This window comes from Chaetodon auriga, chromosome 9 (assembly GCF_051107435.1).
Source record: "Chaetodon auriga isolate fChaAug3 chromosome 9, fChaAug3.hap1, whole genome shotgun sequence".
Classification (NCBI taxonomy): Eukaryota; Metazoa; Chordata; class Actinopteri; order Chaetodontiformes; family Chaetodontidae; genus Chaetodon; species Chaetodon auriga.
This window is the reverse complement of record NC_135082.1, coordinates 6401238-6545416: the sequence shown is the minus strand read 5'-3', so window position 1 is coordinate 6545416 and position 144179 is coordinate 6401238.

Genomic DNA, 144179 nt, shown 5'->3' with positions numbered 1-144179 from the left:
ATGAACACACCTCATGCATATTACAGCTGCACAGAGAGATCTCTAATAAACAAATCTAAGGCAAAGTTATTATTATATTTGTTTACACAAGGAGCACCACTAGGCTGATGTAGGGGAGAGCTGTGTCTTTTTTCCCCACAATTAAGTCAATAATCTACATCTAGATATATTTTTTATGAACAATGAACAACTTGCCCAAGTGCAGACATTTCTTTTTAATAGTCTCCATCAATTACTTCATCACATACTCGACAAAACACAAGACAGGTTAATCACACAAATGCTTGTTGAGTAAATTATCTCAACAAATGAGGAGATCACTAACCATATGCACACAACAGCAGCAGAGAGGCAATTAGTGCATTAATGAAGCAGAGTTCAGGTGTGCAAACTATGGTCGAACATGAGGCGGATTTATTTCTTTATATCAACGCCATTAAAAAAAAACAGGTCTTATTCCTGATACTTCCAGTACACTGCTGGACTACACTCACCCTTTATGCAAACAGCTGATATAACTAATGTGCTAAATCCATTTATAGCTGCTAATGATGTGGAGATCAGGCTTTCAAATGTGCACTCCGTGCCATAGTAGAGATTTATATAACAGAGCCATGCATATGCACCGTTGTAGAAATCTGACAAATTGAATTTCTGTCTTTGTGCAAACACTGAGACGTAGAGGCAAACCTGCACATTTATGCAACTGGCCTGAGGTGTTTTTAGTGGTCATACAAATGACAGTGGAGGTTTTGTCTGCTGACAAAATGAAACTATCAACAGAGTGCACAGCTATTCATTTAATGCTTTTTTATGCATGCCTTTAGGAGCAGTTACAGTTGTGGAGCTCAGATCATCGCACAGAATTCTTTATAGTACGCATGACCCACGTCATGTGCGCACACACACACGCACACGCACACGCACACACACACACACACACACACACACGCACACACACACACACACACGTTTCAAAGAGAAAAGAGGCAATAGAATGTTATGCCTTTCCCCTAAACCCTGAGCTCCAATCTGATTAGAGGGAAGATCAAAGAGAGGCAGTCAGGTTTCTCTGCACAAGGCCCGGCTCTAATTCGCCTGAGGAGGCTCAGCGCTCAAGAAACAATCATACTTATTCTACTGCTCTCTTTCCTCTCTCTTCTTCCCTCTCTCTCATTCTTGGTTGATGTCTCTCTTTAACCATTTCTGTATTTCCATTGAAGTGTTCCTTTATCTCTATTCTCTTTCTTGTCATCCACATCTCCCACCAGTCATCCTCTGGCCTGTTTTACACCACTTCTCTTAAAAGTCCCGCCTTTTACACCTGTCTCCCCGTACCTCTCACTCCCTCTTCATTTTCCCCTCACTGCCTCTGCCTGATTGGCTGTCTTAAAGCCTCTCAGATCTTCTTAAGCTTCAACAATGGTAAACAATTCTTTTGTTGACTGATCCAATTAAACAGCTTAAAGTTCCATTCTCCTCTGCGGTGGGCTAACAACGTTCGCTTTGTGTATTCTGCAAATCTCAGCTATCACACTTCAGCGGGAGATAGGCATCTCTGCATTATCTGGCCCTGTTCATTACAACATATCAGGAAATAAATATTCATTATGCTGACGTTGGTTTTAAGATAGACGTCATGACATACAATTTTCTTAAAGGTACAATGACTATTATGCCAATTACACAAAACTCTATGGAAAGGTTTATGCCATGAATCTCAATCATTTTTAAATTATTAGATTTAAGCCACCCATAAAATTTACTTGAGTTCCATCTCTCTCTCTGGTAAGGAAGCAGCAAGTCCTTCATATATTTATACAGTTTTCTGTACATGTTCTCCTTTAATAGGAAAAATCACTTGATGTCGAAAAACATGGCAGCCCTCTGAACCAGCTGTTAGTTGATAGTCAGTAGTACATCTGGCTTGAAATGCTCATCATTTGGCACGATGGGTCTCATTCACAAATGCTTTCTTTTTTCTTCCTCTAAATGAAAATGGCACTGTTGTGCCAATCTGGACAGTTGTGCAATCTGTCACAATAAAGAGAAGAAGATGAAGAAGAGCAAAAAAAATTAAACAAAAAAGACCCAAAGTTGGCCTGCAGTGCACAAAGGAGATGAAAAGCATCCTGAAATTAACTGACTAACAAAAAGACTCCTGCCAACTGTCAGGTTTTAAATTCCCAAGACACCTTGAATGGATGCAGATGGTGGATTCAGATTTCATGGAGACTCGGTGGTTGAAAAGACACCTGATTGCAGTGAACAATGTCCCACACACTTGTCAGGCTTCACAGACAGAACATTTCTTTGCTGACCTCCAGTGGTTTAACTTTTCACCTTACTGCAATAATGTACAGGGGCAACAAAACACGGTGTCGTGCTTGGTGGGGTGCTGGGTGTCGTGGTGGTAAACAGGCTTGAAACTTTCTACCAGAGAAGGCAGCAAAACACTGTTTTACAGCCGGGTGCTAAGATACTCTTTCAATGATATTAATGCTGGAAAACAGGTTAGTCTCATTTTATATTCCCATATAGAAAATCTCTTATCAAGCAAACCACTAGCCTGGTTTTGCTCCACAGCAGAAAAAAAGCATTTTGGAAACACAATAAAGAAAAAAATGTTGTTGGAATATTCTGTACCTCGTATTTCCCTACAAGAATTTTTCTGCAGATCAGTTTAAAATATAAGTGGATCCAACCACTGGTCCCATGTCTGGTAAATTGTGTTCTTGCCTACAAACATTTTGGGACACAGAAAACATTGATGAATCCCACAAAAGTCCTTCAATCAAGTCTGGCCATATAAACGCCTCATGAACGAGGTCGAATGTCGTACTCCATAAACTATATGAGAAGTTCTCCCACAAAAAAGAAACAGCAGTCCTGGAGTCCAGACTGAATGTCTTGACCTTGAACATAAACCTTCCAGCTGAAAGTGAGGAGAATCTTCTGATCACCAGGAGAACTGACATGGGCGCACAGGTGATGCTTTCGCTTCCCAATAGCAAAGAATTCAGTTCTACTTGATCAATTTAAAACAACTCAAACTTAAAGTGCAAACTGAACTAAAGGCTTCATATTGTTGTTCTAATTAAGGTAACTATTTACCAAAAATTCCCCAAACTCCATGGTAAATGCACTACTTCTCCAAACTACAGTGGCTACCTCTGCTGCTGCTTCTTTTTGTAATATTCTGATGAGTAAAGAAGATCTTGCTTCTAATTTATAGATAAAAAGAGAGAAATAAAAGGGTCAGCACTGAGTTCAGTCAGTTATTTTTCTCAATAATGTATCAAGGCTCAAAGTGATGCTGTAATATGTTACAGTGGCTGATGTAACTGTGGCTCTCAAATGAGTTATAGATGAGCCCACACCAGCTGAAAATATATTAAAAAGAATCTTCAGCTTGACGGCCAATTTAGTATTCTAGTGACTGGGTGTCATGTGGATCTCTAACAAAGGTAGATGTCCTGATAATGTCGTGGACAGACACATTCTGGTTGCTTAGGTGATAATGAGCTGGAAAATGAGCTCTGGAAAGCATCCAAGATGATGTTATAGGAACGTAGGAGGATACCTGTTACATCTATGGCAAAGTCTTTCCGGTGATCAAGATGTAAAAACTCCTGGTTCGGCACTTATTCCTTCAAAATGATGCAATCTGAAGCAGACAGAATTTTGCTGTTTCACTCAGAACTTGGAAGGAGTAAGTTCAGGGTTTTAGTTTCACTTTTGAATTTAATGTTTTATAGAATTAACCAGAAAATGTCTGGTTGCGATCATGTTACAAAGTCACAAGTCAAACTAACTTTAGAAATTAAGAAAAGCTGACCATATAACCCTTTATATATCATATAGATATATAAAGGTTTGGGGGTCGAGAGCATTAACTGAATCCATTCTTTGGGTTCATCTTTTAACGTGTCACAAAATCTGTCCTTTATTCTGAGAAACAGAAATACATTTTAGTGGCAATCTCAAAATAGCAGCTGTTGCAGGCTTCCTTTTATCGCCTGTTTATCATCAGCTGCCTGATCCAAATACTGGAGGTCCTGATTCACAACTTCTGATATGATCATCTTAAAATACTGACATGAATGAAAGTTCAACAAAGATTCTGACAAGGAAGTTGTTGGCTATGTTGACCAACAGCGACTTAGCATTTAGAGAATTCAAACAGCTCTTATCATGGCTGCCATTTAGATACTTGTGGTTCATTTCACTCAGGAACCCTCCTAAACAAAAAACACTATTCAACCGCAGCCAGTGTCTGTAGCGAGTGCAAAGAGACATCAGTTACACACAGAGATAGTTGTTATTGATGTCCAACAGTGTTTGTGTCAGATTTTCTATGTTTTTGTTCACCAAAATCAATGGAAAAAATTCGCTGGTAGTGTTGGAGGACATCACTTGGAGTGAATCTGAGGGAGAGAGCAACTGGGACCTTGACAACAGGGGGACTGACTCTTCTGAGCACAATGAATTAGTGGAGGGAAAAAAAAGTCCTTGACACTCGTTTCCAATATTCTCTTTTACAACCATTTAATTGTGTGTTTTTAGTTGAAATGAAGTACAACTTGCAGAAATCTAATCATAATACCAGATCATCTCTGCTTCACAGTGTCAGCAACTGCAGAGCCGTGCCAGCCAGATGGAGTAAATAATAGTCACCCAAATAAAAGTCATATGCTACAAATGAACAGTACTGCTTCATATAGGGGTGGCTGTGCAGGTCAGGAGGTAGAGCTGTTGTCAACTTATCAGAAGGTCAGTGGCTCAATCCCCGGCCTCGGTAGTCCACGTGTCGAAGTATCCTTGGTCCTTGCCAACGGCGTGCGAATGGTTAACACTCGTAACAAGCAGGTGGCCAAACTGTCCTTGTATGAACATGTGAGTGAATGCAGACTTGTGTTCTAAAAGCACTTTGGGTGATTGTCGGACTAAAAAAGCATATCAGAAAGCACATTTTAGCCATTGTGGACAGATTGGTGAAGTGCACTGCTTATAATTGCCCTGTAAAACCTTCATTCTTTTACATATAAAGCTGATATGCTAATGTGGTCTGGAAATGCTAATCTTATAACCATTTATACATTTTGTTCCAAACTGGCCCAGGAAATGTGACATAGAGGGACTCCACACAATAGATTCACTTTAAACAAAAGCCAATGCAAATGAACAGTGGAGTTGCAGATCAGCAATGTCAGTAATAAAAGCAGTACATAAATTTATGGTTACTGTGCTATGGAGGTGCTGAAGGTGCAAACAAAAAGCCAATAATGCAGGTTTAATGCAAGCTGTAGGAAGAGAGAGACAGCGAACACATGGGTCAGCTATTATAGCCTTATGGCCCAGGAGAGCTTTATCAGCTGACGACCCTCTCGTGTTAGCCAGTTCTCTGCTGACAGTGGCCGGGGTGTCACAGTTTTTATATGTATTTACTTTCAGATTTTTATTGGTTCACTGCGATATAAGTGTCGGATGCACCTTTCCCTCCCGTTCCTGGAACATGACTGGCTGCTGTCAGATTCAAAGCATAGTCTTTGGAAGGAGAATAAACAATACAAACATTATCTTTAACCATTAGGCATTTTGAGGAAATGATGTCATGCAAAGCGAAAAAGCTAAAATGCAAGTGAAGTCATGAGTCATTGGTTTGAAGGTCAAATTGAGTGTTGACACACCAAACTGCTGAATTTGTTTGGAAAAATAAAGCTGTAATTTGAATTTATGGTGAGAAGTTCGTCGGCGGCGTTGTGTTACAGGATCTCAGCACACACGTTTAGAAACATATTTTAAGCACATTACGACCACACTGTGACTGATTGTGGTGACAGGTGAAATCAAATTAGAGACTACAGTGATTATGTCACTTCACTGGTGGTGGCTGATTTGTGGTGTGTAATTGTTTATTCAGTGAATATTTTATAATGCCTACATGCTGAGATTCGTAGTCAGCTTTGATTCGGGGACTTTAATTAAGTTATATTTTCATTGCTTTTATACTCTCCTCAGGCAAATTGGTGCAATTTGGCAAGCGCTCGAACCAAATGGAAACTGCTGGAGTCACAATATTTTGTTTAATGCGACGGTAAATAAAAGCTAATGAGCTAACAATGCAACCAACATGACAATATTGTCATTGACTTCATTCCCCCAAACATAAACAGCTTTTTTCTCACTTTTTTTTTTCTCCCAGAATGTCACCACTGAGCTGATGTGAAGGTGATTTTTTTGACAGACAGCCTTTGATATGATGATTTGTAAATCTGAGGTTGTATCTGAGCTAGTCTGTGTTCTTTCTCTGCAGGCTGGAGCATAATTGGCCTGCGTGTGTGTGAAACACAAACACGCACACACAAATGGTGGGCTGCCACCAGGAGAAGATTAATGGAGTGTCCCTTTAAACTCGCATTTGATTTTCTTTCTTTCTTTTTAATCTTTCTTTCTGTCTTTCTCTTCACATCTCCTGCTCTATCTCCTCCCGGCTATTTTCTCTCTCTGGTGTGCAGAAAGAAGGTGTGAAGCGGTTCTCCATTAACCTTTGCTGAAATTGCTGGAAGCGTCTCACTCACTCACACTGTCAACCACATGCATACTCATTTACACACACACACACACACACACACACACACACACACACACACACACACACAGACTCGCAAACAAAATGAAGTGGATGAGGCGCACTGTCCAATCTTCTTGTGTCATTATATAACATCATGTCCCTACTCACCAGCACAAACTGCACTCGCAGTGCCTGAGCACGTCTGAGTGTGCTGGAGTGACAGAGCAGATTGGTTAAAGAGATGTTTGATCAAGTCTGCTGGAGCCTAACTAGGAGGAGGAGAAAAAACAAGAATGAGGAAGAGAGAGGATGATGCTGAGAAAGAGGAGAAGAGGCACAAAGGAGGCTGAAAGGGATTTGACTGAAAAAGACAAGAGCAAGGAGGGAGGAAGAGACATGAAGTGCGTCTGTTTTTATGTGAAACGTTATCAATTTGTGCATTCATGCCAAAATATCCAATATGTAGGGAACATAGGAAAGACGATGAAGGTAGTAAAAGATGGAATGTGAAGGGGGAAGGAGAAAAGGCTGAAGGAAGGTGAGTGAAGAAAAGGGCAGGGAAGGAAAAGTTGAGAAAAGAGGATTCTAAGAGAAAGAGGAAAAGGAAAAAGGAAGTAGCTAAAAAGGTAAAGAAGGTAAAGGAGGGGGCAAAAAAAGAAACAAGTTTGACAGAGTGAGACAAACACAAGGCTGTTGTGATAAAAGAAGAAAAACCGAAAGACAACGAGTGTAAGAACAGTGTAAACAGGAAAAGAGGGTAAGAAAAGACAAGGAAAGGGGCAAGTGGGATTGAAGGAAAGTACAAACAGGGTGGAGGGATGACTGAAAGCAGGGAGAACATTGAAGCCAGTTTTCGTCACAGGACCCCTGAGAACTTAGATAAAAGCCAGTTCGCGGCTGGCTGCAGATTAAACCTGTCACTGTCACCTTGGTTTTGACTGTCTCCAGTGTGACTGTGACAGGGAAGGGACTGCATCCTGCTTACGAGAGGGTTTCATCATCTCCAACATGGAGTTTGGGTTGTGATCATCAAACATGTTTTTATTTCCGTCCATTACCATGGTGACACCAAACGGTTTCCTCTCCCTCTGGGACCGGAGGCACCATCACCAGCCTTTTCCTCTGCAACACAGCCTGGTCCATCTCCTCATGAGCTCCTCTCTCAGTGTTTGCCATGAAGACGTTTCCTGTGAGCAGGTCTTAAAAGCTGCTCCTGTCATTTGTTGACCAGCTCCATCCTGTTAATACTCACCAATTACTTTAATAAAATTGGATACGCCATTGGATACACCATCATTGGTCTGTTTGGTCCACTTCTTGTTATTGTCTTGAGCTGGTCCTAGGCACGTTGTTTAACCTCACCTGCTGGCACAGGACCATCCTCAGGTAATCCCTCCAAATGTGCTCATTTCATCTGCTAAAGGCATGAGAGGACTAATGATGAGGAGGGCAAAATCAACCATTATACTACTGCCAGGAGTTTATAGTTCAGACTAAATGTCCATTTTCTACAAACAGCAAAGCCAATAACCACAGACAATAACTAACTCGATACAAACAGGTGCAATTTTGTGTACATCTGAACTTTTATCATATATATATATATATATATTATCATCAGCATCTTTATGCATGTCTCTGTCCAGTATCACCCTGTGTAACATCAGTGTAACATCACCTACTGTAGGCTGTAACTTTCTTGCATAATATTCCTGTGATTGTGAGATGGCCAACTCTCTCATTAGGCATGGACTGCTTTGCTTTTCAGCAGTTATTACAGTCACAGTGCACGCTGCTCTGACATGTCATTGGCAGCTTTACTATTGATACTTCAGGTCACCTAATGCAGCTACTGACACTGCTCAGTTTGTTATGTTTTTGTCTGCTGATTTTGAAAAGAAGCTGTTCTTGCATGAGGTCCAGTGTCTATGGGTTTGTTGTCCCTGCTAGAAGAACAACAACATCACTCTTTTCAGCAAGTGCCTCAAAATGACAAAGTCTGCCTAGGAGGAGGTCAGGGTGGATGGGTGGGACAGACTTTATCAAGGAGACTGTTTATTTATCTGTTTATTTCACTGACAGTCCACAACCACTAAACTTAACCATGTGTATATTTTTGTAACCATGATGACAGAAGGTCACCTTACCTTATTGAAGTAGAACTTTTTGTCCAAACCTCTGAACATAATGAAGTGTTTTACCTGCATAAACCTACGCAAACCTTAAAAACAGTGTTGTCACATCATACAACTGATTTCCAACAGTGACTTGATGTTGAAAGAGTTGGACAAATTACGCCGTCCTGCTGATAAAGGCAGCAGATCAGAAAACACCTTTATGTGTTGTTCTGGGGGGTGTGGACAAACATCATATTTAGTTTAATTTGGAAGACTTGTTGAGTCTGGTCCAACTCTTGCTGTCTTTAGCACTTTAAATGCATGTTCACAGATTGGCAAGTATGTTTGAAAAATGGCAACATGCAGTAATGGTGTTTGGCTACAAGACGAATATCAAGATTTTTATACATAAAATGTGAATTAATATTGTAATATTGTTTACTTATTTATCATATGTTGCCATTTTTTCTGATGTCTCTTATTACACAATCCCTTTTGCTGCTGGAACACTGCAAATTCCACTGTAGTGGGATTAATAAAGGATTATTTTATCTTAGTTTGCCATCATTTTATCTTAAATACCAATTTAATTCATAGCAGCATTGTTACTTTGCTTATATTTATAGTCTCTTTTCTTGAAAGACATAAACTCACTCACTAGGTATTTTATGTAAAATTCTAATAAAGAAAAGCCACCTGAGTATCCTGCGTATGTGGCCTATATACGGTCTGTTTATTCCTACCCTGTAACGCACTGATCAAGGCACAGAGATGAAACAGTGGTGGTTTTACAGGCTCTCCAATAAGGACTTCATATGAAGAGAAAACAAGATTAAAAGTGCCTGGAACTGGATCTCCATGCTCTTAGTAACTCAAAGTGAAGTGTTACTGCTTTTACTTTTGCCAGTATCTCTTTTTCTGTACTGCTGCAGCAGTTAAATATGCCCACAGGAATCATTAGTTTCATCTCAAGCTGGTGACACATAGCACACCATTTTTGAGTCCGCTGCTGCAACAATTTGGCTTGCTGAGTGTGTGATGTGTAATGGTTTCACAGACTGGTTGGTCTAATTATCGGTTCCCAGCCTAATCCAATCAAACAATGTTTGCACCTCATCCAACTGACACACTCAAATGGGCACCATATTGCCACATAAACTAGCATAGCAACTTTTTATGGAGAACCACAGTTGCCCCCAGTGCAACTGCAGTAAGTGGAAAACATCACAACACAATTATGCCAGTACACTGCAGTGAAATGTTAAGTTTCTGCCTCCGCTGACTGTGCCAAGTACAAGGATCACGCTTATTAAATGTAGTGAGGACCAAATTGAAAGTCACAGTAGAATATTAGAACACAACAGAAAGAGATATGTAAATGTAACAGGGAACGATATCAAATATAAGAATAGATTATGAAAGCAAACACAATGTATAAAGAAGCTAAATGATGGACAATACAATGTGTGACACAATGTGTGTTTAAATATTAATGCCGAGATACAGTACATGCGGATGTAGTGTTTTTGGCAGGTGTCTGTGGCATTGGGGTAGCAGTAATGGTCCATTCATTATTCAAGGAAATGCTGAGTAAACCAGGTGGGTGGTGGGAGTCCTGGATGATTTTCTTTGCCTTGGACCTGTCCCACCGAGTAAAGACCTCCAGGAGATTGGAGTCAGCTGACTGCACCACTCTTTTCTGGTCCTTAATGCTCTGCTCGGTGCCATTTTCAACCCAGATGATAATTCTCCCTGTTGGCATACTTTCAATAGTGCATAAAGGTTCCTTAGAATTTGGGAGTGCAGTTCGTCAAACATTAAAGGTTAAAAATAGGTAAAAGGGTTCTGAAACCTATTTTTCAATGCAATAGATGGACATGAAAAAATAAAATCAATCAGAGCTTCATAGCTATTTTGAAATAAAAAGGGGAAAGACATTGGCTCAAATGATCTTATCATCTATGTCAGTTCAATATAAATGCGGCATCTTCCACCAGTCAATATTTTGCATCTTGATGCCGTCTGGAGGCACTGAAGGGTATCTTAACCCTTTCCAAGTTTCAGAGTTCCTTTTCTGAATGTCCCTACACAAATGGTCTTTTTGCTGCTCATCCTCCTTATAGTCTACCTGTCTAACATTTTTGTCTCTCTTGCAGATTCATAGATTATGAGGTGCTGGTAGAGCAAAGGTTTAAGCAGTCCCTCAAGTTTAGATCTATTTACCTACTTTAACAGTGGCTGTGCATTCCCACAGTATAAACTCACTCTCTCACTTCTTACTTTTGTCTAGTTCAACGTTTGTCCTGCTTCATAAGCATCTTTATATCAACACGATCTTTTCCAAAAACTTCCAATTTTGTAGGAATAATAATGTGTGGATGCACATGTTCTCTCTCCTTTTGCGGGAGTGAAATCCTGCTCAAAGTAAAGTCTGTTTCCCTTTACATTATTTCTTCCCCCCACATGCACTTTACAACACTTGTAGTTCTCTGTCCCAACTAAGGAAATGTACCACAATTAAGTGGGATGGAACTCCTGTATTACCGAAATTGAGTGGTGTGCTTGGGTAATCTTTTTCTGATCTTGACTAATTCCCAGTTTCTAAGCTAAAAGACTTTTCACAAAGCAGCCACATCTTTTCCCTTAGATTCCTTCTTCATATTCAATATTCTTATAACACTGGTCTCATGTAGCTAGATAGTTACTAGATAGTATTGGTGGGGCCCTGGGTACTTTTACCTGTTCTAACCTGCATGCAACAAATGAACTTTCAGGCTTTTACCTTATTAATATGAATTCTAGAGTATGGTGGTGCCTCCACTTAGCAGGAAGACGTATTTTGAAAAGTTACAAAGTTCTTTTACCTTATCTCACGCATCAATTACCTAAAGGGCCCACACACACTCACACACACATTCAAGCTGCAACCAAAATAAATAAAAAGTCTGTCACTGCTTGTGAGCATGGTGACCAAAACAGGTGGCTGATTCTGTAGTCAATCTACAAATAAATAACACGTGCACCGGTGAACTGTTACTCACAGACCATAAGTAAACATGGGCAAAGGATGAAGAACGGTGTTGCTTGATGAGAAGAAAGATGAGTGAAGCTACAGGCTGGCTACAGTCTTGATGAAAGGATAGCTGAGTGGGAATTATCCCCTCTTCCAAGAAGTCCAAGAAGTATTTCCTGGTCCTCTCAGTCTCACGAGTGTACATGACAGCTTTCACTTTATTCATAAAAAAGCTTCTTAGTCTTCATTCTGAGTTCATCTGAGCTTTAGACTATCTTATATCATCAATACACAATGTCCACACACAGTAACATTAGCTGCTACACCATGGAATATGAGCTAAGGTATCTTTAAGTTCTTTTACATCACAACTCAGGTCGCTGAAACTTTTTTTTTTTTTCTTTTAGTAGAAAAACCTTTGAAGGTTTCATGTAGAAGATTTTGTTGCATCTAGTGGTGAGCTTGTAGATTGCAACCAGCTGAAAACGGAATCATGCTGCCATGACCTGCATGCTTTCAGTGAAAGTCTGTTCAGATTGAAAATTATAGATAGCTGGTCAGTGCTGGCATCAAGGCTGCAACCAGAGATACTCTATATACATTATATATCTCTTATCTCTTCTCTCTCTTATCTCCTGTGTGATTTAGTAAGGACACATTCGTTCAGTGCAGTACACACAGCCAAATGGTTTCTAACTCCTCACATTACCTCAGATGCCTTTGATGCTCTTTCCATACAGCCAGTGTTGTTGTTCTCAATGACATTTGTCACCGTTATATCCTCTGGAATAGTTACCACTTTGATCTTGATTTCATCCCACTGTCTGCAGCTGCTTTACATACGTTTATATGCAGCTCTGCGTTCATCTGTTTCCTTTAAGGACATGTTTGACTTTGTTCTTATGCTGCTACCACTTCAGACCCTTCCACCTAAGTGCCTAAAATGCTACTGACAGCTGATGAGGACAAGTACTGTCATTGTCACCTTGGTTTGAGTCCTCCAGTGGCAGGAAAGAGAACATTTCCTACTTACATTAGAGTTTCATCATCTGCAACAGAGAACATCATGTTTCCCCAGTCTGCCCAGGAATGACAAAGACACAGAGAATGAGAGGGAAGAAGGAGTATTTTTGGAATTACAGCATGATGGGTAGTAGAAAATGTATAACTACATGTTCTAGTCCACTATGTGTACACTCACCAGCCACTTCATTGGGTACACCTGTACAATAAAATGCAAGCCAATGCAACATGAATTCCACTTTTAGAAGGCTTATCGGTTTTCAGTTTTTGTTGACACTGTTAGAAAGGCAATCATTTAACTTTATGTTTATTATTGAGGTCATAGTGGGTGGTGGTGTTAAACTGGAGTGCACTACATTGAAAGGTGCTTCCAATATACGGTCAGTGAGTATATACAAGTATGTCAGTATATGCTGCCAATGTTGAGCAATGTATCCTTGAAAGCCACTGACACTGTTTGCTTGTGCCTGTCAACTCTGAGCCACTGGTTGTATTGTTTTGTGATACTTGTATTGTTATTGTGTTTGTATGTCTGCATTACACTTCTCAGCTGACTACAAGATGGTGTCTGCTAGTGTTGTGAGTGAGCCCAAAGTTCAGTTCACACACATTAAAATGAACTAGTGCACATTTACTTAACAGGTTTGAAGTTTGAACTAAGTTCACAGTCCTAAAAGTATAAAAGATATTGTACTTTTTACTCCAGCGAAAACCATCAATCTCCAATTTTCTGGTAAATTGAAGGATTAAGTTTTCCTTTATAGTTTAGCTTTAAAATATATCTTCACAAAGCTGAAAACAGGCTGTTTTTCTGACTTTTTAGAGATACATGGTTCTCACAGGACAGTGACACCGCCAACATATGATGATCTTATACAATATGATGCATTGCTGCCCAACTATATAAAAGTATATAAAATAAAATGAACTTTAAAAATCTATACACTAAAATGTGACATACAAATGAATGCAGTGTTGTGTCTGAGGTTCAGTGTGTTGAGGGTGAAGAGGAAAGGAGCCCCCATGCAGCAGACTACCACATCAGACACGCAGTCACGAAGCCTCACATACAGTGGTCTGTTGGTGAGGTAGTTGATGGTCCACGCAGCCAGGTGGCAGTCTACTCAAGCTCCTTCCTGCTTCCTGTGCATCGGCCGACCGGGGGATGTACACCCTTATCGCGATAACACTCCCTCAGGCCGAATGCTAATAGCTAGCAGTTCCATGTCTCTCGCACAGTGCTGCTCCTTTATACTGATGTGCCCTGGGTTTCACCATCTGTTGTTCACAAATATTGCCATGCCCCCACCCTTCCCCTTACTACTATCAGCTGTTCCCAAGTGTAAACAATGGAGCTGTGACAGAATGGGTCTCCTGATGTTGCTTTAAGTAATCCAAGAAACAATAGAAAGCAAATCATGAGTCTCCCCAGTTGTGTATCCATATGTACACATGATCAAATTAGACTAGTGGTGGAAGAAACATGAGAAAAACACAGTAAGACAATGAAAAAAGGTGCTGTAACAAGGTGCCACTATAAGATGATCAAAGATTATATGTGGTGCTGTATGTGAAAAAATGTTAAGTACAACTCCCCGTCTTTGGGACACTGTGTGAAACTTAAATAAAACAGAATATGACAATTTGCTAAACCTTTTTGGCATGCACCCAAGGCAGTCAATGGCAATCGACCCATTCAGTCTTTTAGGTATGAGGATGTGTTGAAAACTGATGTTATCTAATATGATACGCCCAACATCTGTATCATGACATAAATAAAGCTTCAGATTCACCCATGCAAATGTCTAAGAATAGCTATGTGTGATAAAATGCCATCTTAACTCAATTACTCTATTGAGGAAAAGTAGGTTATTTCACCAACAAAGCTGTGGGTGACCACTAGCTAACCAGACAGTAAAAGACAAAGAGTTGGTTTAATCCATCAGTAATTTACCTGGGAAAAGGTTTACAAAGTCTAAAGACAATCAAGTAGCTTATGCTACTAGATTATTTACTGATGCCAATAATGTTCTAGCTTCGCAGAAGGGACCAAGTTGTGGTTAGAAAAGCAGTCCAGTTCAGTTGTATGAATGTTACATTTAATCAAATGTCTAAAAACTGTCTACAACTGGCCATCAAATAACTAACATTTTAAATGTAGTATTTTGTCCCAGAATCACACAAAAACCACTTCCAAATCATGTCACGTCAAAGCATCTTGTCTGGCGAGGTTCTGCATTGATCAGACAAATCTGTAAACAGCACCACTCCACAGTGACTGAATTATATTTGTGGTATTAGTAGATGTTGGAACTTTCTTCCTTATGTGTCACCACAACAGTGTTTCTCACCTGGAGGTGGGCATTCCAGGTTCAGACATGACAAATCATTACTCGATTTGTGTTTCCAGTCAAGATGATTTTCAGTGGAGTATGGTCAGCTCTGTTTTTTTAACCAGAAGAAATTAAGCTTGCCCCCTGCCCTCTCTGGACAGCATTACACCATGAAAATTACAACTTTAAGAGACAGCCTCTTTTGCTCCTCCATCTCACTGCTCTGGCAGATTAATTTGAAATCTACTTAATGGATTTTTTTTTTTTTTTTTTTTTTTTTTTTCCCAATTTGGCATACAGCAAGTAATTTATTACTACCCAACCTCCTGAGGGGGTAAATTAAAACATCTCTAGTATTACGGAATTCCAAAATTATGATAAATGAGAAGAAAATAACCTACCTCCTCAATGATACACTCTATTGATACTTTCATTATAACAACTCTCACACTAGGAATTTTAAGGAGCTCTCAAAAGAGAGATGTGTGATTATATTTGGCCGAGGGACTATGCATTTTTGCCAGTGGTCTTGATCCATGTGGTCTCCCTCTGTCTAATGGATCCAGTATTAACAAAAATCCACCATTCATTTTTATTCCTTCAGCTAAAGTTGTACTCCTGGACAGTATCTTTGAAGGTTTTTTGAAAGGGCAGACACTGTTTTGTCACTGTCTTATTTGCATAACATTCAAATCCATTCTGCTCGGAGAAAAAGGAAGAGAGCACCACTTTGATGTCTCAAAACAAAAAAGGACTCCACACATTATAGTGCGTCTTGGTTTTATAGATGTAATTAAAAATTAAGGAGGAAGGAGTGGCAACACAAATCACACAGATCAATGAGAAGTCATTGTAAGAACCCACTTTATATAGACAGCCAATCTATCTCCATACTGGAGTGTAGTATTAGCTAGGATGGTCGATATGAGAAGAGAAAATGCAAGCAAAATGATGGGCCCAAATCAGCATAAACCAGCAACATATACAAGACCAGTAACATACAAAGCAAAGTGTTTAATATAAGTCCTCAGTGTGGTTAGAGCCATCATGGCCTCTCTGTTGCTCCCTTCGTCCTTTATCTTGATCATTAGTCTTTGTGATCAGTGCACACTCTGCTGTTTGACACTGAGAGCCATCAAAGGGTTGAACTTTAAACAGACGTTTTCTATAAATACCATCACTTGGTGAAGATGAATCACTAAAGGAGTATGTGCAGTATTTATACAGACAGCAATTGTCTTTGACTCTGATAATGTATGAGCCACCCTCCGTCCAAATTAAAACTAGCTCCATAAATCAATCAGAAACTTCACATCCCTATCACCTTAAGTAGGATGCAACAGATTAAAAAACCAAAGAAGCTCACCATCACTAATCTGTCCATCTCAAGAAACTGTACGTCATTTCATTTAAAGTGACTGATGAGAGGAGAAACCAATCAATGAAAGTATTTTAAAAAAGGCTCATATCTTGTCAAAGCTGTGTGTGTGTGTGTGTGTGTGTGTGTGTGTGAGAGAGAGAGAGAGAGAGAGAGAGAGAGAGAGAGTGTCTAACACCTTGACTAATCAGGTCCATTTTCTGTATTATTCTTATCAATCATTTGATACATTCATTTATATTCTTCTTTAATTCTACTGAGCGCTTCTCATGGACAAAACAGCACAATTTATTGCTCATAACTGGTTGCATGGCTTTCAGTTTTATCTGCTGGCAGTGGGGCACAAAAGGTAATTTTTGGTAGCCATCTTTGTTTAGCTGCAGTAACGTTTCTTTTGTCAAGTCTCCAAACTAGTTAATTAGGACTGACTGTACTACTGATGTGGGAAAGATCATCATGGCTGGTTTTTGACTGCAATTCATGTGTTATGAATAGGACTTAATGTAGAGGTCACTCTCATCTGACATCTTTCAAAAAAAAAAAAAAAAAGAGAGAGAGAGAAAGACAGAGAAAAACAGTAGTGGGAGAAATAGCAAAAGAAAGGAAGACATTGAGTAGGCGCCCAAATATAACATTACACCATGTGAACTCGTACTATAAAAATGCTCTTGCCTGCAAATGATCAGTGCAGAATAATTGCCTGAGGGGAAGTCCACCAAGAGTCAAAGATCAATCCCACTTATTCCAGAGCCCAGACTTACTCCTGAGATCAATTTCACGCAGAAAACTTCCTGCCTCACCTTACTGTTTGCCACCTACACAACCTCAAATATGCAATATAGTATATACAAGTACCAAATCCATCTGGCAGAAGTGACCAACAAAACATTTACAGCAACCTTTGAAATATTCAAGGAATCATTGTTTATCACATGGCTGACAAACAACATGGGAGGTCTTAAACAGTAAGACTACAACCTAATTCTGAATTAGTTAGCCCTGATTTTCATGTCGCCATTGTGGTCACAACTGTTTTCTTGTTTTTGATGTTGGCGAGTGAGACTGGAATTCACCTGGCTCAACAAGATCGGCGTCCATTTAACAACTGTGTCAGTGTCAATGAGGGAAAATGGGTGTTTTCTCCAAAGAAGAATATTAAATATGTAGGAGGTACCTGCAGAATGCTGATCATTTCAAATCCCCATCAAACTCTACAGACCTCAGCAAAAGATGAAAAGTTGAGAGCTGTGAAGAAAAGCTTGACTGAAAGATACAAACGCTTTATTCTCAGTGTTGTCAGCAAAAACTCAACACAGGTCAAAAGTGTAAAACTAAAGGCTTGAAAGGCTGACTGCTCCTGGTGATTAAGAGGTGAGCTGGCAACAATCCTCCGGATTGACCGTTGGTTCTCACCCTGATTTACCTGAGTTAAAAGGAGTCAATCTCTTTCAGCTCACATTCTGCTCATTTGCAGCTCAGTGTCTGCAGTTCAGCTACCTTTGAGCGAAGCATTTCAATCTGAGCTGCTGCAGCAGAGTTACAATGAGACATCCTGGTGATATGATTTAACACTGTTTATTAAAATTCTGCATCAGGGATGGAAAAATACACCCAGTACAAAGTTAATCACATGTTTGTGTTGCAGTGGAGTCAGATTACATTCTCTGTGAATGTAGTTTTAATACCAAGACTTGATTTCCATCATGATACTCCTGAACTGGGAATTAACAAGGCACAGAGAACCAAACTTCACTGCTGTCATACTCCATAGTTTTCTATTCATTTCCATACTTGCCTCAAAAACTCATTTAGTCCCTTCATAAATTAATGTCATGAACTCAGAATCCTTCAAATCCACTCAAACACACTCCATACTTGCACGGAGGTCAAATGTCAAATAGAGAATCCTTTCTTAATTCCCTAAATTGCATCTTTTAATAGATAAATGACACACACTGCGGTGACCTCAGTGGGAATCCAACTCCAAATTTATTACCACCCCTTATTTAGGCATGACTCTCAGCAACAAGCCTGCATGTGGCTGAGGGAGGAGCGCTATGTCCTTCCTCATGCAGACAGTACAACAGCTGAAGGGCAGGGGGCAGATGCTGACTCCTGTAGTTTACATTGGAAAAAAAAAAAATCGTTCTTTAATGAGCATATAATATTCATCATAATAAACATATTTCTCTCCCTCTCACTTGGGTCACTTGGTGAGAGGGAGAGAAAAGGCAGTGATCACACTGAAGTGAAAAGCAGTTAGAAAGATTTGATTTCCCTGTTGGTCATACTAATTGAAGGTTGTTACAGTGATTACGTGTCAGGGAGAGAAATAAACAGGAAGGAAAAGACAAAAATTAACAATAAAAATCTGTGAACGGCAACAGGAGAGCTGTTCAGATAACAGGGAGTGGGAGGTGGAGCTGTGCTGTGTAAAATACAGACAGGAAAGAAAGAGTAAGAGCACAGACACACGGAAAAAATAAAGATGCAACTGATAGACATTAAGTGCTCTGAGGGCACTTCAGTCAGGCATTAAGAGAGAAAAAATATCTTTAAGACATGCATAATAATGATGAGAATCGTGAAAGTGTTTGGCGATTAGACCCCATCGTGACATGATCATGTTTGATGGGGGTAGTGACGTGGTGAATAGTGCCGGAAACCCCTTGATGAGGCTGAGAGCAGAGACTGTACGTCTCTGCGACGTCATCCACAGCTCAGTGACGGCAGCTCCAGTTTTCACCAGCTTGGCAGGGCCTGACTCTGCCTCATTCCCAGCAAATCCAAAAATGAGCAGAGAGGCGGAGCGTGGGTGGAGCTGAGGTGGGCCAAATGAAGCCTGGAGTGGGATGTTAGTTATAGACAAGAACTCTGGTTTGTACCAGACAGTAAACATGCTTATTTCTGCTGTAAAGTTGGGCATTTTAATATGGGGGTCGCTGGGGATTGACTTGCTTTTGGAACCAGCCTCAAGTGGCCATTGGCAGGAACTACAGTTTACGGTTCTTCCATGTTGGCTTCATTTTTCAGCCCCAGAGGTTGCTGCTTGGTCTTGACACTGGTGGTGGTGAAGTGATGAAGAGAATGGCTGAGGATCTGAATGCGATGAGGAGTGGACTCTGATGATATTTCACACTGGAATGTCAACAGATTTCCATCAGGAGTCCAACAGTAGTGAAGTATAGAAGACAACAGATTTAAAGCAAGGACATAATTGGCATATGGAATTTGTGGCAAATTTGTGGTTGATTTAACATAAGACAAAATGTCCATAGTCAGTAAATTGCAATGAAAACGTGAGATGAGAGAGCAAGAGAGAGTGAACTATGAATGGATGAGTAGCATATAGATAGTCTTCCTGATAGAACTTGTGCTAAGCTTCATTTCCACCCTGGTCTCATTCCCAGGGGGTCCAATGAAGCTCTACCAGACGTTCAGTCAGGAAGACTATTCTTTGCATGCTTAGGGCTATAGCTGATTCACTCCTCTCTCGCATGGTCGTTCGTAATTTCTTTACCGTCATTGTCTTGGACTGTCATTCAAGATATCAGCTGTTTTCATCAGCTGGTCACATCTAACCAATCATCATCTCAATCATTTCATCATCCTCATCAGTCAACAGAGTCATCAGCAAACACCACCACCAGTGTCTGGACTCCATGGGGGGATTTATCTTGCTGCTGCTCAGCACCAAAAACTGTCGAACAAGACTTAATTATCATGTATCATCTGTCATAATAAACAATTATCTTTACTTCAGTCACTTGCCTATCCTGATTGAAATACCGCCATTTTGTCACACCCCTTGGTGTCTCATACAGATGCACAAGGTAAGAGTGTAGACACACCAAGATTTCACCAACCTCCACTGCAGACTCATCCGCAGCAATATTAAATGCTTAGAACAAGTTGACACAGTATAAAGAGCAAGAAAGTCTGCACATGGTGGAAGGTGGGGTGGACAAAACCACACCGTGACCATTTTACAGTAACCACATGTTAAAAAGGCTTTCTTGTGCATTGCTGGGATGCAAACATGTTGGATGGCCAGAGCAGTGGCTCTGAGCGTCTACTATTTCTGCTGATGCATTAACATTGATGTTAGATGAAAGCCCAGTGCGTCTCATACAGTCGCACAAGGTAGCCTTGAGAGCCGAGGGGTGTGACAAAATGGCGGCATTTGACACTCTGGGAATGAGAATGGGTTGTCATTTTTACTGCAGAGAAAATGCTTAACATGCTGGTGAGCACGAAAGGAATGTGTGGAACCAGAGGGCATGCCAAGTCACATGTGAAAAATACAAGATTGGAGGGGAAAGACATCAACCCATGCTAGAATCTGACTTGCTGTGGAAGGAGGCCCCTTCAGCTCTCACTCTGAGAAAAACTGAAGCATTATCAACAAGTTTTCCATCCCTGTCACAGCTGCTCAGACTTCTCATCAGTGGGTTTGACTGCGAGCACTGCTGATCCAGGACCTGTTCCCTTTGGCACAGGAAAAAAGCTTCACATGCTTCACTGACTGAAATAGAAAGGCGCAAATACGTGAGAGATGTCACAGCCACATACAACACTCATATTGGTCTGTAGATTAAGTGATTCAATCTAGTTCTGTGCAATTCTTAAAGACAGACATACAAAAGCCTCCACATCCTGTAAGATAGTCCTTCACCACTCCCTCTGACACGCAGAGGCAGGTTTTGTCACACACTCACTGTGTGTTAATGCTCACAGACAGATGGTCTCACACACACACACACACACACACACACACACACACACACACACACACAGAGTTGACCTCCTTAGTGACCAAGTCATTGCTGCATTATTGTTGCCATGGAAACACTTCCCAAACCTTCTGAAAGTAGAAACTTGAGAGTGAGACTGAAGAAATTGCAGAAATTTAACGCCCGAGTGCCAGCAGTCGTAAACCATTGCCCCTTTATTGTTTGTGTAGTTATTGTCCGAGTCCTAGAGACAGACAGACAGACACATGCACACATTCATCATATATCATCAGGGATATGAACTAAAAGTGTGTTGTCACTAATGGGAGAAAGTATGAAAAAACATGGTCTGCTGGCTGTTAAGGTGGTATGTTTGAACGTCCTGACACATTGAATGGTGATCTTTTAGCTTTCAGACAAAAAATAACTGAGCAAGAGCAATTTAAAGAAAACAAACATGCAGTGATGAAACACAGAATCCATCTTAGCAGTTCCTAATGTCACGTACAGTAGCTGTCTCTTACCTTTGAAGTTCAGCACTATAAAAGTCACCTGCAGATGTATTTTAACAACAGACTGACTAGAAATAAGCTCATGAAATACTCTCAGTTTGACACTTGAAAGCTTGGCTTTGTCATTCAGCCACCATATAAAGGGGGTTTTTAGTGGAAGGAGGACGGAAAAATGAAGCTTTAAAAAGCAAAAGCCTGACATACAAAATTATTTTGGCACATGTAAATACAAAGTGCATTTCTCCATGACTTGGAATTATCTAGCATTAAGCAAAGACTATGATGCTGAACAACTCCTCTCCATTCTGTGTCTGTCTCTCTGTCTTTTCATGCCAGTCTCACATGTTGTTTGATCTGATGAAAATCCATCATGGAATAAAAGGGATTTGATGTTCAGTAATGATGTGAAGGTAGTTTTTGTTTACAGGTTGAGCATCAAGAAGGCTTTATAGTGACCTTCAAAATGATGAGTGAACATTTGATCTGAACAGTTCATCATTTATGTTTAACACACACACTTCTGTCAATGGCTTTAAAAGTGAAGTGACAAAACAGTACATAGTAGGAGTCCATAGCAAGCTAGCTGCTTCTGGTGGTTGTACTGAGGTCCAACAGTCTTTGATCATAAACCAAACTATTGAATAAATCAGAAAGGCAACCTGATGATGGTGCTGTACCATATTTCATACCGCTCCATTCAGTAGATGAGATTTGTCACTAAAAAGCAAAAATATGAACCTTTCAACCTTTTAACATCACCTACTGCAGGCTATAATAGCCACTTGTCTAATAGCTCTGTGATTGTGACAAAACTGCCTTTCATATTAGTCATGGACCTCTTTGCTTTAGAGAGATGTTTTTAGCATCTAACCTCATGTTAAAAAATTGGTTCCAGTCCATGTGTCCTGGCAGATTTTAAAGTCCCAGTTGAACGGGAGAAAATCTGGTCAAATAGTGTCTGTGTTTATGGATCCTGTTCCATTATTTTTTGTCTAATTGACTAATGGAGACAACAGTTTTTGAAAATGATCCATTATTGAGTGAGAGGGTGCTGCAGTGAGCAGCCACGAAACAGGATGAAATGTACGTCCTCCAGGCGTTTGCGCACCGTCAATATACGTCCACTGTGTTTGTGTTTGTGTTTGTTTCTGCCACTGACTCACTCAGATTGTTATCTAGAGTGTCTGACAACATTATGGAAAGGATCTATACAGAGACTGACCTTTTATTTAATGAGTAAGATACTTTTTGTTTAACCAGAAAACAGCCATTATCTTGCTGTTGCAGACTCCATTTACAGAAACAATAATTTTATCATTGTAAAACACACACCATTCAAACTCAACAGACACAAGATAAAACTCACAAAACCCTTATTGGGTCATCTTCCGCTATTTCAACAATCACCACAATTAACTCTTCAAATCTAATTCAACAAATCTGAAGAGGAGTGCGGACATCAGAGGAGCAGTGGGGGAAAACATGCACGAGCTGGGAATTATTTTCACTGGACATCATTACCACAGAGATGTAAACCTTTCAGACTTCAACAGATTTTCACAGTAAAATAAATGATAATTTTTGCTATCTGTTTGTCTGTTTGCAATCCTGAGGAGGTCGTTTGAATGAGGTCCTATCCATGAACTTTTTCTGGCAATTTTTCTTATCATGGGTAAAATATAGAACTACATAAATGGTCATAATAATAGGCTCTGAATGTGAAACAACACCTGACAAAGCTCTGTGACACTGAAGTGCAGAAACAGCATACTTACTTACAGTTAAGACAATGTGCTGACAAAATGTATTTTCATGATGATGATGTTGATGATGATGCTAGCATGGCTGTAGACCTTTCATCATCAGTGAGGGGTGTTAGGTCTAATGATTATTCTGAGACTTGTTAATTCTATAGCTGCTATAACTGAATGAGATGCAGACAATTTGTTGGAATCAATGGAATACCACACGATGAGAAAATGGACGTATGCAAACCAAAAGACTAAAACCTGAAATAAGATCGCAGCTGAAAATAAGTGTTAAAGTACCTTGAAGGATCGGTAACAGACATGCCCCTGGTATCAAGCTAACCACAACCCCAAATAAGATAACATTGCAAAATAAGGAAAGACATTCACTTGAAGTCTTGCACAGTCATGAGGTCCAGGCTCAAACAAGTCAGACTAGATTTAAAATTTAAGATTATCTCACGTATTAACAAAGCGCAGCCTGAAACAAGCAATTTATGACAAGTTTGTGCAGTTGAGAGGATTTAGGGAATCCAACCTGGCACAACTGCACGAGCAAATCTCACAGAAAAAATGAGGTTTAGAATATGACAATATTACTGCATGAGGCCCGTTGTCTGAGAACCAGACATTCAGTCAGGTTGATATATGCCACTGGGTAAGTGAAAACTTTGACTTGCTGTTAGATCTGTCAGAAAAGTAGAGTTCAGTAAATGCAAGAAGATCTATATTCTAGAAACAATGGATATCTGTAATAGCAATCCATCTCCTAGTTGTTGAGATATTTCTGTGACATTTGAAGTGGTGGACAGACAGACTGAAAGTGTCATTCATTGAGCCATGCCACGTGGCTAAAAAGAGCTTTCAATGTCAAAAAAGACTCGGCTTCATTCACTGAAACACTCACAGTCACATACACACTTCAAAGGGGGAATTCGAACAGTAATCTGTCCTTGTCAATTATTCCTGATGAATGAGAGTTCACGCTGATACGTGCACAGCGGCTAAAGAGTTCGCTCTTTACATTCCAGGGTCAGCTCAGTTTTATAATTGAATTCCAAACCCCACAGCTCTCAAAGTTATTCCTCTTCATTCTTTATAGGTTGAATATGACAGGCTTATGCATTTCAAAATTTCAATTTTTGAGAAGAGTCCAACTTTCAGAGAACTGAGACTAAAATGAAGCCATCTGTGACACATTAAACCAAATCCATGTCTGACATAATGCCTGAAGCTCCCTAAGCATAGCAATTTAGGCATTTGGCTCTGAAAAACCTGCCGAAATAATGTAGCCGCAGCCCCTATTGTGTGACTCCCTAAGAGGCATTATACTGATGCATTCAGCTGGTTGTCAAGTGACGGGATACAGCACATGCAAAAGTGAAACACAGACTCAACACATTTATAGAGTCATTATGGATCATGGTGTGCGGGTTCATATGCTAAACTGATGCAATCATGCATATGGCTGGTGAGCGAATTGGCAAAATGAGTCCTGAGGCCAGCGGATGCAAATGGCATTGTTTCACATGTAAGTGCTGGCAGATTGCAATTAGTTATGTCATTTGTCCAACCATTAAAAAAAAAAGACCATATCAACCCATGTGTACTGTAAAAAAAAAAAAAAATCCATTAAACACAATCAATCTGAAAGTTATACCAAATGACTCATGAATATTCTTGGTCTAATTGCAGAACCACTGAAAAGTACTCAGTTTTCCCAGCCCAGTTGAATACTATGCAAATGCCGGACAAGAAAGTAATAATCTGCAACTTAGTCTATATACCATTGCCTGTAGGTTGAGCACATACGACTTGACCTTTAACATTTAATAATTAACCTTTAACCCATTCCCAGTCGAAGCTGCTCTGATGCTCACAGACTGCTGATGGTGTTCATTCTGTCTCACCCAGGGTCCTTGCTGTTGTAGAGTTGAATGGTTTGTGGTGAGTGCTGACTCCTTGTGCCGAATAGACTCTGGCAAGATGTTCTGACAGCTCAGCCACTTCAATGGAGTCCCAGTCGAATGCTTCTGGTTTCCCCTTTTGTTTTCGCAGCTTCACTCTGGTGTGAAGTTTTGGCAGGATTCTAATCATCCTCTCCATTGGACATGAGTGCCCTGACTGTACACACTACAACAACTGAGGTAACCTCAAACCACTGCTGAAGATGTCTGTGTGGAATACGCTTCTTGTGTGGTTTGCATGAGCACCAGCTACAGACCCAAACTTAAACATCTCCGGCAGACAACATGAGGGAAAAGACAAACACCACTTGACAGTTTTTGACAACTGATTTTTGTAAAGTGAGTGCACAAACACCACAGACATCTTACTACTAGTTTTGCCCCCTCAGGCCTATAAAAGGAACTCTTAAGTTGAACTCTTTCCAACGCACTGACATCTGCAACTTGCGATAAACCAGGAGGGTTTGGAGCCACTGCTGTACAGGAATAAAACATTATGGAGGTGGAAGAAGGCTGGTTCTGCAGTCAAATGACTTATCACACAAAACATGCTAAGCTGCTCACAAGGTGGAAGGTCTACATACAGACTTGCAAAGGTATGTAAAACGCATGTGTTAGGATCAACAAGGGAATTTTATTCAACAAGGGTTCAATAAAATTCTAAAATACACCCTATGAGGGAGTAAAATTCCTACTTTTGCTGGTAGTAGTATTATACTGTGCAGCATAGAGCTAACATATAGTATTTCAAACAGACTGCAGGAGGAGAAATGAATAAAAAACACAATTTATCATATTGCCATGTGTTTTTACTGTGGTGAAAAATGTATAGTATTTGTATCACCCTAACAAATATGGGGTTGAGCCTTGCATTATAGGGAACAAGGGAGCTTTTTCATCCAAAGCCAGCAGTGAATTGGGAAGGAGAAGAGAACAGGGGAGAGCTCAGGGTACAGTGAATATTACCTCTAAAGCCTGAAACATGAATCACTTTAAAAAAGGCCCACAGAGACACAAAGAAATAGCTGCAACACCAGCATAGACACGGAGACACACACACACACACACACACACACACACACACACACACACACACACTCAAAGTACTGGTAGGTGAAATCGCACAGTAGAAAAAAAGCATGACTTTAAAGAAAGAACAGCTTGGTTTCCCTTTCCTTGTTTTCTTTAGTTCCCCCTTTGTATTTTCAGTGTTCTTTAGTTATTAGTGCAAAATAAAGTCACTAAAACAGCGACATCATGGCAGTTACATCAGCCCCATGGACAGCACTACACATCAAACCTGCAAGACTACGACAGAGTGCAGCTCAGAGGACATTTTACTCTGCTCTCTCACATATCTATTACTGGATATTAGTAACCATTCACTGGAAAAGACCCAATGTTTTTAACCACCAAAGAGGTGGAAGAAAACGACCTAAACACGAATGATACAACTAATATGACTGTATGCCTATTTCCTACACTTCAGGCTGGGCCTAATAAAGCTGCAGCAGGCATTTCCCAGATCAGTGAAATCTTCAATAAACTGTATTTCCACTCTGTATTGCATTTCTTGGTCAGGTCCCTCTTACAAGCAAGTTGAATTAAAAAAGCCAAACTTGAAAATGATCTTGTCGTACTATTGTACCTTCTTTGGGTTTACCCACCATAAGATCATCCAGAATTACATTGCACAACTGCCGTCCAGCTCTGAGGTCGCTTCTTGTGGTCATAATGGCGACCCAGGCTCCGGTAGTGGTGGAGGAGAGGTGAGAGGAGGTGGGGGTGAGCTTTTATTGTTGGCTGTTGCTGGCTGAAGTGAAGCATCAAGCAGACCACAAAAATGAAACTACATATTTGTGTCAGTTTTGGTCTTTTCATGCAAAATCTTGACAATAATAAAAAATAAATGTAGAATATCATCAGCCTTATCCTTCAGTGATTTTAATTTATAAAATGCAATGTCATCAATCTATTTACCCCAATAAAGGGAAGTGACAAGCAACAGGGGGAGCTATATGCAACAACAAAACAATCAAGAAATAAATCTCAAGTAGGAAAAACAGCAATACAATATTTCACTTCAACTAAAGCAAACCATGGCAAACCTCTCAAAGTCAGTGTGATGGCTGTGACTGCACTTACTGCTCTGCAACTCACCTGCTGCAGACTCCCAGTCTCACACAGCGGTGTCTGTCAGTCAGCTGAGGCAGAGACTATGCTTTGATTTCATTTTCATCTGTGGAAATGCAATCTGACAGACATAGTCGCTGTAGAGTTTGACCTTTAGCACACAGGAGGAGAGAAGTGAAAATCTGCACCTACTTACAAATTCCAAAATGTTGTTCTTCCTTGCTGTAACTTTCTATTTCATGCCACTTTGCAGCTCAATCATTTCCATGTAAAATGTTTACCGAAAGCAAATTCTCAGTATCAGTCAGACTGAACAGGTTTGGGGTGAATTTGACAACATCTTTCTTCTCAAATCAGTTGTTGTTCGACTTGAAAAAGACAGAAATAAACAGAATGAGCTTTTCCCGCATGCTGCTCCATCCTCTCCGATTTTGGGAAGTACATCAGTCTCCTGTTTCTCTGTTGTGAGGTCCACAGACCCACCTTTGCCTTGACTGCACTGACAGTGCTGATCATTTGTGCAGCGTCTTGGAACTCAAGCCTGGAAGAAGCAAGTCTAGGAGCAGTTCTTTGTGCCCTGTGATACGTGACTGCTCAAAGGGGCTGAATCACAGCACTGCTGCCTGCAGGAACAGGTCAACAGAGCAGGAGCTGCAGCTCTTTTCTCCATAAACAATAGTTAACAAAGTCCAAGGCCTTTGAATGAATTGTGTACTGACGATTGGTTAAATTGCAGCACATAGCAAGAAAATGTGAGTGTGGTACAGGTGCAAGAAAATACATTTTATCTATCAGTATCCAAGAAGGCTGTCATATTGGTTCCTCCTGAATTAGGTGCTTTGCAACTTCTTGCAGTGGAGACAGGTTGGACAGAAAAACAATATTAGTCATGTTTGACAAAGCTTTCGCTGGCTGTGGACAAAGCTAGTAAGAGGACTTTGAATTGGACTTGTCTTGTCAAACCACTATTTCAACGGTCTTTTGAGCTTTTGAATGTGATTTAGTTAAAAGCTTTGAAACAAGCTCGTACAGTAAATACACCTTAAAGTGGGATTGTTCATGTTTAGTTCTTTTTTTTTTTAAAGTGTTTTAGAAGCTAATGTTTTAGTTGTTATAAGTTAATACTATGGGCTACACATGGCTTTTTTTAAAAACATAATGTTTATATGTTTGTTCAACCAGCAGAACATCCACAGGCTGGTTTAACATTTTGCTTCACTGGGACATTTTGTTCCTCTTGCTACTTCAGGCTATTGTTTACATTATCCTTTGCTATATTTCGCTGAATTCATGGGATCCCTGCTACTTTTGGCCGTGTCCTTTGTGTTCTTGGTTCCTTTTTGCTGCACTGTTGTCTAAGAAAATCAGAGCACAGCTTTAAAGCTGCTGAGCGTAGTGACAAGAGAGGCCAAGTATACTGGCCTCCATGCCGTAAACCATAATGCTGTCAAGTGGATTATTACTGAGGAAAATACTGTACAAGCCTTGTTATAAACCTCAGAGGCACACACTGATCCAATAATAAGTCAGTGAGATCCTACAAGACCCCAAAACAGACAGAGAGGGATTGGGAAGTAAGCAGAGAGGAAGGGGAATAGAGGAGATTCATTAGCCATGAAATCTGTTAGATTAATACACAACAAATATGTGCATGTCCTGTTAGAAAATCCCAGAGAGAGAAGGAGGAACCTGACAGATTAACCATAAAATCTGTGGAAACTAATAGCAGCTCAAAGGTAAAGCAGCAGGCTTTTCACAGAGAGTTGTTTTTATGGAGCTGAACAGGTGTCTGCTCATGTTCTCAACAGGGACACAAACACTCGAGTGCCATTTTGTGATTTGCGGAGGTAATGCAGTGCAGCCAGGCCAACGTGAGTGGAGGCGACTCTTCAGCTGAAACAAGCAAAGCAGAAAGTTAAAAAATATTCTGTTTGGGACACGGTGAAGACCAAAATGACCATAATGTCTTTTTGCTATAATTTAATAATTTCATGGCATATGACTTTCAAGAGACAACAGCTGTGAATGTGTGTGTGTGTGTGTGTGTGTGTGTGTGTGTGTGTGTGTGAGTGGTGCACAGTAGAGTGAAGGCAGCATGTAGCTGCATCTTTGTAAACTGAATGGGAGATGAGCAACATTTTTACTAGCCCCCAGCAGTATGTGATCATAATTGCAACAACTGCTGTATGGTGATCAAAACTGAATACTTGGAGCTGTGGAATGAGTCCCCAGAACAGGATGTGTGTGTGTGTGTGTGTGTGTGTGTGTGTGTGTGTGTGTGTGTGTGTGTGTGGCACATATGCACAGAAGATCTGTACAAGCTTTTTTTGCTTGCAAAATTTCAAGTAATTATTCAATAAGCTATGAAGATACCTCAATTTTCTTGTCTGTACTAAGAAGCACATTAAAATTTGTACAAGTACAAATTATTTAATGGTTCTATCCCTGAAATGGCCAGGGTTCCTTCGTTCTGTTCTGGGTTAAGAGTGAGGAGGCTGTGAAATTTCCAGAACATATGCTAACGTGTGTGACTTTCTGTCATTGTTCACAGCTGGGTCCAGATACAATTTTGAGGCTGGTTACATCATTTATGGGGCTCTTTATGATGGACATACAAAAAAAGGAAGTATTTGAGACGAGGGGACATGTTTTAATAGTGGGCCTATTAACCCACACTGGTACAAAAATGTTGCCAGCCAGGGTTAGCTAGCTAACAAGCCAGATTCTCAATAATATTTCCTCACTGCATCATTTTAAATGGTAGAGAAAGACAGAGCTTAGCCAGCACATGGTTAGTGTAAAAAGTAGCCAGAAATCATCAGACATGAATCAGCATTTTCAAACATGGCAACCTTTGAGTTTGATATAAAAACAGCACTTTCTTTGACATCTCAGAGTTAATTAAAATCAAGTTGGTAACAAGCCGTCATATGAGTCTAGACGTGGCCGTGGAGTTAAGGAATATTAAGTTCTGGAGTTCACTTTGGTCTGAAAAATTAAAATTATTGGAACATGCAGAATTAACATGCAGAATTACATGTAGGTGAAGGTTTCAGAATATAACATGTACATCTGTGAGGAAACACATTTCCTGTCTTTGTAAAATATTTGTTGAAACAGTGTCCGCAATTGGTTCAACTTAATTTCTGAGGCTGCAGATGGTGGTGTTGGATGACTTGACCTTTCATAAAAGGTAAATATTATGTACATTTTGTCATAGTCAGAAGTTCTCTACATATATATAATATGGTTTTCGGTGTGGTTGATGAAAAGATTTTGTGCCTGTTAAAGTCCCTAGAAAATACAGTATCGTGATAGTCATTGGTTTGTAAAATGATGCTTCATATTACTTCCTCGCTATCCAACAGTATATACAGTGCATATAGAAAGAATCTTTCATTTTTTCCACATTTTATTATGTTTCAGAGTCATCTTAACATGGATTCAATTATTTCCCTCATCAAACACAATACCCCACAATGATAAAGCAAAAACAGGTTTTAGGAGTGTTTTGTCAATCTAGTTCAAATAAAAGACTGAAGTATCCAATTTCTATTAGTATTCAGACCCTTTGTCATGACATTCACAATGGAGCTCAGGTGTATCCCACTTCTAGTAATGGTCCTTTAGACGGTTCTATATGTTGACTGGAGTGCACCTGTACCTGACTGAATTCATTGGACACAATTAAGAAAGGCCCACGCCCGTCCATGTAAGGTCTAGCAGTTGATGGTGTATGTCAGAGTGAAAAGTTTAGAACCAACAATGGTCTTTCCTGGACTGGTCACCCAGCCAAACTGAACAACCATGAGCAAGGGGCCATGGTCAGACAGGTAACCAAGAAGCCAATGGTCACAATGAATGAGATCCAGAGTTCCTTTGTGGAGATGGATAGACTTACAAAAGGACAACCATCAGTGCAGCACTTCACCAGTCAGGCCTTTATGGTAGAGTGGCCAGACGGATGCTGTTCCTCACTAAAAAGCACATGACAGCCCAGTGGGAGTTTGACAGAAGGTACCTCAATGACTCTCAGACCATGAGAAGCAAAATCCTCTGGCCTGATGAAACAAAGATTCAACTATTTGGCCACAGTTCCCAATGGCATGTGTGGAGGAAACCAGGCACAGCCCATCAGAGCATATCTGGAGACATATGAAAATGGCTGTGTATTGATGCTCCCCATCCAGTCAAGGGTTACTATGCTAGAACCACATGCAGTCATTTACTGGAGACACATGCAATACAAGATCATGTTAGCTCTTATCACTTAAAGAAAGTAGCCAAATGCCAATGTACTTTGGATTACTTGGCCCAATCTGTCAAAGCCAAAGTAATAATCCACCAAAAATCTACATTTACAGATTTATAACATGGTGACATTCAATATCGTTCTCATCGTAAATCCCATGAAAACAACAAAACTAGCAATGAGATGATCCCTCTAACAAGTAGCCAAAGCTTGATATGTGTTAATCATCTATGCCATAGAGTTCCATTACTGTCCAAAACCTATTGAAAACACATCAATGAGCTGCAATCCAGTGAAAATATGTAGCTTTTCTCTGTATTATTTAATTGTAAAAGGTATATTTGTCCGGGTTATTCTCATGAGAATAATCAACATGATGCTGCTGACTCTCATTACAACAGATTAACATTGCAATGGTTTGGGAGGTTTCTTCAGTGAGAAATCTATTATTAGAAAAGGAAACGATACTAATTTCTCTTCCAGAAGGAGTCTGAGCACACTAGATTTCAGTGCAGCTGTTCAGTCGAGTTAAGAAAGTAATGTTGAGGGAGAGGTGAGTGCAACAAAAAGGTAAATTATACCAGTTCATCACAAAATCATGACTGAAATGCAATGAACATCACTGATTGATGTTCTATAACAGTAGATCTCGTGGTTGAACTGTCCTCGAGGCCTACCTGTAAAATTGACCCATAGGCCAATTTCTTCAGAACTTGTCCTAATCCTTAATACAACGAGCGATTTCAGCTCAGGTAGCTCTCGACTATAGTTCTTGTTTTTTGATACCCATTTCTTTCATTGCATCTCCCAGAGCGCTCCACTGCCCAAAGCAAAACACAGGCTGTGCTTGTGAGTGCAGAGTTGGTGAAGGTTAGATGTTGATTCATGGATCAGCTCAATATGATGCCTGCTCATCCAAAAGTATATGATATTGACTGCTTGTTCCTCCTCCGCTTTCTGACTGGTAAACCTCCCAAGCGTGTGATGTTTGTGGCTGAGTGAAAATGTGATGTTGCTGTCTGCATTATGATGTGGTTTTATTACAGAGTATGGATGGAATGTACTGGTGTGTGAACTGTCTAAGGCTACATCCATACTAATACGTTTTCGTTTTAAAACGTATAACTTTATCTATATTCACGCCTAGTGATCACACGACTGTGGCATTTTAGAAACCGTAAAATAGAGACTTTTGGAAACACTGCTTAGTTTGAAAACTCCAGGATTGTGTTATTGTCTGAATGTGTGGAAACAGACTTTTGGATGCAGACACCCACATTTGCTTCCTGATTGGGTCTTATCAATCATGATGTGTCCTTCCCTAATTTGGTCACATCCCTATCACGTGAGCCTTTCCCATAAGAAACTAAACAACATCAGCCTGTTTATATCTATGAGCCTTGACTGCCAGCGGTTCATTCAACAAGGACAACAAATTACACGTGCTGCTGACCTTGATGTCTAAGCTACCGGCTTTTGTGCAGTTGAATTCTGCATTTTATCATGTTACAACACCAGCATGCACATTTCCAGTGTACGTGAACAGTCATGTGATATGCGTTTCAGGCATGTTAGTCTGCATGGAGATTATTTCTGATATGGCACTAAAACACTCGTCAGGATTGAGAATGTTTCTGTTTTAAAACACCATCTTAAAATGAAAAATTTAGTGTGGATGCAGCCTAAGGCTGTTTTGGGGTGAGATCATGTTTAGCACAGGTGAGTGTACTTTAAATAGTAGTTTCATTCACAATAGTTCCATTACCAGTTAAGTGATGTGATCTCAGAGTCTGTTTGGAAACCAGGCTGCTGCTTTACTTCTCACCATGTTATTGTGGGATAACTGTTCATTTTCTTTGTCTTACTCAGTCTTTTGTCACTTTATTTTTTAGAGTCTGCTGCTCTTTTGTTTTTATGTGTAATTCTCAGGTGGATGCTGGCTTTTGCATTTCCTCTGACATGTTTGTTGCAGTTGCAGTCACCTTCTTTCTTCTTTCTGGTGGCTGGAAAACAATGAAGCGACACACCACTGCCACCCACTGCTGTGGAGTGTCTCCTTAGGATTTTAGCTTCTCCCCCAGAACTTTTGTTTACACCTTATTGACTTGGGAACACAGATATGACAACACTTCTAGAAAGTTACATAGTTTCACTTCAATTGTACTAAATTGCTAAGACACTGATTTCACACACACTTTGACACATTACACCGAAGATTGATTGTAAACTTTCATTATCACATCATAATCCTACAGCATTATGCAGAGATAAAGATGAAAGTTAATGTTATAGACAACACTCTTTCTTCTCTCGTTTGCTGCCTTTGATCATCCAGCTCTTATCCAATGACTCATTCAGAGGATTCTGACTTCATTCCATATGTGTCCTCACATATCTATCCATCAGCCCATTCACTCTAGCTGTTGTCCACGAGAGAGAAATAAAACTTTGTGGCCTCCACTAATTCACCCGATCCATCCATCCAATTGTCCAGCTGTTCTCTCTACATCATCCCTGAGGATAAGTTGAAAGCAGAGAATATATTCCGTTCTATCATGGAGGATTTAGGAGACTATCTCAAGTTAATGAGGGGTTTTGAAAGTTAAGAGAAAAACAGAGCAGGCGATAATAGAAGGGAGTTATTTAAGGGGAGAACAGCGTGCCTAAGTGCTCTTGGGTGAGTGTGTGTTGGAGAGTGGGGTTGATGTGTTGTTATACACTTTCAAACTTTGAAATTAGAAGTTTGCGACATCTCGTAATTGTATTCTGATTCTGAAAGTGATTCAGTTCGATCATTGCAGCCACAGAAGTCACAGTTGTCACATCTCCCATATATATCACCCAATCATGCATGCCCATGGCATGATCTGATACAGCTAAATGGCCCATATAAACACACTTGGTCATCATTGTACATACCCCCATACTTCCATTGCTCCTTAATGCTTCTGCATTACTGAGAAGTTTGCAATTTCATGCCCTCCTTCTCCACCTGTCCAAAAAAGCATCAGAAAGGGAGGACAATAAGGCTAGCATCAAGCATGCATACATGCTGATGTTTAACAGATTTGCCATGTTCACCATCACTTTCTACAGCTGAGGCTGATAGGAGTGTCCTTAATTTTGCGGTTACTTAGTTCCAAAATCCAAAAGATTGGACAAATTAAAGTTTAGAACTGCTGGTAGAGGTCAAGGAAGGCCAGAGTCTCACCAAAGCTGTTAAAATTCATCATGCAGGAAACATGGATGCTTTTAGACTTTCATGGCAATCCATGGCAATCAGTTAAGACCAACACTGCCAACCTTAGGAATGCTAGCATTACTAAAAACTTATTTCTAGTCTTAATTTGGTGTCCATGATTGCCTCAAATACAATTTTACTCCAACAAAAGAGTAGTTCTGTTCGAATGCTTTACATTGGTTGAACTATTGGCTATTCCTGCTTGGATTCCCAGTCTTCACCTCCGGGTGAGCGTGTGCTCCAGATGCCACTCAAACTACTTATATGAGTAAGAATACACAGTGGAGGAATTCCAGTGTATGGAGGAGGAAGAGGGCACCACAGTTGAAAGTGAAGTACCGGCAGCTGCTGAGGATAGCAGCAGAGAGCCGCCCTGTGCTGAGGACAGTGGAATTGCTGCACTGGTGCAAATTTCACAGAGACTGGGCTCTTTTGGATGAAATTGCTGGATGTAAAATTACAGAGGAAGTTGGACGAGCTTGTATGACGTTACACTAAAGCTTGTTGCATTACTGTATATGGACAAGGGAGTGCTTGTTCAGGATATCGAAAATAAACTGGAAAAATCAACCAAGTGGGATGAAATGGACATCTGAGTATAGAGTAAGTGCAATAATGACAGTGTCACAGTGGGAAATTGTGCAATAAAACATTTTGTTAAGAGGCTGTTGAACTGCTGAACCCAGGTGTAGACAAAGAGTTAGGTTATACAAGGTTAAGGGTATTAATTGTTGGGAAAATGACAAAGTAAACCGAGCTCTGACTATGACAGAGCGCTTCTTCTCATGCTGTTACTGTAGTTACTACCTACATCTTAACGCCGTTGATCCTGTGATGTTTTAGTTGGCAGTGATGTTGCTAGACATGTTAAAATCAGAAAGGGTGCAAAGAAGGAAAACCAAAAGAAAAAAAACAAATTTCATTTACTTTGAAGTTCCTTTGGTATGAAACATGCTGTACACTGTAAACAAGCTTGCCTTGCTGATATTGTGTTCATTTTGCAGACAATACCGCCTGACAGCCTATTTCCATTTCTTGGAATGGATTCTACAGGGCGAGAGACTTGGGAGAGATAATTGTCTAGTTTTGCCAGCCTGTGTAGTGAAGGCCATTAGAGTTTCCATCAACTGACACCTGACAGCACCACAGATTCAAAGAAACAACAGATGCACAAAATGAACTGTGACTTTGAACAGATTTTACACATTTGTTTACACATTTTTTCTTCCTCTTTTTTTTTTCCCCAGGAGAGACATCATAACATTATTCAGCACACAGAATCATTGCAGTGTGCAGTAGAAGAGCTGTCATACATATTTTTTTCAGCACTTTTGTGAATAAAACTTGAATTATTGGATCATTGTAGTTTGTTCTGTTACTGTATGTCACAGTCATTAGTGAGGATGTGCTATTGAGTTATCCAAGCAGCACCAAATACAAGGTTTGTACTTCTTGCTATAGATTCTCTTCACACACAGGTTTTTGCTGGCATAGATTCAGTCTGATCCTGCATCATTACCTGAACATAATTTGATATAATAGCCAGAGTGCTGTTGCACTAGAGTACTGTACTTAACTAAGAAATACTATTGTTTTACTGTGGAAAAAGTTTGATAGCAAACCCTAGAGGTGCTGAGCTACTGATTTTCGTACCTCTCTGTTTTCCTATTCTCAGTTAAGATAGATACGTGAACCTACACTTTAGGTGAAGTAATTGTATCTTGCTAAACTTCGGTACAGTCTTCATTGTGATTAAACTGAGACATAATAGAAACAGATCTGCGATGCATGAAATGGAAATATGTTAAAAACAGAAAGTCTTTCTCGGTATTTATGGGTACCAATATGTGCGATATGCCTGGAAATTTATCTAAGCTTCCACTGTTGAATTTTAGTTTTTGAATGTTTCCATAATTATACCATATTAATGCTTATTTGAGGTTAATGACGCACTGAAAATCTGGCTTAGATTTATTTTGGTGCTGGCACTTGGTAATGCACGATTGTCTACAGAGAAAAATCACTGGACAGGGCTACAGAGAGAAAATGGGAGAGAGAATGAAGAGGGAGAGAGTTCCCATTTGGACAAGACAACAAAGTAATACAGAGGAATAATTCTAGTTAGGCCAGAGAAAAGAGAAGGGAAACTAATGCCAGTATCTACAGATGGTAATAAATGGCTTTTTTGTGAGTTAGAGTTATTGATTAACAGTCTGGTCAGTGCAGTTTTTTGTGGCTGCCATGTCTCGCCCAGTTCTTTTGCTTACTGACTTGTGATTAATTTTGCATTTCAACGAATTTGTTCTGTTAAATGCTGTGAATTCAACAGACACATGTTGTGATGTTGCTTGTTGGCCTCTGTAGATTATAGATATGGCCGATCACTGCTTGCCCAAGCAGCGACAGACATAGATTTGTGTGTTTTTGGTGATCCCCAGCTGGAAAGGATCTTCGGTCTTCAATATCTGCCAGATTGTATGTCACCGGGACAACAATCAGCATCTGATGATGCAGACGAGGTGGCTTAATTCTATTTACTTTGAATAAGGGCTCCTTGAGTTTATGTCGATTGTTGTAGAATAATGAGAAAGCAAGTGCTATTTCAGATGGGGCAGTGGATAACATAATGCAGAATAATGACAGATTTAATTATTTTCAACAAGGAATTTAAAGATGGATAGGTGGATGGATGGATGATGTATCTGAATTGAATGTGATGGAGGTATTATAAAGAATTATAATATGGCCGGTAGCTACCTGTGTATTTCTGCATGTCCAAAGCCCAGGCATTAACACTGGTTTCTGGAGGTGAATGAGGAAACAGTTGGACTGTAATTAGACAACTGCGGAATATTAATATTTTTGCAACCTGAGACAATAGCAATAATCTTGCCACAGAAAAACTGTTAAATAGGTGTAATGTCTTGGCACCTGGAGAGCTAAAAAGCTTGGCGACCACTACCTGCTGGACCAAAGAGGTGCTGACAACAAGCACTGTCAATGAGGGCACAGGACAGCCAGAGAGGGCGTCAACAACTGAATCACAAGGGACAACAACAGATGCAGCCAAGCCAGGAGAGCCCCCCAGAGGAGGAGGGGTCTCAGTCACTGGCAACATGGCTGTCCCAATGGGATGCGATCCAGCCATGGGAGGAAAGCCGACCCTCACTTGCACTGGAAATAGAGGGTGGCAGGATCAATGTGAGGTCCACGGCAGTGGACACTTTTTTCAAGGCACCAGCATCACTAATGTCACAGAATTTGACTTAAATGCCATCTCTGGTCATGGCAATATGTTGTCACAATGTGAATTCACATATATTTATGAGCTAATTATTATCTCGTACTTTATTAATACAGTATCTCTCAGTCTGTTCATCATTATCTGCTACACAGCCCTCAAATGACGGTTGTTCAGGAATTACTTATTAATGATTCAGGAATTATCAGGTTGTTCCTGATTCATTCTTCTCTCATTCCTCAGTAATTAATCAGATTTTTCTGTGCCATATTGTAAAGTGTAACCCTGTACAGGTGCTGGTAGTAATGTTCAGTAATGTTTGCAAACTGCAAAAATCAAAGACAAAATACCAGCTTGATTTTCATGGTAAAGAGTCATAAAATAAGCAAACTCATTCAGTCATTTTCATCAGTCATTGTCTATTAATAGTCTGCTAGTATCAGGCAACCTTAGCCACCATCAGCTACTGGTCATTCCAGACCAGGTAAGGCTTGAGTCCTGAGTGTACTGAACTGGACAGTGTGTTTTATTGGTTAGAAATTCAACTTAATCTGCAAGAGAAAGAATCTGTTATTTCTTGCTTTAATTTGCAAACCAAACAGACTTCTGGTCCATTAACATAATTATCCACCACTCTTGGCAGATAGCTGCTGCCAAACTAGTGTTAGCATAAAGGGACCACATGGAATGTAGATTATCTCAGCAGATATGAAAGAAACTAACAGTAAAATAAATCAACAAGCCACAGAAGTCCTTAATCATAGTATTGACTTACACTATCAGGTAGTCACACAAATGACACTGATGCAGTGGGGCCCTCTTGCAACATTATAGATGTACGTATATGCAAAATGGAAATAAGAAAAGGGGCTTTACTGGCAATTACAGCAGATGTGGAAAAGCTCTCTTGAGCAGCCTGCCTATTAGCTTGTTCTGACAGGGAAAACTCCATTTCATTAGGCTGTTTTTGGTGAAAGCTCTTACAAAAGGCAATAGTGTAAATTGTCGGTCATAACCATTAATCCATGCCTAAGATCTGCAATTCTTTCCAACTTAAGGGTGGTTTGACAGAGAGAAAACAAGCGTAAATTCAGTAATTCAGCAACAATGTTCCTCTCTCTTTGATGTGTTTCTGCATTAGCTGATTTATACTGACAATCTTTTCAGGCAGCCCCATATACTCTACTCATGGTGTGGTAGAAAAGCCAAAGAAAGTGCATTAAGACCGCTCACCTTTTGAACAAATATTAATGGTGTTGTTTTGAGTTGGATGGCTGCTGCTTTATATTCAAGGAAATATTCCACTTCAGCATTTTAAGTCACATATCTTTGACAATGACTAATCTCCTCTCTGGATTGCCCTTTGCAGCTTCTCACAGCCTATACGGAGTTTAGCAGTGCGATGAGAGCTGAGCTTTAGAAGAAGTGGAAAAGTTATTATTCCTCGTCCAACTACTGTAGATGAAAATCTTCCTCACGAGTGAGACTCTAAATTTAAGGCCACAGAGCTCAGACCTCTGATTGTCTCTCATGTCCATCTCTCTTCAGTGTAAGTGTGGAGTAGCTTAAACTGTAGAGTTTCCACAAATTTTTTTGACAGAAAGAAACTTTGATTCATTTTTTTTTTTAAATCACTTATTCTGTTCAAGGGTACAGGCAGATGGAGCCTATCCTAGCATGCAGTGGGTGACAGCCAGGGTAGAACATGGACAGGTCACCACTCTAGGGCAGAGAAAGACATAGCATAATCGTGAAGATATAGCTTTCTGCATGTCAAATTATTTCTATGTGAAGACCACAACTGAGCTGTTTTATGTACAGCTGTCCAGGGGCAGTGGCAGAAACATTGTTGCTTTCACAGAGGATATTTTACTTTAAAGCAAAAACATTTTCATATTTTCAGACATTATCTATAAAATTTGATCTGATGGCACACATTGTAAAGTACCCAATAGGGGCAATCACAACTTATGCAAAGATGATTCATTGATGATAAAGTTATACGTACTGCATGTTTACAGACGATGGTAACACACTGTATGTTCACTTACTCTTTTTCAAGGCGACCATGAGTGGAAATGGAACTGTAAAATGGGACTATAAAAGTCTCATTGCAGCTACACTGACTGCAATGAGTCCATTGTGTAAATAGAGAGGACCATGAACCCCACACACATAAGGATTAAACCGAGTCTAAAAGAGATGATAAATGTGCCAACAGCAGATGGAAATCAGTGTCTTTGGTCTGAGCCCACCCTGAAAAACATCCATCTCTCCTCTCAGACATTTGCCAGACTCTATGGAGCAGTTAGTGCACTTTAAGCCTGCCTATTCTCCTTCCTTACATGAACTGTGTTTAAAGTCTATTGTTGTTATGGCTATGATGATTTTTACAGGTCAAGATTTAACAGAACTATAACCACATCAGTTGAAGTGGTCTAAGATGTGCAATTAAGGCTCCAGTCTCTCAGGACATTCGCTTTCAGGCGTTTCTTTTTGGCTCATCACAGAAACCTGCGGTTGCCTAAAGGAAAAAGTGTTTGCATTGTGTTATATATATTGAGTTGGTTTGATTAAGTGACCAAAGGTGAATGTTTGACTTTTCATGGTTTAGAAATAATTCTCATCAAAGCACAGGCAAGTGTGAAATTGCTGCCAGTGTGGCTTTGCACTCAGTAGCACTGGATGGTAGTAATGTTCCATGCTGATATCACTAAGTGCAATGACTGTTTAGAATCTGATCATTTTGCGTTTTTTTTCCCTTGGCCAAAACTCTGCTCCATGCAAATGCCCACCCAGGTATTAAGGTTGTTTGGCCAAGTGGTCTAAGCTGCTGGATTTAGGCTCCAGTCTATGTGTAAGATCAAATCCTATCACTGCTTTTCCAAACTGAAAAAAAAAAAAAGATCTCTCTCTCAGTAGATTCACCTCAGAAGAGAATTTCTTAATCTGGTCCTCCTGTTTTTGTAAGTGTATAGGACTTAGCGGATGCTCCATGATGCTGAGGGAGAAATTTGTTTGAAATCACAGATTCCAGGTTTATGCCCTGACAACATCCACTGAGAGCAGTGTGGTGCAGTGGAGGTGTGCTGAGCCCATAACCCAGATGCTGATGGATCAAAACCATCCTCTTTTAATGAAAAATCTTGCCAACCATCAGGGCTCCATCTAATCATATGTTGCCAAGTTTTGAAACCACTGCACACCTATTGCCACATCTAAACTGAGATGTTGATTCCTTTTGCTGCTACAAGAGAAACTGTAGCTCTGCAGCAAGAGTTGTTTGAAAAATGTGTGCTGTTACAGCCTTTGACAACACGTTCTTCTCAATGAAACATTTGTATTTTTTTCTCCAGGAAATGCAGCTGGTCCAGGCAAATGATTCCTCAGAAGCTGGGGTAGTGTGGCCGAGTGGCCTAAGGTGCTGGAGAGAAGCTCCAATCTCTATGGAGTGGGCTGGATTTGTAACATGTGGTTAACATTGTTGTTACATTGTGAAATGGTCTATTTCATACCAAACCATGATCTTTTCCTAAACCAATCCAAGTAGTTTTGTTGCCTTTTATTGTTTGGCTTTAGTCTCTATGAAGGCGTGGTTTCAAATTCCACCACTGTTACCTTTATTTTCACAAAGTTGTGATTAAGGCAAGAAACTGGCAAAAGTCATCTGAACAAACGTTCTAAACATTCTAAAATCCAACAAAAAGTATGGAATGAATGAAAGCACTCAAGTTATGATGACAATTTAAGCTTTCAAATGCAAATATTTTAACTTCTGGTGATTTGCTTGCCACTACATTTACTTTGGAAGAGAGTTTTACAATTCAGTAGTCTTTTTTGCAAGTCCACTCTTTTAAGCGTATACTCCCAAGGAGCTGACGCATAAGAAATTCATTTGAAAAAGGGCCTGGTACTGCTAGCTGAAAGCAGTGCAATGTAACAGAAGCATAATGGGCTTACAACACAGAGGTCGATGCATCATGAGGCCATAGATGATGTATACATCAGATGTATAATGCACAGCAGAGGTCACCATTACCAATTAGAAGAGTCACTGTTTTCACTATTTACTCACAGTGAGGTGTGTGGGACCTCCTGTTCACATGGGATGGATAATTAGGACAGTTCCATGCCTTTCCCCCCAATAGATTCTATTGGTTAGTGGGTTGTAAAGTGCCAGCTAAGGCTGTCTCATTTAGCTGCTATAATATACAATACTAAGTCACCTTTCCGTACCAAGAGTACTGCTGCATCATTAGATACTTATTTTGACTTTTAAACTTTTAACCTACATAACAGAAATAGCTTATGGTGGAGAAGGTGTGCAATCTAATATTTATCTTTTGTCTTTCAAGTAAACAGATGACACTAACATTTCTATGTTGGGGTGAGTTGGTCCTTTTATGGCATCAGATGTGACATATATCACATCCTCTGGGGGTATCTGTGTTATGGCAGGGCAGAATGAGACCTGCTGGTTTATAACATCTGTGTATCTCATGTCAGCACATCAGGGAATTTCACTGAAAGGAGTCTTGCTGGAGAAACAGCACTCGGTCCTGTGGCTGATCAGTTGGAGAGAAGCAAAGGTCTGATCTGAATCGGTTGCTCTCGAATTTGGGGGTAATAGTCATATGCTGCCTAATATAGTGTCTACCATACTTTTTGACAAACATTCATGCAAACTTTTTTCAGTACAGACACTCTGTCAGAAGCCTCAGTGTTTTATTTCTTGGACTTTTTTCCTCTCTGTTTGAAATACACTCTTAACTGTTGGCACAGTTCTGAGGTCCTTGTATTTTATGCTCTGCAAAGACTTGACAGCATTAAATTTTTCTTTGTTATGCAGTTCAGACACAGAACACAGTGTGGCGAGTGTGAGTGCTGGGATGATTAACATTTTACGGAGATGCTGATTATAAGAGGACTCCTTGGAGGGTAAGTCAGTGATGATCAGCATGTAGCATCAATTCTAATGTACATTATTGAGTCTAAAACAGTATGCATTCCATGTAAACATCCCTCTATCCTTGTAGCTAATTATCCAACCTCAGGTAAAAAAAAAAGACTCATTAAAGGAGAAAGACATGGGAGGAAAATCAGAAGAAACTTAGAAATACAGAAATATTCCCTGGACAGCAATTATTTTTTTTCTGTGATAAAAGAAAATAACAAGAAATAGTAGACTCACTTGTTCTAAACACAACATTAACAGTTCTGCTGGTATGTCAAAGACATCTGTGTAACATGTTGTACAAAATCTACTGAAGTTAGCATGCTAATGATCTAGCTATGGCCCATCCTGTCTCGTAATACCACTCTGTTCCTTAAGAGGGATATTCCAATAGTATAGCCTCATGTGGTTTCATTTGGGAGGTGTGTGCAAGTTTTCCTGCATTTCTTAAGGCCTCTTTGCTTTTTTAGTCAAATAAACAAAATAAACTGCAAGTGTTAAGAAAGGAAATATTCTTACACCTACTTTCCTTATTAAACAGAATAAAGGCGGAGTCCGGTCAGCTAATAATGTCACTAACTGCACAGCTAACTGAGCTAACTAGCTAATGGCAGCCAATCGCTAAAGACAGCTACCGCAAAGAGTACAGTGAGCAGCAGTTTGTGGTTACTCTGGGGGATATACTGCCCTCTGTTTGTTTGGAGCAACAGGTTGCCAATTCTTCCATGTTGTACCTTTAATAGACAATGTAAACAGAGGTAAAGCTGCCTACGGCAAGCCCCTGGGGACAGTGCTGCAATGTCTTTCCTCAGGCTGTAAGACTCCTCAACTCCACACCTCCACACTCCATAAAATAGACTTTATTTTTATGACTTATTATTTATTCATCCAATATAATTTTGGATTTGTGAGTAGCATGAAGGGGACTGCAACCTATCTTTCTTTGTAAAACCCTGTGTTGTAGAAATCTAAATAAATGAACCTTGTACTTGTATTATAAAATTGAGAAGATAATCACTGATTAATAAAGTATTAGTAAAACAATACCAAACACAGAAGAATTACATGAAATCCAAGCATAAACAAAACATGAACAGAACAGCCAGAAAACCGAAAATGTGTGTCCTGGCAGATGTTGTTTTGAATAATACTGGAGTTGTGTTTGCACATGTTTGCATGTTATTCCCCTCTCTGTTTGTCACCCTGGTCTCTTGAGTGTTTCTTCACTGCAGACTGTTTACTCAAGTCAAAATGCCGAAGAGAAGAAAACATCCAGGAGTGGACCCCATACTCCCAATAACTCTGTGCTCCCACTGCTTCCAAAGACAAACACACGTTCTCATCTCTTTCTCTTCTGTGCTATCTTTTGGCAAAAAAAGTATCACTAAGTGCATGGTTTTGTAAACATGGGTGTTACTAACATCACCTTGCAGGAATTCTGGGAAGTGTAGTTGAAATAATTTTCAAAGAGTACACCAGCTGCTGCCATGTGGAGCTGCTAATGTGCTTAGTGTGATTTAGAAAAAAGCATTGGCTAATTTTCTCACCTCACATTCAGAAAGATGCATGTATCATCAGCATCAGTGCATCAGCATCAGTGCAGGCTCTATATCAGGACGTTTGAGTAAGCATCTGTGTGCGTATGTGGGTTTTAACTCATGTTGTGGTGACATAAATCTGTTTACACAGTCACATTTTGCGGACTCGCCTTCCTTCTGGGGACAAAATGTAAGTTCCTATCATGAAAATCTTTACATTTTAGATGTCAAGAATTTAGTTAAGGTTAGCGTAAGGTCAGTTGTAGGTTAAGGTTAAGGTAAGGTTTATGCAAGCAGTAGTTAAGGTTATGGTTCGGGTAAGTCTACAAGAAATGAACGTAAGTCTATGTAATGTTCTCTGAAGTGATAGAAATATGACTCTGTGTGTGTGTGTGTGTGTGTGTGTGTGTGTGTATGTGTGTATGCCTAGGGCCCCTGCAACTGCATTGCAGCCCACATGTAGACATTCTGTCTCGCTGATTGACCCTGTTGTCTAAATGAGGAGCGGTTAATTACCTCCTCACAGCAGCTCTGTTCACCATGCAGCCTACCCACCAAGACCACAGAACACAACACAACACGACACCTCTGGTTAACAAATTAGAAATTAGAAAGAGGCAAAGAGAGCTAGGGACACAGAGATGTTGAAACAGCTGAATAGTGTTAGAGAGCAAATGAGAGGAAGAAAAGATGGGAAAAGGAGAGATGAATTTAAGAACTGGCTGCTGCTAGATAGCAAATGAAAGTCAGGGAGGGGGGTGAGTGGGCAGAGAGAGAAGAGGAGGAGGTGGAGAGTAATTGGGAAACAGACATTTAAAAAATGAGGAAAGACAAGTAAAGGAAAATGGTAGATAAATGAGAGGCTAAAACAAAATAACGAGAAGTTAAAACAGATGACAAAGAGAGGTTTAATCGAATGAGACAGCAGCACTCAGACAGATGAGAGATGGAGAGGCAAATAGCAAAGAAAGAGAGGTGGAGATGAAACCAAACCGACGCCAAAACCACAGGAAGCTGCTTTAACAAATGGGGCAGTGCTGCAGCCTACCAGCACTGTGCTGTGATACGGCCCATTTTTCATTAACGCTGTGATTTATCAACACAGTTCTGAGAGGATCGTCACGGGGGCTTTTGATTAAGGCCATTAGATATTAGACATTAGCAGCGAGATTACTCACACTGCCGGGGTGCGTTTGATTTTTTATGCCGGGTCTTGCCCAGAGGCAGCCTCCGTGCCCTGCTGACTGCTCTCTTTGAAGCAGCTCTTGACAATGATGGGCTCTCCCTGGTGGCTCAGTGGGTGAAGGAGTGTGCCATAGGTTAAGTACACTGTACTGAGTTTGACCTTTGTCATACATTCCATACTTTTTCTTCTCTTTTTTTTTTTTTTATCTCATCCATCATTTGCTGTCTACTTTCTTTTTCTACATTCAACATGCTCAGAGGTCTGCATGGATCCTCCTGATAAAGTATTGTAAATACCTGCATACATATGGATTATGGTTGTCTATATTTTAGACGGTTTATTAATAAGTACGTATACAACTTAAAGCCACACAAATTATTATTTTAATATAAACAGTGGATCAATGTATAATGTGATATAATGTATATGTATAATTCATGTTTGTTTGTCTTTCTAAGGTCACGTTTAATCACATAAGTTTTTGTGAGATCCCAAGAGCCTGGAATTACCACTCTTAAATAAACGGCGAGTGTGTAGTTCCTTGTCTCGACTGAATTGTCTTCGCATGCATTACAATTATTGATTTGAATTGGTTAAATATGTCTTTATCAATCAATCAATTAATCTTTATTTAGAGAGCACTTTTCATACATACAATGTAGCAGAAAGTGCTTTACATGTTCCCAACCCCCAGACCCCCACCCCACAACTCTCTCTCTCTCTCTCTCTCTCTCTCTCTCACACACACACACACACACACACACACACACACACACACACAGTGGCTGAATACAGAGGAACCAGGTCACGAAACGCTGCCATCTGCGCTGGGGGCTGCTGACGGCCCAGGCCAGAACGCCACAGCTCGGGTGCCCTCCAAACTACAGGCAGGCAGAGGACCCACGGCACCACAGCGGAGCACCGTCACAGAGCCAGGGAGCCCCCACCCACCCCAGCCGGTGTGCCCCGTGAGAAGAGACATCCAGGCCCCAGCCGATAACAGCCCCCATCACAGAGGGCCCCCACTGAGGAAACACTCATACAGGATAAAAATATATAAGAACATTAATAAAAGCTAAAAATAACCATATATAAACATATGAGAACATTTAGTTGAAAAGCCAAAATAAAAGTATATATTATAAGAATGTATAAGAAGAAAAATAAAAGCCAGATTAAATGTAAAAGTATAAATAAATAATAAGATAAAATAAAATAAAAACTATATTAAGAACATGAGTTAAATGCCACATTAAGTAGGTTGGTCTTGAGCCCTTCTTTAAAAGTGTTAATGTTCTCTGTGGCCCTCAGGTCCTCCGGTAGGCTGTACCACAGTCGAGGGCCATAAAACTGGAAAGATGCCTCACCGTGCGTTCGAGTTTTTACTCTAGGAATAGATAAAAGGCCAGTGTCGGAGGACCTGAGGGTCCGCGAGGGTTTGTAAAGTAAAAGCAATTCTGAAAGATAAAAAGGCCCAAGACCCCTAAGACATTTAAGAACCATTAAGAGAACCTTAAAATCGATCCTGAAACACACAGGGAGCCAATGCAGTGATTCTAAACCGGAGTAATATGCGCCTGCCTTCTGGTTCTCATCAGCGCAGGTGCAGCTGAGTTCTGTAGAAGTTGTAAACTTGTGATGTTCCTTTTCAGAAGACCAGAAAGCAGGGCATTGCAATAATCAATACGACTGGAGATAAAAGCATGCATCAGTATCTCTGTGTTGACTGAGAGAGAAACAGGCCGACTCTGACTATATTCTTTAAATGATAAAATCCTGTTTTTTGTAATATATTTAATGTGTGGAACAAAATTGAGCTCAGAGTCAAAAATGACGCCCAGATTTTTTACATGATCTGATGGATTTAAAGGCAATGTTTGCAGTATTGGTACAAGTTTCACTCTCTGGGCCTTAAAACTGGTTGAGCTGTAGGAAGTTGCCTGTCATCCAGGATTTGATGTCTAAAATACAATTAAAGAGGGCATCAAGTGGCCCTGTGTCATGTGTATGGTGTCCAAAGTTTTTTTTTTTTTTTTTTTTCTAAATCTGTTAAGATCTGAAACTCCTCTAGTGTGCACAAGGCACGAGCTGAGTTTACCCTTGGACAGGACCAGGCGAGCTTCCCCCCGTGTCTAGTCTTTATGCCAAGCTAAGTATGCTTGCAGAAACCCAATTATAGGTTTAAGGGATTCTTTTGATCTTATAAGTGCATTATCATCACTATAATCACTTCTTTGAGCAAATACTGCTAAGATTATTGCTCAATTATTAATTATTTAAATGAGCTACTGCTGCAGCAGTAGAAATTGAAACTGCAGACAATTTGAACATTTTGAACAATTTCAACACATGTTTAGTAGAAAGTCTTTTTGGCTTGAAACATTTTATTTCAGCTGACTTTAATTTTTAATTTTTTTTTACATCCACCTCAGTCTTTTGTTTGCTGCCCTCCAAAATCATCACAAATCATCATGTTTCTGGCCACCTCATGAATGTGTATGCCCAATATTCACTTTTTATTTTGGTCCTGAGGGAAACATCTGTCTCTGTAGCTGCTATGCTCCCCTGTGTTTACCAGCTAGTCACTAACTGTCAAGTCGTGTATGTGTGGTGTATGTGTGTGTTCGCCAGCACCTCTTTGCTGAAAACAGCTGCATGCTGAGAGCGGCTGCGGCTGATGAGTGCGAGCCCAGAGAGTATAGCTGTGGATCATAAAAGCAAAAACAGTGAGCTGAAATATGCTAAAACACTAACTCATAAACCCGAAGGGAACTGCAGAATCGGCCATAATTTTCTGTGAGTTTGTCACTGCCAGCAATTACTTTCATATTACACATGGTCTTTTGATCAATTGTGTGTAAACAAACTGATTGGTGCAGCTTTGCTTTCAGTTCAATTAATGCACACTTCAAATCTGCAGCTAATGGCTCCCACAATCTAATGTTAAGGGTTAAGTGATAGATGAAGTTTAGGAGCATGTTTGGGTTTATTGTCTGCCAGTCCTATGATGCTTGATGCTTTCTGTTACTCTTTTCTGAGAACTGTATGACAGTTAAAGCAGTTCAGCATCCTTAAAACCGTCCGCTTCGCTTGATGTGTTGCCTGACCATGTCTTACAACTAAAGTGTCTGTATTTATTCAGTGGGGCCACACTTGATGGCAATTCAAACAGCCCGCTGTCATAGCCTCCTTTGGCTGCATCACATTGCCTCCCTGAAGCCTCTTCAAGAATTGCATGTTTTGAGTGTGTGTCTGGCCATTCATGATCTTGGTCTTGATTCTGCACACAAAACGTAACAGAGCAGTTATGTGAAGGATGAAAAAAATAATAGCTTAATAGAGAATTTCAAGCCCTGGCTATTCTCACACCTCCATGCATCTGACCAATCACTGCGTAAAGTGTGCTTATTGGACTTTCAGGTTTGGAAAGTTGTAAAAGTTGCGGACATGCCGTCATCATTTTGACATCAGAATGTCATGTGGGGAGGTTTTAAATGCTATTTGATGATCACACACAGTCACAGACACAATTTGATGTGCCTATTGTGTGTGTGCTGAAATCAATGTCCGTCAAACAGCACATGTGGACTTTAAACTTAATGCATTCTCTAATTTCATATTCTGACAGCTGCTCAAGAAGAGCACACAGTTAAGTGCAACTAGGCGAAAATGGATTTAGAGGAGTGTGAGGTTGTCCCCTCGTCCTCAGTGGAAATGGTGCTTTTGGTAAAGATTTGGTGAGACACAGTAAGAAGCATTAAAACTACAGCACACAACTCAACATGATGGGTCAGCCCATGTCAAGGTTATCTCGATGATGTGGCCTGTGCGACTGTTACAACTTGGGGACTGCTTTGCTATCTTGATGTCATCATGATCCACTGATGGTTATCTTAAAACCTGCAGTCATAACTGACTGATGGGATGAGGCCAGGGGTGCACTGCAAGCTACTATCTGTACCTCTGTGTTCGGATTATGCTGCTATAAGAGGCTGTGACTACGTTAACAGAGTTAACAGGGTGGAAGTTAGAAAGTTTAGCTGCCAACACATTTTACGATGACACTTGAAATAATCAAATAATAAATCTGGTTCTTTAAAAAAACAAGTGGAAACATGTTGTGTCTTTGCAGGTCTCAAAGCCTGCGTGGATACTAATCTTGCATCCGTACAGATAAAACAGAGCGGCTTTTATTTTGCTTACTGATTAGACCATAGCAGACATCTCGATTGTTTCATCAGCATGATGAGTGGGTTTGATAACCACTATCTTCTCGAGAGGCGGACAGAGCTGTTGCCATAACGATAACCCTGTAATAAACAGAATAATGATGTCCAAACTCCAGCCAACACTGTCCCACAACCCTGGCACGACTACAAGTTGGCCGATGCACTGTGGTTATCAGAGGAGAGACTATTATTGAACATCTCTCAGCCACTTGACTTTTTTCTTTCTCTGAATCTCTAATACTCTTGATTTCTCTCTCACAACCAGCCGACATAATATTGCTTTTTCCCCCCCATCTCACAAATAGCCTCTTCTGCCTCTCCCTCGTGCTTTGCCTCTAATTCAATTACTCCTTTGTCTTATCTGCCTCTTCAGTGCTCTCTCCAGCTAATCTGATTATAAGGCAGAGCTGGCAATTAAAACACAGATATGAGAGAGATCTATCCTTCATGCTTGCTGCCTTAATGAGATCCAGCTTCATGCCTCTCATGCAGCTAAAGTTCAATTAGGTGACACACTTGAGTGAGGAGGACGGTCTCCTTGTGGAGTGTACAGCGTGTCAGCCTCTCCAGGATTCCACTGTCTGTTTGGATTCTGCACATCTGCAGCTGCCTCGTTAACATCTTGCAGACATTTTGACTACTGAAATACTTCATTTCTTGTTTTGTTGTAAGTGTACTTGTCTTTATTGAGTTAAACGCTAACCAAGAAATTAAAAATGAGAATTTGCTTTTGTTTATTGCAAAGCCTTTTGCATTCATGCAACTGAACAACATTGATTTGATGTGTGCTGCAACATCAGCATCATTTTTCCTTATATCTTCGCACAACGCTGCCGCCTAACTCCATATTGTTGGGCCTCATCAGTGTCCAAAAGAAAGTCAACAACACACGCCTGCCTCTGCCTCTGACCTGTTTCTACCGTTCCTTCTCTCTGACTAACTTTCTGATTGCAGCTTTCTCTGCCACAGTCCACTAATTTCATTTTGCCATAACAAACAATTGTAGTCATTTGAAAACAGATGACTTTGTCTGATGGTAATATTCTTACCCTGCCATCTTGGTTATTAATTTAGAGCAATAAAACTGAGTCATGCAGCCTGCTGTTGTGGGGAATTTGAAGGACTTACTTCCAAGCACAATAACACTCATAAAGACCTCAGTTAAACTCTGTGGATGTGTGTGTGTGTGTGTGTGTGTGTGTGTGTGTGTGTGTGTGTGTGCGCACATGCATATGTCTGTGTATGTGTGTTTCATACCTTCAATCAACAATAACAACAACAACAAAAAGTATTATAGTGCAATCACATAAGGCTAATCGCAGCACACTCGTGACTGTATGCTAGTTTTAAGAGATACGTTTTGAGACTTTTGTCAAATCTCGATACAATAGACTTCTCTTATGTCCTATGTACTTTGAAAGAGCTGTTGTTAGACGTGGGGACAGCATCCACAGTCCTCGTTCTGTGCAAAAATGTGTTCTAAAGTTCAGTTGAAGCTAGTATGAGGCTTTCAAATCAAGTGTGTATCTTCCAAGGACAGTCTTTTGAGTGTTTGACACAGACATGTCCTGCAGTTGCATGTAAGTTTGCTACCAGGACATAGGCAAGTGGCAGGATTTACATGCTAATTCGATTTGCCACCCAGACTTCACAACATAAAGGTACCCCGTGGTGTTTTTGGCCATTGGTTCTACAGAGCATGTTTTTTTTGAATGGGTTCTCATTTTATTTGTACTGTGCAGGTGACAAGCATGATTGAAATGTTGCTGTTATATGATGTACCTGAACACATTCTGCTTTTTAAAAAAGACTATCACATTTCTGAACTCTGAACGTGTCCTGTGAAAAACAGCATGGAGCAATTACATTTTATCAGGATTCAGAAGTTTTGTAAAGCTGATGGATGCTGCTAATAAAGTTCAAGGTTCATCTGAGAGAGCATCAGGTTCTCCAGATGCTATTTACGGTAAAAAAAAAAAAAAAAAAAAAAAAATATATATATATATATATATATATATATATATATAATCAATAACTTTATCCAGTAAATTTTGCAGATACTTCAGTACTTTTAATTTCAGATAATCTCAGGCTTTAAATTGATAGCGGATGCGATGCCTTATCTACAGAGTTGCTCCTTGAATAGGCTGTTTTCATGGAAGACATTTTGACATGCTGAATGGCTGAATTCCATTTAGTTACTGCTACACTTGAACAGAACAGAGTAATCTTTTGTGTTATTAATAACATCTTAACTTTTCCTACTATGACAAGTCAAAATCTGCTGTGAACTGTCTTTCAGTAGCTATGATCACTCTACAGTATTTAGAGGTGTGATATGTTAATGCTATCCCCTCATCCCTTCATTTATCACCACAGATGGATTTTTGTAGTGTCTTGGTGACTGCTGGGGCCCACATGGACCCTCTGGAGTCCAGCGCTGCTGTAGCCTGGTGGCTGTTTTTGGCCTCCTGCCTCTCAGTAATATATTTAATACATTAAAACATGGTAATATACAGCTGATATTCCCTCATCTGGCATGGCTGGCCCTGTGGTGTGAATGTAGAAGTGTGTATTTATGTGTACATGTTTGTGATATTTACTGATTTGGCTGGCTGTGCCCTTCATATTTATGCCGGAGTGCCACAGCGCGCATGTGCGCACTCATGTGTGATATTTGCTCAACTGGTCATGCAGGCCGTTTGTGTATGTGAAGCTGAAGTTTGCCATGTGGCTGGTTGCCTGTTCCCCATTCAATACCTTGAATCACTGTAATATTATTCTCACACACGCACACAGAGTTACCTCACCCGAGGTGTCACTTTGTCCGACGGTGACTACAAAATTCATAACACAGGGGCATGAAACTGTTTTGAAATGCAAAGCACCAGCTGTGACATTTATTGACTCTCTTGCATGCCAGTAACAAGGATGCACTGGCACCAACCCCCCTCTGAAAGCAACTAGCTGTCTAGTTATAGATGCTGCAGTAAACTAGTTTGAATATACCAACTGGGTGTCACCAAGATAATGAGTATACAAAGAATTAATATCTACATAAACACAGGTTCCTAAGAGATTAGATTAGATTGAACTTTATTGATTCCTTTGGGAGGACCCCTCAGGGAAATTGGAGAATATAGGTAATTCTTTTGAAACACTGAACAAGGTATGTTCACTGATTGCTGTAAACAAAGAAACAGACTAACTAATTCAATGACAGCGCACTGGTTTCAAACCTCACACCTTGAATAGGCCCTGCTCACTCAAGGAGAGTGAAGCTCCAGGTTGGGGTGTATTTTGTGCAGCATACCTGTGTCTAAGTATAGGCCTGACCTTAGTCGGTCCCCCTTGCCAGTACTAGCCATTTTTATTGGTCTTATGTCTTATTAATTCACCTTTGTGAGGTATTTCCCGGGGTGCAGTTCCCAGGATGGCATATGGTTGGAACTTAAAGTCTTTTGGCATTTGGCATAATGTAGTACATAAACTCTTGTCCTCAGGTGCCCCTTCTCTCGTCTGGCCATTTCTATGTTCATGTTGTCTTTAATATCTCTCCTAATTTCCGTCCAGTACACTGAAATATATCAAATCCATGGGCAAAATCATGCTAAATACCATGTGCTATATTTAAAGCAATGCATTGTTAGCGCTGTTAGACTTAATTCCCTCTCAAAACAATTCAAATCTGTCACAACCTGTGCAAGTTTCAGACATCTCAAAGGATTACCCCCACCAATTCCAATGAGTTAAACATTCAGTCTAAATCCTGCAAACACACAAAACATCACCCCATTCTTCCACTTCTAATTTGATATGTATATGGCGTAAAACCACCTTCCTACTGACTGTGTGCTTTGGAAGATTAGATTGTAATTGGCTGGGACAAAAATCCATGCAATCCAAATCTCGGTGTATGCTGTCAGGCACACTGAACATCACACACAAACACATATAGGAGTGGTCAGATGGGAGCCTGGTTGTGTTCATGCAATGTGTCTCCACACACCTGCACAAATACAGTGCAGCTATGATCAGATCATGCATATCAATAATGGATTTACAACGTACCCCTGACTGGGAACAAACCAGGCGGGAGGTAATTTTTAAAAGAAATAAATATTACAAGATGAAGTAACACTAAGAATTAAAATTAACAGCATCCCAGGATCCCAAGGATGATTAGAAAAAAAAAAAAAAAAGATTTGGAACATACTAAATAACATTTGGGACCTGCTGTGGTTGATTACACTCAGTTGTGCACAAATGATACAAATGAGTAATACATCCAAACCATCAGACAGAGACATTTGGTTGGATAAATTTCATAACACCTTTTTTTTTTTCTGCCAATCAAAAGAAGAGAGAAACTTTAAAACACCTCCACCCCTCAAGCTTGATTGTGACTTTGATATAACCTTAAAAAAGTGCATCTTGTCGCGGGATGTGGGAAAACATTTGGTGAAAAGCGTTAAAAAAAGGTGTAAAAAAAAGTTTTTAGCTCTGTGAATCAAATCATCTGTGAGGCCTGAACATGTGCTAGGAAAGATTTTTACTGTAAAGGATGTAGACTGGGTGAGGCAGGCAGAGAGGAGAGAGAGGGACAGAGCAATAAGCGATAAAGAGACAGGGAGCTCAAGATCATTGGCCCTTAAGTGTATTCACACCTTAAGTATCAAGCCATCTGCCATGCTAATGCCACCTTCTCATTTACAAGAATAAGTGGGAGACACACACAGATGTTTAATTCATGCTAAACTAATGACTGCAAATGAGGCTAAGCTCCAAAAGAAAACATTAACCTGTTTAGAACATCAAAGCGCTGATGAAACAGATGCTCAGGACCAGTGATGACGTCTTTGCTTCTCTTTCTTGCCTTCGACTCTCTGCATTGTTGTTCATTAGTGCCTCTCTTTTCTTAATGTGGCTGTAATTGATATTTTTCATAAAAACAACAAATTGAATGACGATGTAAAAACACTGTGAAGTGGGTCGCTCAGAACGATGAACCCACAGAGAAATTGAATCTCCCCTCGGTTTTATGGAGCTCTATAGTGAGTTTCAGCTCGTCATTTAGATGTCCATCTGCAGTTATTCTGTTGTGGTTTACTGTCACCGCTCTCATGGCATCATTTTGGGATGCAGCAGGCAGCTGTTTTCTGTGAAAGAGCTCTAAAAGCCAGTGGTGGAATGTAACTAAGTATGTTTACTTGAGTACAGTTTTACTTGGACAAATGGACTATTTCCATTTTATTCTGCTTTTCATTTCAGAAGCTAATATAGGATGAAATAATATGTATATGTATCATGTCTGTAAAGATATGTATGTTTGTAATATTGTAAATATTGTACTTTGCATAATAAATACTTTTATGTTTGAATAAAGAAATACTTTTATGTAATGCTACATTATACTAACTAGCCTTTTAGTATAATGTAGCATTTAGCCACATACTTCCCCCTAACTGCCAGTTTTAAGAACATCTTGCATTCACATGTCATGTAACGCCATCTACAGAAGCTTTAGATATGTAGGAAAGAACAGAGTCAGTCAGGTGACCTTGTTCATCATGGCAACAATAAAAAAAACACATGGTTAACCAAAATGGCTGGCATTTGGTTAATTTTAGGCAACAAAACTACCTGGTTAGGTTAAGGAAAAGAGAGAGAGAGACATAGAAACAAACTGTCCTTCACCCGGCTTGTCTGTAACATATTCTCCAGATATAGACACTGAACCTCCAGTGAATGACTTTTCTCCGTATAGTTTTGCTGAGCACCATGCTTGAGCCTCGCAGGCTTTATTGCTGCTCCAACCTGTTAAAATGGCCGTTGACATGAAAAGCAAGAGGCTCTGCAATGCACATGCGCTGCTCAGTGTGTCCCAGGCATAAATGAACTATAAAGTTGCTCCATAACTGCTGTTTGTTTAAATAAAGGCTGTACACACTATACCACATCATAACCACTGAAAGCATATTTATGCTTCAAGTTTATTTTCGTAAGAGTTGAGCCTTGAGTGCTGTCAAAACATGGCATACCTACACTCAAGTCAATAGTGTGCCTGAAAACATCTTGTGTAAACACAGATGGAGCACTAAGCTGCTGCTTGTGCTGCTGCTGCTGCTGCTCCACAGACTAACAGCAGTTTGCTCATGTATGCAGTGCTGTACATACTGCTGGATACTGATTGTCTGCCTTGCATTCCTACATACTGTGACTGTGCTTGCTTGTAGGGCACAAAAAGAAATGGCACAGTTGTGCGCTGAGCAAAATGCTAATGTTAACATGCTAACATGCTCACAAAATGTGCTAAAATCCATTTCTTACAGAAAAATGTTATTAATTCTAACAAGTGCCTTTATTGAAACATTAGTGAAAAGTATCACTCTGACCCTCCTGGCTACAGAACATATGGAAAATTCAAATTTGGAAGATATATATGGGGTCTTGTAGGGATGTTAGACAAGACAGCCAACCTATATAGATGTCACCTGTCAGTGTGAGGTCCCTGCTGTCCTCTTTAACCAGGTTTAGTTCCCCAGTGCTACTAGCCTTTATTGTAAGTGTAAGCTGACACTTCAGACAGTCTGCTGCATTTGAGCCAGCCCATGTAGACACATGAAAATGATGGGCACTTGTTCCTTAAAATGGACGAAAGCTCACGACTCAAATTAAGACTTCAAAGTCAAAGTGAATTTGCTACGCTGTTATCCATCCAGGAGAACAAGGAAACAGGAGCAACAATTTGCAGAAAGTTCAACAATACCACAGTGCATAGAGCAGCATAACAGGCAGTCAATTAGAGGCCTGTTTGATTCAGAGCCATTCTTTGGATTTGATTTGATTGGCTCAGGATCAGAAATGTGCTGCTGCTCTGCAGCCTCTCAGCCAGCAGCTGTCTGTCGCTGCTGTTAGCAGCTGGCATTGAAGAAAGAACTGCTGCAGTAAATCATTGGCCCCAGCATAACACGGAGTCAACAGTGCTGTCTGCTTGAGGCTATGGAGCTCAATCCAATGTTCCAAAGTTACTTCAGCTCCTCTGTTGATCCCAACTGTCATGACAATTCCCAAATGCTCCCATAAGAAACAGTTCACAATTTCATTTTGTCCATTGCTTTGATTTATGGCCAACTACCTGCAAACCTAATGACATTCCCATCAGCCTCAGTTGTGCTTTGTCTTTGTATTGACTCCTGGTCTCTTGTTCATCTTTAAGGTGACTTGTCAATTGAACTTAACACATCAACAATGATTTGACCATTTTTAAATCTACAGCACAGAGTAAGGCCTCATGTAAATCCTGGGTCGTCTACAGGGTCTTCTTCATGCTTGTTGTGCTCAGATCAACAAAGGGGACATCTTTAAAAGGCCCAGTACCAGATCCCTGCCAGGAGCAACGTTAACTATTTTAGTCCTCATACCTAATGACAAAATAGGTAATTAGTTTGTCCATCAGTGTATGCCATACTTGCACATCTCAAGAGGTCGTTTAAAAATCATTTAGGTGTTTGAACAAATGACCAATGCTGTGTTGTGAAAAACCTGAGAGCTTTTTTTCAGAGCTCATTCCTCACCACCACCAGCAGTCTAATGCATCTCTGGTTTGACTGTAACTGATACACCTGAGCCGCGATCAGTGTTTAATTAGCTTGTGGTCTTTTTTTGCTGAAGGGCCACAGCTGTTTTCACAGATGAAAATCATTAAAGTAATTCTGTTTTCACATTTTCATACATGCCAGCATAACACTAGCCCGAACAGGAAATGAATTTCAAATTACTTCATCGAGGAAAACAACCCATACAGCCATATCATCAACCTATTATTCAAAGCAGATTGTTTTTACATGTCTTTAAAGGGGAATCTGAGTGGACTCAGTCTGGTCACATACTCCCCAAACTGACCTGGCGAACAATGACTTTCCATCACTATGAAGTTGTGCCCGGTAGAGGTCAAACAAACTTCCATCCTTCACTAAATGAGGATGTTTCCACTTATTGACGAAGACCTCACCAGCACAATAATAGCACACTGAAAAAATGTAGTGCCAATTAAAAGTTTGGCCCCTATTAGGCAATGCCACATTCTGAATTTGTTGATTATCTGGGCAAGTGCTCTCTCGCGCAAACATTTTATTTACAATTGCCACTAAAAATAATTATAATTTCCAATTAAATACTAAAAATTCCAGGTCTGGCTGATCTCATACCCACCACTGCAGTCAAACAGCTGTTTCTATATGTCTTTGTAGATTGTGAAAAATGAATCTGACTAGTGAGGCATACATTTGCAGCCAATGTTACTATTAAAAAAGTAGGCATTCAGTAACATTGAAATGAGATGCAATAAATCACACTGTAGTGTCACTGCTACATGTTAACATTATTGTGAGTTCTTGCTACATCAAAAACACAAACCTGGCTTAGCCCACTTTCATTGCACCAAGCCTTGAATGCGTTTTCACCTCTTACAACAGAAGATAGCAAATGATCCGCTGGACCCAAAAGTAGAACTCAGACTTGGAGACCATGTAACCGTTCAACCAAGAGCAATTTATTACAAGTGGTGGAAAACCGGAGCAATGGACTGGGGCTGGGTGGATTGTGTATTGTGAATCAGAGGCAAACAGCGGAGCAGGGCAGGCAGTGGCTGAAAGCTTCAGAAAGAACACTGGAGACTGGGCACAGCAGGCAAATCAGGAAGGCAGGATTCAATGGACCACTCTAACACACAGAACAATTTGGAGAAGAGTGAAGGACCAGGGTTTATACACTGCAGGCTACAAGTGTAGCTGATGAGTGGATTGGCAGCAGGTGTGCAGGTGAGTAGGCGGGAGGAGGACACAAGGTCACCACGCCCTGATTGAAACACACACACTCATACACACAAACAGAGAGAGAAAACGGGACACACTGAGGAGGGGGGAAACAGCAGAAACACTGGGGATGAGGGAGGAATCCTCTAGACCCTAACATTCACACTGTGCCAGCACAGTTTTATTGGTTGCAGTTCATGGCTCAAGCTTTCCTATCAAAAAACTGCTATAAGAAACTATAGGCCTGGACATCCAATGTGACCAAGACATTCCCTTTATTTACTATAATTAAACTGTACAGCACATTGGTTTTAACTGTACAGTGCAAAAACTGCTAGATTTGAAGTTTGAATTCAGCTCGGCATCAGTAGTGCATGACCTCTCTCTTTCTCATCTTTTTCCACTATCAGCTAAAGGCGAAGATGCCAGCCACCTTGCCATTTTTGCTGCAAGGACCATATTTAACACACATTTTAGCCATCAGAGTAGTATATTTTCTGAAAATGTGAAAAGGGCAACTTGCAGTTTTAAGGTTCATTCTCAGAACACAGCACTATTTCACCTCCTGTAGCTCTGCCCTCTAGGCATGATAGCATCTCCAGGCCCAAAACTCTACACCAGGCTGTGGGCTATCTTTACGCAACATCCCAGGTCGATGCAGCCTCAGCACAATCAGCACAGCTTTCGTCTCTCTGCAGGAACTTTCCAGCTGTGCACAAACAATCCTTTGTAAGTCCTCCACTGGACACCAGCAGATTCTATCTGCCTCCGTCTGGGCAGATTTGCTCAAAAAGGCTGATGGCGCCTGAACAGACAAGGTGTTTAGCACCTCTGAGACTGAATTTGAGAAAGAGTAAAGCTTTTGAACTCAATCTGTGATCTTTCACATTACATTTAACTTTCTGTCTCTGCTTAACTGCAGATTTTTAAAGTGAAATGCATATAGAATTTCATAATAAATTTCAGAACATTTAATGAATGGGTTTTCTTCCATTGAGGGAATTCATCCTTCACAGTGTGGCAATTGCTTGCGTCCTCTTGAATAGATACGTGCTTCAGTAATCGACTTCATTTGAAACCACTTGCTAATGACCTTTGAAATGTACATTTATACTCATGTGTAATTGCCTTCTCATTGGCAGAGAGATTGAACAGACATGGAAAAAGATAATGACCAACTGGAATAAGGATGACTGAAGAGTCTGCATAGGAATAGAACTCAGCAGGGAGTTACATTCATTTCCATACTTTATTCATGTTCTCAGCCTCTTGCCTCTTTCTTTTTGTCAAAGCCTTTCCTTATTCTTGGCCATTTGGCTGAACCACAGGGACAAGGTTGGGCTTCTAGGTCACGTGGAGCCTTCAGCTATGCTGAAAGGGAGAATATTGCACATAAGTTTTCTCCCAAAAACTAGTCAACTGTTAAGGACAGCACTACGTTGAAAAAGTAGGTCTGATTTTTTCAACCCTCAAATGCACTTGTGCGGCTAGTAGATATCATTACATTCAGTCCAAGGTTGCCAGATCTGTTCATACACAAATAAAAAGTGGTTGTGTTTTGGTCATCTTTCACTAACAGCAACAGTGGCTTAGAGGTGACGGAGACTAATTTTACAAAGTCTCAAGATGTTAACAACAATGGCTATTGTACAGAATAAAACTACAAGAAATAGTCGTGGAAGGAGAAATTCCTGAAGACCAGGTTTCAGTGGTGCTTTGATCCAAATGTTGACTTTTGCATGCTCACAATGCCAATGTTAAAACGTTGGTAAGTATAATGTTTAACATGTTCATCTTAAGTTAGTATGTTAGTGTACCAACATTTTGATAATTAGTAACACACAAAATAAAAATGTAACAGTTTGTGACACACTGCAGAAGTGCCTCCAGTCAAGGTTTGCAGGAGTGTAATGAAATCTTTATCCATTTGTTCCAGTAAACTTTAAAAATCTACTGGCCAGTCACCATTACTTTGGACTACAATTTTTTGAATGACATGGAATTTCGTCTGTTGCTGTGAAATGGAGGGCCTGATACATTGTGGTCCCCTGTAATCACACAGCTAAATTTCCATGTGTCCACCACATGATCCAGACAGATTTTCTGTCTTCTTAACGGCTTCTTTTCTTCCTTTTTGAAGTCCATCTGACTCACCTCCAGAGAGCAGGTGAAGGTTACATGTCATGTAGAGCCTTTGGAAATGCTACTCATATCTGTGCATCTTAATCTGGAATGTCACATTTCAATGTTTAAGGGCTGCACAACAGTGGGGAAAGAGGTTTTTGCTGTTTAAATGTCACTTATATTTGAATGGAGGAAAGTAGATATTGATCAACTGTGCTTTGAATATATGATTTTCAATTTACGACTCCAACTAAACAGAATGGACTGTATGGCTAAGTTGTAGTTTTCAGCTCCTGACTTTAAAGCTGCACTCATTAATATGTTTTGCATAAACAGTGGCTGAAGTAAAGTGTAAAGTGAAAAGCTGACACCCACAGAATTACCACCTGACTGGACTAGGTTTAGACACTGAACATTTTGACATACCGTATACCAAACACTACCCGTTTCTGCTTGTGGAAACATCTGAGTGCTTGCTGCTCATAACAGCGATGTCATTGTGGCCTGAGCAAACCACATTAGTTTAATATTCTCCACCATTGTTTTTCAAGGCACTTGTTGATATTATTATTGATGTTATTATCCTAATGACAAGACATGCAGCATTGAGACTATACATTTATCTAATACCTAAATTTAAAAACAAAAAAAAAACTCCTAAGTACTGGTCCTTCGCAATGTTATCTTCATGCTAGAGACAGCTGTTCTGCATTTCTTCAAATGTCTGGCTTAACAAAGTCCTGTTTGGTGGTGGTATTATCATTTCTTTCGTGAGCCCGCAGACTCTTATTGACCTCACAGAGACATTTTGAGCAGCAGTGAGTGGACGTCTGGCTGTTGATGATTGTTATCAATGTGTTTATCTCCCTCTTTTATTTTCTCCCTCCTTGGCGGCGGAATCTTTCACGGATGAATGAAGTTAAATGATAATTTAGTGCTCCATCAATTTAAATAAATGAACAACCATTTTGATGGTTCTTTGATTTAGTGGAGTCTTTAAAACAACAGTTTGCGCACAAGGATTTTTTTCCAGCCGGAGAAGTTTATTCTTGAGTTGAATACAGTTGTACGTATTGAGAAGGTAAAAGTGCCTAAGGGCTTAGCATTAAATAATGTTTTGCTGACACAGTGATTTTCTGTACCTGCAGTCGTTAAATGCCTTCTTTCAGCCCCAGATTTGTGTCCTGAGGAATGTCCTGAGGTGAGGCGACTGTAACCCAGCTTATAAACAGAGCATTTCAAATAGCCATAATGGATAAATAAAAATAAATAATTCATGGAACTAAGGAATCTCTCTTAAAACACTTTCTGTTGGTTGTCAAGTGATATTTGAAAAAGATTGGGAAATTTTGCTTATGTCGGGTTATCGGGAACGAGGAGCTGGCCTGGGGCCTACCGATAACTGCCCGACCAGACAGATGCAGGGTGTTGGGGGTGACAGCTGATCATTTTATCCTGTGTTGTGTATTATTGTATCCAGCAACTAACCACAACTGGGACGCCTCTAAACAGAGTTCTCTTCAGTGCAGTGCAGTCAGTTACCGTGGTGAAGCTAAAGAGGAATGATGTAGTTGTGTGGGAGGGGAAACTGTGACACAGAGGGAATGGTATGGCTTTTTCAGGTCTTTTTATAGGTCAAACATTGTTCATTTACATTCTTGTAAAGGAAAACAGCAATATGTCCGAATGATTTGTGTTTACTTTTATAAATATTATAATTAATTATCCAGCATTTCCTGTACCATGGCTGGTCGTTGACAAAATGATATCATATTAGAAACATTAGTGTCAGCGTATGAGGAGTTATGATCATTTTAATTGCCATTAAGGGGAGAAACCAGGCTGCAAAGATGCTCAGGCATGTCAGTATCTTCAGCTGACTTCCGACAGAATGCTTAGGTTTAGACTTTTTTTTTTTGTGTGTGTGTGTGTGTGTGTGTGTGTGTGTGTGTGTGTGTGTGTCTTTAAGATTCTTGGTTTGGGGATAATATATATGTATTGCATAGCCCATTCAATCAGTATCACAATCTGTTTTCTTAGCCAATGCAAGCATATGAAGGATGTGTGTTTGTTTGTTTGCTCCCACAAACGCAACACAGAATCATAAAAATAGGCAAAATTAAAGTAATAATAATAATAATGAAATGAAGTCAGATTAACATCAAATTTAAGATCTATTTGCATGAAATATGACAAGAAGTCAACGTGCATAAATAATTAAATGATATGAAAATAAAGCAGTGGAAGTTGAATGTTATGCACAATGTAAAGTCCATAATGATTATATCTATGAAAATGACAGGTGTAGGGATCAAATAAAGGATGTGAAATGTAAGGTCAGATTTGATGACCTGTCCTCATCCTATTTATGTAACCATGGTATAATATTTGATGTAAATGTGAAAAGGCAGGTTAGAGGTTGGGTTGAGGCCAATCGTCTGCAAATTGAAAAGGAGTGAAGCCACCTACAATAAAAGAAATACATCATTATTCGGGAACTCCAGGAGGTGTGCTGGACTTGGAAACCAATTTGATGCTTTAAAAGACATTTTCAATGCAAGAACATCATCAACCAGCCACATGAAATAACACAAATAACTAACAGACAAAAGATTCACTGAAGATTAAAAAAATATAAATGTACATTTCTTTCTACGACTGTTATCAAAACACATTTCATAATGCGGAAGCTGTCTTAAAGTATTGCATTTCCCACTGAAAATAAAAGGAATGTCTCCCCGTTTTTGACGGTTTCACAGAAAGCAACGTGACAGAGATGTGACCACAGGCCAATAAAAAAGAACAGGGCAAAACAACGTAGGCATCTCACAGTTCTAGAGCTGCTGGGTTGCAAACTGATCCAAAAACACAAAAGCAACACGCATGACCCACTGAAATCTAGCTGAAAGTGAAGTCACAATATAAAGGCACAGAAAAATAACTTCAAGTTAAAAGTCTAAAACGACAATAAACCTGATTGGCTTCTGCTGTTGCTGCAGGGTGGATTACTTTTCCTTCACTTTGTAATAAATGTTAAAATGCAGAACATAAAAATCAGGAGGTGCTCTTGTGCTCCTCACTTTGCTCTCCCACCCTGCATGTATGCATACACGTGTGAATAACTGATTTCTCGGAATATATTTGTTCCAATCATCTTTCCATTCCTCTCTTTCTCCTAGACTTCCTCCGATCCATCCTAGTTTATTTCTCAAGTGTGTGTGCGCACACTGTGACATGTCTGCATGAATAAATGAATACGGCGACCGAAGAATTTGATCGTATATTATTCTATCACGTTGTTTCAGTTTTTCCATTTCAACAATTTCGGTCAAGTGAACCCGTGTGGATCCAGGATTAAAAAATTTCTTTTATTTGCATCATCTTTATCTTTCTAACCCTTCCTGATTGACTTCTCTGGTATCTCATACAGTGTGTTTCCATGAGCATCTATGAACAGATAATTGTGTTTTGTCACACTTCCATGGCTGTTACTGCTTGTGTAACTGTGCATGAAATAATGGTTGAAGTGATTGGCTGACTTCATTCTTGGTGCACTGGATGCCCAGCTGCCTCTGCAATAAGCACCATTTATAGAAGAAAGAGTTCATGTGTTCAAATGAGCCGATCAGTAGCTTCTCCACATTACTGCAGCTTTAACCAACAACAACAACAACAAAAACAATGCTGAAGCAGAAACAACTGATGCCTATCTGTTTATTGCTCTTATGCTCCTGAGGAAAGGCAAAACACACACTCAGAAGTATGTACGTATGATGTTTTATGCTGTTTAATGTTGAAAGGCCAGATAAAAGACATACACACATCATGTAAACAAAAGACACACACAATCCCAATACATCTTTTACCTTACTGATTTTTAAAAAGCTGAAAGAACACACACACACACACACACACACACACACACACACACACACACACACCAGACCTGTTCGCCTGTTAAGCACGTTTTGCGAAGCGATAGACACACAAGCATATATACACACACACAAAACTCAGTTTCACACATCATTTGTTGCCTGAATGAGTGTTTGAAAGGCAAAAGGCGATGCATCACACATTAGGTGAACAGCAACTGACTCCATGAAAATACGGCTTCAAAGAAAAGTCTCCCAGGGAAGTTCTGGAAAGACATTTTGTCCTCAAACTAGAAGTTATTAAGATGTCTGGATATCATGCCCCCCACCTGCACACAGCAAATTCTCTTTGGCTCATCTTCTAATTTCAATTCAGGTTCCTCTCCATTGTAATTTTCAATGTATTTTCCATATTTGCAATGCAGCCAGTGAGCGGGAGGATTTGCAGTGAACACTGAGACCTTAAGAGAGGAAATGAAGCAATATTGTTGGTGGGATTTCTTGCAAAAAATTGCAAAAAAAAAAGTTCCTGCGGTGAAAGGATTGTAATAGTAATTGCAACAACAAAGAATTTGGGTCTTACATCACCAGTACAACATAACTTCACAATTGACAGAAATGTTTTGTCACAATTTTGTCACAGCTTGTGTTTTTTCATTCAGGTCTATGAAGGCATTTCCTGCTCACTGTAAAGTTGTTTACGTCACCAGGGGGAGACGTTGAGCTTTGACGGTCACATTCTCGGGCAGAGAGGAAGAAATCCTGAGCTACAGCAATGACGTCTTTAATCCTGTTTTTACAGGTTTGTACATTTTGTCAATGAATGACATTTCACACACACTTAAATGAGACCTGTAGCTGAGGCCAGGAGTGTTCAGTTTTTACAAAGTATCACAGATTGAAAGGAAACAAAACGTCTTCACATCAGAGAGGAAGAACACCTCAGATACAGCAACAGCATCTCCTGTCACATCTGTCTTATATCCTGTTTTTACAGGTATCATCTGTTTACAGCCCTCCCTCCTGGGACCTGCTACACATCGTCATCGTCATCATGGTCAACCTACCAGGACTCATTGCTTACCGACTGCACCCTGGACACTCCTCATTGCCCTGTCTTTCTATGGGCCATCAACCCCCTCTGACTCCCTCTCTGCTTATCTCTTCTTCCATCGGTCCAACAGGTGCATGTATCACAGATACAAGCCAATCACTGCTTGATGAGGGATCTTCTCATCTATGAATCTTTTTCTTTAATTTGAGCTGATAATTAAAAATCGAGTGAGGTTTGAGAACCATTTTGCCCTCCTATTTACTCCATGTGATATGACTAATGATCAAAGGGGAGAGTCTATTCAGAGAGCGGCTGTAAGTGGCCACAATACACCCAGTCACTTCCTCTCTCTCTCTCTCTCTCTCTCTCTCTCACACACACACACACACACACACACACACACACACACAGAGTTGCAGGCTATGAGTAATCCCTCCACCTTCCGGTGTTCTGTCATAAACATACACTAGTCACTACTAACATACACACATATTGTACACTGCTACACACACATTCACAAAGGCTATTAGGGGTCCCTACCTGCTCTGAACTTCAGGGATGATTGATGGAGCCTTCACTGCTTCACACAGGCTGTTTAGTCATACTGATTGCCCTGCATGTGTTTGTGTGCATGTGTATATGTGTGTTTGTGTGCATTTATTCCATGTGGGGTTTTTTTCTTAATGGCTACAGCAGGGAGGGAGCTGTGCATTTTGTTAGAGTTTCATAGAGTGAATGTGTGTATTTGTAAGACTGTACACATAGTTCAAAAGTGTGTGTTTCAAATGTACATGTGCATATGGTTTATATGTGTTTAAAAATGTTTGTGTGTGTGTGTGTGTGTGTGTGTGTGTGTGTGTGTGTATGAGGACACAATTGTGTGTCTTTGGGACTCAAACAATACTTTATGGTTAAAGTTGCAATGTCACATTTGAAAGATGACTTGTGCCACTCTGTGACTTCAGGGTGTGCGCAAAGTCACAGAGAACACACACTCACACTCACACACATTTTTAAACACACACACTTAAAGAAAGTAACATCTCTTGGCCACCAGCCTCTCCACACATGGCTATATGGCAATACTGACCCCATTGTCCTGCTGGGGAACTTCAACACTCATGTCGACAATGACAGTGTGACCTGAAGGGGTGTGATTGGTAGGAACAGCCTGCCTGATCTGAAACCAAGCGGAGTTTAGTTGGACTTCTGTGAAAGTCGCAGTTTGTCAATAACTAACACCATGTTCAACCATAACGATGTGCATCAGTGCACTTGGCACCAGGACACCCTAGGTTGTAGGTCAAAGACCTGCAGCCACATGTTTTGGACACTCGGGTGAAGAGAGGAGCAGAACTGTCAACTGATCACCACCTGGAGGTGAGTTGGATCAGATGGCAGGGGAGGGCGCCATGCAGACCTGGTAGATCCAAATGAGAAGTGAGGGTCTTCTGGGAACGCCCGGCAGCAGAACCTGTTAAGTTGGTCTTCAACTCCGACCTCAGGCAGAACTTTGACTGTGTTCCCGGGGCAGTAGGGGACATTGATTCTGAATGGGCTTTGTTCCGCTCTGCCATTGCTGAGGCAGCTGGCGTAAGCTGCAGCCGCAAGGTTGCTGGGGGTAGTCGAGGTGGTAACTTCCAAACCGACTGGTGGACACCAGGGCTGAGGAGAGCCGTCAGTCTAAAGAAGGAGGCTTACATGGCATAAGACCTGCCCCCACGACCCAGACCCGGATTAGTGGAAGACAACAAGTACGAGCAAGAGTACAATGCCTCTTGTAGACAGGCATTGTGATTCTGTGTGACTATTCTGTGATTATGAATTCCAGACTTTTTAGCTGTGGACTTTGAGAAGCCCTGACCTAAAATATGACACTAGACTATACTACAAAACTATGCTAGACTTACGTTGTTTTCCTTTAATTTGAGACCCTGGTATCATGCATTGTGCATGGCACACTGTCATGGCACACAAGTGTTATTACTAACACCTTTTCCATGACATTATGACAAGTCAAGCACACTGTTTTTCATGTACTTGATGTCTACATCCTATTTCTCTCTCTACCCTCTGACCATGCAATCAAGCAGAAATATCAAATTAAGATCTTTAATAGCCCCTGCCTCTTTACTTGTCTCTGTGCCCCTCTTTTGCTTGGCTTTTGGCAGATTAAATATGTCATTCGGTCAGTTTCTCCTCTCTAACTTTATCCACCTTCTCTCACTCTCTCTGTCTACCTGGGTGGTGTCTGCAGGTGTCTGACTAACTCATGGGTTGAATAATTCACTGAGTCCAAATGAGATCTCCCTGGCTTTAATGAAGCCATTAATGGGACTCCATGGGTTCCGTTTGCTGCCTCACACCTATACTGACACACTGACACACATCACAGGGTGATGATGCCCGTGTGTGTATATGTATGTGAGGGGATGCATGTGATGGGTGTTCCAGGTGGTGGTGCTGTTTTGAGGTGAAGTTGGTTCAATCCAAAACAGTGCCTGAACACTACACAACAGCTAAAGCCAAGGGCAGAACAGCAGCGGATTGAAACCTAAAATACAAACACAGTGCATGTTAACAAATTTACAACATGCATTGCACACTAAATGTGAATGGATTATGACATGATTATAACGCACCCACAGTAAAGTTAACACAGCCATAACATGGCATTAACATACATGCTAAACTCAATAACCATGTTATAACATGCCAACAACAAGTACCTCAGACATCAATCTTACTGAAGAGTTCAAATAATCCATACCAATACGTGCGTCGACAAAGCCAACTTGAGAAGGCTAATGTCTCAAGGCAGACAGATTATCAAGACCTCAAGGAAGCAGACACCAGTATGGCCAGGCAGACAGGAGACTAAAACCACAAAAAGGACTCTGGCAAACAAATACCATTCAGGTGCAAGTGTAATATTGTACAATAGTTGTGCATTTCTTGTCTGTGTCCCTCCGTCTGTTTATTTTATAGCGCGCATGGTGATTGTGGCAGGTGTGTGTGGCACGCCCCTTACCGGCACCTGTAGTGCCGGCGCGGCATTGGCTGCTAATGCAGGCCTGTTCATAAACCCCCGCTGTGTGGTTAGTTGCTCTCTCTCCTCCGAAGCGGGTGGTGACCGTCCTGCAGTTCTGCTGAGCCAGGGTATTCCGGTGTGGTATGTATATGTGATTCTTTACCGGGTTGGCGTGTCGAACGTGAAAGGTGTGTGTGTGTGTGTGTGTGTGTCCCTTCCGGTTCGCTGCTAACGGCTACAGTATTGTGTGCAGGCTACCGCTAACGCAGTTAACCGGTGCCGCAAGTTAGGTGCTATACTTATACTTATCCATAGAACAATGGTATTGCCGTGGTGTGGTTTAAAAGTACTCAGCCTATTAAGGTGGTGAATTCAGGATTCAGGTATTTGTCACAGCTGTTGTAGGTAGGGGCCTGCCGACCTCCTGCATGAGTGCATGTGTTTTTTTCTCTTCTTTCGGTTTGATTTGAGTTACTAGTTAATACGTATATAGATATCTTGTTTGGTGTCTTTCATTTTTTTTTTTTTTTGTGATTATTTGAGGGTGCAGGGACCTCTGCTGCCACAACTAGCTATGGCCTGCCTTTTCCTCCTAGCTAAATCAGTGGGTTATTGCACTAGCTGAACATCATCCACTGTAGAAATAAAGAGAACTACATCAACGTTTGTTTTACAAAAGAAACATAATTTATTAAAGGAAATATTTTAATGTGAATAATAAATAAAGATTGTGAAAATGTGCTACATCATGCCTGTATTCATTTGTGCACTTACCTGTGCATGGGCTGTGCTGGGAAACCCTCTCAGAGGAATTAAAAAGGAGTATACTATTTAGGTGCATGTCCTAAGGTGGCGTCAGTGTTTTAAAGGTTCTGGAGATCTGCCACTCGCAGTTTAGCTGCTGTTGTTTCAGCTACCCCGCCACACAAGGACCATGCTAAGGTATTAAACCTTTTAAAAAAAGACAATCAATAGCATTACCTACCTCAGAGTCACAAAGAGGTTACCATGTGCCATCATGGTCTGAAGGGGTGGGACATGAAAGTGACACACACAGTGGAGGACAGTTAGGAAAACCAGCCAGGAAGCCAACGTGTTGTGCAGCTCTGCTGACGTCCAGTGGCTGCAGTTAAGCGATCAGCCACATACTTGAGTTTAAAGGCCTGCACATCAGGAGTCTCTGTAAGAGAATAGATTTTTTTCTTTGTGCGGCTGTTTTCCTTTGTTTGTGCTTTGCTTGAAGACTGCCCTGTACATGCTTGGTGTACGTCTGGAGTGTGGAGCCTTTGCACTATTTTTTATCTGGCATTTATCCATCCACTTTTAATGCACAGTTGACCGAGTAGTGGGATTAAATCACTTTATATTTGATTACTTTTGTTTTTCGTTATTTAGTTCATTCAGTTTACTCTGCCCGTTGACCTGAGTTGTTATGCCAGGTGGCGTTGTTGGCAACAATTCAGTCAGTGTGTAATTTAACCAGATTTACAAAAACCCTCCTATACCGCCCCCGCCATCGCCACATACATAACATCAAAAAATTCAAAGTTTAACCAGAAAACAATGAAAGAATCCAGAATATAATCCCAAATAATCATAAGAAGTACGCATGCTGTTGAACAGAAATTGAACAACTAGGAAATACTGTTGTGAACCAGACACATGAGTTATGTTCCTCTCTGAAAGTTCATTAAACAGAACAAGGTGGCCATTTCAGGGGAACAAACACAGATAAGAATACATCTTTCTGTTAGTTCCACTATTCACCCATCAGAGGAGACATGACAAGGCTTATCTATCAGGAAGTTTTTTGGTAGTTTCTCCATGATAAAGCCAAAGTTGTCCAGAACTATTACCACTATTCAAATTTATGTCTAAATCCTCCTGCAGATTTCCTCTTTAAAATTTGCGATCAGTGTAAGTTGTGATGACTTTGTAACAGCATCAAATGTCTGTTTTACAAAACCTGAACAATACCAGCAACAATTAGCCACAAAAGGAACCAAGTTGAACTTTATTAAAAAATGTATAAAGAGCATAAACTTATTTTCTCTTTTGTTTAACCAATCCCATGAAAAGACCAAAATCAGCAATACAAAAATATTATCAATATTATCTATCACAATGAAATTCTTTTCGTGGGGTTTGATGACAATCACAGAGTACAGAACAAGAACAGTGCACTCAGTAGAGTGCTGATCCCCACCACATGCGTCTGGGCAGCCCGTTCTCATTCCCAACAATTGCTCAGCAGCCCGACGCTGTAAACTATGACGCTGTAGGTACCCCCACTTGCTTCATTTCTGGAGTTGCCCCTCTCATGTAATGTTTTGATGAACCATCGAAATCAGGAAAAAAGAGCATTAAAGGTAGGGGGGAGGCTGGGATGTTTGGATGGGTCAAACACATTTTCAAACAGGACCCGCCGTTCCTTTCCAGTGTAAAACCAATAGTCAATGTTGACTTATTTTTAACTTTCAACTTACAGAAGTTGCAACTGAACTTACATAAGGAACATACCTATTTTAACCCAGTCATGTCATGATTACAACAGCCTACGCTATTAACTGCCCAGCAAAGTGTGACATATAGCCTCATATAAAATGGTAAATTGATGAGTACATGACAGTTTTCTAACTAGTGAGTTGCCAGATTTTGTTAGGGAGCCACATTAGCTGTTTCCAACTGTATTGAGTTTTTATGCGTAGTTAACCAAGTGGCTGCTGGCTGAAGCTTCATATTCAGGCTCCTTAACTTAATTGTTAATGCAGTTTCAGTGTTTTTTACAATGCAACACAGCGATGAATAATGTTATTGACTACCAGTTATTTTAATTGTGAAACAAGGGAACACAGATTTTAACTATTAAGTTATGCAGATACAGGTAACAGTGCCTTTAAATTATCAAGTACCAAGGGCCACGCCCATAGTACTGCTAGACAAGCAGATTATATAGCTACATGGGATGGATGTTACACTCTTTTTGCCCCAGGTCATGTGGCCCCTGTTTCTGTGGCTCTGCCCACCCCCAGGGGTTAGCCTCTCAGTTTGAGAACCATTGCACTATGCCTATTAGGTAAGGCTGGTAAACTGTTAGGACCAGCCATTTTTTCCAAAGAAAAACTTTTGGATGAGTTGAGAACAGTTCTAAAACCTTTATTTGCTTTGCTGTTGTGTCTGTCCCATTCACTGATGTATTGAGCATAATATTTGCTGCTGTATTTTCCCCAAGGAATCTAGTATTTATTTATCAAACGTAATCTAATACTCAGTGTCATTACTTTCAATCTTCTCCTTGGCTATTTCTTGTGAGTTTCCTCCTCTTGCAGATTTTCACCCATACATGTCATCAAAATTAATGTGAGCTCTCTCAGCACTCTGCTCCATCCTCTCACCCTCTTCTCTTTCATTTTGATGCAGGACAAACTCAACTCAAAGTACTCATTACAGCAAGGTAACAGCTCTATTTTATATATGATAAGAAAATAGTAAATAACATGTCATCATAGAAGCATTTGGTGTGGTGATGCTCTGTTATAATCCCTGTGACAAGATGATCCATTTTCTGTTTTTTTTTTTGGTCATGCTGAAATTGGAAATGATACCTTGGTGTCATTTGTGTTTCCTCTATTGAGATGTGCATTACTCACTGTCACATTATTAGTATAGATATTTTGAAAGTCAAGGTCTCCTTTTTGTCACCCTTGTTAACTCTTCCCTTCTTTTTCTCCTCTGGTCACTCACATTTGGACATCCTCAAAAGCAACACACACACACACACACACACACACACACACACACACACACACACAGGTGCGAGGAGGTCCACTGTCTCAGTCCATTGGTCTCATCATATGTAAATACAAATCAAATATACTGAAAACAAATGATGTGAGTGCTGGTTGGTAAAGGGATATAGATATAAAATTTAACCTTGTTCACCATCATAGTTTAGCATCTTAGCATGCTAATATTAGTAGCTTAAAAAAAAAACAGAACATTGGGATAACCCAGTATAACTCATGGTCATTGGTTTTGCAGTAATTTGGTCATAAACCAAAGTATTGGAAAAAGTGGAATTTTGATGTGATGTTGCTGCTACGTGAAAATTAAAAATAAATAAATTACAACATAAAGGTAATTGTAATCCATTAGAGTTACTGTGAAAAAATATGGAATTGCAGTAAATTACAGTTACTTATCAAAAGGTTAGTGATTACATAGGGGTTGCATCTCATTATGTTTTTTTTTTTTGGTAAAAGGCTTATATGTCTAATACAACATTCTTTATGTTGCTTTGCATTGTTTCATATGTCTTCTTTTGGCATACTTCCAGACAACACAGGTCAGCAAAGCCATTTAAGTGTGACACCATCGTAGGTAGGCTGCCTTACAAAGAGCTCTGTCTCCGACTGGACAACCTGAGTCTGCCATGCCCGTGACCAGGCAACCACATCCAGGCAGGAAGCTGTGTCATTGGGCATCTTTATTGTCCAGTTTGAGACATTTGTTCAAAAAGTAATTAAAGGTAATAAGATACACTACTTTGATGAAGTAATTAAAATCGCCATTCAGATGGCACTTTGTAGGTATTTTTAGAGAGCGAGAGTGGACTTAAACTTTCTGTGACTGATGATTTTTGTTCTTGTATGTTCAGGTCTCAAAAGACATTACATTACTGATATTATTTGACTGACAGCCAGTGAAGCAAAGACAATGGACTTTAGTTCTCTTTTCCAGTTTCCTGCTGGTTTGTATGAACATCCTTTCTGTTACTGTTCAGACTGAAGATTAGGAGTTATTTGAATATACATGACAAAATCTAAAGAATATGGCACTGTTTTAGCATTGTAGCTTGAATAAAAAGCTGTGCACTGAAGTTATGTGGGTTTGGTGTTAATTGATTTGGAAGAGCGATAGTGCTGAGCTACAATCTTCTTGCAATTATTTAGTAACATAATAGCATACATTGTCAGAATGTAAAATACATGTGAGTCTGACTCACCAGATGCAAGCTGCAGACGTAAGCCTGCCATTGGACACCAGAAATAGGTGGCCAATGGCTGGAGGATGACCCTGAATGACCTATATTTTAGTTTATTGTTAAGTGGCGACCTCTAGTGGCTGTAGAATTATGACAGGAGCAAACAAAGTCAGGTGTAGTAGTATAAAGAGCAACAAAGGTCGACGTATGGCGGGACGAGGTTGGGGGGATGGATGGCTTGATGCCGTCGTGGGACTGTGACGCTATCTACTGTGATGTTACATGGTTATTGACTATCTCAGTTTGTCAAAAATTGTATTGTTTTTGTTTGAACAGCAGAGGACGCAATCATAGTAGTCAAGAGGGCAGACTCCCGTTATCCATTGCATGCAAGCCAAGTGCTGCTAAAAATGATCCCATCCCAATGCTAGGATAGTAAAAATGCTGGAGCCAGAGTATACAATTCCATCAAGACCTCACTTTAGTCACACAGTGATCGTAGGTTTGAACGTCGGCCAAGCAGCCGTCTGCTTGGTCGAGTGAGGCGTGTTGCAGCGTTTTTTCCCCGCAACTCAACTACCGCAGCTGAGCTGACCACCAAACAGAGACTGTTAAACCTGCCAGTACATAAACTGATCCTGCTACTGACTGCTGCATTGTGTCGGTTTCAAAATTGTTAGTGGTTCAACCAAAGACAATTTTTTGCACATGTTTAGGTCATGGCGAGCTCCTTTTATTTTATTTTCTGAAAGAAGGAAAGCAGAGGCCCTTTGCATGAAAAACTAATTTCAGATGAATAAAGAAATGCTGCACACACTAATTTATTAATAAAGGACATTTTTTCAAATCCTTTTTCTTTCTATCTTTTTTTGTTAAATACTGTGATATCGTATTGTTTTTGGTATTGCTACATCCCTCTTCTCTATCAACAGTTTCATGTTTATTTGAATATTGGCTGAATTTAATGACACCTGTTACAATTCTGATTCACTTAATTCCTGAATAACTGTTTCGTTCATGTGTGGATACGTCCAAAAAAACTGAAATAATTACATAAAACCTAACAAACAGCAGAATGCAATCTGTCAAGTGATACCGGCTGTGTTGCCATGACGACTGAGAGCCATCAGACGACCCGTCCTGTCCTGGCTCCTCGCCTATTAATAAAGTTTTTACCACGACAGAAGCAAACTGCAACTGTTGCTCAGTGTGCTCAACCATGTGTTTGTTCAGCACGCCTGTCGCTGGTTCTTCTCCATTGGCCATATATGTTGTTTTGGGAGTCATCGGCAAACAACCTATCCTGTCATTTAGGTACGAGGACATGTTACAAATATTTCATGGTTTAAAAAAAGACTTCATATGATATTAAGAACACAGCTAGCTGAGTGTACAATGTAATATTTCTCTTACATATCATATTTATGAGCAACGTTTCATTGCTAATATAATTACATTCGCATGATTAATTCAGCTTTAATACCCTCAGAGTACCCTCGATCACCGTGGTAATCGAGGGGACTCTGGTACAGTGTATTTTCTCTCCAACAGATTTCCTGCCTTTCGGATGCCAACCATCCTATTGTTATAAAGAGTTTCCATAACTGAAGCAGCCAAGTCGAGGGGATAAGCTTCTCAAGCCCCTCTCCCTTCTGACTCACACGCGCACACACACACACACACACACACAGTACAGTAGAAAACAGATGAATCCACACAGAAACAGCACATGCATGTGTTTAAGCATACTGATCTATGTCCTTCTGTCTCTTGTTTACACATCCAATCATGCTGAGGAATACTGGGGAACACACTGAGAGAATATGAATATGATAAATGTATATGTCGGTCTGAGCACTTGTCTTTGAGTATGATGGACCAGGGTCGCCTGCTGCCTTCTGCTTTGTTCGGAATCTGTATGTTAATGGCACCGCAAAGATAAGAGACCAATTAGAGGACAGTTTATTACTGTTCCCTTACCAATAATTTTTGGTTTGAAATTCAGCTTCTTTGTATCTTGTTTTCTGATATATTTGGCACATTTGACACTTGAGCATGCTTTGAATGTATGCTTTTCTGCTGAGTTTTACAAGCCATATATACAGTTGATTAAAAATGCATTTTGCATATTTTATAGTATTGTGTATTAAAAAAAAAAAAAAAACCCTCATCTTTACAACATAATGTGCATGAAATACCAGGATAATTTGTCGGTTTGTTTATCTGACCCTGATACTGACCTTAACTGAAAGGTCGGGGGTTAAATTTGACTGAAAAGTTCGACCTAATCTTTATTTGAAATCTGGCTCAAACACAACTAAAGTTTGAATTAGTTTATGTTATTGTTTTTTCCCCATCAATTGAAAAAAAATAAAAAAAAATAAATAAAAAAAACCCTGTAAACACAATACAGACATATAATCACCCTTTCAAGTTGTTATGGCAGACAATTCTGTATTTACAGATCAGCAGACAAAGCAGCATTTTTTATTTATTTATTTATTATTTATTTATTTATTTATTTTCGTTATGTTTGTGGCCACCTAACAATCATTAGGGCTGCTTTTTAGCTCTGTTTTGGTTTCATATCAACCCCTGAGGGAATATTTGGCTCTTTAGCTGCTAAATGCTCCACTACACTCCCCAGCTTGTCACTAGCTTTGTCTGTCTGTGGTGTTTGGTGCTGAGCAGGAAGTGTGCAGTGGGTTTACCAGAGCTTCTTGCTGGAAACAGAGAGCAAATAACTGCAGTCAAGGAAAAATTCTCTGTGACACACAGTCATTTAAATTATTGTTAATATAAAAATACTGATTAGTACATCTTAAACATATATAATCCCTGATGAAAAAACAAATGTAGCACATCAACATTTCAATCTGCTGCCCATTTATTGTCACTTTAATTACACAGTTAACGAAAAATAACTAACTCATATTTTCAGTGTTTTAGTTTAGGGTAAAAATCTGCTTGATGCCTTCAAACCAGGACATTTTTTTTACAGTGAAGTAATCCTTTCAAACATTATAGTTTGCCTGAAAAACAGACTTCTTCCTTTTGATATAGAGTGCTAGATTTGAAATGTAGAGAAAAATGGCTAAAAAAATTATCAGGAGGAGCAAATTATGAGCTGCAGGGCCAAAAACAGATCAAACAGACACAAGGACACTTGAAAAAGAAAGAAGAAACCAATCCTTTAATCACTGAGTTTGTTTATTGACGAGACATAGGGAGAAGTCTTTTTGGTTTTGGCCTCCACCTTCATGGAGAATGCTAAAAAGCAATGTAATTCAAACTTTCACCGTTTCCATTTCCATATCATCATATCAGTCCTGTCCAAACAGCAGGGCAATTATCTGTCACTGCAGCAGGAAGAACTCATTTTGAATAGATTCACACTTCTATCTTAAAAACTACATCATTATCACAGCTCATTCTGGAGAAGATATTAGAGGCCACAGAGACTGCTAGTCTTTTAAAGTGACATTTACATTCAGTCACCAAAAATATACATTCCACTCTTTGGACTGGTATAATATTTACACTCAGGGATGAGCAATACAGAATCCTTGCCTCCTCCAAAAATGGAGTGAGTCTTCCCTTCAATTTGCATCCGCATCTGTTATATAAACCATCATTAGACTGCTTTGAAACCAACATTACCACTGTGTGATAGCTTTTCAGAGCTGTAAAATCCTGCCTCACTCTCCATATAAACTCACTGGCACCTGAAGCAACATGCCTGTTGAGCAGTGTCTGAACATGGCCTCATGGACACCAAATAGGGAATGATTGGCCTGCTTAATGCTGTGATCACAACCTGACTCAGTCTCATCACACCTTTCTCTGACCACAAGACAACAACTGAAAGCAATTTAGACATGATATCAATGTGGTAATGACATCTCTATTCTGGATTATGTGTGCTGGACAGTCTCTGTGTGTGTGTGTGTGTGTGTGTGTGTGTGTGTGTGTGTGTGTGTGTGTGTGTGTGTCAGAGGGATGGGGCATCCAAGTTGTATGGGTTAAAGTTTCCTCGCTGAGACTTCAGCCAGAAATGTCTCTAAATTCTCTTCTGCAAGGTTCCACTGGTCTAAAGTTTGGTTGGTGAGAAACTGAGAAACGAGTGTGCTGGAAACGTTCTAAATTTTAGAGCAGAAAATTGATTGAGGCAGAAACACCTTGAAATCTCATCTCTACAAACCAAAAATGAAAACAGTCTCAAAGTACATGACGTAGAATACATCATACAACTGTTATCTTCCAACATTTTTGCCTTTTTTAACTTGGAGGTATTGCCTCTTACAATTATTACATCTGTATTCTAGACTCCTGGCTCGCTTACCATCTCTTTCAGTGTCTCATTTTATGGTGCACTGGCAGGCCATTTAAGTCATATTGAAAATGACTAGATTGGCTTAGTGGCAATCTTATTAAAACCTCTTCATCCTAATTCAGTAATGTGCTTAAGGCTTGTGAGCCGTCCATTGAGTTAAACTGTGCTGTCAATCATCGCTCTCATGTGAAAGCATGACTGACACACACACACACACATACATTTTTAACTGTCATCTGTCCACTCATCAAAAACCATGACTAGTACACTCATCTACAACCATAAACACAGCAGACTGAGACTGCAAGCACACGACCATGCTGATTTTAATGAGGCAGGATGTTTTCTTGACAAGGCAGATCACAATTTAATGCAACAACACCACAGTGAAAGCACTTACACTGCCTGAGTTTCCACTTGCAAACATTAACCTTCAACATCTAGAGGGCTGTGGTTCTCTAGTTGACCTCTGACCTCTCATGCATGAAAACAGGGAGTAAAATGCATTCATATTACACTCCACAGAAGAAAGATGAAGATGTCCTTCTGACCATCACCACAATTGTTTTAGCTTCAAGCACACCGCCAGTGGCCTGGTTTGCATATGAAGGACCAACATTTGATTTAGTTTTGAGGAAAAATGTGGAAGGCGGAACCATCCAAGAAGCAGGTGAAGAAGAAGAAGTACAATTTTACCGCGTGTGAACGTGAAATAATGGCTGATCACATTGGTGGAAGGAAATGTGCAGTATTTGTAAGCTGAAGCTATCTATCTATCCTGGTCCAAGCTGCCATGAGGGGCTTTGTAGCAGATGACTTAGGAGACACAGGTGCACCTGCCCAGACTTGGTTACCCAGTTGGATTCATCAAACCATTTAAAATATTAGAAAAATCATTGAGGGCAACGCTCATTTACAATGATACCAAGATAACACTGTGGAAAATACAGATATACAATATCAGCAAACAAAATCATTTATTCATTTAAAACAGTTGCAGTTGCAATCAGACTTGCAAAAACATTTAAAAAAAAAAAAATTTGTTAGCCCTTTGTTTATTGAAGACCGTGGTGCCTCCAGCGAACAGGTTCAGGGGTCCACACTCTGACACGAGTGCGTCACAGCCGCAACCATCGCCTGTACCAACATGAGTACGTGTCATCACTGACTGTGTGTCCAACAAAGACAAAATGAAATTCTAAATGCTATCGATAACCTTGTCATGGAACTGAGGGAATTGAAAGTGACACTGAATTGTGGCTTGACCATGGCAACTTGGCAACCACATTTGTTATGTTGCATCGTAAATGATCTGGACACTGAAGGAGTGAAAATGTTGCAGATTAATGTAAACAAATTCATCCTCCTAAGGAAGGAAGTTAGTGATGAAGTCCAAAATTTGTAAGGAACTTCTCTTTGTTAGCCCAGCTGGTTGTTTTTTTCAGGTCAGCTACCCAGTGGGTAGGTAAAGCCAACTTTAAGTGGCAAACTTTTCCCCTGTTTGGGGCTAGCAAACCATACAAAATGACACAGTTGTTAACTATGACTTTAAGCAATGCTAGTGTTTTTAGTGATGGGCAAAGCAGTTATTTATTTATTATTTTTGCGGTAGACTGAATCATTAGAATTAGTTCATTAAAAAGATTTGTTCGCCAAATCATTTAGTGCTTGACGGGAGCTCCAATTGCACGGTCCCGCTCAATGAACTGAAACATGGCTGAATATTCGGTGTGTCTGGTTGTTACATGAACCAACACAGAAAATCATGACAAAGCTTTTATTTTTAATCAAGAACTGAAAAAACAAAATAGTGAAATTGAAGATATTACAAATACTGTTTAAAGATGACGTACCGTGTTACTTAGCTTGCTGTATTCTGATAAAATTGTCCAGTGTATGTTTGCTTATGTAATGTGTGTGTATGAGCAGATAGAGGTGTGTTAAGTATGTGGCAGAAGTCTATGAAACACCGTGACATCTTTACATTCACATGAGACAGCGTGCAAACATAGTGCACAAATATTGGGTTATTGGATGTGTGTGTGTGTGTGTGTGTGTGTGTGTGTGTGTGTGTGTGTGTGTGTGTGTGCATTTGTGACCCCAAGCCCAGTCTTTAGTTCAGCCCCACCAATCATCCAATTTATCTCCCTCTCTCACTCTCTCTCTCTCTCTCTCTCTCTCTCTCTCTCTCTCACACACACACACACACACACACACACACACACACATATTCAGCAAAAGATAGGTGTAGGAGGAGAGTTATCCATCTCTTTGGGCTTCCTGCCATTTATCCATGGATACGGTGCAGGGAGTGTGGTCTCGTGTATTTGGAATATATCAAGGAGCCAATGAATCAACAGCACCCTGCATGGTTGAAATAGCTTTTGGTACATTGGACCACTGGCCAAATGCTTAATACATGACAAAAACACAGACACCTATTTCATTTTTGGTACACTACTAATGCATGGAACCAGATCTGTGTCCATATAATCGACAAAGTTCTAAAATATCAAGCAAAAATAAGAATTTGAGAATAAAACTCACAGAAGCAATAAAAACATGTCATCTCAAAAGATATACTCCTAACTTAAATTCACAGTAATTGACACTATGTGCTGTGGAAAACATGTTTGTGTGTGTGCATGCACTTAAGAGTGGATAACCAATCATGTGGTTTGGCATCCACTCCACACACACGGGTTCAAAGTGCACGGTGATTACAAAGGTTTTCCTCTCTGAAAGAAGTTTGCGCCTGTGTTACTGTCCAGTTGACCATTGCGACCAACCTCGTCCTCAGCAGTTCCATGTGGGGAAGGTACAAGTGAGACGATGTCAAAATAGATAGAATACAACTAAAACACAACTTGATAAAACCAGACAAGGACATGACATTACTTGTGACATTACTCGATTTTGGTTCTGCAAAATTATATGATCCTGTTCACTGTTACTATTATCAACTGCATATTTCTGTATTACAAGTATTAACAGTGTTGTGTATAGTTGTATATTTCACCTATTTTAGGTACTTTCCAAATGATCATTCTTTTGTCATCAAGTTAATTTAACACTCTGAGGTTTCTGCCAATGCTAATATAATGTTTATACACCAATGGGGCATGAAGCATTTAATCTGTGTTCAAGATGAAGCTGAGGAAAAAACTATTCACAGCAGTTAAAGTCAAATTAAATTTCATGTATTCTCTGTTAAGGCTGTTTGAATGGTGTATAATGCATGTATATAGATTAAACAAGAAGGAGACGGAAGGGAAAGGATTAATTGATTAATCTTTTTTTAAGTGACACATAATTTGGTTTTATTAGATTTTCTTGGAGTGAGATTAAATTGAGACCCGACACCCCCATATTAGAGTCCAACTGGGTAATAACACCAGGAGAATAATGATTTTTATTTGACTGTCACACCAGTTCTCTCTTGCTTTCTGCCTGTGGTTTTCTCTGCTCTGTCACAAACCCGTATTTTATATGGGGACAACATTCATTTTCAGAGAGGCTGTGTTTATGACCGAAATCTGCTTAATTTGTTTTCATTTTTTAATGTCATCTAAATCTAAAACTTTTCCCACAAACAAAGAACTGTTTCAAAATGTGGAAGGCATAAAATACATTGATTCACGCCTGTTTGCGAATGTTGATGGGCACTTAATTCCGGAAACTCACAAATGCCAAAAAAGTGCAAAATGGTGTGGCCATTAGTGGCGACCTTTACCTCAAATTATTTGCAATGACAACAAATATTGAAATTGTTATTTTGGAAAAGTTTTACATCTTACAGCTGCAACTCATACAGTGTCTGAAATACTACCATCTTGCCATAATTGCCATGTGAACCAAGCAGGGGATGTTGTGACCAGAGTGGTGCAGTCAGATTTATTTATCATCCACTGTTTATCCGTGTTGTTACTCAGGGTGGTAAAGTCTGCTTTGAGACGTTCTGACTGCTGGAATTCAGTGCCATGAAGTCCAGCATCCATCACAAGAGTCAATACAGACTATTGTTTCTGAGGACTAACAGCAGCCTGTTTTTAAGTTAGAGACCTCCACACAGCATCAATGGAGGACTTGACCACAACAAGTGGATGGTGGTTGCCATTGCTGGAGTTGCAGCACGGACACCTGAAGAGGTGTCAGTGATGGTGCTACAATGATGGTGGCAGAGGACTCTGGAGCAGAGTGAGTGGAGGAGGGCAGAATTTCTCCTATGGATCTTTGTGGATGGCGGGGACCAGTCATCTTCTCCATGACCTGGAACTTATTGCTCAGTGAAAGAGTAGCTGGCAAAGGCGACCAGGGTTTATCTCTCTTCTTCCACTTTTAACCAGAACCCACAGCTGTGCCGTGCAGGGAGTGGAGATAGTTTCTTATGTTTAGCTCCAAAGATGGACCACTCATCACCTTTTAGGAGTGGGAGGGCAGTGGACACAACCTTCTGGCTTCCGGTGGTAACAGAGCTGGACTATGGGAGAGTGGCATCATGGTTCAAGACAGCAGCCAAGCACTCAGGAGACCGGGGCAGTACTGCAAGATATGTTTGGCCTGGGCCATGGCAACAGTGGAGAAACCCAGGATAAGCTCATCCCTTCTCCAGAGTTTCATCTTCAGCCATTTGATTGTCACTGTTCACACACAGCCATCCAAAAGCCACATACAGCCTAAGAAAAGCAGGAAGAGTCACCAAACAGTGTGATGCTTGGATGTTGTGTTGGCAGGGGGTCTTATCAACATGTAATTAAAATCTATCTTTTTGATGAGAAAAATCGGTGAAAAATCTGCTGCATATTCATCTCTCTGTCTGTGTCTCCCTCTTGTTCTCTCTCAACCACTGTTAGGCAGTCATAGCTGTATCCTGATAAGGGCTTTTTAAGTGACCAGAGGGTAATAATGTTTATATCAAGGCCATCTCCGTAAAAACACTGAGAACAGAGTTCATAGCTATGGACATCAAGAGGCCGGAAGTGCAGCACACGACAATGGAGAGAAGAGAAATTACAGTTCTCAAACTTCATGGCATGAATGACTGCATAGACAATCATTTTGAAGGAGTGGGCCTTTGAAAGGAGAAGACAATGTCCTTCTGAGTCGATTGAGATTAACAAGGAAGACATTCAGGAGTAAGAGGTAAGAGGACAGGTTGAGACTCGAAAAGGGGGACAAACGGAAGTCATGAGCTAACTTAAGATGTCTGTCATTTTTTTTTTTTTTTTTATTATGACCCTATTGTTTCTTTAAATGGTCCACAAGAAGTTTCCATTACAGAGAGAAACCACTAGGTGCCCATCTGTAGTGTACAGCTGACTTCATTATTGTACCTCACAAAGGTGACTTTTCACATAAGCCAGTTCCTCAGGGTGGGTATTATCCTGATTTCATAAGATTAGACTTTAATCAAGGCTTGCTTTTTAAAATAGGTTTAACATTGGGAATATCTGCTGATGGTACCAAACGATCACAGAGACCCTCATCTGTACTGTTGTGAGTGTTGTTTTATTTATTTTTTGGTATATTTATAAAATGGCTATAACAATTTAAAAAAAAAAAGTCTAAAAAGTGTAGAGAAGTGTAAAAAAATGTAAGGAAACACCCAATAATGTCTGTACAGTAAGTACAAGGGACAATGGAATGACTGAAAGTGGGTAATACAATAGAAGGGAGACACTTGTCACTAGTGGCCTTATTGACTATTGATTGTCTCCAGGTTCACAAATGCATTTGATCCTGTTCTAATCATTTGGCATACTGACTGAAAACTGGAGACAAAAACTAAAGAAAGAACGAGAGACTGCCAGAAAGAAAGGGTTCAGTTGCTGCAGAAACAATCTAATTGGATCCTACAACACAACATGACAAAATGTTCAGTTAAGCAGGGAAAGCTTTTTGTTCAGTGAACAAAGGCTGATTTAATGACTCCACAAGGATTATAGGGAAATTCTGTGATGAACTTGCTGACTAATGTTGGCCTTTGAATGAGCTACTGTAGATATTTGGGAGTACAAACTTGGAACATGCACTGTTTAATATGAAATATACAAAACCACACTTCAAGTACTACTAAGTATTGCTTAACTCTGCTAGTTATTCTTAAGGGCAAAAAATGCATGTTAGAATGTGATTGCATTGTCTGTTTGCTTGGAGGGGAGATGCATAGAGAAGCTTTTATTATTCAGCATCCAAGAGTTTTTATGGCAATGTCTGAAAAATGGATAATTAATCTAACACCCACATGCTGTGTGATATAAATTATAGAGAAATTTGCCAGCCACAGAAATGGAAATTGCCATGTTGCTAGTTTTGTATTACCATCAGAAAAGTTGCTCTTTTTGCTGAAGAAAAGCACAGTCAACTGATATTGTAAATCAGAATTATACTGAACAGTTTCTGCACAGCAAGGGAATTTATTAGAACTGATCCATTGTGGTCCAGATCATTGGACATATGTTTGAAAAGAAGTACAAAACCTCTTCAGTCCTGATGGCAAAATGGTTAAAACACTGCATTGGTGAAGTTCATACAATAAGCAACACTGCTCCAAATCAAATTGTTCAAGGAAGAGTAATAATTTACCAGACAGGAGGTACACGCACGCACGCACGCACACGTGCAAACACTCAAAGATAGATAGTCCACTGTGTTCCCTTGTGTATTTTAGAAACAACAGAGCAGAGTGAGCATCCACAGGGCCAGATGGCAAAAAAAGCAACATCATTATTCAGACCATTACCTCAGCTAATTGAGGCACTACATACACACACACACACACACACACTCACACATACACACACACATGTATATTCATACACATGTGCACATAACTTCATTAGCTTAACAGCTATATTACACACCTGCACACATATACATAATGTATGTTATGTGCATCTGCAGCTACAGATGTGCTGTCTATGGATCAGTAATATATATATAAATTGCCAACCACAATCATCAACACACATGAATATGTATGGACATTCCACCAGAAGTGCAACTCCACATTCACACACACCATCAGTTCCCTGTTAAGTACAGTAATGCATCAGGACCTCTGAAAGCAAGGTATGTTTCAAAATATATTTCAATCATACATACATGTTAAAGATGGATTTAGGACTGCCAGCATGACCAATGTGACAGTTGATTAAATGATTAATGTCAGCATTTCTTGACCTGCAACTGCTAAGGTTAAGCTTCTGTAAGGCATAATACCCAACAAGCTGTATGTTGCATGACTGTAATAGATGCTATGGTGGCTAAGAATCCATTACAATCATTACAAGAAAGGTAAGATAAAGGTCATATCTAATTTCCTCTGTCACTTGTTGCAACACATTTGGTTTTATTTGCCACTGCTGGGGAAAGCAGTAAAAGTATGCATGTACCGCCCAGACTAATTTGTCACTATTCGAAGTGGTAGCAAATGTATCTCTCTTCACTGAGTCCCCATTTAAAGCTGTGATCCTGTTCCCAGTGGTTGCTTCTTCTTCCTTAAAGGGCAGGACTAACATGTCTTAACACTTTAACCAATTTCGACAGGGTAGCAGAAGCACTTACAAGTTGCAGTGATTCAACATGGAAATATGCTGATTGTACCCTGGCAAACACAGCTCCTGGGAAACATTAAGAACATGGTCCCCTAAACTCAGTGAACTCTCACATGCAATGCTTGTATTTTACTCAATATTTAAATGGTTTGGGCTTTCTGTTTAGAATTTTGTTTTAGCTAAAGCTGTTCCCCTTTGTCCAGGGCTCATTCTTAAATAACCTGCTGCTTTTCTCAGTGCTTGGAAATCTGGAGTATTTGACTGGATACCTTTCTAACTGCTGTTAGCCAGTACTCCAGAGACAGTATCTATGTTCAGGTAACCCTCTCTTTTTCCTTTGCATGTAGTTTCGTGGTAAACTGATGCACCAGATCATTTGTTACACAGAACTGTTGGGAAAGTCGTCCATGGAAACTGTTTGGAAAGGGCAGATAGCTTCAAAAGATACCCAGCACATGATTGGATGAACCATCTGTCTATCACTGTCTGTCACTGGTTTACTTCACCCACTCAGATCAATGAATCATATCATGTAAAATAAGGCCGAATCTTTTCCACCAAGAACACCATTCAGTGTTGTTCCTTGTTCTTCCTCAATGAAGAAGTACTCTCCAGTTCCGATGTAATTGATGTTGATTGTAGCATCTACGTTAATATCTTTTGGATCTGCCATTGTTGTTTTTGAACAAGCAGCAATCAAAGAACGAAAGTTGCACTTTTTATCACCTAAACCACGTCTACCTCTAGCTGCCAGTTGTTCTTCAGTGGACACTAACTCATAATCCTGTGTGTTGGGCCACTGGTTTGAGCTCCCTGTTGGTTGGTCTGTGGAGATTCCCTTGTCCATTTAAAAATGGCACTTCCTCTTTAGTCACCTGCATGTTCAAACATGTTGCGCCACTTTGTTTAGACTAAGACATTTTTGGCTGAAGGAGGAAACTATCACAGGATGGCCCTCCCATACAGCAGGTTGTCAAGTCACTTGTTAGTTTATCTCTTACTGTAAAAAAGAAGAAATACATGCGATGACAACTATCTACGCCAAGCTACAGCTAATGTGTGCTGATCCAAAAGGCTACATGTTTCTCTTTAACTAATTGTTAGGTCTGTGTTTGACCAGCAATGTAATATCATTTGTGGATATACCTACAAAAAATGGGTAGTGTTGCTGCTAAAGGTACATAGTTAGCAAAGCCATTGTGGGTTGTTTATTATTCTTCATGGTCCTAGGCCACAATGTAGCTATGTTTGGGTCTTCAGCTAAGCTGCTCTGAAAGCCTGCAAGTGAACAGGCTCTCTGAACCAGTGATGTGCAAATCATGAATGAGTCGTTCCTTTCATTGAGCCAGGTGACCTCATCTCCACAAACACGTTCACTAACTCGCCCCTCCCGCCTGCTACTAGCCCATACAAACTTCTAAGACCAGGTAATACCACATGTCACTCAGACTATATGCAATTCCTATATTAACTGTATTTGTGAAAAATGAATTGATCAAGTTAATTACTGCATTATCCTAGGTCTGTGATAAAAGCAACCACTTTGACATTTGTTTCTACTTACTACGTGCTGTCCCAGCCCCAAGCCCACATGCTGAAAGACCAACTCTATTTAGCGAGTGATTCATACAAACAAGAGTCAGTAAAAGAGTCCAACCTCCCATCTCTACTCTGTAGACTCTGTATACTCTACCAGTATAAATGACACACAAGTGATTAGTTTTAATTGAATACATGGACCACTATGACCTATTGGACATGCCATACATTTTCCTTATGGTATTATATGTAGATACAACAAAAGTGATTCATCAGTGAATTCAGCCATCATATTATATTAAAATCTGAATAAGAGATAAATGGAAAATTCTCTGAGTGAGGTGAGGAAATTCAGACATAATATGCAAATGGAGGTTCCTGCTTGATATTATGAGGTTTCCACTGGTTTTAAAAAAAAAAAAAAAAAAAAGCTCATGTTTATGAAAACACATAACATAGGTATAACTAAAGTGATTTTTGAATGGTTGTCACTGAGGCGTCTTAGGTAAAGGTGAGCGATTGCAGGGGGACAATTGGGCAGTTGATGAAGCCAGTCAGGCTTCAGCTAAATATGTGTCTGCAACCATTCTGTCAAACTAACTGACAGCACTGAATGAAAGCTTTTCCACCAAATCACAACTCTGAATTGCATACAAATTGCTTTGACTTGAAAGCAAACACTGACCTTGTAACAATACAAAAGTTCAGAAATCAAGTTTTCACCATGTTCTACTACCTGATATCATGTCTGCTGTTATTTTAAAATTCTAGCATTAAGAATATTTTAGACAAGTTGAACAAACTCTCAGAAGACAATAAACAAGGTAAGGATAAGAATTTTGGATGCTGGGTTTCTCCCCTGTGATGCACGCAACTCGAGGTACTTCAAACTGCCATGTTTTATGCATGAGACTCTGGATAACAAACAGAACTGGAGTGTTAAAAAACCCACAAAAAAGAAAGAATGAGAGGATGAGATGAGATGGGAGAATCCTACAAGTTGGCAGAAATCAACACGAGCTTCCCACACTGACGGAGACTGAGAGAACTTCTTCCCAGCAGAGCCATGTTCAGAAAAGGATCCCTGGAAAGGCAGCAGACTTGATTCACTCTGCACTCCTCCCTCTGTCTTCTCCTCCCACCCTTCTCTCACTCCTCCTCTCTGTCTCATTCTCCTTCCATGTCTCCCATACTGCTTGGCTTCCTGTTAGGAGTGAACGTGTTGATGTGCCAATAATACCTGATTGTAATTTGTAAACAATGCTAAGTATTCCCGTCAGAGGAATAAACTTAATATCTAACTGCCCCCCCTCCAAAAAAAAAAAAAAAAAAAAAGATGACAAAAGATTAAGTTTTGTTGCAGTGCTGAGGAGGAGAAATGGAGATCAGGCAACTGGATATTATGAGACTTTTTAATTGCTGTATTGCTTCATATAAGTATATTATTTGAATTTTTCACCCCCTGTCATTTGGCACACCAGAGCAAAACATCTGTAATCCTTCTACTAATTGTTAAAACAACAAATGAAACAATGATATCTTAGAGTTGACTAGATTAGATTAGATTAGATTTGATTAGACTGAACTTTATTGATCCCTTTGGGAGGACCCCTCAGGGAAATTGGAGTTCCAGCAGCTCAAAGTGATCCAGATAAAAAGGTAATAAAATACAATAGAAATAGAGAGAACATGAGACAGATATGTGCTATACAATACATACAATGATAGAGTGAACTGTAGTAGACCAGTAAGTAAGCGAATAAGTAAGTGTCCCAGTGCTCCTTCCCTTCCCACACTCTGTCCCATGTTACCTCCTCACCCCAAGTGAGGAGTTGTACAGTCTTGATGGCATGAGGGACAAAAGAGTGTTTCAGTCTGTTCGTCCTGCACTTGGGAAAGAGCAATCCTCCACTGAACGGGCTCCTCTGGTGACTGATGACAGTGTGCAGAGGATGCCTGGCATCATCCATAATGTCCAGCAGTTTTTGCAGTATCCTCTTCTCTGCCACTGTCACCAGAGAGTCCAGCTTTGTGCCGACCACCGAGCCGGCCCGCCTGATCAGTTTGTCCAGCCTGGATGTGTCCTTCTTGGATGTGCTTGCCCCTCAGCATACTACCGTGTAGAAGAGGACACTGGCGACCACAGACTGGTAGAACATCCACAGGAGTTTGTTGCCGATGCTAAATGACCGCAGCCTCCTTAGGAAGTACAGCCTGCTCTGTCCTTTCCTGTACAGGTGGTTGGCGTGTGTTGTCCAGTCCAGTTTGCTGTCCAGCCACAGCCCGAGGTACTTGTAGGAGTCCACAGCCTTCACCTCAACTCCCTCTTTCAGAACTGGACGTGGTCTGACATCAGATTATGTGGGTCTGAACACTGTTTAGCACACACTGTACATTTGCAAGGACATGGATGGGCAGAATTAAAGAGGTTATAATGTCATGAGGAGAATGTGTGAAAAAGTAATCACTGCGTAGTGCTTTGCTGTACATCACCATCTCTTAACAAACATGTAGAAAGTGGGTCGAGCCCTTACGTGACACTTGCACATTGTAAGAAGCCTGATTACTGAAAGTCATTCAGTTTGAGCTCTACTGATGTCACACAACATCTTAAATGTTCTTTTTAAACTCCTGTGGTAGACACTTATTGTGTAGAAACACTTGACCTTTTCAATTTTCTCATTTCAAGCTGTAAAGGGAATGTGCAATTATCCTCAAAGTTATCCTCAGTGACCTCGAGGCTGAACAGAACACTTTGTCATGGGGATAGGGTTTCAGGTTTTTTTTTTTTTTTTAGAGAAAACTAATTAAAAATGCCTAATGTTTTGTATATTTTGCCAACTTTAACATGGTCAGTGCTCCATTGTGTAGTGTCTATAAGTGAAATTAGGTTTTTGTAAAGCAACAGGTCACAATAATTAATTACCCTTCCCCAAGAGTTTTAGCTGTTTCTGCACCGGGTCATAAAGGGAACTAATGGTTCATGCACATGTCAAAATGTAATAATTCCTATTCAAAGTACACTTAAGACCTTCTTCAATGCCTCTATAATTAGTGCTCAGCACACAGGTTACAAATTCATATGATATTAAAGTCATTTCACGCTTTAAGTGTGACAAATTGGGAAAATTTTCCTATTCGCCCACATGTGCCCACACACAGACAAACACAAAACACACCCATGTATTTGGTTTAATTCCAAAAGGTACAAGTCGGAATAAATGCATGTTTATGAATAATTTAAGAATTTTACATAAGAGCCTTAGTCTCCAAGTGGATTGGATTGGTGTGTGTGTGTGTGTGTGTGTGTGTGTGTGTGTGTGCTGTATGGGTGTAGATGTGTGTGTGGGGGTGGTACTTGGTTGGAATACATCTCTATCAGTGTTTAGCCCCATAACAAATGGGATTTGGCAAATCTGAAGGTCAAATCGAATAGCAAACAGTGCCTCTCAGCCCTGGCCCCTTCTCCTATGAATCCTTAACAAGCCACTCAGGGAACAACAACCAAGCCCAGTTTTTGGAAGGCAGCCTGTTTTTCAGCTCTCTAATAACGAAATCTATTCAGCATCATAAATAATGTAGGCGGAAGACTTATGATTCCATTGTAGTTTTACAGCATGACCCGCTTTCAAGGCCATTTCTCAGCAGAGCAAAGAGGAGATAATATTGAATATTTTCACAGGATAACATTGAATATTTCTGTCATTGTCCTGCAAGAGGGGCTTTTGTCTGACAGCCACCTTTGCAGGTTTAGGGTAATAATAGCTTGATTTTTTTTCTTGTCGTGTCTGTGTATTTTTCAAACTTCGTGAAAAGATTGGGCTCTTTCCAGGATCATCAAACATATTTTTGTGGGCAACAAAGCTTGCATTCAGTGGACAGATGGCAGAACATAAAACGGTAATGGAACCAGACACCCGGCCAAAGTTTTCTATCAAATTCTAGCTTGTAGTGTGACATATCTCACAATGGGTGTTTAGCAAGTTACTACAGAAAATGATGCTATTAAAGGCCTCTAACCAATAAAGACAGATTCAGAGTACAAGATTGTGGCAGTTTTGACTTGATACTGTGATTTACTGTGATCGGTTGGTTCACCCACATTATACAAAAAAAAAAAAAGAAAAAGAAAAAGAAAGAAAAAGAAAAAACATTGTTGTTTTTTTTCAGAGTGAACCATCAAGCCCAACTTTAAGCTAGCATGGATGGAAGCCCTAAAATTGCTCAGAATGAAGAAAAGTTTGTAGACATCTGACTGAGGACACCCCATATGCTGCTGAAGACTATTTGAAGACTGTTCTGTCAGCTGTCATCTTAAATGGTCTCACTTGGTCCCAGTAGTATCTGCCAATGCAGAAGGCTTTGGTTTTATTTGGCTAGAGATATCATCATCTGATTTCTGCCACCACCAAATTATAACTACTGCCACTTTGGAGCAACTTTCTTGAGAATAGACATACTTTCTAAAGAAATAGTCACGACGAAAACGGTTGAAAGTGTGTTCTATGAATTAATCAAAGCAACCAGGACACGGTTTCTGGAATGAAATGTTGCTTAAATTAAATCTCACAATAAGAAGCTGTGGCACATATTATCAAAACTAGCCACATGGCTATTCAAACTATATGTGCAGCACCAAACACCAGACAGACACAATAAGCGAAAAGCTGGTGAGCATAGTGTAGCATTTAGCAGCTGAAGAGGCAGATCTGACTGACAGAGCTAACTGAGAGTGAATACTGGATTTACATTCTTTGGATGGTCAGCACGACTCCAAATGAATGCTAATTTTGCTAATGCCGATGTGTAAATAACAAGTTATCAACCTTAAAAGTCTTGATATGTCAATGTTGTGTTCATAAACTGTTTCCACGTCCTCCACCTAACTACTTACAGTTGAAACCGGAAGTTAACATACACTGTAAAAAAGAAACATAAACCTTTTTTTCATCACTGCCTGAAATTAAATCAGACTAAACCTCTCCTGTTTTAGGTCATTCAGGATTACCAAAATGATTTCTATTTGCTAAATGCTGCAATAATGAGAGAGAGAATATTTCAGTAAAGTTTTTATTACTTTCTTCGAAGTCAGAAATTTACATACACAAAGATTACTATGTCAATGTGGGAAAGCCCAGATGGTGATGACATGGCTGTGGGAGCTTCTGATAGGTTAACTGGCAACATTTGAGTTAATTGGAGGCACACCTGTGCATGTATTTTAAGGCCAAACCTCAAACACATGGCTTCCTTGTTTGACATTATGGGAAAATCGTAAGAAATCAGCCAAGATATCAGGAAGAGAACTGTGGAACTCCACAAGTCTGGTTCATCCTTAGGTGCAATTTCCAGATGCTTGAAGGTGCCATGTTCATCTGTTCAAACAATTGTCCGCAAGTATAGACAACACAGGAATATCCAGCCATCATATCGCTCAGGAAGGAGATGGGTTCTGTGTCGTTATGTGTTGGACAACAATAAATTTTTTCATTTCATCTGGAGGACTTGTTAGTGAAAGCATACTGTAGTATGAACTACACGTGGGCCATAATACTTGTATCCATGGTGACTCTGTCATCATTGTTCTGAAGGGCCTGAAAAAGTTGTTGGACAAACCTAACCTTGAGCTTAACAGCCTGGGAGAAACGAGAGAGAGAGAAAGAGCATGTTTTCTATCTTTCCCATCACATGTAAGTCCAAGGACATGTGGCTATTTTCATCTGTTATCTAACCACAGTGGCTGTGACTCTTGTTAGTAATGTTGCTCTGACTAAGAGTGACAGCTAATGGCTGAAATTTCGAAACTGCAACTAATGCCACAAGGTCTCTGCTGTTTATGCAATGCTCTGCAGCAACGCTGAAAACCCTAGTAAATAGCATCAATCACCTCTGGCTTGCTAACTTCATCATTTTACAAAACCTGTGATTAAATATCTTCTGATACTAATTCAAAACATGGTTTGTACTCTGCCATATTATAATTGAATCAAAATCTTAGCTTTGTTTTGGTTTATGTTGTATTTGGCCACCTGCTGAACATCTTCTGTGAAATGCTTGCTGGCAATGACTCTCATATTTATTCAGGAGCAACCAACCACAGAGAAAAAAGGAGGAGGAATATTTTCTATTTTCCATCTGGAAAAAGAAATATGATGCTCTACATACCCCCAAACAGGCATGACTGAAGAGAGAAAGCATGCCCGGAAAGCGGGTAAAGTAATGATGTTATGGGGAACTGGACACTGATTCTCCCACAATGATGTCAGCATTACAGCAGTTACAGTTGAGAACTTTCAAGGCAGATGGAGGAAAGACAAACATACTAGATAGATGATTTTGTTCAGTAGATATTTTGCTAAAGCTAAACAGCTAAACAGCTATTCATAGTTGCACAGGCCTTTGAACTTGCAAATCTGTCATTAAAATACAGTTAATTACTGCTTATTTTTCTACCTGATAATTTTATTCTCAATGTCACTTTCAATGCAACTACATGTAAAATTGTCTTGACTAACACGTATGTCACGCCTATTTATACTCTCGACTGCTGCAGCACTCTATGTCCCCATGGGGATCATCAAAGTTTCATCTAAAGTATAGTCTTTATCTTCCATCCTTCAATCTCTGCAGTACCAGGTCCTTATTTTTATGTCTTCTTCTCTCCCGAGCAGAGATGGAGACCCCCTGGCTCTATAGCTCCATACTTATCACATAGAAATGAGAGAGGTGTCAGCCCTCTCATCTGACTATTGGCCAGAGAGCAAATGAGTGTATTTTCCAAAATGATGATTTCGTCCTTCGTTCAGTTATATCAAAACACCTCAAACACATAGTCATTAGCGATGCCATCATTCTAAATCACTGCTCAGCCAGTGATACAAATATACTGTAAGTATCCACGGCACATACTGATGCTTTAAGCCAAACTGGCTTATGGTTGAATCAAAGACATTCAACACAATTACCTTTTTTTATCCTTTTATTCCCAGACAAAACACTGACAGAACGACACGAGAAAAACGAAATAATGAAGACGGGACCATTAAAAGTCTGATCAGAGAACAAGATAGCACGTTTATGTCAATTTACGAGTGTTGTGTGTGTGTGTGTGTGTGTGTGTGTGTGTGCCTGTGTGTGTGTGCCTGTGTCCCACGCTGTCAGACCAAGAACAAGTCTATAAAGTGGATGGCAGAGAGGGAGAAAGAAGAAAAGGGAGGCGGTGAGCTCAGGGGGACCATGGCGAAACAGAACAAACACATACATGTTTGCTAATGCTAATGCTAACATTACCTTTGCCATGATGCCTTGATTATTAGTATGTATCATCATCTCTGTGACGGTGTTGCCATGTTTCCAGTGTCGCTCTTTGGTTTGTGTTGATATGCAATGATTCCACTGTTGTCATGTCACATCTTATGATATGTCAAGTGATTTGATGAGTTTATTACGAACAGCACAATGAAGATAAAAAAGCTGTATTTATCTACATCTACAATGTTTAGCTATTGTAACGCGCAGACGGCACTGTGGTTTGATTCATATCAGTGTTGACACACAGGATGCTAACAGCTTTGGTGTCAACAACATAGTTTGAAAACAGGAGGTGTAGTCTATCTTTACTCCCAGGTGGATTGAACACACACACACACACACACACACACACACACACACACACTTGATGGTGCACTTAAGAAATGATATGCCAAAGCACATCTGTACCAATTTTTGTTTGCATGCAATCCCACTAAAATGGCTTCACACAGTTAACATCCAACTGAAATCATGTCATCAAAATAAGGGTTTTAAGATAATCAGAAATGCTCCCTTAGCTTTTAAGCCTTTCAGTGTGTGGGCCTGTGTGCACGTTTGATTGACAGCTGAGCAGGAACACAATGCAAACAAGCTTGTGCTGTTAAACTATAGCTTACAAGCCAATGACAGACTGTTTTGTTCAAACTGGTACAGGAGAATAAGGACATGTCCACGGTAGATCAGAAGGAGGCAATAGCTAAAAAGTGAATATAGCTTTCTGGCTTGACTCTAATTGTGATAGAGACTCTTTTTCTGTCATTTCAGTTCAAATTTAAGCCAGAATCAATTCTGTAATTCCTACGTTTTGGGTCCAGTGTGTCCAAGCAGAAGGCAAAACACTGATCATCATCTTATGAAGATGGTATGGCCAACATGTTAGCATCACTTGCCTATTTACACAACCAGCAGACAGCAACATTAGCTTTCATTTGAAGTCATGCAACATTCACTGTCCTTTTAAACCGGGGAAAATGCTGCTCTGTGTTCACCAACTTTGTTGGTCTAGTGCTTTTTTTCGCTGTCTGTTCTTGCTAGAGAGTCAGTAAATCTGTGGACTATAAAATCAGACCAATGAGATGAAAGATGGTAAAATGCTCCGTAAAGCTGAGAGGAACAGCAGATCCCTCAATTCGTCCATTGTTTACATAAAACACCAAATCCACACACAGTGATGATGCACAAGCATTCAAATAGCACATTAAAGCAGTCCATGAGCCAGGATGTAGAATAATAACTTACATGTCCGGATCAATGATGGCACAAGCACTGCTGACAGAAGATAAAGTCAGACACGCTGACTGGGACAGAGCTGCACTCACACAGTAAAATGACAGACAACAGGACATTCACACATTGTGTCACTGCAGCATTAGAAGTGCAACTGATTAGGGTCTAGGGTCTCCTTTTGGGAGGTCTCTTTGTCAGGTCTCACACACACACACACACACACACAATAGACGGGGCTTACAAGCAAGTCAATGCCTTCAGGAGGTCGTTTGAGTCATTGTGTTCTATAAATGCATTGTGGCAACAATAGAACAACATGTTAAGATTAAAATGAAAAGGTACATTTGAATATTATTAAGTATTTTCAAAAGCAAGTACCCCAGTACTTCATCTCAAGTACAAATTAGATGGAACAAGTCCACCTCTATTGGTTATATGTGTCCAGGAGTATCTACACTTTGACCCAAAGTATGGTTTTTATGTACTTTGTCCACCACTGCTTGACACCACTACGCTACCTTTGGCGTATTATGAGGTATTTTAAAAGGATTGCAAGCATTATGTTAAATTATTACTGGAATTATACTGTGAAAGCATTTTTTTGTGGCAAGGAAGCATTATTCATCACTGTATTATTCCAGGTAGCAGAAAAAAATGGTTTAAGTGGGAGGTTTTAGTTAAACTCACATATAGCTGTGCGTGTCTGCGGAGTTCTAAATAAATGGTGACTATCTGAAAACGCATCCATGGGTGGTACTGTACATGCAATGGCTTATAGCGTGTGCACCACAGGAAGATAAGACTCCTCACATGCTGCACGCTGACACACACATACAACATCAGACCAAATGACACTGTGCATCTGTACTATCAAAGTCAAAACACTCGCATGCCCAGTCAGCCTCCACTCGACATGCTACTGTGGTGTGTGTGCACGTATGTTTCAGCGCCATGGAGAGATGTATCTTTACTCATCACACACACACACACACACACACACACACACACACACACACACACAGACATTTTACATGCCTGAGTGACCCTAACATCTTGAACGGGAGCGCTCTAAACTCCCTCTATTATGGATGGCTGTGGTGAAAAATGGATGACTTTGGCTTCCCCAGTTGAGCTGCCGTGGCCTGTTGAGTGCGAAGGGTCAAAAGCCTTAAAGACAACATGGATTTAAAGACTAAATGACTTTGACCTGGGTGAACAGATTACGGTCACATACACGTATTTAAGCTGCATACACTCTATCGAAGACGCAGTCACATGAACAAAGGTTAGAGAGTTTAATAACACTGACACGGCAAATAATACCAATGTTAGAAGGGTTAAAGCACAGTGCGCCAGAAAGAATTAGCTCTTTGGCTGCGATGTAGGTGAGTGTGCAGAACCAGTTACAGAAGCAGAGAAAGCAGTGATGTCTGAGAGTTTGCTGTGTGCCAAAAATGCTGTTAAAATCAATGCTGTGTACACGGCAGAGTTTTCTCTCATGATTGGGTCTTGTGTAATGAATTCAGCCATCGTAGTTTAGATCATTTCTAAGTCCACTGCAGTTGAGCGAAGGTTGTTTTTCTATTAATGCTTAAATGCCGAAATGTTGAAATGGAATATGGCTGAGTTGAAGCTGTTGCAGTCAGTATTTCTCTGTCAAAAAGACCCATATTAAATGGCGGCATGTGGTACAAGCCTCTCTGCTTCCATCGCTCCCACTTCTCATCCTGCACACTTTTCCATGTTACTGTTCTTAGTTTCTCTGCGTCACGAGAACTCATCAGCCTTGATAAAGTATGATAGATAATTACTGCAGCACCACTGGTTTCCCATTCATGATTACAAAGCTGCGGTATCTGTTTCATCACACATACATCAATGCTCAGGACAAACGGAGAGCTGCGAGAATGGGAGAGTAAATGTGCTTAAGTGCAGCGCAGTATAGTATATGATCTGTGATATGGGTGAATGAGTGTTCCACAGAGAAATGTTCAGTTATGCGTAACATTCAATTTTGTTTTCAGTCGGCTGAGAATGAGAGTGAGTAATGTGATGATGATATGATCAGTGCCCAGAGAGATAAGATGATGTGTGGTGAATAATGTGTGTGTGTGTGTGTGTGTGTGTGTGTGTGTGTGTGTGTGTGTTCTTGTCTGTGGAGGAATGGCGTATAATTTATCCCTACATTGTGTCTTAAAAGCTTTACTCTTATTCAAATGCAATTTGAAACTAATATTTTCCAGCAGGGTAAAAACATTCCTTTTCCTCTTCACCAAACTTGGCTCTAATGGACTAGCACCAAGCTACATCGCTAGCTCCCTCATTTATTATTTGCCTTCAAGAACACTGCCATCATCTGCTGCGGGTTTACTGGAGGTTTCCAGCAACAGTCACAAGAAAATTGAGGATGCAGCCTTTGTCCATCACGCCCCAAAGCTCTGGAACACACTAGCTACAGAGCAGGGAAGCGGCTTGCCGAATATTTTCAAAAAACAAAACAAACAAACAAAAAATTGTATCTCTTCACTGTGGCCTCTAACTAGCTGTAACTAGCTGCTGCATTTCTTTAAAAATTCTGAATTTAACTTGATTTTATGCGCTATGTGTTGACCATTTTTAACTTTATTTTACTACTCTTCCGTGGGTTTTATTTTCTATGTTATGTTACACATTCTCTTTATTCTACTTTCATCCTTATTCTATCTTTTTTTTGCTGTTATTATCAAGTTAGCTTTTGTTCTCCATCATATTTTAAGTGAATTATGGCATTCTATCTCTGTTTTTATGCATCTCCATCTCACTTTCACTATCATTATCAAGTTGGTTTTATTTTCAATCAAATATTTCATTAATTTTCTGTCTGTTTTTTTTTTCTTTCTGTTATTTACGTGAAACACTGTAATTTCTTTGTTGAAAAGCACATTGAGCTGCATTTCTTGGTTGAAAGGTGTTACACAAACAAAACTTCTTCTTCTTCTTCTTCTTCTTCTTCTTCTTAATAACAATAATGTTTCAAATGGTAGAAAGTGAAAAGATATGAAAGAGGTGTTGTGTGTTGTTAAACAGCCAAATCGTCACCTTAAACAAAAACAACCACCAAGTAATTTGGAAAAATAAAACCACACATTGAGAATCACGCAGAAATGAACCCTAAGCACACGGTGGCATCGTGACCAGAGCAGCTGCTGTCTTTAGCGTTTTATTAAAACTAGCAGGAGTGAAGCTCGAGAACCCCTGCTGGGAACCCACTTGAACATACTGACTGACTATCTGTGTGTTTGAGCCTTGGCTTCACCTCATTAGGAATCCAAGTGTGTCTGTTCCATCCGTATGTGTGTACGCGCGAGTTGACTATTCGCAGAGCTCAGTTGGACTGTGTGGCCCGGAGGCCGATTTGTTGAATCGACACAAAGCCTTGTTGGATTAATGACTTATTAGATCAAACTGCTTTTGTGCTGCAAAATTACCAACCTAGTGTGTGTGTGAGTGTGTTTTCATGGGATATTTAGCAGCTCCGAACGCAGTACTAATGAACGTCGCAGAGCTACATCACAGTTCACACACACGGTTTATTATTTAACAGCATAAAATAGTTTGAACCAGCAGTTCTCTAATTCAACAATGCCCTGTGTTAACACAGCATTAGCACCCAGGCCACAAATTCAAACTGTTTAGTTCACTAGCACGCACACACACACACACACACACACACACTGCAATTCACATGATGTATGTAGTTTCCACCTTTCACTTCTAATTGACTGTTTGACGATAGAGCCTGAGGCTCTTATAGATAAAATATTGTCTCTAAAGACAAATAAAGGATTTCATTGCAGCCCAACAGTGAGCAGACCTTTCTGTTTTGTGAATGACAATAGAAGCCATCAGGAAACATGTGCAACAATTGTCACACTGTGAGTAAATGAGCCATGTCTCATCAGTAAACTGATAATAAATGGTTTCGGGTGATTGGAGTGCCTCGTTCACTAATATATAATAACTGAATGAATGACTGGACAGATGGACTGATCCAATTTCACAATAACTTATCATTATTTATTAGCAGTGCCTTTTAAAATGAACCAGTGTTGAGAGGAAATTATGATATAAGGACAGCTTTAGTTTTTCAGAGGAACAGGACAGAATGTGTGAAACACAGAAGGACAGAAAAGAGAAGGATGAAAGAAAGAGGGAAAGGAGAAAATGAAACTTGTATCAATTTGTGGAAATGACATTGATAGCAAAGACACAAGGGGAAGATGCATAAGAACTGCACGGTTTGAAGGAAGGAGGGGCAAGGGAGTTAAGGAAAGGAAGAATCCAAACTTGGTAAAAGCAAGGATAAACAGAGTTATAAGAGAAGAGGAAAACGAAGAAAGAATGAGGGGACCAAAGAAGGAAAGAAAGGGAAGGATGGATGGATGAAGGATAGGATGAGCAGAGGAAGAGTGCATGGAAGAAAGGAAATGTTAAAGAAGGAAGGATGGATAGAAGGCAAGAACAGATGAGAGAGATGACTGAATGAAAAGGAAATGAAAGGGGACAATTAAGCTTTGTTCCCTGCTGGCAACAATGATGCTATTAACTCTGGAAAAAATCTCTCTCTCTCTCTCTCTCTCTCTCTCTCTCTCTCTCTCTCTCTCTCTCTCAGGCACACACAGCCTTGCCTGATGCGTCTGACTTGAACAACCTGCTGGGACAAAGCTGCTATCGAATGGAGGAGCTGTGTCTGTGTGCTCCTCACTGTCATTTCCTTTGCTAACCCATCACTCCTTTCACATTCTTCTGTTTCTCACCTCGTGTCCTCTCCCAGTCTCTTGACTTTCTTGTGTCCTCTGTCACATTGGCTCGGCATTGTGAGCTTTCTCTTCCCTTCTCCCCTCTTGCTCATTCCTAACTCAAGCTATTTTATGTTTATTCTTATTTATAAATGTCAAGTGTCACTCAGCTTTATGAAGTAGAATATGGGTGTTCAGGCAAGGCAAAAGAAAGCAGATTGGAAACATTAAGCAAATGACATCACTTGTTGCAGCTTCCCTTTTTCTTTATCTGAACCAGTTAGATGATGGATTCAAGTACACTTTTTCATTACACACACACACACACAGGCCCAAAATACACACCCACATTCACACATTGGACTGATGCATGAGTTGTGGAGAGATGCTAGAGTGATGGGGGTCCACCAGTCTGTACTGGACTTGCATTGCCCACCCTCCCAAGGCCAGTCCCTGCAGCCTGAAGTACTGCTGCCCCCAAAAGCTTGTTCCCATAGTCAAACCTGGGCTGCCTGGGTGAAAATTAGGAATCCTGACCACAAGACCATATGGGAGTGCAACAAAGGAGAAACAGCTAGTTAGCTAGCTTTGTCTACAGCAAGCAAATACATTCTGAAGCTCATCTAAAGCTTACTAATCAGCACTTGCCTGATCTGTTTAACCCAACACATTTCCATCCATGTATACATTAAAATGACAAGATACATTGTGTGGAAAAGACAGCTTTAGTTGTTGCTAACTGTATTTTCTTTAACCTTTGAACAGTCAATCAGGCTAGCTGCTTCCCTCTCCTTCCATTCTTTATGCCAAGCTAGGCTAACGGCCTTCCAACTCTCACTTTAACTCGCATTAGCACATCTTCTCATCTGACTCTCAGAAAGAAAGTGAATAAAATGTGTTGATCGAAATGTTGAACTACGCCTGCATGTCCTGTCCAGCTCCTGAGCTGAAGACATCTGCACTGTAGCCCTCTGAGTGTGTGTGCATTTGTGTCGGAGGTTGTTGCAGAGAATAAACTGATACACTGTTGGCCTGCCATTGATGTAGTGGCGGAAAATAGGAACAAAATTACATTTCCTATCTCAGCATGGCACTGCTCCAGAAGTCTTAGTGGTGTTGTCTCTACCCCCCTCTTTTTTCCCCTCTGTCCCTCTCTCTCCCATCTCTCATTGCATTGCCAACTTTTTCGAAACAAAGTCTGGAGGAGTCACATTGTCTGCTGATATTGTCTGCTTCCGTCCTTCTTCATTTCTCACAATTTTTCCCATTTTCCTTTTAGATGAGTGCAATTAGGCAGTAAAATGACCCCTTTGTTGTCTCTGTGTGACTACTGACTACATAATACTTCTCACTTTGCAGGGTGCACTTCTTCAAATTAGCTGTGCATCAAACTGTTTAGAGCTGTCGCATTCAACAACAGCCACTGTGCGAGCACAATGCCTGTACACTGTTCTATGAAATAAATACCAATGGGGACTGTGTGTAAAGGCTACGAGCAGTGAATTCCTCTGTATAATGTCCTCTTAATGTCTAGCTTCTCATGAAAAGAGCAGTGATACAGACTGAGTGCATGCTGTCCTTTTTCTAATGCTCTAGCATATTGTCATCTGCAGCTCATTTTCAAGCAAATCGTACCTCTGTCAAGGTGTTGTAGCAAATGTGATTTTTCTTTCATTCTTCTGAGTTCCATCATATGTTAGCATTCAGCCAACTCAACAGATGAATACATACTGCAGGTACGCTTGCAACCAATTTAAAGTCTCAAAAGCTTCAAAGCAATATTCAATGCAATCTGCATAAAAGACACAGCAATTTAAAGAAGCCAAAGATATGATGCATTCCAGTGGGCCTCAAGATGGAGTCATGGTGACTGATGAAGTGTACAAAGTACTTTTTGGCCAACCAAGCGCTTCCAACAGTTTGTAGCATTTAATTTGGCTTTTTAGAATTTATTCCACCAGACAGTAAATTGCATGTTCAGTTCCCGGGAGTTTCATGATTTCAAAGTGAGTCTGCCACTTTCATTAAACGGCTACCACTGTTATCCCAAGGGGTAATTTTGGGGACGGTGGTATATTTAATAGGCCTTCATTTCCCAAGATTCCCTTGATTTAGCTACTTTAATGACTATCAGGATGTGACCTAACTGAAGCCACATGAATGTTTGAAGAGAAGTTGATATGGTCTGGTAGCCACGTTTTCTAGTCAGTCAGTTGCTGTTTTGCAGAAAAAAAAGAAATCCTGAATGGATCAGAAACCATTTCCCCAGGCCACCATTACAAAAGCCCAGAAAAGTTACTTTTAACTGAGTCTGTGAAATCAGTTACGACATTAGTAACTGGGGACATTGTCCCCAGATCTGAAACACCGAGTGTACAGCGTGTGCTCATTTATTTCCAAAATTTGAATCTTAATTTGAATATTATCAGATGCTTTAAAATGCTTTTGCTGCCAGACAAACACACACTTGAGCAGCTGTTTTTCTGTCTGTGTTTGGTTTCCCTCTGAGAAGGCACACTGCGATGTGTGAACCATTCAAGCCTTCAAAATAGCCCAGCATTCAGCACCACAAACATAGTGGATTCTGTTTTGTATTATCTATCAAATGAAAAATACAATTTCAATTTCAGCTTATTTAGTGTTAACAAGTTTTTTTTTTTTTTTTTTTTTTTTTTTTTTTGACATTTGTAAATTGCAAATGCAAAAATTTCTGAATTTACAACAAAGGGTGGCCAGAGACAGCTGCTCAGACAGTTGTCTCTACTTGTTCTTCCAGTTTTCATTTGCCACACATCTGACAAAGATTACCTGAGATTCAGATATTTCTCAATACATCCCAGAGTAGATATGTGCATCTGTCACCAAAAATGCATCTTTGCAAAAAATGCAGTGATAAAATGGAGTTGTTGGAAAAGGATGAGGTATATTAAAAGTAAAATGAAAAAAAAAAAAAAACACCCACCAGTTAAAAAAAAATATATACATTACAACTATTACAAGTAACCTTGACATATTCCACACTAACAACCAAAATTAAGTAATATGTATATGGTATAATATGCTAAAACAAATCTTACACTGTGAGTATCGAAAAACGTTAAAGAGCATTCACCCTTTGAATATTTGCTCTTGTTTCTCAGCAAAGTCGACTTTGAGACAAACATGTTGGCCTGGTAGACGGACAGGAGCAGTGCGAGAGCTGTCACTTTGATCCATTTCATTATTTCTAACTGTGAACAGCCTACTGAATGAACAAAGACAAATGCAATGTGACTGTTTCATGAACCAAAAAAATAGTTTGTGGGTGTACTTGGGTCCTCACGTAATAATAGGCTTTAATGAACCTACTGAGATGATGGCACGGGGAACAATCTCTCATAACTTGATCAAAGCCTGAAAATATTTAATACCCCAGAAAAATACCAGTGTACTATGGCTTGATGATAGGTGCCCCATGTTGTGCATTTGCACTGAAAACAGTATATCTTTAGGAAATGTATAGCAGTTGGGGTCTGGGGGGGGAAATCGATTTACTTCAGTACTGTGATTCTTTTTTAATGAAGTCTGAATTGATTTTTTAATCCAGAGGCACTCTTACCTGTGACGCATGGACCTCACAAGCCACAGAGTCTTACATCATCCAAACAGCCAATCACATTGCACATGACTGCTCTATGTCCTCTTAAATCCTCCAGACCAGAGCCATACGTGAAGAGTCACATGAGGCACTTTATAATGTAGTGATCAAATAGAACATCCAGTTAGCCGGCTTTCTCCATGTCAAGTGTGACATGCACACCCTCAGCCTGGTCTCACACTGGCACTGAAGCTGTCAGCTACTGCAAGATTACTCGGACGAGTCTAACATGTGACTGGGTTTTTCCAGCAGCGCCACAGGACTCCATGCTTTGGAGCAAAAACAACAGTTGCTGGAGCTCCTCAAGCATAGACCGACAACAGACACAACCAGGATGGTACGACAGGATCGAAAAAGTTTCCTTGAGCAACAGACAATCACAGCTGCAGTGCTTTCCCCCAAGATTAGAAAGAGAGAGACAGAGATCAGCACCTTGACTGATGGTTGGGTCGGACATAATTAATGTGGAAGAGTTTATCCAGAAGCCGGTCAAGGTTACACAGCTCCTGGAAGACACCCAGGAAGCCCCAGGGATCCTCTGTTTGTCAGAGAAGTCAAAGGAGCCGTTCACCAAGACCTAATAAAGAGGTACTGTATGCTCCAAGCTGGAGAAGGCCACACTTAATCTTACTTCAGCACTTGATCCAAGATTTAAAGTGCTGCCGCTCCTGTCTGACAATGAGAAACAAGAAGCATTTACAAGTCACTGAAGCTGCAGCCACAGCGGAGCATCATCAGATAAATAAACACAGCATATAGAGAGCTGTTCAACGGGCTTTAGTTCATAATGTAGTAGTACAGGTGTGTGTATGTGTGTGTGTGTGAGTGTGTGTGAGTGGCACTGTCAGGCACCCATGTAGCTGAAATTAAGTGCTTTGATAATTGTAGCCTTGCTGATTCTAGCAAACAGTCCTTCAGATACTTTACTCAACTACATATTGTTTATTTACCTTGAATACTCCGGAGGTAGATTCATTTTACAACTATTACATTCTGGACGTTATTATTATGAACACTTTGCTAACACGATGTTGACATTTTTTGTTCTTTTGTTCTTTTTTTAATTTTATTTTAGTCTTGTTGTTTTCTGTTTTATTTGTTGTACCCTGTGGGAAGGAGTGGTGAGGCTGGTCCAGGAACTCTGATGATGGTGGAGGAGGAGCAGATTAGAGAAGATGAAGATCCCCAGGGTCCCACATGTTCTCCTGTACATTGGCTGAATTACTTGAGAACACGTTTGCCAGGTGGGCACCAGCAGCACCAGAGAAGTAAGCCTTTGACAGTGCAGAGGAGGAAGAACATCATGATGATGAACCCTCTCCCAGCCAAGCTAGAAAAGCAGTACTTGTGTGTACCAGAGTCAAGCGTCCAGCTCTGCTGAGCGTGTTCTCTACAGCTGAGGACATGGGAACAGCTGAGAGGAGCAGCCTCACTTCGGAGCACACAGATCAGAGTCTTGACACTGCCAAACAGGATGAGCAGGAACAGCTAAATGCAACAGAAGCCAGTTACTGTGCTTCTAATAGTGTTTAGTTTTTTATTCATTCTACTGTGTTTTTTTTTTTAAACCACTCTTTTATGCAGTCCAGGGTTTTGAAAAAACAGTTTGAGTTCAATTTCATAGGACAGATATTAATTTAAAGGCTCACATTTTTGCTGCACATTTTCGCTCGCAACATATGCGCATAACCCACACCTGAAGCATATTTTTCACCTTTATTTTCTTTTGTTTTATGTGAATTAATTGCAGTGATCGTATGTCTGCCAAAACGCAAGTAACCTACACGCAGCATCGTGCCTGTGTAGACACTGACAGAAGACTGATGCTGTTGTTGCTCTGCTAACATGCTGCTTTCACTAGACAGCCTTGTGTAACATCCAGTATTCACTCTTCTTTTAGCTCTGCTTTGGTCTCCACCAGCTCCTGAGAGAAACAACTGTGGGGAACTGCAGAGCTGGGTCATAACTTTCCATCAGCACTCTTTAACATTAAACATAATTCAGCCATTGCTAATATATTAATATTGTGCAGCTTTAATATTATATTATATATTATATAATGTTACATTATGTAATTCTGATGACTTCTCCAGGACTCTATGAAAGAAGATATCATAATGCAATCTTCTCAACTGGATAAGGACAAATTAAATAAATGACCAATCTCATCTAGCAATTAGAACAGAATGAGAGGTCGGGTGTCTATGTGCCTAACAACAGAATGCATTACTATACATTCATTTTCCTGCCAGCTCTGAACATCGCATGTGCATATTGATTCGTCCATCGTGTGAGATCTCCTGAATAGCTACTAATTAGCCTGACATGTTAAAGCCATCAAAGCAGCTTTACGTCGACATAATTGCACCTGTACCATCTGTGTGGGTTTCCCCAGACATTACAACAAGCAGTGATATTTTTCAGTGTGGGTGTATTTTGATGCAGTGTTTTTAAAGTATCCCTACACTTATCCCTCCCTGAGGCATTCCACTATTGTTCCTCTGTGCTAATTGGCTTAATTAGGCAGTCTAATGGGGAGTGAGTGGACCCATCCAAGTCCCCTAGCTGCTCGTTCTGTCTGGCTTGCTTGTTTTGTCCATATTATTAAGAACTATAGATTAAAATAAACTCAAACTCACACAAACACACATCCAGGTTTTCACACAAGTACACACATATGTTTACTCTGAGCCTTTGTTATGTTTTAGCTGTTAATTAATTTATTATTTTAAGTAGGTGGCATGTCGTATCTTGTTATGTAACATAATAATATGTAAACATGGACGTGGTCTCCACAGCCCCAGAGGTTGCTGCTTTGTAATTATGGTGTAGTTTATACACATTAATGAGCACAGGTCAGTGTGAGATCTCCAAATATATTTGGCAATACCATTAAAAAAAAAAGAAAAGAAAGAAAGTTGGGCTGACGAGTTGGAAATTTCAAGCATATATATCAAGCTTTTCTGGTTACAACTATTACCTGACTACTCCAGACCAGTATTAATGGTTGGGCACACTGCATCCTTCACTCGGTTAAATACATGGTAAGTCAGCAGACAGTACTTTTATATTGGAGCAGTACGTTGTCATTAAATTGTACATTGTACATCAAACTTGATGTTTAACTGCTTCCCTCAAGCAATATGTCTGTCAGTCGATCTATTTGAAATATTTCAACAAACACACAACTGATTGCCATTGAATTTTGTACATAAATTTAATAGAGGATGAGTCCTACTTCCTTTTCCCCTGACCATACCAGCATGTCAGAGATTGGAATAAAAGTTTGTACAGAGAATAATTGTTCCCAGAAGATGAATTGTAACAAGTTCAGTGATCCCCTGACTTTTGAGGTTTGTGAAATGTCTCAATAACTATTTGATGGACTGCCAAGAAATCTGGTTTTGACATTCATGTCCCTCTCAGGATGAATCATAATATGTTTGGTGATCCCTTAAAAACCCCTTATCCTTCCAACGGCCTCCCACGTTTTCTTAATGTTTCCTTCCCGTCTATTCATGCCGACACAATGTATACGTTTATGTTCACATTATACACCAAAAAAAGATTCATGTGAATAGATTGATGCAAGCTATTTGAAGATTCAATCACAACAGGAGGCATCATAATCGCCAACAGCTGTTCCAAAAAATTAACAACACTGAGGCAACTCACCAATAAAGTCTCACAGTGATCCACAGATCGATAAATCTCTGACAAAAAGGGTCCGGTAACATCAACAAAGGTCCAGATGATCCACTGCAGTAAAAAGAAACTTCTACTTCAGTGTGTTCAAACTTCCATTAGTCAATGCCAGGAGCACTTACAGTGATTGTGACTGCTTGGGATAAAATTCAGTGTTACCGTTCAAATGAAACCATGTACTCCAAATGATTCAAGAACTGCTTTCAGTGCACTTTGGGTGTGCCTTGGATAAGTGTTGATTGTTATTTAATTTATATTCAGCACCATCACCAGGCAAAAATTTTAATTTGTCCAACACTTTGGTTTTTGACTAATTAACGTCAAAACCAACATTCCCATCACCTTCAACTGCAGTCCAGTATTAGCATGCTAAATTTCTAAGATGATGAACATGATAAACATTATACCTGCTCTACATCAGCATGTTTGCATTGTCGGTGTCACGTTGCTATGCTAGCACTGTCAACTAGCTCAAAACACCACTGTGCCTAATTACAGTCCCACAGAGCTGCTGGCGTGGCTGCAGACTGTTAATCTTATTTCAGACAGAGTAATGACAACTGGTTATTAAAAGATACCTTAAGGCAAAATGTTCTAATTAGGACAGTATCCATGACCTTAGCGGCTGTTTTTCTGTTTGCCAACCTTGTTTTACTCTGAGTCTTAATTTTCAGAACGTCTCCATCCCAGCACAGGGGTCAGAGTCATCTTATATTCAGGCCAATATTAAAAAATCTACTTCATGAGATCATTTGGTAGCAATTCATTCCAAATGGTTAACTATGTTGCAGGTAGCTGTAGTCAATGTGCTAACAGGTTACCTAGAGGTAATGGAGTCAGCAGAGTAGCACTCATGTAGAGTATCCTGTGTTTCATCACTTCTCATAAACAGCTGAAACTGTTGCCTAATTAACTACCTCCTGATCTTTTTTTCCTCCGATTCACTGCCTGGTGAACCTCATTCAGCTCACACTGCTGCTTTTTCTCGTTTATTTCCTTTTGTACGCTTGTCTCAGTTCAGTGCAGATGGCATAGTGTAATGGGAGATACTAATTGGATGTAATTAGTGCTCTGTCAAAGTTCTGTAAGGTCTACGATCAATACTGGCACATTAGTGGTACTGTTCTATACAGACGTGGCACTTTTTGGTCTGGATATTGATTTGAGCTGATGAACTGAGCAGGGACAGAGCATAGAATTAAAAAGCATACTTTGTTGTACCTTGTCACGATCATTGCAGTGTAATAAAATCATGAAGTAATCCATATCTTGCTTTTATTAAAGCACTCTCTCTCTCTCTCTCTTTTTTTTTTTTCTTTTTAACCAGTGGCAAACAAGGCAAAATTTGATTTGCAATCATTTTATCTACCCAGGATCCAATCGGAGTTCAAAAGGACACTCCAGTGTTTTACTGCTATTACATGGAAGAGATGAAAAGCAAAGGGTCAAAAGTAGCATCCTGACTTTAAGTCTCAAACGGTGATGGTTTCAACACTTCATGTCGTGTCTCAAACTGCATTACTCTCACCCTTTCACTTTTTAAGAATGATATTCTTGACAACTGTAGAACTGTCTTTTACTTCAGTAAAACTTAATTGCATACTGTTTGAAATTTTACTTAAGAATAAATACTTTAGTATTACTGTCGCAATGTATTGAGCCGATCTGAATTAGAACTGGATGATTTAATCTGTAAGAATGTACCATAATTGGTTGATAATAGATGTAAATTTTGGTCCTATATCAGTCCTATAATGTAGTTGGATACATACAGGGACCCCTTCTGAAATGTAGCAGAAGTGGATTCTAAAGCCATAACAATCACCATGTTAGCTTTATGGTTATTTGTTGTCTTAGCTGTATATGCTGTTGTTGGCAGCGGCGGTTTGGACAGTTTCTCCTTTGTGGGTGGCTGTTGCTCCACCATAGCTTTCACTAACCTCCTGACGCCGCTGTTTGACTGAGCGGCGGCCGGCAGCATGAGCGGAAGGAGGGGGCAGTTTGCAGCGTGTGTGAGTAGTGATTGACAGATGTCAGACACTCCCTCAGATGCTCCTCTGGCTCTGATTGGTTGTTTTGTGTCAGGCGCAGTGGATTCTTACAAATAGCAGTAGTAAGAGCAGTAGATGGGACCAATGGAGCCATGTTTTTTCCACGCAGTACATGTTTCATGTACTGCTGTCTGGGCATAGGGACAGTTTTAGCAAATATGACAAAAAATTACTTTTATACAAGTTACCTACTGCAGCTTTAATAATAATGAATGCAATACTTTTACTTCAGTAAAACATTGAATGCAAGAATTTAACTTGTAATAGAATATTCTGATATTGTGGATGATATGATGGATCGATGATAACACCACAATGCAGTTTTCTTTCATATTAATTAGAATAGGAACATAGTTTTTTGTATTATACATAAACATCATAAAAAAAGTATTGCTGTTCAAGGCCCTCATAGTCAGTGGGCCCCAGGGCAGCAACCTTTTTAGGCTAATTATAATGTTTGCCCCTGGCTCTCCCATTTTGTAACATAAGACAAATTTTTCCATAAAATTTGTTGCCCCAAAACCAATCCAAACTGTCACATAATTGTGTTCCCAGCACATAATCTAGTCTGTGAGTGCATGCTCATTTTTCAATATTTCATGATATTCCTCACAAAACTAAAGTGTCATTACTTGAGGTCAATGAAATAACCAGCTTGTTTGGATAAAGAGGTTCATCATGCAGCAGCAGCAGCAGTGAAAGCAGTTTAAGTCATAGACCTATTTCACAGCTATTTGATTTAATCGTTTATTATGTTTAATGTCATCAGAACAGTAGGTGTTGAATTTAAATGCCGTGTGTGTGTGTGTGTGTGTGTGTGTTTATGTGCATGTTGATTATTGTATGCATGAAGCAAACCATCTTCTTGTGTTGTGTTATTTCTGTTTCAGAGTGCACGTGTGTGTGTGTGTGTGTGTGTGTGTGTGTGTGTGTGTGTGAATGTCGGCTCGTGCTCGCATGCTTGTACGTATACGTACACACTTGAGTGGGTAGAAGTTTCTGTTGGTGCATATTTGCATCTGAGTGTGTGTATGTGTGTGTGCATCAGTGCTGAGAATATGTATGTATGAATAAACAGCTAAGTTGTGTTGATGGGACTTCACACTCCACTGCACCACAGTGATAAGGTCATTAACTCCCCCTCCCAACCAGTAAACAAGCACCTGTTCCCCTCACACCCCTCAAGAACGCTCACACACACCTCAGATACGTCCCTGAACCTGCGCAGAGACCTCTATGTGCGGCAGAAGCCATTTTGTCCTCACTGTTCTCCGATGACCCAATTAGAACTCCAAGTGTCAGGTGGCACATCGCACCAGGTTGAAGCATCTGCTTTGAACAGGCTGTTTTCACCCCAAAAAAGATGTTAATCAGAAACTCCTTTTAAGGTCTTGAAACACTCTGCAGTATTTAACAGTTAACTAAGCATGTAATCGCTCCCTCTGACACCGATCTAATAAATATTTTAATCTGAATATGTATCCACTGCCCTTTGCAAGTGCTTGTGGGAAGGTAGTAAGGACTAAAAATAGTCCTACATGTTGCACTGATTATTATTATTGCTTCTCGTGGATTTTGATGCATAAATGAACACAGTTACAAAATCTTGCACCCTTTATGACCAAACTGCAGCCATTTTTTTACTCAATTGTTTCCCTACACCCCCCCCCCCCCCCCCCCCCCCCGCCCCCCCCAAAATGGGTGAGCCATGTTGAGCTAAGCGTGGCAGACACTAAATCAATAGAGGCTTGGATAAAGTTGTAGCGGTTCGCATTTAGCAAAAAGACAACTTCAGATAACTCAAAGGCCCGCATACACACAACTGTTTGGACAGAGATGGAAGCCGGCAGATTACATCAATTAAAAACGAGAAGAACGCAGGCGTAGTAACACACACACACACACACACACACACACACACACACACACACACACAAGGAGCAGAGAAATCACAGCTAGGAGGCACCAAAAACAGTTAAAGGGCAAAAGGTGACACAGTGAAATGATTGCTTCAGACATTTGGAAATTACCTTTGTAACTTTTATAGCATCCGCAGAGTCCCATAGAAGTCGAACATTTATAGGATGTAGTTAAAGTGGTTTTTAGGGCGTGTAGGAAATAGACTGGAGCCAAGAGGAGTTGTGAGGTTGGGTCAATCTAATTGGCTTTCTAAAATACAAACTTGTCAAAGTGCTGCAAGAGTAAACACTGTAGCTGTGTCCCAGGTGAGGGGCTGGATTCTCTGGACACATTGTACCAGGCCAGCAAAGCATGTCCAGTTTAAAGGCCTCCCCGATGCCAGCAAGACTGATGCAGCTTTCTATAAAAACAATGCATGTAAGAGGTGTGTCCTGATAAAGTTCTGGGTCAAAGCGAGCTAATCTAATTAGTAAGAACTCTCCGTTGGGGATCAGAACTTTGTTATGTGTCTACATTTTAATACTTCTTAATTATTAATTTTTTAACTTCTCTGTCTGTACTTTTTTGTGTCCTTGTGCTGCTGTAACACCCGGGTATTTCAGGTATTTTTGCATTAGAATTGACTTAAATGATGTATCAGTTATCAAAACAAAAACATCCATCACACAAAGTGACTCCTTTACATTAGTTCTTTTTCATCTGCTCCAGAATGTAAGACAATAAAACAATTTGGATATCAATGCTGCCGTTCATGTTCCCTTTCTGTAGTTAGTTTTTAATTAATTACACACAGCAAGGTGCAAACCATGGTGGGCTTCAGTGCAAATCCATCACAATTAAAACATATTGTTCTTCTTTACTACAAACATTTTGGCTTGCCTTTATCAGGAAAGTGTCAGTGCTGCGTCTGGATTCCTTACATACAGTCCATCAAACGGTCATAAGGAGGGTGGATGCAAAAAACATCATCATCCTTTATTACCATTAAAGGGAAAGGATGATGACAATGCAGTGTTGTGTATATGGTGTCTATATGGAGATCCAGCTCCAGGTCACATGACTGATCAATGGAGTGTATAAAAGGAAACCTGCAAAAACTTCAAGCACCAACCTGATGAAACCAAGACAGCAGGGGAATAAACCCATTCATTCTTCAGGGGAACACAAAGCAAAAAACTTGCCTCAGTGAAATATTGAATCAGTGAACTTGGAAGTTAGAAAGAATCTTATGGCTGGTGTAAGTATATAATCTGTCACAGCATGCTGAGTCTCTTACCTGCTGCCATTTTCCTTCATCTGTTGACCTGCTCAGTCAGTACCTTTCCACTCTCACTCCCCTGCCAGCCACGCCCACCTGCCCACTCACCTGATCACACACCTGAGATTCATTCCCCATCTTTTCCTGCCTGTGACTATTTGATGTTTGGCTCACCAGACATTTCAAGAGTAACTGTGTTCCACTGAGAAACTATAGGTCCAAACTGATCACTGAATTTCATTGTTACTCATCTGTTTCTGCCAAGCCTGCAATTAAAGTGACTACAAACTCTTCCTGTGTTCTGGTGGTACTGTGATTGGGTCCTAAATATACCCGTTACAATAGTCTAGACTAGGGATGTTTTTTTAATACTAACATAGTAAAAGTTAATTGCATTATACAAGTCTTCTACCTAAGTCAATATCTTGAATAAATTCAGGTTAACACGGGCAGCACAGCGCATTTTATTCTGTGTAATAAACCTCAACCTTGCCGGAGATGGATTTGATCCAGCGCTCCTGTGGACATGTCCTCCTCCTGAAAAGCACACAAAAGACTTGTTTTTCTTTATATCCTGTAGTATGTTGTTAAACTGCCACAGGAGTGAAAATGGATGCAATTTGTGCCTTTTTTCCCTTCCTTTTCCCCCCATCTTCTCCCTATTTGATGGATGAACGTTTCAAGGCTTGATACCTCTTCCCCTCAGTGCCTAAACTAAAGTGTGTCTGTGTTGGAGACATGAGAGCAAGCTCAGTTCTCTGTGTGTTCATCTCTCAGTGGCCTCTTCTTCTGTGGTTTGGAGTTTAGTTTCACTCCTGTTAGTACTTTCAGATGTTCGCTTGTTGACTGATCGCTTTCAGCTGCGTTGGACCTGTGTTAAGTTCCTGCTATTACCTACCAAGTCTTTCCTGTCTTTGCTGCTTCACAATAAAAGTTTTCCACTGGTGAAGCTGCAGGATGCTTTTGTTGTGAAGAATTTATAGGAAGAGGTGCTACTTGGTCAGCAGATAAGTTTCAAATACTGCAGTGAGGAATAGTGCAAATAGAAACAACAGTAAAAGGCTGCAGGTGACAGATAGAGACAGAAAGCCTGGGAAAGAGCCCACGGAAGCTCAGGAATTCTAAGTCAGCACCACCAGCACCATCACAGTGACCTACATCCTTCATGGAATCAGTCCATCAATCATTCCTTTATTCCCTAAATGCAACTGTCTTTCTCCTCCTCTGTCTGTCTTACTGCTCAGCAGGGGGCTTGTAAAGTTTTGCAGGAGGCATAGGCCCCCAGTTTGATTGGTCTATTTTTGTTTTCTATCACCCTCTAACCCTCTTTGTCTTGGGCCTTCTGACCAGTTAGTGATTCATTCTATGTCTCGTTTTCTCCTTTGCTCTGAAGCCTTTTACGCAGCAGAGGGATCTGTCCTTTCTTTAACTGCTGCCCCTGTTTGACGTTGTTGGTGGTTTGGTATTTAAAGGGGCCGTTTCAGTTTCTTTTCCATTCCACAGGCCCCTCCTTTTTATTTGTTCCTCCATATCAACCCAAAACCATCTCATTTAAATTTAAAACCTTCATTTTTTTTTCCCCAACAAGTGTTTTCAGCCCTGCTTCAAACTCATGCCGTTACACACATTCAACTTTGAGAGTTGCTTAACACATGTACACTTTTCTGTTTTTGACTTCTGAGCAGCACCAGTGGAGTAGCAGATGGAAGGCCAGTTCTATACTCAAGGGAATGATGATAGTTACTGAGGTAGTGTTACTCATTCACTTTTAACACCCACCTTTTTGCTGCTGAAGCACAGGAGCCTGAATGTACCGGTGAGAATATGACTGACTCACTCCCAGACTAAATCACTTTAAATAGACTCTTTTTTTCAGTGGGAACAGAGATGGGTCGAGATGAGAATAAAAGATGACATAATTGGGAGAGACATGGAGCAGGTGAATGGGATAGAAAAAGAGAGACAAGCTGAGAGTCCACAGAAGATGGAGGAGATGAGGTGAGATGAAAAGAAAGAGGAGATCAAAAGAGGGGACAGAGACGCAGAGACAGCAGTGGAGATTTGGTTGATGGAGGCAAGAAAAAATGAGCACAAGCGCAAAAAGAATTTGGAATGAATCTCGCTTAAAAAATACTGGTTATAGTTAAGACTGAAGTAAATATAATTACATTCATACAATTTATGGCATTTTATTTGGATCTCAATTTGGTTTGTGAAAAGCAAATGTTTTCAGTGCAGAAAAAAGATTTTATTAAACTTTGCTGAGAAGTGAAGTTACTTACTACCATTTCTTACCACCTGAAGAGGTGTGATTGTGAGGAGATTTCTTTCTTCCATGCACTCAGGACTGAGGCCATAATGCCATAAGAATAACACACACACACACACACACACACACACACACACACACACACACACAGGAATCCAGACTTCATATTAAGTAATAAATCAACAACAGAAGTCTTCACTTGTAGGGTCCATGCAATCAGACCTTATCAGTTAAGGGTCCGTGGCCCTAACATGGTCTCAGTGGCAGTCCTGCAGGGCCGGTGCTCTGCAGGTTTGTGACCCTCCATAATAGTCATGGCTCATTAACCACAAGAGGGAAAAGCAGCAGGACTTTGGCCCTGAGTATGACTGCTCCAAGTAAGTGTCTATTCTGGATTTCCATAGGACTCATAAAAGACCCCCCTGATTTATGAATGAGTTTAAAGTGGCAGGGTCTTTTTTAAATGTACTGATGTAGAATAGTTTATTCATTTTTCATGTTTTATTGCAATCTTGGTCCTCAATTTGAAATGAAAACCGCCTAAAACCAGTGAATCTCAGTTTTTAGGGCTACAATTGAAGACGACTGCTGTATGAAGAATCAGCGTCAGAAAGATCATCATTTGAGAATGATACCATATAGATCTTTTCTAGCAATGTTTTTCCACATTAAAAATGGCTCCTCTGGTACAATCCCTAAAAAAAATCTGATGTCTTTTAAAGGAGCAAGAGGAGAACAGGAATTGAGTTCAGAAATTGCCAGGTGCAGAGAACAGACAGTGGGTGAGAGGAGATGAAGAAAAATGCAGTGAAAAGGAGCAAGTATAACAAGTGAGATGATGCGAGAAGGTAAGACTGTGAGGAGAGTCGAGAGACGTAGGAGCACTTAAGTGAAGCAAGATTGCCTTCCAGTGTTGCCCATATGACTGTTTCTATGACCCATATGAATGTTTCAAATGTTTCTTATATTAAAAACAAATTTAAGATATACATGGAAAGTGTGTTCAGACAAAGTGAAGTGATTTATTTAATTTATCATTCACGGAAATTTGACCACTGAACTGTTTGTGATGTCTGAGTATTCACTCACAACAACCAACATTATGACAATACTGTCATTAGTTGTAAGCTAGCTAAGAGTCCTGATCGTTTGTGCTTGTGTGGCAGCTCAGCTTGTGAGCGCTCTGACAAACTAATCAGGAACTCCAGTTTTTCGATCTACTTCAAACGCTTTCAACTCACACGCATGCGTGATTGCTTCAGTTCATGACACCCTGGGTAACTTAGTGTCCATTATCGCCTGCCCATGTTGTACTGATTTAAAATGGAATCACGCCATTTCTTAAACTTGCCTGGAACTCCATCAGAACATGCTTTTGAATAGCCATGCAAAGAAGGTACCCCTTCAAGGTCAGAACTGAGGAGGGATGATCACAGTGGAAAAATTTGAATCTGTGATACGGTATGTCAATTAGGACCAACAGTAGCAGAGCCGGGGACAGTCAAACAGTTCTCACAGTCTTTAATGTACAACAGAAAATACCGCTGGCTAAGACGTAACACAAAAATCCAGCTCTCAAAAAACAACGGTAGAGGAGATGGGAATTGGCTGTCCTCGGTGAGACGGGCGAAGAAACAAGAACAGGAGGCAGCGACCCACAGGAGACAGAAACCAAGAGAACCACGATGAGACGTAGGCAAGGTGACTGGAAATAATCTGGCGACGAGGTGGAGGGATGACCAGTGTTTTATGGAGAGATGATTAAAGAGGATGAGACACAGGTGTGCCTCATCTGAAGACCAGAGATTGGTCCGCCCCGTCACCTGTCGCACCTGCATTGAGAAAACCACAAGAGGGAGGGCGAAGGTGGAGAGAAGAGCACAAGCACAAGTACAAAAACCAACAAAAATTGATGTGATGCTTAATTTTATTGAATAACCAATACTTTACCTTACAAAAAACATAAATCTGAAGTTGATGATGGTAACTACTAGGTTAGGGGGCTTGTGGCGGTGATGAAAATCTGCATACACCCTCCATGTCACACGGTCTGACACCACCGTCCTATATGAGAAAATGTGAATTTTGAAACATTTGTGGTCAAAATTTTCTGTTCAGTTCACCACCATCCATCAGCAAGTTTGAGTTGTGGGCAGATCTCAAATCTAACTGACACCTTTTTATTTTTTGTTTCACTACAATGTCAAGTAGAAATAAGAAAAAATTACAACCTGCTCTGGGATGTATTTGTTGAATAGATACAAGGAAGTATCATTCTTGCTATACACGAATGTGTAATTTGTTAGATGCTAGTTGGTAAAAACTTTTTTTTTACCTATCTATGTGTTGTAACACGTCATGCTCATAAAGAAACTCAGATAGAAGAATTCATGGAACGATTTGGGTCAGTCAGTCATGAGCAGAAGTGAGTCTGTAAGCTCACTCACCCGTGCCTGCATAACACTGTCTGTGTCTGAATGTGGTCTCGTGGAAGCTGCTTGTTTGGCACTCAAACTCAACTGAAGAGCGTCAACTTTATCCAAGCACATTTGTCCTTGCAGTGCATCTAGTTTAACTTGTTTCAAGCTGTAAAGACTCTTGAGATTGGACTTTGTCATCACTGAAAAGACAGAATTTGATGGGAAGGATTGGCGCATGCAATGCACGCAGTGAGGCAGATGAATGAAAGTGATGAAAAAATGCACTGACATCTGTTAACTTGTTAGATGATATCCTCCTCTTCATAATCTCTGTATTCTCACCTGCTAACCTTATCTCAAATAATTCCACATCCATGAGCTGTGCACTACATACTGAAAACAGCTGTTTGCATAGTGTATGTCCCATAGCACGTCATAAGTCCATTTATTGATTAAGGCATAAGTTCCCGGCCCTTCCATGTTATTGATGTTGGCATAAAAATCCCCCACAAATCACCATGAAAGGTCTTTGTGACCCTTGGAAGGAAAACCACTTAGACTCAGCCATGTTTTGGTGGTTAATGCATTGTGCATTGATTATGAGCAGGGTATTAGTTTTAATAGTGAGAATAGCATGCTGATCTGCAGCTACTGGGCGACATTGTTGTAAAGTATTGCATCACAGCCTAACCCACTTATAAGTGAGACTGGGAAAGGAATCTTCAACAGTACCCCAAAGATGCCATTAGTGAAACCAAGATGTTTTGGCAAAGCTTTGTTCTCCGTATTGCCACTGCCAGTACTACTACTCTCACAGAGCTGGGAGAGTCAGACTGGGAGAAAAGAGGAGAGGTACAAATAAAAAGAAAACACCTGATGCTCAGAAACTTCCCCTTTAATGCTGCAGAAGAAAAAAAATAAGTGCCACACTTGAGAAACAGGTCAGGTTGCCAGGGTTTGCCTGGAAGATTGCAGGACACATAGGGGTACAAAGAAAAGGTGATAGCAGGCTGAAGAGATAAGAATTAAGAGATAAGAGGTAAGAGCAGTGCAACTGGAGCAGGAAATCCCACAGGGCTCGCTTTAAGGAAGGGACATCCAGTGATTATTCTGAATTCAGCAAATGTGATAATTGGTTGCTAAATGAATAGTACAAAAACAAAACTGAACATTAAAATGGCATTGTCAGCAAAGACACTTGCTTACCCTTCACAGTGTCATTTTTTTCATTCATTGTCTTTCATTTAAAAAACATAATTCTACATTTTATCCCATCAACTGTGCCTCACAAACCACTGCTCGATATGAGACCAGCCTGGATCATGTGATGTTGAAAATCCCTGTTCTGATCAGAGATAGAGCTAACGGGGCTTATTCATCTCATTTTGCACAATTATCAAATGAACTGTCAATCCTCGAAACTTTGGACTCTCTTAGCACGAAAAAGAACACCCCACAGGCCAAACTTCAAGAAATATTGTGTTGAAAAACTGAGTGTAAATTGCAGAAAACTAAACTCTAAATCCATTATCAACTCTACAAAGAGAGTCTCCACAAATACTGTGAAGTGCTGAAAAATGTATGACAAACATCCCTGTCTCATATCATTAATTCAGAGAATAATAATGCACACACACTTTTTGCGACTGTGGATAAACTCGACAACCCACAAGTATCTGTTTCTCCTGAATTCGTTTTTACAAAGTCCTGTAAAAATTCAAAATATTAGTCAAAGTATCAGTCAAGGTCAAGGTTCTACATGATGTTAATCTCAACACAGATTCTGGTAAAGTCTCTGTCCTCATGTTATTGGACCTTACTGCTGCATTTGATACAGCTGATCATAATATATTAATAGACATAAACACTGGTTTGGTTTCTCTAACATGGTGCTGGCTCAGGTCCTACCATCAAGACAGAAACTATTTTGTATCAGTTAGTAGCTGTAAGTCAGAGCATCGCCAAACAACGTGGTTGCAAGCAAGCATCAAGTTTGACCTCTGCTTTTTAATCTATACGTACTCCCATGAACTGAAATTATTCTAAACTGTATGGTTTCATATCACACGTACGCAGATGACACACAAATATATATAGCTGTGTCACTAAAAAAATAGAGTTCAAAGATCCGTTGGATAGTGCTGTAAATGTATTATTGGCTGAATGTTCCAAAATTTTCTCAAGTTAAGTGAGGACAAAACAGAAATCATTGTTTTCCAGGCCAATGAAGAAAAACCAATAAAGAAAGGGTGCTCGCCTTAAGAGTCTGTCCTTCAAGACTAAAAATCAAGGTAGGAACCTCAGTGTCATCCTGGAGTCAGACCGAAATTCAGTAGTCACAGTCATGAGACTTGTCTTTATCTCCAGCAGACTGGACGATTGTAATGGACTGTTCACAGATCTGTCTAAGACAGCAATCAGACACATTCAGCTGATCTGGAGTGCTGCTGTCCAATGCATCTCCTGTTCTCAGATCACTACATTGGCTACTAGTTCCTCAGGTCCAAGAAACGTATCAGATCTCCTGACCAGTTAAGAACCTTGCAGACCTCTCAGGTCGGCCTGATCTGGATTACTGGTTGTCCCCAGAGTCAAAACTAAATATGGTGAAGCTGCCTTTAGCTTCTATGCTGCTCAAACGTGGAACCAATTCCCAGAAGAGCTGAGACTCAAGACAATACTGACTACTTTCAGATCCAAGCTAAAGAAAGACGTATGTGTTTACCTTTTGTTGTCATTCATTTTCTTTTGAATCACATTCATTTGTTAGTTTGTTACTGTGTGCTTTTGCCTGTTTGCTTGTATTGTTTTTATTCTTTGTGCTATTGCTTGCTTGTTTTTGGTGTCTTATAATTTGTTTCTTTTGCTTTTGCCTGTGTACTCTGTAAAGCACTCTAGGTTACCTGTGGGTATGAAATGTGCTATACCAATAAATTTACCTTTCCTTACCTTCTATTCTGTTGGCATTGGCTTTACTTTGTCACTGGCTGGGGCCCCACTGACCATACTGCTGTATGTAAACTTAATAATAAGTAGAATTCAGAGTAACTGGAAAATCAACCATTTCTGTGTCTGCACATTGATGAATGCAACAGAATGCAGATACTACCATAATGCATTGTTGCACCAAATAAATACATTTTTCATATGTTATTTGGGCCATGCATGAACACATTAACATTCCTATTGTTTGCTGAAAATCCATTAACAGACACAGAAATGCAGCGTGATGTTACTGGTTTGGGACTTCAGAGAGGTCTGACTCTCTTGTCAATCACTTGTGAACAACCTGTCATAAAACTCCATTAGCAGTAATACACTTGCTTAGCACTAGTCACCGATATAGAGCAGATGAAAAAACATTGTGTTTAACCATGTTTACATGGGGATACAGCTGGGGTCACTGAGAGCCCAAACTGGTCAATAGTCATCTGTCACAGACTTCTGAAACATGGCAGCAGTTCAAAATCAAGGTTACAGTAGGAAACTAGTAAAAGTCAAGAGGTACCACAATGGTAAGCCATGTTAAGAACCTGGTTTGAGATGGTAAAGTCTGTTCAGCATCTTCTTGCAAACACATTTTTTGCATGTGTGGGCCATAAAATCCAGCTGAAAACATTTCTAGTGCAGGTACTTTTTAATGAAAATCAGCTAAAACAAAAAAATATTGAACCTTAACAAATATATGCTGTCTTTGGTTACATGCAATGAGACTGCTCAGTCTAACCACAGTCTACAGACAGTGCACATCCATGTCCATACTGACAAATTCAGCACCCAGAAGTAACCACAAGCTGGACATTGTGTGTGTGTGTGTGTGTGTGTGTGTGTGTGTGTGTGTGTGTGTGTGACAGGACTGTTTGACATGTCACATGTGTGTATTTAACAGAGAAACTCATTAATTCTGGTTGCGTTGGTGCATTCATGTGGAATAAAGTGGGAGATAAATGTGAAGATGTGCACATTTGTGTGAGTAAGTGAGTCACTGAGCGAGTTAGTTTGTTTCTGTGTGTGTGTGTGTGTGTGTGTCTGTGTGCACTGACAGCTGAACAAAAGGTGTATGGGTCCATGACAAGTTGTTGACGGTTTCATATCCACTCTGGGGCCACAGTCAGACTCTACTAGAGGAAAAAAAAGAAGAAGGGGGGATGAAAAGATGAACAATGGAGGCGAGTAGAAAAACACATTATGGCATCTCCCCGAAGAGTCACAAACACCACTGGCTTGTTATTGTCTACATCTGTCTCTCTGTGTGTATGTCTTTTGCTTTTTATCTTGTACCATTTCAGTCTATCATTTTCTCACTTCCTCTCATTCAACTCATCATAAAGTACACACCTATTGCATTGCAGTCCGCACACACACATTCACACAAACGCTCACTCGCATAAGTTATGGGCTTGTACTTTCTTCTTAGCTTTGTGTGCATATTTGAGTGTGTCTTGGAGTGTGTGTGTGAGAGAGTGTGTGTATGTGTTACATTCACCTGGTGAGCCCTTGTCCCCCATTTTTCTGTGTTCCAACAAGGTTGTGTCCCCTATGCTTTTAAGTGAGTTTCAATACGTTTCCCTGGTGGCTCTTTTGTGTTGTGCAGTGTGATTTTCTTTGTTAACCAAAAAAAGGGATGGAGGGAAGGAGACCGAAGAAAGGATTGAAGGACAGATGGAAGATGTAAAAGAAGAAAAGATGATGGAGAATAAAAGAGAAGCTTGAAATATTTCATCAAAAGATTGGGGGGTTTAAGAGACAAATGTGAAGGACAGAGAAGGTAGAAATCCATCAAAAACTGCCTTAAGAGCTGACAGGTTCACACAAAGTAACCCTGTCTCCTACAAAATACATTTATATACTGCACTACTAATTAGCTTTGCCAAGTACTTCAGAAGCCATCATTAGTCAGGTTTCCATCCAACTTTAGCACAATTACTGAATTTTCAATATATCTACAAAAGAAAATGAGAAATTACAAGAGTTTCCATATTAGGAGTTGTTCATTGGGATAAGCAGTAGGTGGTGCCAATTCTCCAGTTATGTGCCATTATACCCTTGCTGAAAAAGAAGGGGGAAACAAGATTAGATCATCAAAACAGTGCCGGTGAGGGGCGTTTCCAGAAGATGGATGTGGCAAATCTGATTGGCCGTCCCAAGTGATGCTCCATTTTCTTAAAGTATGATACTTTGGCATGTATGCTATTGGAGGCACACCAGCCAAATCTCAAATGGTGGGAAAATATAGAACAGAAGACAATCTGACCTCCTCATCGCTCTACACACATCTGATGTTTTGTCATTTTTAGTCACTTTGGTGAAGCGGTCACATGCTTCACATATGTCAGGGTCTATTTGCTCTTTGCCGCATTCTCATTTTATCTATGCAACTTCTCTACTCCCTGAAAGTTTCCAAGCTTTTTTGCAATATTTCGACTTTTTCCAACTTTTAAGCTTTTGCACTCAGGTTGTTTTATTTATACATGAATTGAAAATGAGACCATAGTTAGTGTCCTCTATTCCACAGCTACTATGATAACGGAGGTGAAGAAAAGATCATGTTTTACTGTAGTTAAGCACTGCACATTCAATTTCTCCTGTCTTTTGTTCGAAGCTGTTGCTTGCTTTTGAATATTTAGCCAAGACCTTCTGTTCCTAATGTCAAGTAGTGTTACAGTGAGCCAGCACGCACAGCACCATGACTCTGAAATTGAAGCAGCTAAATGAAATTCAGCCATCATTCATTTCATTTTTTACATCTGTGATTTTTTGCCATGACAAGATGCCTTAATGGAAAAGGACTATTGCAGGGAAACAAAGGAAACCCGACTCAAGGCCAGGACAGGAAAATCAACAGGAACCACCAAGAAGCCTTCCAGTGGGACTCTCCACCTGTTGTCCTTACAAAGGCAGTTGAAAGTGGCAAAATATAGTAAGTGAACCTTGAGTTAAGATCATTTTGTGAAACTCTGCAATATGTTGACGGTGAAAGTTTTGCACAAATTTTGGCTACGAACAATTTGAGATGGCAGTGGACAAACTCTCTCTCTCTCTCAGCCTCTTAGGCAGAAATAAAGCATAGCAAGTCTGACTGTTGGGTGAAAGGAATGAGGCTTGGCAAATGGGACGCGAAGCAGAGAGCCTCTTGCACCCACAAACTGCAGAGTGTTGTGGTTGATGGTTAAAACATCATCTGATGACATCTGCTCCAGACAGCTACTGCACAGAGGTAACAAGTAACTGGCGAGAGCACTGTTTGGTGTACGGACAACATGTCCATGTCATTTAAAAAATTAAAGATGAATGGGGCGTCAGAGAAACGGACATTAAATAGAGAGAAAGACACCAAAAACAAGACAACGAAGGAGAGCGGGAGTGATACATGAAGAGACAGTGAGAGGAGGGAAGGGGAAGATGAAGAGGAGTGAATATCAGAGAAAAGAGGGGGGGGGCAGGAAGAGGTGAGTAGGTCCACAGAGTCAGACAGATGAGAAGGGGCTTGTATCTGTGCGTTCCTGTTCTTCTTCTCATGCCCCTGTGGCACTCAGATAGTTGTTGTTGGTGGATGTCCTTGCACTCTCTTTTCCCTCTGTCTATGCTCGTCTCTCTACCCTGTAGTTCTGCCCGTCTTTATCAAGAAGGGTGGACGTTTGTCGATAAAGTTTGTGTTTGGCGAGCAATGTCCTTGTCTGACTTGTCTTTGGTGAGAAAGTTTTGACGTGAAAACACCCAGTGAGAGCTTGATAGATGGAAATAAGTGGTTATTTGCTCCATAGGTTTTCTTCTCAGTCTCCTCATCTGCCTTCCTATTTGCATCTCATTTTATTCTCACTTACATTTCAGCTTTTTCAATCAGTGAGGACTTTGTGTCTATATCTGTGTCTGATATCACTGTGATATTACTCCATTTGACTATCTGTCCCTTTTTTCTCTTGAATTTATGCATGCACTAGTTTACCAATATATCACTCCAGCTGCTCTCACCTGGTCTTTTCAAGAAATACCTCTTTCCCCTCTGAAACATGCAATGTCCTCTACTATTTATACTTCCTCTCTCAAAAAAAAAAGTCTCACTTTGATTTAGTTTTCTTACCCAGTGTACTCGTGCTGGACTTTTAAAAGGTCACAGGAAGTGCATCATTGAGCCTTGTATACATTTTGCGGTTTAACTTTATAACAAACTTTAAAGCTGCTGTAATCAATACTTTTATATGAGCAATGAGCCAAATCACTTAATTCACAACTTAGAGCCTGCAACCTTTTGTTTCGGCTCACTCCTACTGCTGTCATTAATATTTTGCAGCTGCAGCAGTTAGTTGGTGGTAAAAGCTCTGATAAACCCACCAAACACCAGCAGATGCAGTTAGAGACTAGCTGGTGAACATAGTGGAGCATTCAGCAGCTCAAGAGCCAGACATTTTTGAGGAGTTAGTGAAAAAAAGCAGAGCTAAAAACGATGAAATTTTGGGCTTACATTCATCAAGTGGCCAGAAACAACCCCAAATGAACGCTAATGTTGCTCTGTGTCTGCCCCATGTGTGAAGAGGCAGCTGTTTGCTAAAAGGTTGGCCGTCTCGGTTTTATGTGGGGGGGCCAGAAAACGTTCAAACGGCAACAGGAGTCAGTTGTCCTGCAAAACCTCGAGCCTTATGGCACCGCACCGTCACTGGAGGTACAATTCAAAAGAATTCACCTACCCCAGATGTCACTCGTAACCAGTGTTGATGTAACCAGGCTGTAATTTTAACCAGCTTGTGTTATTATATTGTCACATTTATCTAATACAACTTCATGAGCGCTTCACCGCCGTCAGCCTGTATACAAACGCACTGGTAGAGAGGCACTGCGGGGTCAGGCTGTAGCTGTGGCGGCCTGTGAGAGCCAGCTGTCCACTCTGTGCTCGCTTGCGTTCAATCATCTGTTGTGTGATATTCTCCAGCCAGCTGAGCATTCATATCTAAAATGTGTAACACTGCCCGTCTCATGGCAAAGTTTTAATTACCAAATTTTATTATCATATTAATTGCTAGCTAATTAGCCACCATGCTGGGCAGATTTTGGTAAGAGCTTAGCACAAGTTACCTCTGTTCAGAAGGTAAACTTGGTTTATGCTGTTTTGTTGAATGGCAAAGGAATGTGTTGTTTTAGATGTTTCTTGTGTTTAATGAACCAGGAGTTAGTTCTATTTATTTTTCAGCTAAATAGATATAGATATAGATAAAACATATCGTCAGTTTTCAGGTAGCCAGACCCTGAACAATCACAGCAGAAGTGAGTGCAATTTATTTTTTTCATTTTTTGTTCTTCCGTGTTTTGAGGGAAGCAAAATTTAAACAAACTGAAGAAAAGAAGAAGAAGAATCGGGGGGAGACATTCCCCTTTATTGTCACACAACATGCACATGCAGGACACTGCACGCGGTCATCCTTCCTCCGTGGCAGACCAGGAGCGGTGGGCAGCCAGACGGCGCCCGGGGACCCAGCTCGTTGTCACCATTGGTCAGGTGGTGATCTTCTTGCATGTTTTTAGTGGGGGTATATTTTACGGAGGATACCCCAGGTGAACACGGGGACAACATGCAAACAGAAAGGCCCTTTTTTCCTTGAGCAGCAGGCACCGAAGGCATGGTGGAGGACACACCCCCGGTGCCCGCAGCCCCGGGACCTTCTTGCTGTGAGGCGACAGTGTTGCCACCGTCCCACCGTGCCACCTTGTGGCAACTGCTTTAATTACTTTATATATACTGTATATGTGGTGTTAGTCAGTTAAAAAAGCAACAGTAGCTCTGGTTACTCCCCTATTCCATCACTTTACATCTTGTTTTGTACAAACACACACACACACACACACACACACACACACACACACACACACCCATACAGACAAGATAAGGGGTAAGCCACCTTTGGGGGCCATCCACACTGAGAGGGCCCCCGGCTCATGACCGGGGGGCGCCGCTCGAGACCACCCCAACCCAGGCAGACAGGAGACCCCACACCAAGGTGCAGAGGCTTCCAGCCATCCAGGCCAGAGCCGTCCCCTCAGCAGCGCCCCCATCAGTAGGCCAAGAGCAGTTCCCAGTGAGGGGGGCCCCCATGAGGAAACGCTTGACCTAAAAACCAAGGACCCCCATGAGGAAACGCTGGAGCTAAAAACCAAGGGACTAAGACATAAACATAAAATGAAATAAAATGAGTAAATGAAATAAATAGCAATTAAACATGTTGTTAAAATATGCAACTAAAATAAGATACGAACAACGATAAACATGCTAAGAAGCGTGAATAAGATAAATCAAACAAATCAATTGAAAGCCTGATTAAAAAGGTGGGTCTTGAGCCTCTTTTTAAAAACATCAACAGTCTCTGCGACGCTGAGGCTCTCCGGCAGGCTGTTCCACAATCGGGGTCCATAATAACTAAAGGCCGCCTCCCCGTGTGTTTTAGTTCTTACTTTTGGAATGGTTAAGAGGCCAGTACCAGAGGACCTCAGGGTCCGCGAGGGTTGGTAGGGTAAAAGTAGGTCAGATAAATAAGAAGGCGCAGGACCATTAAGACATTTAAAAACTAATAAAAGAACCTTAAAATCGATCCTGATCTGATTCCCTGTAATTTCCCATGTGAACAGAACAGTGCGAGAGGGAGCCTGCGTACTTCTTTCTTAACTTCAGTCATAATCGCTGTCCTCACGTCCCATAAACAGGATCGTACACACAAACCCATGTGAAAACCTTATAATTCCAATAGGAGTTCTTGCCTTTTTGCAGCATCTCGGCTGCTGTTATCTCTGCATCCACATGTTCTCTGGTTGTCTCTCTCCAGGATCATTGGCTGTCTGTCAAATGATACCAATCCCCAGGAAACAGGAAGGGATCAGAGATGGAGTTCTGGACTTCTTGTTAATCTGCAGCACTCCAGTCAGTTCAGACAATGTCAGCCCATTTGTTCTGGTGGTGGCTGATGGTGTAAGTGTCTGCGTGGATGATGAATAGTTGGGTGGGTGTATTTGTCAATCAGAGTGTAGACCTCCCCCAGACTGGCTGTTGATTGACTGGATAGAACAAAAGGCCGACAAATCATCCTTCAGTAGATGAATATGTGACTGACGTGCCTATCAGGGGGTCGACTCACTGGTTGACTGACAAATTTATCGACTTCCTGGCTTTTTCACTGACTCGTCAAATACTGACTGGGTTAACGGGCCTCACTTACTCTTTATTTTGTACAGACGTAATGGACCAACAGCCTGGCTGAGTAACTGGCTTACCTGGAGAAGGAATAATTAACCTTGAAGACAAGAAAATTAAAAGATACCCTGTGGAGTTTATTTGGAAACAAAGTTGTGTTTACATTCACTGTCTCTCACCAAAACACAATGTGTGGATCCTTGAGGCCTAATAAATGTTTTAATTGCATTTCTTTCATCATAAAACATTGACAAAGCTTATTTTTGGATTTCATTTGAAACCAGCATTGCTTACATTCAGGTTCAGTTGCCTTTCATCTTACAAAGCTGATATGACCTACATGTTAGAAATCATTTGCAAAAAAAAAGCCTCTTTACAAATCCAGCAGATATAGAGCAACATTAGCATTCATTTGCAGCCATGTCTCTGGTTACCTGATGGAAGTCCAACATTAAGATAAGATAAGATAAGATAAAATAAGATAAGATAATCCTTTATTAATCCCACAGCAGAGCAATTGGCAGTGTTACAGCAGTAAAGAGGATAGTGGAGTAGTCAGAAGCATTAGTTAAAAATAGCATGAAATGATACAAAGTAAAATATTTAATAATTAAGACAAAGCCATGATTGAGTTCACGTTACTGCACAGCCCAGTGCTGTCAGAGGGTCTTGCACACAGCGGGACATGTTCTCCACAACGATGATTGTCAGGATGGAAACAGCGGTCTTGTGTGTCAGTCATGTTCAATATCCACCCAAAGGTTTTCTTTTGCTGTAGCAACTTAATGCTATTTCTACATTTGCTTCTGAGGCATCAGATCAATTACGACATTACTTGGCATGTGACCACCACTACCGTTGATCGGTGGAATCATGTTAAACCATCAGCAGGACCGTGTCACGTTAAGTGCATACATGTGCGTGTGCATCCTTCTACACGTGCATGAGATATTAACAGAACAGGGGCCAACTCCACAACATGGCTCCATAGTGCTACTAATGATCGAAAAACCCCGTAGCATACGTTTAAGTACTGTAGATAAATGTATGCGTGATGCTGACAATTCACAACCGATTCAACCGAACAGTTCTTTGAAATTATGTCTGTTAGATTTTATTATGTCTTTTCATTTCTTCTGCAATTTTCTACATTTTACACTTTAAAGACAGCAAATCTGTCAGCATGAAGGAATACTGTGCTCACTGAGTGAAATATCCCTTTCTAAACGGCTGAACCGTTCCATCGAATTGAAATAATCTAGATGTACTGCATCGTTTTTTATTAGAAACTTCTGAACAGTGTTTATACCAGTCATAATATTTCCTCTATTTTCTCACTCACCACAAGTATCTAGTACACAGATAGATCATTATGCCTGTATTTGCCCAGTGTCAGTTCTCAGTCAGTCAGTTCTCAAAATAATCGTCGGACATTTTGCTGTTTCATTTTGTAACCGAGATCTTTCACAGTTTCGAGCTCCTCAAAACGAATTTGCTTCACCTCTGCTGTAATGGTTGTGGCAGCAGAAATCTCAGAGACATAAATCTAAAAACCAAAAGTATCTGCATGGTAAGTGTGAAAAAATATATCTACTTAAAATGATCTGTTCCATATTCTGAGTATTACTGTTCACAATGAGGTCTCAAAGTCTTTGGTTTCCTCACATCCACAAGACCTTAATGTATTTCTCAAGAAACAGCTCTGCGGAAGGAGAGTAATTGGGTGTCAGAAGACCAGTTGGCCGACTTCATGAAGATGACAGTGACAGCATCCAACAGTTGAGCGGAGTTGGAAGGGAGAGTAAGCGGCAAAGTGATCCCAATCTCTGTTTGTTCATCCAATCAAGAAACAAGAGGCAGCCATCTTGTCCATGTGGGAACAACACAATATGGACGTGAAAGCCTGCCTCAATGTCGGTCCAACATTGAGCATCTTGGCTGTGTTGTGTGTGATGACTGTGCCAGTAAGCCAGATGGGGAAAACAGAAATAGCTCAGATCAGGAAAGGCTTTGATACAATGATCTTATGGCACCCACCGGACACACACACACACACACACACACACACACACACACACACACACACACACACACACACACACACACAAACCAGAATACAGGCCAAAAGAACCAAAATGACATTTTGGTTCTAGCTTTGCCTCTCAAGTCAATCGTGCCAGTAAGTTGTTTTTGACTGTGGGAATGTTGTCCTAAATAAATAAATACGAATCATCTGCAAAATATCACCATAAGGTCAAAGAAATTGACAAGTGAAGGTGAAAATTTGACTAAAACTGTGACTGAAAGAAATGTAAAGCTGAAATGTGTAAAGCTGAAACATGTTAAGCTGTTAAGCATATCACAGTTCAAGTGGTGTGAGAGACACTGGACTTCTGCAGCCCCTGTGTACCAGTATGGTATATGCCAATGTATGTAGGTGAAGTTATGGAATAAGGGGGTTAAAGTTCCAAATCTTACAAAATACTGTAGTCATTTTTTAACTGCTGTACCTATTTTATTATATTATGACCTCAATCATAAACTTTCCAAGGAAAAGACAACTTTATTTTGGCCAATCACACAACAAGACAAGCATTATCTCCAGCAAGGCCGAGGTGTGTGTGTTTGTGTGTGTGTGGGTGTGTGTGTGTGTGTGTGTGTGTGTGTGTGTGTGTGTGTGTGTGTGTGTGTGTGTGTGTGTGCGGGTGTGTGTGCGTGTGTGTGTGTGTGCGTGTGTACGTGTCTCTGTGTGTGTTTCTGTATGTATTTATGGGGGTGGGAGGGCTGGGTTTTCTTCTTTGTTGTTTTTAGCCTCTGTGAGGCACTTTGTGTTGCTTTTTAAGTATGAAAAGTGCCATATAAATAAATAAAGTTTGAAGTTTGAAGTTAAATGCTCAGAACGGTGGAAGACATTTGAGCTAGTTTGTCCTCCCCTTCAAGAGGAATACACATCATAACGGAGGAAGTTATGATGAGGTTTGCTAACGCTCAGATTGAGCGAATCTTGCTGAGCGATAGACCAGATGGAAATTCTGACATCAGAAGCATGGTCGCAAAAGAAACAAATATGGCATCACTGTTGCCACTTTCATACTGTGAAAAGCTCTTATTTAAAAAGCCTACAATTGTGAGTTGCAACTGCCAGGCTCCCACTTGTAATATCTGTGTAGAATATTACTCGTGGTCAGTTACAACAAAAGTCCACTGGACAGTGAAATACTAATATTATCTGCCAATGACAAATTTCCCAAATTATTAAAAGCTTGCCTTTGTAGAAGCATCTTAAACCTGCATTAATTATGATCTCACGCTGTCCCTCTGCATGACTGGATAGTAGGTCAGTACTCTAGACTTGCAATGAGCAATGACATTCATCATGGTCATAAGGTCCAGTGTGAAAATACCCTAAATCGCCCTTTGAAACAGACTTTTGAAAAAAAAAAAAAAATAAATAAATAAAAATGATGAGACACATATGAGAAAATATACACTCAGCTTCTCTGTTATCAGTATTTGTTTTAACTGAGTGTTTGTTATGTGACTTTGGACAACATTTTGGAGATTCCCTTTGGGCCTCTGGGCAGACAGTGAATGCTGAGAGTTCTTGTGTTCATCCATCCCATTCAGCACATGTTTCAGAGCTATTATGGATCATCACTCCATAGCATCTATATTCATTGACGTGTCTGAACTGCCATGCTGATGTTCAGGCCTCTGGACCGCGTGACGGACAGTCTGTGTGTGTGTCTGATGCAGATGAATTCAACCTGCTGTCCTGACAGTGCGGTTAGTTACCATGAGCTGTCCTCTCCTGCCTTAATTAAACAAAACAGACCAGTGGTGTGAGAGGGCTATTTTCTCCTTCTATTCTAATGCCACTTCCTATTAGGCTGTGACTGTGTGTTTCCAGGGGCCAGTAGTTACAGGGACTCACTGTGAAACACTTCAGATGATTGCGTAACATATTTACCTTACTGACTTCACTATCTTGTCTATTCACTTTAGCTGATCTGTTAAACCAGGCTATAAAGATTGGAAACACCAAAGAAACCCACAGGCAATAGCCCAAAGTCTTGTAACATATTTGAAAAATGCATGGGCTGAATGATTCACAGCCACAGCTCTACCCCAGCATGTGCATGTACGTGTGTCTCTGTGTGTGAGTGTACCTGTTTATTTGCATATATTTGCGTCCAATGGTGTAGCCCAGTTTTAAACCCATCAAAATGTCTGTGTGTGTGTGTGTGTGTGTGTGTGTGTGTGTGTGTGTGTGAGAGAGAGAGGGAGAGATAAACACCCAAACATGAACTAGGTTATCATCTCTGAATTGTGTAACCTTCTCAGGTGTATTTACAGGACGTGTGCATGTAGGACAGGTGGGTAAATAATGGTGTGTGTATGTGAGAGACTGGAATGTATAATTACATGGGAGACTTCCACACAGAGGAGAAAATAACATCCGCAGATTGGCTTCACAGGGGTGTACTGCAAAGTGAGATTAATGGGTGAGCAAGGTATGTTGAGCCTAAAGCCAGAGTTTACTGGGTCATGAAGGTGGCTGTCTTTTAACCCGGCAAGATCACCATGGTAACATCTAACCTGAAGGAGGTTACATGCAGAGTTTCAGATTTCAGCTATAAAAACTCGACTTTTCACTAATTCTTTTCCTGACAATATTCTCTATGAGAGATGCAGATTCCCAGCTGAAGGAACACATTATGAATGCAAACTTGCTGAGCTGTGTGTCAGTAACATCACTGCATGGAGCTGCGTTATTACAGCAGTGCAAACTGTTTGCATCGTGTTGTGTTTTCTGCCACAGGAACCAACATGAGCGAGTTTGGTGAAACTTCAGGTCATACTAACACTTTAAATGTTTCTCAGACAATCATCCATACACTAAAAGAATGATGAAGGCACAGAAACTATAGATCACTGTGGATTATGTTTCTAGGCTTGTTTCTGATCTGCTGCCAAGTCTGTTTTACACTGCTGGTTTTTCAGGTAATAGAATATTCTTCATAGCTCTCCATTTTCCCAACCTGTTCCTCTTGACTCAAGCAGGTGTCATGAGAATTTTTCATTTTTTTGTTAAATGATGCACCAAACACCATTTTGTGTGGGGATGCACGCAGAGCCTGATGAAGGAACCCTGGGTTAACAAAGAAAGTTGATAACTACTGTCATGATACCCATTATTTTGACAGGGGTCATACAGAGAAAGCCTGGCTTTTGAACTTGATTTGTTGTATCCCACCCAGGACATCAGAAGAGATGATGATTTATAGCATGACAAGGTTTGGTACATTAAAAGGGTCTTGATTTGTATCTGTGTGTGTCTTTGGATGGCTTTTCACATGGATTGTGTGCTAATGAAGCATGTGAGTGCTCTACTTTTAGCAACATCAGTTGACCTTGGCACCCAAATGCAACACATCAAATAAACAATCAAATCAAATTAAGGATCATTTTCTGATCTCTCTTAAAAACTGGATATGTTCAGATTAGTTTTACGTTTTTTACAGTGCTCACATGGCAGGCAATCTTCCTCCTGTCCATACTAACCTGTGAAGAGATCCCATCATTGCACACATAGACTGTAAGAAATGAGGGATACATTTCAAATTCCATCTAAAGCTAAAACTGTGAAGCTTCAGAGATCTAAGGTAGTCATATCAACTGGGTTCTTTTTCTGTAAAGTCATGGATTTCTTTGTACTCAGTTTGGTTTTTCTTCCAAGTGGCCCATGAATGCAACATGCACATAGTGGTTGATATCATGTCAATGCATCATGGTGACTTTCAACAAAAGAAAACTGGATGTGGAGCATTGCACTTCCCAAGAGACAAAGGCAAATGATTGTTTCGATGCCCAACAAGGAGCTTTCACAGACCACATTCTGACACAGACAGTGTTATGCAGACAAGTTTTGTGCTGAGCGAGCTAATAGCTAAGAAGCTGAAATCTCATTCAGCAGCAGAATGTATACAGAAATTATACAATTGCTGGTTCCCCCAAGAGAGCATCCGCTTCCCCCATCCCTGTTCCACATGCATAATAAGCTTTTCAGGTGCTGCCTGATCACTGAATTATTTAATGCAACACCAGCAAGGGAAAAGCACTGTATTGATGTAAAATGAAGGACAGTATGAAGAAACTCGAAGATTATGACAATAGAGTTGCAGACTGGGAAATGGGCTTCAATAGCCAAGTCAGATGACAAAACACTGCACATAATTGCCAGATTCATTCAAAAGTACCCAAATGTGAAGTCATTTAAGCCAGGGATTGTAAATCAGTTTTGTTAAAAGTGTAATCTGTAACTTTTGATCAATCATTAGGGACACAGCAGAATTTAATTCTCACAAAATGTACTTTGGGTGTCGTAATTAACTCAAACTAAAGTTTGATGGACACAGTTTTGCACCTCTACTACATCCAAAAGCCTGGATCTCCAAAATCTTCACAGCTTAGCATTGCTCATACATGGGGAAGTCTTTCACAGAGAGGTTGGAGGTCAGGGTCAGCTCCACAACAGCCTACATCAACCCTAATATTGTGCATGTTGCACTTTGGTAGGATATACACTGCAGTTTGAGCCCCTGTCATCTTTAGACCACCCTGTCACCCAGACAGCAGGCTCGGGGTGTTCTAGCATGGCTACCACTTCCATACTAATGCAGGATAAACACAGGATGGGGCACTGCTGCCATTGTTAGAAGCCCTGCTCAAGAGGGAGACTTCAACTGTAGCGGAGCCAAGGCATCAGGCAGTGAAGTTAAGTGTAAGAGAGGCTTAAACTCATTGTCTCGCTCCCATTGGAAATACAGGGGTTAAGACTGAGTGGACCATGTCCAATCCACACTTTGATGGACTGCAGCAGCAGAATTTCAATGGTTCAATTTCCATTTCTGTTCCTCCATCCTTTCCCTCCTCTCTCTTACGCTGTTTCCACTTTTTTCTGTCTCTAACGCCACACTTTGTTATTTTCTTTTTTTTTTACCCTCTGTCCATCTTCCCCTCCCTCCCTCCTCCGGCACTTTGTGTGAATTTCAGAATATTCCAGAGAGTAGGATTGAGCTGGCATGAAATGGGATTAGCAAAAGAGACAATTTTCAGTACAAAATCGCTCCGTCTTCGCCGTTCAGTGCCGTCAAAGCCAACATTTCCCCCAGAAAAAGCGTGTACATGTTCTGTTCCGCTTCCTTCGTCATTTCTTCATTTCTCAGACAGCCATGCTACATATATCTTACAGTAATGATTGGCTGCCTGCATGTCTCCTTTTACTTCCAACATGAAAAACACAGGTTTGACCACTAGAATTACACACATTACTGTGTCAAATTCACTGTGTCTGTGACAGCGCTGATGACCAGCTTTCCATAAAAACTGTCTGCCCCTAGTTCTTCCCTCTCTCCCCAACTTTTTCTCCTTCCCTTCGGTCTTATCCAGCAAGTACTTCTATCACTCCAGCTCATTAACAAGCTAATCCATGAGAAGGTATTCATTCTGAATGATTTGTAATGCAAAGTAGAAGATAACGATCCGATTGTGGAATCTGTTTTGCCTTTCGATGTACCATAATTAGGTACAGTTTCCTTCCATTTTTCACAAAAATGCTGCCACAGGCACAAACAGTCTTGGTTTTGACCTCATATTCTAATTATCTGTTGATTGTAAATTCTAAAGATATTTCAGTATGACTCAGAAATGCTGCCAAGGGTTGCTGGTATGTTTCCTGGTGTCTTAATGTGCACCATTAAATATTCTAAGATAAGATAAGGCTTTATTGATCGCACAAAGGAGAAATGAAGTCGTAGCACGTGATACAAAAAACTTATACAGGATATAGAATAGAATAGAAAATCAACTGTGTATATGCACATTATGATTACAGATTGTAGAAATACTAAATGCCAGAAAAATACTACTGCCAATATTCTTATGAGAAAACTACCAATGTCATAGGTTGTATTACACTTGAGAAATGTTGTTGCATAGAAAGGACATTGAAAGGACATTCTAATAACCTTTGCTACCTATAGCAATGAACAGTTCCACCAGTGTATTTATGTCAACTTCAATAGCACTATTACCCTGTTACGACTGCAGGAAATAAGTTTTCCTCCTGCAAAAAATTACATTGTTTTGATAGTTGTCCTTCACTGCGTTTATTAGCTTGAACCAATTATTTTGAGGTTTACTGTTTTCTAACCTCTGGTCTATTTGTTTGCTTTAAGTTTTATCTCGACATTTTCTATGGAAGGGCCGGCTCAGAGTGGCTCATTCCATGGAAAGTTCAATCAACCAATTACTTCAGCTGGAAAACAAAGCTTTTGCCTAGAGGCATATAAACTGAAAATATGTAGTGTCCCACAGAGTGGCTCCACACTAAAAAACTGAAAGGTGTTTGAGAAAAAACACCGAACGTCACCACATCAATACACCCAATATAATGAAAATATCACAAGCTAATATTGTTTCCTCACCGACCACGGTCATACAGCTTTTCTTTTTTTTAACCATGACAACAACGTTTGTTAGCCGCAAACTCATAATCATGACCTATCAAGGCCCTGAAGTGGCCAAAAAAGGAGGAGACTGTCCCCACCAGGAAAACAACAGCATTACCCGTTTGCTTAAACCTAAAGACATAATGTTTTCGTATGAGGACTTGAGCTGGAGCATTTAAGGTGGCCACTCCCAAATGAGTGTTGTCACCACAAGTGCTTCCTCTTAGCTGCAACACCTGTGGTACATTCCAAGTCCTGCTAGTCGTCCATCTTGCAGCCCATACAAAGCTCTTATTTCTGCTCTGAGTGAGGAAGGATGTGTCAGTGAGTGAGGATGCACAAGAGCGCTCTTCAAGTCTTTCACCGGCTGCCACACCTTCTCGTTGGACATCAGTTATTGAGAGGACGTTGCAGCTGATCAGACTGATCTGATACATCCCAACATCACTGCAGTTTCATACCAGAGTGAAGACAGAACTGAGGTTAAACTCAAGTGTAAAAGCTCCAAGTTCCATATTTTATTTGTTTTCTGATTCACCATCTAGTTACAAATCTGTGATAATTTTAGGCCTGAACACTGAATTTCTTCATTGATGAGAAAGATTTTTCTTTCCACACTCTGTCATTTCCCGCATTAACATTCATTATGGACACAGTTAAAGTCAGAGAGGAGAGTGTGTCCATGGTTTCCATTAAGTCACATGTGAGGCTCATAATTCCTGATCAGGTTTGATATAAGTTACATCATTTCATTGTCCCTGAACCATTTAGCCTGATAAATGTTTTCCAGTGTTCAAGAGGTATCATTATCATATTCTGGGTAATGAAATAATGATTTCACATTCAAAATATCAATAAATACAGATGCAAATAATGAATAAATAATATAAAGCCATTCTGCCAGTAGAACTGGTTCCTGTGCGTCTGAGCAGGACTCAGTACACAGTATAAATACAGAAAGCAGGTGTTTGTTAAACAGGTAACAGACTACAGAGAGAGAACACTGCTGCTCTGACACTGATAACTGTGCCTTCTTTCGTATTTGCACAGTACACATGTGCACACGCAAATTCATCAAAAGTTTCTGCAGCTGTTAAAACTGACTGACAGCTGATCCAGCTATGATCAGCCGCTGCCATAATCAGAAACAGACATCGCTTCATGTGACGCTTCAGAGGGAAGGATGTCTCTAAAAACGTATTTCCTCATTTCTTCTCTCCTGGCATGGTTTCCCTGCATTTCTCTATGCATCCTCGGCAGGAGATACTAAGAGGAAAGGACACAAGTGAGTGAGACGAGGATGCAATTTAAGAGACTCTGGATGTACACCTGGTGTGCTTTTCATTATGCTACCTTATAGTTTCTTGCGTCCCCTTTCCTCCCATGAACCAGAAATAATTCCTCCTCCGCCATCTTCTGATCCCTTAAATGTCCTTGGAGGAGACAAGAAGTGAGGAGAGAGGAGCCTAGGGTGAGGAAACAGGTGCATCCTACATAGAAGTCTTTTATAAAGTGGAGTGATGCATAAATGCTGCATCTCTGCATGTGGCACGCAGTGTGAAGCATGGCAGGAGGAGCCCTTCATACATGTAAGTGGTCCACAGTACTCTTGTTGCAATTATGTTCTTTAATCTGTTCTACAATGAAAAAGCAAATTAATACCAGAGGGGGCCAGGGAATGCTGTGTGTAGATAAATGCTTAGTAGGTGTAGGCGAGTGATTAGTGCATTGTATTATTTAATTGTTAGAAATATCAGGTGGTTTGGGGTAATGCATCATCACCTTTTACTTTAGAATATATTAACTGCATTTGTTTTAAAATCAACATGCACACATTCATATGAAATTGTTCTTAAATAAGGGGTTCTGTGGACCTTTGTTCCAGTCGGTTTGACAGGCGATACATTTGTACAGCACGTCACAAGTAACTTACCTCGCTTAAGACTGACATCATGGATCCGAGGATTTCTCTTGTGGCAGCTTCAGCTCCTCCGTCCTTGCATCTCTCTCTCAAATCCTCCCTGGTAGGAGCTAAGACACAAGGACACGAGCAAAGTAAGCCAGGAGACACGTTAACATGATGAAAGGCACACCCATAAAATGTGAGTAGGAAGGTAGAGGAAGGTATTATTGCACTGACTGCAAGTGCTTTACCTTACACCTTACACAAATGCTGATGCAGTGCCAAAATCTGCTGTACAGTCGAGCAGCTGTCCAAATTTTAAGAATTACAAATCACTGGCAATCATGCAGCACAGTAAATAAAAGGAATATGGCTATCGATTCTAATGGTAAACTGCAGACAGCAGTTTTATTGATGCTTCAGATCTTAAGTGTAAAAGTCAAGACTACTGCGAAATACACCACACAAAGATGTCCTTACCACGTTTAATTAGATTTTAGATTGTGCCCCAAATTCCCCAAAACATTCCTTTACTTCGACACACTGGTTTAACAGCACAACTTTGTCTCCGAGAGATGAAATGCTGTTCAGTGCCCTGATGTATGGGACTGCAGGGAGTTGTGCTGGAGTTCATTACTATGACTTATACTGTGAAGAGATCCGTTCTCTGCTCTAATGGACATTCCACTTGAATTACACTGACACAGTAAATACTCCCTAATACCTGAGCTAGTGAATGTGTTTATGTGTGTGTGTTTGTGTTGTTTGAGCCAGGAAGAGGCTGTCAAGTATCTGTTGTAAATTCTGGCTGACAGGTCCATGTAGTAGGGCTGCATGAAATATAAGCTGCCATAATGACAAATAGGTTTTTGCATGCTTATGTGAGCATTGATGTAGCTGAGTGTATAAGTAGTGTACAAGTGACAGCTTTTGTTGGCATGTATGTTTGACAGTAAATTTTGCTCGCCATGTCATGAAGCCTAGCCAGTATGGTGTGTGGAGTGTGTGTGTGTGTGTGTGTGTGTGTGTGTGTGAATATGAATGTGAAATTTGCATGTGTCACTCCTGTCACACAGTGAGAAGGTTCCCTTTTAATCAGCAGCAAAAACAATTGCCTTTACTGTTAATGAAATGTAGAAGACATATGGGGCTTAACAATGACTAATTAATAGTACCGATAAAAAGGGAAAATTTTTTATATTTTTCACAATTCCCCTCCTCATAGTCTCCTATCAAACCAAATGCATCTTCTTGGATAAATCACTTTTTCTTCTGATACCTGTCTGCTGCCAATTGGACCATTATGCTACTGATGTGCCCTCACATATTAGTTGACTAATTAGCATGTTGCTATTAGCATTGCCATTTTCATGATATGTGCATTACAGCTGATGGTAGCAGGGGTATTAGGACCACAGGACCTAAATGCAGACGCCTGAAGCAGAGCTAATGCAGTTCAGTGATGTTAGTGACACAATGAGGCATAAAAGCTTATGGGATGTAAGGCAGGCAAGGGTCAAAACCAGAGAAGGCAGACCAAACAAGCAAACACATTTAATAAGGATCAAAAGTCCAATAAACAGAGAAGGTCCAAAAAAAGGCAGGAAACAAATTTTCAGGGACGGCAGAGAACAGGATACAGAAGCTAGAGCGCAACATGTGAAGCAGAGGGCAGCTTGAATTAACGATCTGGCATGGAACACAGGAGGTGAACTGGTATATATGTTGAGTGGCTTGTAAAGGAATGAAATGCAGGTGAGGAGGGAAGACCAGTTAAGTGCAGAACAGATAAGGGAAGTGAGAACAGGTGTGTATTTGGGTGGGGCAGTCAGCTAATGGGGAAGGCAGGGAAAGTCTGAAGACATGTGGTGAATGAGCCTGGTCTCAAATGCTGATGCTTTGTCACACCGCTCCACATCTCAGACTCACAAGGTACCCTTTAGCATCTGTATGAGACACACCAGGCTTTCAGCTAACTCCACTGTCAACCCATCCATGGCAATATCAGATGCTCAGAGCAAGGTGAAACAAATGCAAGACTTGCACCCAGGAGAGTGAGATTTGTGTCACAAAAGTGAGCCGTCTTTTCAGAAACCTAACCAAGTGGTTTTGGTGCATAAAACTAACCATACTACAACCCATTCACAGCATTAACCACAAGTCAGAAAGGCTTTCTGGCAGGAAGGCTTTGTGCGTCGCTGGCATGAAAATGTTTTGGATGGCCGGAGCAGTTGCTCTGAGTGTCTAATATTGCCATGAATGGGTTTACATTGGACTAAGTACAGACGCTTAAGGGTACCTTGTGCATCTATATGAGCTGCCTTGACAAAATGTCAGTATTTGGCACTCTGGGAATCAGAGCAAGTTGAGCGGACAGCTAGAGGATGACAGGTCTGAGGAGTAGAATGAAAATATAGCCTTGGAGAAGTGAGCAGGGGTTGGAGACAGGCTGAGGGGAACTGAGGAGCAGATTGTGACAATGTGGATGTGAATATTAATATCAGTCTGCTCTGAGTATGATAATCAACAATCATGGTAGCTAAGGGTAACACAGTAGCTATTTGGCAGTTGGGTATGATGAAGTTCTGCCTCACTTAAAACTTAAAAAACAATAAGTAATATATGCATGATATAGCCATGATATTAGTATGTTATCACCTTTATTGGGCAACATTGTTGATTCATAAGTGCCATGAGTGCTTTTGTTGACCTTTATGTACAGTGAATAACTCGAACTGAATGCATTATCAGAAAATGTCATGTGATGTCATTTGACAGAAAGTTTGAATAATTAATGCACTATGATTAGTCAACAAGCCACGAAGCTCTGTGAAGAACTTAAGAACTATTGTGCTTTGAGCTAAATGCTAACAACTCACAATGGCATTGCTACTGATGTTTAATGGCCGTAACATTATCATGTGCACCATCTTCATATTTCATTTTTTATAATGTTGCTGAAGATACATTGTCGGTGAAGTCCTAATACGTAATAGACAATACAAGTCGCTTGCCAAAGTCTTTCAAGACAAACCATGTGTGGCTCATGAGTACACTTGGTTCAACATAGTTTAAGTAGAGAATTATCTCTGACATAGTTAAAAGGAATCCATTGTCTGCCATTCATAATACCAATGATATCTAGATGGGCTACAATTATGAGATAATTTCAGGCAATTTAAATATTCTGATAATGTTTTTATGCTGACTTACCATCTCTTAGGGGAAAGGATGTGCATTAGTTTGCTAAATGTTTAGCCGAAGAACAAGAATAGGCTGAAAGAACCTCTATAGAGTCTGGTGATGATGACTGTGTGTGGCACAGCTTATATATTGTATATAGTAACTGTGGCATTTGATCCACAATTAATATATACAATATATAAGCTTTTACAGGTTCCTAAGAAAATGTTTAAGAAACCATTTCACTAGATCATGTTAGTGTGTACTGTCATATGAAAAGAAATGCAAAGAAAGCAATGGGTGTGTCTGAGTCCAGTACTAACTGTGATGGAAACAGAGCATATTAGTTTGATTGGTGTAGAAGTGTACAGTTTGTGTGTTTTCTTGTGTTTAATAAATGTTAATGATGTGATGTTGACATGTTAGTTATAATGTGCCCATTATGTGTCTGTTCACATTTAGATGAATCCACCTCGCACACCAGATGCTGAGACAGGTGCTGTGATGGGCACTGAACATTATGGATATGACTTTTTCCTTTTTTGTGAGCATCAGGGAAACTGTAACTAACTAACTGTCTGGCATGTAGAGTGCCATTTTAAAAGCAGACTGCAGTCTATTTGGGTGCAGCATCATGCTTTTGATGATGCAAGTTGAAAGACATTAGCCATTTGCTAATAGCTAAAGCTAGGTTCAAGGTCTGTTGTTTTGAATAATTTTATTCCAACTGACTCTATTAATAATTCATTCAAGTTGAATTAAATAGATACAGACAAACCTTAATATCAACTCAGGGATTTAAATTTATGACAGAATAGTGTCAACTTTGTCTAAAGTATAAAGCATATACTTAAGGGCATAGGCTCTATCATTTTAGCTTACTATTACTTGTGAAATGCTTGCTCAAAAAATACAAAACAAGGAACTTTTCAAATTGCACTTGAGTGACGTACAGAAAATATACCCTTATGAGCTACTCTGTGGAACATGGTAGGGCTCCAAGTATTTTCATTGAAAAACTGTCCCATTTAAGTACGTATTGAATTAGTAAAGAAGAAATACGAGGACAAGTAGTGGAAATGTATTTGTGTAGCACCACTGTGCATCAACAAAGTTACTGGTAAATGACCAAAAGGTGGAGCTATTAAAAATATCGAGTAGATTGAAGTCAGACTCTGCCAATTCTCATTGATACACATTCATTTAAGAGCTGACACGAACATAATCATAGTAATTTGCCAGTGCTGTAAACTATATGTGTGCATGCCAGACACCGAAGAAAGACGACATGCTACGGTAGACATGGGGATAGATCTTTGTACTACAATAAAGTAAGAACTTTATTGGGAAGAGCTGGCGCCTGCATTGCACAGTACACAGTGAGGTCGACTGCCCAGTGTAGGAAGCAGCTGAATGATTTAAAGCACAGCTGCAAACTTCTTTAAACCAGGAGCCAGCAAAGAGAGCCTGGATGTCCTTCAGTATGCCAGCCTCCAACCCCCCCACCCTCATGCCAGAGTGATGCGAGTTTAAATGGAGAAGGGATATATTTCAAGGTAAAACCACACAAGTTGAAAAGGAAAAAAATATATTTGTGTTTGTACTGAATAGTTCATACTGCACTGTAGGCACTGCATGCATAACTTGGCCAGCTGAAGCTTTTGAATAGTAATTTAATTGTAACTTTGCTCAACATAATTCAATAAAAAAATCCACCACTAACCCTCTAACCAAATTAAATTGTCAGCCCCACAGCTTGCAGGCGCTGTCAATGCACCTGCAGAGGAAAAAGATGCAGAATCAGTCAGTGAACAGACTAAAAATTACACCATGTAAACATTCCAGTAGATTATCAAGAACTGAAAGAAATTATGCTTCCATCATGTGTTGCTAGCATCAGAGCAGTTTCTGTTGCCTGAATTTCATCTGCAGTTTCTTCCGATTTATCCTCGGCGATCGTTACCAGCTCAGCATTATACCTTGACTTCCAAATTATCAAAAAAACTATTGTATAAGCTTCCCAATCATACATGCGATATATAGAAAATGATCTATTCAAGTACCTGGCAGCTTTGTGGATTTCATTCTTGCCATCACCCTGACACACTGACATACTCCTGAACCTCACAAATGATCCTCTGACAACTGCCTACAATTTACAGTTCCTCCATTCTATTCAGTCGTACCCTGCTTTTGATGCTATTGATGTGGCCGTGGGTATGACCATTCTGCATCTCCAAAACTATGTGAGCAAAACTGATGCTGCAGAGATGATGAGAGATGCACAGAAAACTGTGCAGTTTTAGTCAGGTTACTCTTCTAACTTAAAAATGGCGTGCCATAAGG